This window comes from Vombatus ursinus, unplaced genomic scaffold (assembly GCF_900497805.2).
Source record: "Vombatus ursinus unplaced genomic scaffold, bare-nosed wombat genome assembly UNPS02004080.1, whole genome shotgun sequence".
Classification (NCBI taxonomy): Eukaryota; Metazoa; Chordata; class Mammalia; order Diprotodontia; family Vombatidae; genus Vombatus; species Vombatus ursinus.
Window position 1 is genome coordinate 622,442 of NW_020943858.1, and position 144,179 is coordinate 766,620.

The window sequence follows — 144,179 nt, forward strand, 5'->3', positions numbered from 1 at the left end:
GGACAACCATCCAAGTGTGGTAAACTTAAGAACACTTGGCTTAACTCAAAACACCCTTCCCCCACCCAAATTACACTCACCAAGGCTGGGCAGCTTTCCTTTTCAGTTAGGATCTCTGAAGGGAGATAAGAATTGCAAATCCAGAGAACAGCACCCTCCAAATCTCTCCCGAAATAGCTTTTATAATGTTAAAAACCCTTATTTTTGCAATTTTAAACACATTGCCATGATACCAGACAAACTGGTGGGAGAGATACAAAGACAGACATATAACATTTACAGACAGACTATGTGTGCACAATTCTAATTCTAACCTTGACTGGTCAAAAGAAACTCATTTTGTCCCAGCGTCCCCTTTGAATAGGTTCCAAGGTTTTTCCTTCACTTTTCCTTTAGTAGGAAAAGTTTTTCCTGGGTAGTCCCACTACCTCAATTTGCTACCTAGCGTTCTCCCCAGAGGGCTACTTTGGGGGTATCTCCTGAAGGGGTTCCTCAAGTCCCTTCCCTGGCGCCTTTTCCTTTGAATTCTTCCCTCCCATCTCTAAGTTAGGTCTATTAACCAATGCTTAGTTAACCCAGACAAAATGACTCCCAGAGATAAGGGATTCCCAGAACAACAAAGGTAGAATTTTGCTGCTAATATTTCTTCATATCTTCGTTCGATATTGACTTGAGTGATCCTCGGCCGTTTCCCCCTTTTTTTTTTTGCCGAGGTTCAACCTCTCTCTGCAGCAACAGCTGCTGTCTTTGGATTTCACAAGCCCTGAGGAAAGTGAAATCTAAGTACCGGGACCATTAAAATCAATGGGAGGGCTCTTCCCAGCCCACTCAGATCTCACCTTTCTTGGTGGTCGCCTGGATTCTGGACGATCCCCAAATTGTTATAAAGAAGACCCACAGACTCAGTTCCTAAGACTGGTGTTTCAAAGACTTTTTATTAAAGAGGTTGAAGTGCATCCTTTCAGTTCTCACAAGAAGCGAGCACACCTCCTTTGAAGGGGAGAAAGCCCCAAGTACAGAAGCAAGAGCAAGTTTTATAGTTAGTAATTGCCTAACTCCGCCCTTCTGGATCAGGATTGGTCCTTTCAGTTCTCACAAGAGGCGAGCACACCTCCTTTGAAGCATGTGGGAATTGGGGAATTGAGGAAGTCTGGATTTCAAGGGTAGTACTTGAGTTGACCCTTGAAGGAAGAGAAATTCTGAAAGGTAGACATTAGGTGAAACAGAGGTTGGCCAGGATTAATTTTTTAAAAATTAAATGGTATTTTATTTTTTCCCAATTACATATCAAACAAATTTCTCTGATAAAGGCCTCCTTTCTAAAACATATGGAAAACTGAGTCAAATTTATAAAAATAAGAGCCATTCCCAATTGATACATGATCAAAAGATATGATCAGTTTTAGATGAAGTAATCAAAGCTATCTATAGCTATATGAAAAAATATTCTAACTCACTGTTGATTAGAGAAATGCAAATTAAAACAGTTCTCTTTTTTTTTCCAACCAAAGACAAGGTTTATTAGAACATCTGTCATATTGGGCAGACTCTTAAGGAATCTGAATGTTAGTGAGCTATTGGCTAGATTTTAAGAATCAGAGCAATGGCTAGATTATAAGAATCTGAGCATCTTAATGGAGACAAGGTGGACCTTATGTACAGGAAGACTGTGGGAGGGACCTAGGAGTGGCCAAGTAGTTTGGGGTAAGATCTGAATGGGAGTGGCCAGTAAGTTGGGGTGAACAGAACTCCTGGGACCTGAACCTTGTGGGAAAGGGAGAATGGAGCCTAGGTAGGATTAAGGGTGGGAAATGGCCAGGGGCCATAGGGAGGTAAGACAATGGAGAGCTAGGCTAAATTAAGGGTAATAGAATTGGGAGATTGGGAGTAGCCACAATGAAAGGCCAGTTGATGGGATTATAGCCTCAGGCAAATGCCAAAGATTTGGCCATGTGGGAAAGTCCAGGGTTTTTCCTTTTTTGGGGTCTAGCTCCCATCCTCATCATTCCCCTCTCAAACAAATGGGACCCAAATTCTTTTGGGGTAAGGGGTAAAGGTCTTGGCTTCTGAAACTGCTTCCTGCTGGCAAGGGGCGTAGAACTGTCCCTGCCTCGAGGGGGTCCCAAAGAGGAGGTTGACTGGAACTGAGCACAGGCTGCATCCGGGGAACGATGAGGGGGACATTGGCTGGTACCCACTGTTTGCTACCAATTGTAGGTGAATGGCCTGTAGCCTGGAAGACAAATCTGACAGAAAAGACTGCAGGGCCCAAATGACAGGATAAAACATCCTTAGCTCTGTTTGGATTCAGATAATTCAGTTTTCCAATCATGCAGTATCAAATCCACCTCATAGCCAGACTCAGGAATAGCCAGGTGGGTAACATTCCTTTTCAAAGAAACATAATGGGGAAATTGAGCCAGGAGGATCCCATCTTAGACTGAGGCAAAAAATTGTCCTCTCAGCTTTCTGCAATGCTGACTTCCCACCAGTGTCACCTTCTCTGAGTAGCTTGTGGCATTTCTCTCAGATGCTGGATTATTGATGATCAGTGGATTAGGATCCATCAGACAACTCAAAATAAAATCCTAGGGGCTTTTACCTCAAACAGCAAACAAACAGATTTACTAATCACAGCTTAGGAAAAATTTTTCCAGGATTTACATCTCAAACTTAAATTTGTCCTGGTATTAAAAGCCAATCATTAGAGATTTCTATACACTTGCAAATTTTCAGCAAGCCATACATAACCCAAACAAGCATTTTGGCAAGTTTACACATTAAAACAATAACCAATAATAGCCAAATTATTTTAGCAATAACCAAATTATGAAAAGTTGCTTGACATAACTGATATAAAAAGTTCACCAATTTGAAACTTGAAACAAGCCCATTACCAGTCAGGTGACTTCAGTTTTGTTAAATGCATTTCCAAATTACTTTATACAGAGAATCAACATCTCATCATTATCAGTTAAAACTACAAATTTAAAAGGGCATGTTTACCCAAGTTCAGAGGCTAGCTTCTTTACCTTGAGCAGGATGTACTGAACCTGGGTGATGCTTCCAGGCAAAGGTTGCCCCAGGGCCCAAGGCCATTGCCAGTGGGGCCCATGCCATAGCTGCTGCCCCTCCCCCCTCATTTCTTTCCCAGGTGGGGGAGGGCAAAATCAAAGGTGAGGGGGAAAGGGTGAAACTCTCTTCTCTTATGAGAGGGGATTAACAGATACCCTCTTGACTCAAGGGAAGGGAGTGGGAGAAAGGAGTGACCAGGGTTGTAAAGAGGAGTTTCAAAACTCCTTAATGATCAATCATAAAACCTCCAGAATCTGCCAAGATATTTTTAGCTGTTCTAACTTTTCTCTGTGAAGGAGGATTTAGGGGTGTGGAGGGAAGGGAGTAAGTAAGCCTCAGGGAACCAAAAGGCAACTGCAGTTTTTTTTTTCTAATTCCCTAGCTCCAAGAGAATTGACAGAATTGGGCATACACTTCCTGATAGGGCATCTCTCCTTGTCCTCTATGCTGCAGAAGGTGTACCCAGGTCCCTGGCCTCGAACTGATCCAGTGGATCGAGAGCCTGAGAGAGTCAGGCTGCGTGCGAGACAGCCTCATAACTATCTGCCCGAAAAGCACCTCTAAGCCTTGGTGCTTGGAGAGTGACCCCAACTGCAGAGCAAGAAAGGGAGGGGGAGGCTTACATAAGACTGGAGCAGAACTTGGGGTTAGGCAGTTTCCTCATACGGCCACCAAAATGATGAGGTTTAGGGGTTTAGGGGTGCTGGGACCCCAAAATCACAACACATGGGTCCTGCCTGAAAGAATTTGACCCAAGCCTTCTTAAGCCAAAGACAAGGTTTATTAGAATATCCGTCATATTGGGCAGACTCTTAAGGAGTCTGAATGTTAGTGGACTATTTGCTAGATTTTAGGAATCTGAGCAATGGCTAGATTATAAGAATCTGAGCCTAAAACAGTTCTTATACCTATTATATATCGCGGCTGCTGCAGTGGAGAGCATGAGACCAGCTCAGTGCTCAGTAACCCAGAGATGCATGGATGAGGCGGGAGACAGCAAGGTGGCAGAAGCTCCGTTTATTGAGTGCAGGTAGCTGTCTTTTATAGCCCTAGTGATGCATGTTCAAAGCGTGATCCCCTTGTGATAGCCAATCATCAGGTCTGCTGGAGCTCGTGTCAGGACTCATCTCCCAATGAGAGGAGAGCCAAACCAACCGTGGGAGCTGCATGTCAGCAAAGGAGAGGTCCTGTGAGACTTCCTTATTTTTGCCATGCAACTATGTTGTGACCCTCAGCTTCTGCTGATAGAAGCTAGAACTCCCATGGGAAAGTTCCCTCAACAGAGCTCTCATGAGACCGTGAGACATTCACCCTAACAATTAGATTGGCTAATAGGACAGAAAAGGTAAATGACAAATGGTGGAGGGGATGTGGGAAACATGAGACATTAATGCACAATTGGTGGAGTTGTGAACTGATCCAACTATTCTATAGAGCAATTTGGAACTATGCCCAAAAGGCTATAAAACCATGCATACTCTTTGACCTAGCAATACCAAAAATATGAAAAAAAATATTTATAGCACCTCTTTTCTAGGGGCAAATAATTAGAAGTGGAGGGGAAGCCCATCAATTGGGGAATGCCTGAACAAGTTGTGGTATGTTATCATGATGGAATACTATTACTATTAGAAATGATGAGTAGGATGCTCTCAGAAAAACCTACAAAGACTTACATGGGCTGATGATAAGTGAAATGTACTGTGTGCAAAGTAAAAGCAACATTGTAAGATGATTAGGTGTGAATGACTTAGCTATTCTCAGCAATACAATGATCCAAGAAAACTCTGAATGTCTTATGAAGAAAAGTGCTATCCATCCCCAGAGAAATAACTGATGATGTCTGAATACAGATTGAAGCATACTTTTTTTCTTTATTTTTCTTTTTTTTTGTTGTTGTTTTATGTTTTCTTTCACAACATGACTATTATGGATATTTTGCATGACTACACACGTGTAACGTATACCGAATTGCTTACCTTCTCAATGGGCTGTGGTGGGGAGGGAGGAAGGGAGAGAATTTGGAACTCAAAGTTTTAAGAATAAATGTTGAAAATTGTTTGTATGTGTAACTGGGGAAAAATAAAATACTAATCAAAAAGAAAATTTAAAAAAAAGAATTACAAGTATCATTTTCCCATGTATGGATGTAAAAACAGTTCAGCTCCATTGAATCCTTTATGTTTTTTTTTTTCCTCTTTTTACCTTTTTAGGTTTCTCTTGAGTCTTAATATTGAGGTCCAAATTTTTGGTTCAATTTTGGTCTTCTTATGAAAGCTTGAAATCCTATTACATTGAATGACCATTTTTCCCTTGAAGTATTATGCTTAATTTTGCTGGGTAGGTGATTCTTTCTTGTAGTCCTAGCTCCTTTGCCTTCTGGGATATCATGTTCTATGACCTTCTATCCTTTAATGTTGCAGCTGCTAGATCCTGTATGATCCTGATTGTGACTCCCCGATATTTGAATTGTTTCTTTCTGGCCACTTGCAGTATTCTTTCCTTGAGCTCATGGTTCTGAATTTTGACTATAATGTTCCTTGGAGTCTTTACTTTGGGTTCTTTTCTTGAGGTGATTGGTGGATTCTTTCAATGTCTATTTTGCCCTCTGGTTCCAGGACATTAGGACAGTTTTCCTTGATAATTTCTTGAAAGATACTGTGCAGGTCCTCCTTTTAATTATGGCTTTTCAGGTTGTCCAGTGATTCTGACATTGTCTCTCCTGGATCTATTTTCCAGGTCAGTTGTTTTTCTAATGAGGTATTTTACATTTTCTTCTATTTTTTCATTCTTTTGAGCTTGTTTGATTGATTCTTGATGTCTCATAGAGTTATTAGCTTCTGCTTACCCAATTCTACCTTTTAATGAGTTGTTTTTCTCAGTTCGCTTTTGTACTTCCTTTTCCATTTGGCCAATTGAAAGAAGTTGTTTTCTTCAGGAGATTTTTATCTCCTTTTCCATTTGGTCAATTCTACATTTTAAGCAGTTGTTTTTCCAAACTGTTGAGTCTTTTTTTTTGATAATTCTCTCGCATTACTCTCATTTCTTTTCCCATTTTTCTTTTACCTCTTATATTATTTTAAAAATCCTTTTTGAGCTCTCCCATGAGTTCTTTCTGGACTTGAGATACTTCCTGTTTTTCTTTGGGGTTTTGCCCATGGGTGTTTTGACAATATTGTACTATTCTGAGTTTTTATCTTGATTTTCTCAGTTTCCACAATAACTTTCTATGGTCAGATTTTTTTGTTGTTTTTTGTTCATCTTTTTTGGCCTCTTTTTTTTTTTTTTTTTCCTGCTCCGGGGGTGAAAGGGGCACTGTCTCAGGCTACTTGTGCTAGGAGCTGCAGGCCCCAGCTGTTTACCTGGTGCTGCACTGATATTGCCCTGAGGCATGTGGTAGACTCTTCTGTTTGGTGCTGTGCTGAGGGGGTGGGATGGAGGCATAGCTGGCCCTGCTGGAGGGCATAGGGGTTTGACCACTTACCTTGTGTTGAGCCAGGGTCCTAGAGCTGGTGTTTGGTGTGTGCTGAGGCTGTGAAATGTTTCTGCATTTCCCTGGGGTTATACTTGCAGTCTGGCCACAGGAGCCTTCCCATTCACTTGGCTATGCTGAGGTACATGAGGGGTCCTGGTGTTGGGACTTTCCTGCTCTACCACACTGGAGCTCAGGAGGTCATAATGGTTTGCTAAGGTGGGGCTTGCTGCTGGCTTACTAGGATGCTTACTATCCTAGACTGTGTTCCCCTTTTACTTAAGTGAGACAGACCTTTCTTGCTAATTTTCCAAGTTTCTTGGACTAAAAGATTGTTTCAACCCATCTTTTTGCTGATTCTGCAGTTCTAGGATTTGTTTTGGGACCATATTTTATGGTTGTTTGGAGGTAAATATAGGAGAATTATGGCAATTTACTGCTTACTTTGCCATCTTGGCTCCTGGAAGTCTAAGATTGATTTTTAAAATTAATTTATTTTGAATTATCAACAATCACTTCCATAAGCTTTTGAGTTTTAAATTTTTCTCCCCCTCTCTCCCCATCTCCCTCCCCAAGACAGCACTCAATCTGATATAGGCTATACATGTACATTCCTATTAAACATATTTTCACATTAGTGATGCTGTAAGGAAGAATTAGAACCAATAGGAGGAACCACCAGAAAGAGGAGACAAAACAGAACAGAAGAAAAAAAAAAACTAGGAAATAGTATATTTTGATCTGCATTCAAACTCCATAGTTCTTTCTTTGGATGTGGATAGCATTTTCCATCATGAGGCCTTTGGAGATGTCTTAGATCCTTGCATTGCTAAGAAGGGTTAAGTCTATCAATATTAGTCATTGCAAAATGTGGCTGTTACTATGTACAACGTTCTCCTGGTTCAGCTCCCTTCACTCAGCACCAGACCATACAAGTCTTTCCAGGTTTTTCTGAAGTCTACCTGTTCATCATTTCTCATAGCACAATAGTATTCCATTATATTTATATACCATAACTTGTTCAGCCATTCTCCAATTGATGTGCATCCTCTCAATTTCCAATTCTTTGCCACTGCAAAAAGAGCTGCTATAAATATTTTTGTACATCTGGGTCCTTTTTCCATTTGTATGATCTCTTTGGGATATAGCCCTAGAAGTGCTATTGCTGGGTCAAAAGGTATGCACATTTTTATAGCCCTTTGGGCATAGTTCCAATTTGCTCTCCAAAATGGTTGGATCATTTCACAACTCCACCAGCAATGCATTAGTGTTCCAATTTTCCCACATCTTCTCCAACATTTATCATTTTCCTGTTTTGTCATATTGGCTAATCTGATAGGTGTGATGTGGTACCGCAGAGTTGTTTTGATTTGCATTTCTCTAATCAATAGTGATTTAGAGCATTTTTTCATATGACTATAGATGGCTTTAATTTCTTCCTCTGAGAGCTCCTGTTCGTATCCTTTGACCATTTATCAATTGGGGAATGAGTTGTATTCTTATAAATTTGACTTATTTCTCTATATATTTTAGAAATGAGGCCCTTATCAGAGAAACTGTTTCTAAAAATTCTTTACTAATTTTCTACTTTCCTTCTAATCTTGGTTGTATTGGCTTTGTGCAAAAATTTTTCAATTTAATGTAATCAAAATTATCCATTTTGCATTTCATAATGTTCTCTATAAGATTAATTTTAAAGAGCTATTTTCAATACTGTTATTACTTTAAAAAAAGCATTAAAATCAGTGTTTACTGGCATTTTATTTATTTTGAAAAATTATAAGAGAACCAAAAGAAAGTAGGGTCATGAAAGCCAAATATGTGTGGGTCATAGGGGAAGAAAGTAACCATGACCAAATAGAGTCAACAAGGTGACCTTACAGCCTATAGATGAGCAGTCTGCTGTTTAATGTTATGATTATCTGGAAAATACCAATAATCTTCAGAGAATCAGAATCTTAGTTTTAGAATGGACTTCAGAAGTTTTCTGGTCCAACCCTTTATTTAATGCATAAATTTCCTCAGAAACATCTTCCACTAATGATGATCTAACTTCTGCTTGAAGACTTCTAGGCGGGAGGATCTAACTTTCCGCCGAGATGCCCCATTCTGCTTCTAGTGGCATTGTGCAAAAATCAACCTCTCTGTGACTTCTTTACATTCTTCCTAGTTCTGCCTTCAGAGCTGCAGAGAATAGATCTAATCTCTCCTCAACTTGACAGTGTTTCTGATCTGTGTAGTAAGTGATCAATTTTTTTTTCTTTTCTCCAGGATAAAGAATCCATTTTTTAAAAAATCATCATATACCATGGTTTCAAGCCTCTTCAACATTCTTGTCAATATCCTTTGAAATTATTTCAGCTTATCAATGTCTTTCTAAAATGTGATTCCCCAAACTGAACACAATATTTCAGGCATGGTCTGACTAGTTCAGGGTAAAGTGAGATATGATCTTTCTTGTTTTGGGAGCTATACTTCTATTAATACAGACTAAGGTTCCAACATAACCAGAGAGAGATAGACTAGCATATAGTAAAGAGATCTGGACTTGGAATAAGGAAGGCCTTTGCCCAAGTACTTTGACACACTCAGGTTATGTACCCTTGGGAAAAATCACATAACCTCTTGATATCCAGACACTACTATAAGAATCTAAGTTGAAGAAAAAAGTGATGACCTGCATTGATAGGTATAATTCCTATATGAATGAAAGAATAGGTTGCAGTAAAAAAATCCATTAAAGTTTTTGATTGCCACACCACAAAATTGCCTTGTTTTACTTTACTCATATCTCTTTCATCCTGTATTTGTATAGTTGATTTGTTGAAACTAAGTGCATGACTTTGTATTTCTTGTTAAATTGAATATTACTAGATTCAGCCTGTTGAGATAAAAATAGTTCACTTTAGCTTAATACATAGGATCATAGAATCAGAGGATCATAAAGCTAGGTCTGGGAGGGACCTCAGAGAATACTTCTAATTTATAGATGAAGAAACTGTGGCTTTGTGATGCTAAATGAAATATTTGTCCAGAGTAATACAATGAGGACAGCCTGTGCAAAGTCATGGAGAAAAGAGATGGCATATTGAGTTTGCAGGAGAGCTAGTAGACCAAAAGACCATATCCAATGTTCTCATACTTCTCCTATTGCCCACAATTCTTAAAAGATTGCTTACAATGACAAAGACATACCTACTTCATTCAAATTAAATTGCTTTATGGCATTGGTCCTCTGTGATTTCTCTACCCACTTGGGAGTTATTTTATTTATTTGTCTCAATAAGTTCCTAAGGAGTCTATCTTATCAGCATTTCAGATCAATTAAATCAGAATTGCATGTCCTTTATAGTTCTCAGTAGTGGAATATTGAGCGTATTTTTGCAACTAGAGAAATATGGAAAAGGAGATGGGAGTAGAGAACTTTTTAGGTGACTATATCTTATGTCACCCTTAAAATGCGAAAGACTAACAAATTCTAATTTGGGAAGTTCTATGGAGCCCAGACAGAGAGATAAACTACAGGGCATTAAGTAGCAGCCAAATCAAAAGTTGGATTTATCGCTTAGTTTGATTATATGTGGAGCAGGACAGAAGTTGGGACGATACAAGTGTAGCACATAAGAAATTAAGTACACAGTGAATCTGAACCTCTGGATGTAGATGTACGAAATAAAACGTGTTTTAATTTTTAGGTGAGGCTAGGCACTTAATCATATTAGCCTTTGGGGATAGCTAAAAAGTTCTGATTTTACAGTGGAAGAGGCAGAAATAGTAGTAATATTATAATGATATTAATATATTAATAATAATATAAGGACAGATTGAGATTAGTAGAACTATTTTCACATTATTTTAAGACTGCAAAATTTTTTCCTTGTTTCCTTTTTATTAACTTGGAGATGAAACAGTATTTCATGCCAGACGTTAATGAAGGTGATATCCAGAAAACAGAGGGGCCTGGAAGCTGCTCCAACCTGCTTGCAGTCAAAGTCAGAGCTCCAATACATCTGGTTTATGTGTGTGGCAAAGCAAGGGTTGGGCTGTAAATAATTTACCTGTCACTTCCTAAAGCAGGCAGAAAATACCTATGATTGTGACAAACTTCCAGAAGCCCCTTGGGCAGCACATATGTGGGGCCCTGTGTCCAATGAATCCATGCAGCATTTTTTTTTTTCCTCTAGGAACCTCAAATAGAAGAGCAAGAATTATCTTTGTCACAGGAGAGAATGAGCATCAGGGCTCCCTCTTTTACTAATAGCGTGTGTTTGAATGTGTCAATATAAAATATTTAAATATGTTCTACACAAACTCCATGTACCATATATCTAAAAGGAACAGGATGCCTTCCCACAGATATAAGTTGATTTAAAAAAGATAAATACGAAGACCTCTTACAGGTACAAAACTTTTCAGGATTCATTTCTTTTGAGAAAAAAAACTTTGTTCCTTTGCAATCACAACACACAGCCTTAGCATCCATTTTAAAGCATGTTCAAATCCTGCATCTCCATGTCAATTTGATCTGGCTTTATGGCACTGCTTGCTTGATTATGGCTCTCACTGGGGGAGCAGAGTTTTTTGATGTCGTCCAAACCTTCTGAGCACAATTCCAAGCAGCTGGTATTCTATATATTATGTAATTATGAAGCCCCTGGTGTGGCTTAGAATACTTAGGAGGCACTAGGGGCAGACTTCTCAAAATATTTACAGCTTTTTATTCTTCTAAAAACAGTCATTTACATGCTTAAAATGATATCTGTACCTTCACCATGCAATTTTAGTTCCTCATTCTCAGAAAGCTTGCCCTAGAAATGTCGCTGCTTAGCAAAGGGAACTGCACTTGTCAAGGAAGAATGCGTTTACGTTTCCTCCAAAGCCTGGTGTATGCAAGGGGAGATGTGGAAAATCATCCAAAGGGGAAGGCTTGGTAAAAGGTTCCCTGCTGAGAACAAGCATATCATATGATAGGGTCCTTTTCAACATCAACAGAAATCAATTTGCATTTTAAAAGAATGTTATGGGGTTGATTGTATATCCAATAAGCTAACATCAATGAATATGGTTAATTTATATTATTTTTTTTTCTTACAATTGTAATGGAGTTCATAGATCCCTGCAGTTAGGCATCAAGCCAGGTCATCTTGCCACGCACTGTCAAAAATGATAATTCTTACGGCTGAATCAGATTAATGATGGAGTAGAAGTTGGGGTTATTTCAAAAAAGAAACTATGAATTAAGCAGTATACAAAAAGTGAGTTTAAGAAGAATGAGATAGAAATAGCACATATTTAATAGATTGCTCTAAATGGGGAAAAAGAAAATCCTATCTGAGTAGTTGAAGCCTACCAAAATATAAACTTCGAAGAAAATTCTTGTTCAATTTTCTCTCTCATGACACACAACCTCTCAACTAGGAATTCCATATAGAGGATGACTTAGACATATAGAATAATAAAACTGGAAGTCTACTTAGAGATTGTTTAGCTAGGGATCCCTCACCATTTTTGTGACATGGACCCCTTTGGCAATCAGGTGAAGCCTATGGACTCCTCAGAACAATGTTTTTAATGCATAAAATTGGGTTACAAAGGAAGCCAATGATATTGAGAAAGTTTCAAAAATTTTTTTAAAAAATTCATGGACCCTAGCTTAACCAGCCCAGGTCTAGTCCAACCTGTTCATTTTTCAGATTAATCAATCAACTAGTATTTTAAAAGATCTTGGTTGTTGCCCTTATGCTTGAAGAGGGCCAAAATGATATCACTATGTTGGAGTCCAGGTTCAGTGTGTCTGATTGTGGTTGATCAGACCAATACAAGCTCAGAAGACTCTATCACAGGTCTGGCACAAATAGTCCATGTGAACATTTGGAATGGAGGTGGCCTTAATTTGCGCATCTCACGTTTCTTTTGAGCTACTGAAATTCTGCTTCATTCATAGAGCACAGTGCCTTCTTTGATATAGGCATGCCAGGCTGGGCATTCCTGTGCCAGTGTTTCCCATGTCCCACAATCAATTCCAAAGTTCTTCAGAGAGACCTTGAGAGCGTCTTTGTATCACTTCTTCTGACCTCCATGTGAGTGTTTGTCTTATGTGAATTCTCCATAAAATTGTCTTTTAGGCAAATGCATGTTTGGTATTTGAACAATGTGGCCAGCCCATCAGAGTTGCACTCTTTGGTATGGTCCAGACACTATGCAAAGTGCTGGATAAGGAAAATGAGGTCTACAGAGGAAAATTGATGTAGTCAATTTTGTCATTTGTAAAAGGAGGTAATTTATTCTGATAAATAAGAATGTCAACTTCCAAACTATTTCTATAGTTGCCTTTCAACAGAAAAGACTTCCTTTTTGCCACTGGTGAAATGAAGAACTTATAACTGCTCTCAGTCTACATGTAAGAGCATGTAGTCAACAAAAGTTCATGAGCTCCATTAAAATAACCTAACTAGTTATGTTCAAAGCACTTAATATGTTATGTTTACTATTCTAAGCTATAATGGCAAAGGTCCTGCCCTTTAGGAGTTTGTAGTTAAAAACAACTAACATTTTCATTTTCAACATAACATTTCAACTATGTAGAAGATACTTAGGCAACAGAATAAAAATATACATGGAATAAGTATATATATGTAATTATATATATGTATATGTGTATATACATAGTAAAATCATGATGATTTGTAAAAGATGCTGAATGCCTTAGGTGCACAAGTGATATTTTCAACACCATTGTCTTTCAAAGTCAAGAGCTTCAGAAGAGAAAGGCAAATCTGGGAAGTAGACAGCTGGTTAAGATGATGATGGTGCCTAAGAACGGGATTTGGATTTCTGTACCACAGCTTAAAAAGACAGGGATAGCAGGATCCTGGCCAAGGGTAACTTACGTTTAAAATTTTGTGGCTGGTAAAAATGTAAATGCACAAAGTCATTTTTTTTTTAGTCACAGAGAGATCAAAAGAGCTTTAAATTGAAAGGAAGGGGAAGAGGAAGGGAGAAAACAATTTAAATATGGTGGTCAGACTTAACATAAGGACGTAGCTACAATATAGAAAGAAACATTATATAGAACTCAGAAATTAATAGGAGTCAAAATACAAGAAAGGAGCCCAGCAGTGAACGAAGTATGGATAATAAGCGAGATGAACTTGAGATCTTAATGTGAGGAGGCAGATTTGACATCCCAGGTATCACTGTGATTTGGTGGATGGGCCTCATTATGGTAATACAGCTCTGGAAGGATAAAATTTAAGTAAGGGGAATAGCAGAGGTAAACATTGGATTGGTGAGTTGTATATTCAGAAGATAATCTGGTAAAGAAATCCAGGAACTGAGATGGCATAGAGGAGGAGAAAAGCAGAGTGGAGAGTGTCTGGATAAAGACCAATGTCAGTAGAGATAGGAATAATATTGTAATCAGAATATACAGCAGACCACCTGGGTATAAAGAGAAAATAAATGAGGAGAGAAGCAGGTCACAAATCCAGCATAGAAGCATGATGAAAGAGTAACAAAACACTTTAATGATCCAAATGTATACTAGAGCTCTCTCTTCCAAAATCACAGCAACTAATATTTCCCTTACTTCTCTTAACTCTAATTTCATCCATCCATCTCTGAGTAAACATTTATTACATACCTGCTATGTGCCAGGAACATTTAAAATGTGGAAAACCCAATGAATGTAGCTGAATCTGATCAAAAAGGGAGAGAGAAACTAACCCATTGGCAGGAGTGGAAATGATGGAAACTTTAGAGGAAGTGACCAGTCTATCTTAGCATATGTGCTAAAAAAGGAAAGTCTGACATGTACCAGAGGTTTGGAGAGCAGAGATGTCAAAGGTTCCAAGAGAAGATAGTAGGATCCCAAGACTAAAATTCTATTGGCAAAGTCAGCCCAGGAGGGAGGGGAAAGGTTCGAAAATGAAATTCCCAAGACACAAAGAGAAACAATTCTGATAAGAAAGATGATGGAAATTGTCTAAAGAGACTAATATGGATGCACAAGGAACTCATTGAGCAGTTTTGATTTTAAAATTTTTGTGTAGGAAGTAGAAGCAAAGGCAACTAACTGTGCAAATAATGAATACAAACATGTATGAAAAATGTCAGGAGTAGTAAGGCTTACAATACACTGGTCTGGATGAGTAAAGTGAAGGATAAAAGAAAGGTGTTTTGTTTTTAAGCTATGTTAGTGATGAGGAGGATCAAAGAAAAGACAGAATGGTTGCAGAATACATGAGATGTTGATATTGGATGATGGGGAGAAGGCAGAGCTGCTTGATTTGTATTTTGTTTGTTCTCTTTGTTCATGGTGAATGGTCTTGGGCTACAAAAGACAAAACAAAAATGACTAGTAAGAAGATAATAATAGGATATCTAGTTGTCTTTTATGAGTTTAAGTCATTAAATCCAGGTAACTATAACCCAGGGTATAGAAAGACCCAGCAGTTGGAATTGCTGACCTACTGGCAGCTATCTATGAAATAATATAGAGAATGGGAGAAGCACCCTACGACTGAATGAGGGGAAATGTTCCAGTTTTTTTTTTAAAGTGAAGCTTGTAAACTATGTCAGCAAGACTAATTCTTGGCAAAAGTCTAGATCATATTAAAGGGCTAGTTAATGAACTTTTAGAAAAGGAAGCAGTAATCACAGAGAGCTAAAATGTATAGGTACAGGTCCAATCCAATTCAATATGCAATAAATATTTATTAAGTTCCTACTATGTTCCAGTCTAAGTGCTGGGGATGCAATTAATAAAAAGAAAGTCACTGCCTTCAGGGAACTTATAATGTGATGGGGGCAGACAAGAACCAAACAAGGCAGGAAAGCATCGGAGAACACCAGTGGGTATCTTGTTCCATGAAGTTAAAACCAGGCAAAGCAGCAGAGGCAAAGTGGAAGTCATACTAGCGTAATCTTATTTCTATTTTTGATAGGGTTACAATACTGATAGATGAGGAGAACCTATAGATATGCTTAAATGAAATTTTAGTAAAGCATTTGCTGAAGTCTCCCATGAAATTCTTGTAGATAAGATTTCATGATGGGGACTAGACAGTATGACAATTTAATGAATTCATAATTGCTTTAACATCTAGACCTGAAAGATAATCATTAATGACCTAATGTCATGGTGGAAGGGGGTCACCAGTGGAGTGCTTCAAAGATCTAAGCTTAGTGCTGTGTCATTTAATATTTTAATGAATTATTTGATAATTTGCCTAAAACATAGGTCTAACTATGCCAATTCAGTTCAATAAATATTTATTAAGTGCCTACCATGTATTAGTTTCAGTTTCAGTGAAACTTGACTCTAACATAGTGACATCATTTTGGTCCTCTTCGAGAATGAAGGACAACAACCAACCAACCAACCAAGCATGTACCAGGCACTAGGGGTCCCATCTTATTCTCTGGAGTAGAACCAAGCAGAGCTGCAGATGGGAAATGGAGAGTAAAGTTCAAATGTTTCCCTCTATGAAGGAAAGCTTGAGGAGGAATTTAGTGCTCCATGGTCTAGCCCTCTAGTCAGAGGGGACAGAAAGCTGAGGGAGTTGGAAAGGATTTTGAGTATCTAAGGATGAGTTATCAGCATGTTGATGAGATTTGGAGCAATCAGCTTGTCCTGAGAGGGACATTTTTTCCATGGAATTGAGACTAAACAGAGCTCCCTATTGCCTCTAAGATGAAACTCAAATTCCAAGCCTGGCATTTGAAGCTCCAGCCTACCTTTCAACACTATGCTGTAATCCAACTGTCCTTTTAATTGTTCCCTGGACTTCACATTCCATCTCCTCTAATCCCTGTAGCAGCAGGCTCAATACCACCACCATCAGACACTGACCAAGTGCCTTCGCCTATGGTCAGGTAAGCCATCTTAGGCAAAGAGGGAGAGGCAGGTGGTGACATGTGCCAGGTGGATAAAACCACTGTCACTACCTTGACCACCACCTCCATTCAGATCCTAGTGGAGGAAGTTGAAGATGCGATGCCCAAGGACTCTTAGAATAGCAACATTCCCCTGTATGTTTGCTTGTGCTTCCCACCCAGCCCCACAACTATTCTCTGGGGAGCAACTGTTTCTTGAGGTTAGCCCCTACCTCCTCAGCAGTCACAACTAAAGACTCAGAAAAGAAAGTTCTTACTGCCAAAGTCCTGGCACTTTCCAATGTGTTATAATGTTATAAACATTATATGTTTAAATATGTTATAATGTTATAAATGTTATCAACAGATATGGCTTTATGAATGAATAAATGAAGGAAAATATGAAAAAACAGTTTTAAGGGCTTACTATGTGCCAGAAACTGTGCAAAGTGCTGGTGAAAAAAAATAAAAAAGCAAGACAGTCCATGCCCTACATTCTGGTAGAAAACAACATATGTTGGAGACCAGGGAGGTGCATTTGGCTAAGGAAGTAATAAGAATGGTTACTGGAATACTAGAACAATTGATTTATATGTCCATTATAGGAATAAAAGTTTGATTTGATTATTATTTCCAGAACTAATGGTGTAAAGGGGGTAAGTTGGGATACAGGAGCACCTATATAGAATGCAGATGGCAGGAGGACAATAACATGGTGGGTCTGGATTAGGCTAGAGAAGGTGATGTTTCACCACTCAGTGTCCAGGAACCCAGTATAGGGGCTGGCATGGTAGGTTGGAGGTAAAGGCTGGAACATAGGATCCTGGCATGAAGATGGCTAAGGAACATGGAATAGGTACAGCAACAGGAACATGGCTAGGGAATAGTGGGCTGGGCTCAAGCTAGAAATGATGGTGTCTCTAATAGAAATGACACTAAAGAGGTTGCTTTATCGTCTGCTCTTCCACTGTATCCCAATGACTCCTGTGCCTTTTCATCTGCCCCAAATCTGTGCTATCACAGATTAGGTGTTATCCCTCCCTATTAGAATGTGAGCTCCTTGAGAGCAGGGACTATCTCTCATTCCTATCCATTATCCCCAGTGCTTATATCAGTTTTGGTATGTAATAATCACTTAATGATTATTTACATTCATCCACCCATCCATCCATTCAACCTTTCATACTCTAGAATAAGCTATACAGGATTCTTCCCTCCAATTAGAAATGCAATCTTATCTCATTATAGCATCTTAGAGTATTGAGTTTCCTTGAAATCTCAGCTCAGTAGTCACCTTGAAGTCTTTCCTGATATCCCTAGGTATGAAGGTTCTCTTCTGCCTGAAATAATCTTATATTTCCTTTTATCTTTACATGCTGTATTCCCCAACAGAATGTTTGCTTCTTAAAGGAAACCACGTATGATTTTTGTCTTTTTATCTTCAGGGCTTGCACAAAGTAGATACTTAATGTGATTTGAATTGAATTGAATAACTGGTGTACTTATCACATTTGAAATAAGCTCAAAGTGTGGAGGGATATCTTACATGTCATATGATAGGGTGAGAATCTTCAAATGATAGCCAAGAACATTGGGTCAAATCTAATCAAGTAAAATGTTATTAGTTCAATACTTAATGGATGCATGATGGTATTGATATGGTTATTCCCCCTACTGGTGAGCATGTCAACTCCTCCATGTCTTCATATCCTATCAGATTTGGGGATCTGTTCTTCCTTAGTCCTTCAATAGAGAATCCATATAGAAGGCCTATCTCCCTGAATTTTAAAAATTTTACAAAACACTTGGATTCCAAAAAAAACAGCTTCACAGGTGTGAGATGAGTGAGGGGTCGGTAGGCAGCAGGTTGTCTTAAAATATTGGAATTAATGAACTAAAAAGCTCAGTATAATAGCATTATGTGGTTACCAAAATAGTTAATACAATCTTAGGCAACATTAAAAGAGATTACCATGTAGCATCTATGCTTAGGGAAATGATAGTTCCATTATATTCCACCCTAGTCAGACCACATCTGGAGTACTATATCCAGTTTCAGACTGTGGCATTTTAAAAGGTTCAAGAGACACAATTTCTGGGTAATTTAATCATTTTATTAACAATGCCAACATTTTAATAAAAGGATGGTCATTTGATTGTCTCTCTCTTAGACCAAAGACCCCTCATGGTGGTGGGCTTACAGTTTATATGCTCTTGTAAGATTTGATATGCCACTTGAGAGTGGCAATCAACTCTGGTTAAGAATTAATGAGAAAATGAATATTACAATGAGAGATTGGCTATATTACAATGAGGGTCTTGGGGATCATCCAGATCTTGGTCAAAGAAGCATCAATTTCCATACCACTTGTCTGACAAAAGAGAGAATCAATACTTTCCCAGACCTGTCTGAGTAAACACAATGAGCAGGAATGCATCCATTAGCCTAAACTTAGAATTTCTTTTACTGTCTGATTAGATCTTGGCCTGAGTAAATCTCTGAGAGAGAGAGAGAGAGAGAGAGAGAGAGAGAGAGAGAGAGAGAGAGATATTTCCTACATTAGTTGGTTACTGGATGAGGAAGGAGAAAGGGGAAAAACCTTGGTTCTGACTGAATAATTAGTTATTAATAGATGAGAGAAATAGTAATTTTTCACAAGAACTATAATTTAAGTAGAGTATTAGTAAGGTAGGGAGTGTCCAAAGGAAGAAACCTGAGTGGTTAAAAAAAACCAACAGCAACTTGATATCATGTCAGAGGAGAATCCACTTAAGTGGAGATGTTATACTAGTCTTCAGGTATCTGAAGGGCTGTCTGTGTGGAAGAGGAATTTAATTTGTTTTGTTTGGCTTCTGAGGGCAAAAATAGGATCAATGGTTCAAAGCTGCTGAGAGGCACATCTAAGCCTGATGTCAGGAAAGTATTCCTAACAAGAAGAGCTGCCTAAAATTTGAATTGACTATTTCTTTTATTTATTTATTCATTTATTTTTTTGGCAAGGCAACCAGGGTTAAGTGACTTTCCCAGGGTCACACAGCTAGTAAGTATCGAGTGCCTGAGGCCAGATTTGAACTCTGGTCCTCCTGACTCCAGGGCTGGTATTCTATCCACTGAGCCACCTAGCTGCCTCAAATGGGCTATTTCCAATAGTAATGTGTTCCCCTTCATTCAAAGTTTTCAAGGAAATGCTACATGAACATCTGTCCAGATGCAGAATAGATTCTCGTTCAGGCATAAGTTTGTGCTAAATGGCTTCAGAGGTCTTCCTCGTGTCTGAGATTTTATGATTATATAAATTACACATATAAGAATTGCACAGGCAAGAAGAGGTTCTTGAAATGTACTGGGAAAGCCAGTACCCATATAGATGAGACAGTTGGTCAATCCCAACAAAGCATCTAAGTAAAATGATTGATGAAGTAGAATGTAAACTCCTTGAGAGAAGGCAATGGCCCAGCTTTGTCTTTGAGTCCTCAACATCTGATATCTGGTATATGTTTCCTGAAAGAATGAATTTAGTGATTTAGAAGGCAGTTCCCATAGATACTTAATGTTCTTTGGGTGGTGATTAGTTTGGAAGATTTCATTGTTATGTCTTGTATAATACCTATGACAGTGTTTTGCACGTAGTAGATATTCAGGGAAGTGTTTCTTTTTTATGGTAATTTTTATTTATTTTTTTGTTTTCAACATTTACTTCCACAAGATTTTGAGTTTCAAATTTTCACCCCATCTCGCCCCTCCCCCCACCCCAAGATGGCATGCATTCTGAATACCCCTTCCCCTAGTCTGCCTTCCCTTCTATCTCTCTCCCAGTTCTCTATCCCCTTCCCCTTCAATTTTCCTGTAGGGCAGGACGGATTTCTGTACCCCATGTCTTGTATTTCTTATTTCCCAGTTGCATGTGAAAACATTTTTTTTAAACATGTGTTTTTAAAACTTTGGGTTCCTAATTTTCTCCCTTCCTCCCTCCCTACCCACCCTCATTGATAAGGCAAGCAACTCAATATAGGTTATACATGTGCAGTTATGCAAAACACTTCCATAGTAGACGTGCTGTGAAAAACTAACTCTATTTCCCTTAATCCTATCCTGCCCCCCCCATTTATTCTATTTTTTATTTTGAGGATTTGCTTCTGATTACCCCCTTTCCCAATCTGCCCTCCTCTCTATCATCCCCCTACTCTCTTGTTCCCTTCCCCCCCCTTTTTCCTGTGGGGTAAGACAAATTTCCACACCCAATTGAGTGTGTATGTTATTCCCTCTTTAAGTCAAATCCTATGAGAATAAGATTCACTCATTCCCTCTCACTTTCCCCCATTTCCCCTCCACAGTAAGAGCCTTTTCTTTTCTGTTTTTTTTTTTTTTGTGGGATAATTTACTCCATTCTACCTCTCCCTTTCTCCTTCTCCTAGTATAATCCTCTCTTACCCCTTAATTTTATTTTCCAGATATGACCCCTTCATTTTCAACCCACCCTGTGCCCTCTATCTATTAATCTATATCTATATATGTGTACATATAATTTTTTCCCCTCCAAGTACCCTAATACTGACAAAGGTCTCTTGAGTTACAAATATCATCTTTCCATGCACAAATGTAAACAGTTCAACCTTAATAAGTCTCTTATGGTTTTCTCTTTCCTGTTTACCTCTTCATGTTCCACTTGAGTCTTGTATTTGAAAATCAAATTTTCTATTCAACTCTGGTCTTTTCATCAAGAATGCTTGAAAGTCCTCTATTTCACTGAATGACCATTTTTTTTCCTCTGCAGGATTATACTCAGTTTTGCTGGGTAGGTGATTCTTGGTTGTAATCTTATCTCCTTTGCTCTCCGGAATATTATATTCCATGCCTTGCAGTCCCTTAATGTAGAAGCAGCTAAATCTTGTGTTATCCTGATTGTGTTTCCACAATACTTGAATTGTTTCTTTCTGGCTGCTTGTAATATTTTCTCTTTGACCTGGGAACTCTGGAATTTGGCTACAACATTCCTAGGAGTTTTCCTTTGGGGATCTCTTTCAGGAGGAGATCGGTGGATTCTTTCAATTTCTATTTTGCCCTCTGGTTCTAAAATATCAGGACAGTTTTCCTTGATAATTTCTTGAAAGAAGTGTTTCCTTAAAAGGATAAATGTTCCAAGTTTTTTTCTAAATGCATTGATTGAATAAAAAAAATAAAGTATCATTTTGTATAAAGGAGTATTTTGAGTTAAAAATAGTATTTCACATTAGTACAAGACATTTTATTCTAAACTCAAGGAACTTATTTATTCATTTCTGTAAATCTAACCAAAAGAGTAGTGAATGATTGAAGATATATCTGATCTCAATAAATATTAATTGAGTTATGAAAGCTTCAGGAAAAGAAGCTTCAGGTTGGTAATCTCTGAGATGTCACATCATAGATTTCTTTTTAGTAAAAAACAGGCTTGCTTCCATCAGCTTAAGTCATACTACCTATGGTACAAAAAAATTAATCATTTTTTTTAAATACAAGAAGAAAAAAATCTCTTTCTTAAGCCATGATTTTTATGGTATCCAAAAGAATACTATGGGGTAAACAACTACTGGTGAATCCTATGGACAAATTATTACCATCTCTGTGGGGAACCCTAGTTTTTCTATGGTGTCCAGGAGCTGAATGGATAGCAGGCAGTGATGTGATTATCTCACAGAACTTTACATTCCTGCAGTGAGTATTATCATTCAATTTTCACACAGCAAGGGTGACCAAAGCTAACTGTTTGGATTCTGTTTATGTCCTGCCAACCCAGATAAAGTGTATTATTTTACATAAGTATCTGGATGATTAGTTAAAGTCCTATAAATGTCATTTCCAAGACCACAACTGGATTGAACCAATGAAATTGGTTTAAATTTTGCATACTGTGAAAAGAAAGGACATTCAAATTGAGAATAACTCTTGAGTGTGTTAGTTGGTCTAATTGGCAACCTAGCTTACTTTATGTGACAAACATTTCATGTCTAGGTACCTAGTATAGTAGAAAGAAAATTAGAATTGAAATCCGAGGACCTGAGTTCTAATCCTGACTGCTTGTTACTACCTGTATAATCTTGGATAGATCACTTAACCTCTATGGGCCTCAGTTTCCCTATATTTCATTTCTAAAATTATATGAGAGGGATCAGATAATTTCCAAAGTTTTTTACATTTCTAATTATAACAATAATAATGAAGAACTATGATTTCTTGTGAAACTTAGGCTTGAGATATGAGATTTAGAGACTTGCCATGATTGCCAATTCCCTTCAAAAAATCAATGTTGGTTGTGTCTCTGAATTGTCTATAGACATGAAGGATAATTCTGATGGATCTGAGCCTTGGTTCATGGCCTCTCATTCCTTTGGTAGAGGAAACTGATGGTTTCCACCAGCATTATTACACTCAGATATTTATGAAAAAAAGGCCAATTATGTCAGTGGGTCCGTAATTGTCCAAAGTATTCTGTGACAGAGAACTGGGAACCAAACATTGCTTACATTGCAGAAGCTGTCATTGTGGCAATTACATTTTTATTCAACTTTTTTTCTTTCTTTCAAAGAGACTGATGACAGAGTGGGTAGATCCAGAAATGACTTATGTAAAGGAAAAGGCATCAATGAAACTTAAAAAAAAAAATCTCCCTGAAGCATGATGGCACAATGAATAGGGAGCTGTCCTTGAAGCCAGGATGAGATGGTGTGACCAGGAACTAGACAAAATTATAAAGTAGTGGAAGTTTATCATGTACATGATATGCATTCCTTTCTCTGTGCCCCTAACTTCCCTACTTTGACATTTTCCTTATATCCAATTCTTTTATTTTCAGGGTACTATTAACAGAATCTTGATGGAAGATAAAATTTTAAGTTCACATCTCCCCTTCCAAAGGTATTTATGCTTTAAAGGATGGAGGATGACATTATCTGCCTTATCCTGACTATCCTTTTGTTTCTTTGCCTTGAACTCAAACTTGAAGAAGCATTTCCAAGGGGATATCTTTTACGATAGCTCCTTTAATAGCTTTATCATAGAATCATGGGTGTTGGAGTAAATGTTTAACTACTAGCTTTCTGGGAGAAAAAAACTATTCAGGCAAACTTTCAAGTTTCATCTGTACTATTAACATTTTCTCCATCACTTTCTTATGTCTAGACAATCAAAAAAACAATAAATTAAGTCCTGATTTGTGGTGTTTGCCAACTCCCTAGGTATAAGTACTCATACTGAAAATTTAACAATCAGCTCAAGAGCTGATTCAAGCTGTTTCCAGAATACTCCTGCACAGTATCACAGATTTAGAGCTGGAAGGAACCTTAGCACTCCCCTTACTTTCTAGATGAGGAAACCGAGGCCTAGAGAGATTAATTGACTGATCTGAGGTCACATAAGTGGTAACAGAAATGGGGTTTCTACTCAGGTCAGAGGATCACATGAGATAAGAATGAGAACTTGAAGGGTCCTTAGAGACCATCAGATCCAAATCCCTTATGATACAGATGAAGAAGATGAGGTACAGAGAGATTAAAATGGTCTGCTCAGGCCATTACACCTAGTCAGTGTCTGAAATGGTAGAGCCCCAGTCTAGACACAAAGACCAACATTCTGCACTCTGCTGCCTTGGACTTCAGAGTCAGTGTTCTTTTAACATACTTTTCCACCTCAAGATGGCCACTTCTCATAAAAGTAGAGGGGACGGGTTGAGTTAGGCAGATCCATCCTCCAACACCAAGCATAGGAAAGTCATCACAAATGTGTCCTTTTCTGATATATCTTCAGGGCACATTCTGAGGGAGCAGTGATTGGTAGTTTGAGGACCTTTCTCTGCACTACTGTTTGAAAGGAGGAAGAGCTTGGTTTATCTTGTCTCTGTAACTGCTTTGCCTGTCCTCCTTCAGTGCCTCATGGTGTAGTCTGAAGGTGACCCTGAGACCAGCAGAATGCAAGGACTGAAAGTCCTGACCAAGCTAGAAAGGATTTTCATATGGGCCTAGTGATAGCTACTGTACATATCTGGCATCTAGGGAGCAGCCTAGCTTAGCTCAGAGAAGACCATATATACTGTGAAGGTTAGCCACCAGAGGATATACATTTTAGGCAACAACAGTTCATGAAATAGATGTAAATAAATAAGTTAATATATGTAAAATGGCTTTATATATCATCAGCTTCATTATGAAACTCTTCACTGAGAAGATCAGGAGTTCTGATCTTCACTAGTTGCAGGGGAGGGTGGGGTGGGGAGAATGCCCATACTGCTAAAATCATAGATTTAGGAGCAGTCTCATGGTTTGACAACATGGAATATCAGTGTGTTAAAGTAATGAGCTTTAAAAAGATAGTGTAATTCTTCCTTTTAGAAAACGAAATTATTATTATTATTTGCATGTTGGGTTATCTATCCTATTACAATTATCTTTAACTTATTTTCACTGTGCCTTAAATTTGCTTCAAGGAAACAGGCTTTGTCAACTCAGTTCAATTTCATTTTCAAGCTTTAATGATTTCAGGTAGCTGCTCCTAATTTTTTGAGGCTTGTACAAATGTAAATGGTAATGAGATTTTTTTTTCAGCCACTTTGAAATTCATCCCTAGTCTATCGACTCTGTAGAGAAAGTTACACTGTAGGAGCTCATAGCATCTTGGAAGAAAAATTGTCTCCCCTTACGCAAAAGTGATTCCCATGCAATCAGGTTAGGTGAAAAAGGTGGTGTTCCTTTGAATGGGATTTGTATTGCTGTGGCAATGTTTGACCTATGCGGTATGCTGGGGGATTCTATTACTTAACTTTATTTTTAGAAGACACTATGCAAAATCATAAGAAGAAACTTTTGACTCCATTTGCTAGCTCACACTGTGATTTCCAGACTCCAGTGTGATGAAGCTGATTTGCTTAGGAAGCAGAAATCATTCGGTTGGTTGGTGCCCCACTTGAAGTTGCAGAGCTTCAGTGAACTTGTTAAGTCTGTGCCTGCACATATTTCTTTATTTTTTTTTTCTGGACAAGTACCTTAATTTATTTTGATTTATCCACAATCACTTCCATAAGCCTTTGAGTTTAAAATTTTTCTCCCCCTCCCTCCCCCCTCCCCAAGATGGCACACAATCTGATATAGACTATACATATACATTCTTATTAAACATATTTTCACATTAGTGATGTTGTAAGGAAGAATTAGAACCAATAGGAGGAACCACCAGAAAGAGGAAACAAAACTCAACAGAAGAGAAAAAAATAGCAAATGGTATGCTTTGATGTGCATTCAAACTCCATAGATCTTTCTTTAGATGTGGATAGCATTTTCCATCATGAGGCATTTGGAGATGTCTTAGATCCTTGTATTGCTGAGAAGGGTTAAGTCTATCAATATTAGTCATTGTACAATGTGGTTCTACTGGTTTTACTCACTTCACTCAGCAGTCCATAGAAGTCTTTCTAGGTTTTTTCAAAAATCAACCTGTTCGTCATTTCTTATAGCACACTAGTATTCCATTACATTCATATACCACAACTTGTTCAGCCATTCCCCAATTGATGGGCTTCTCTTCAGTTTCCAATTCTTTGCTACCACAAAAGAAGAGCTGCTATAAATATTTTTGTACATGTTGGTCCTTTCCCCATTTTTGTGATCTCTTTAGGATAAGCCCTAGAAGTGGTATTGCTGGGTCAAAGGGTATATGCACATTTTCATAGCCCTTTGGGCATAGTTCCAATTTGCTCTCCAGAATGGTTGGATCATTTCACAACTCCACCAACAATGCATTAGTGTTCCAATTTTCCTACATTTTCTCCAACATTTATCATTTACTTGTCTTGTCATGTTGGCCAATCTGATAGGTGTGATGTGGTACCTCAGAGTTGTTTTGATTTGCATTTCTCTAATCAATAGTGATTTAGAGCATTTTTCATATGACTATAGGTGGCTTTAATTTCTTCGTCTGAGAACTACCTGTTCATATTCTTTGACCATTTATCAATTGGGGAATGACTTGTATTCTTATAAATTTGACTTAGTTCTTTATATATTTTAGATATGAGGCCCTTGTCAGAGACACTGGTTGTAAAAATCCTTTCCCAGTTTTCTGCTTCCCTCCTAATCTTGGTTGCATGGGCTTTGTTTGTGCAATAACTTTTCAATTTAATGTAATCAAGGGGCAGCTAGGTGGCGCAGTGGATAGAGCACCAGCCCTGAAGTCAGGTGGACATGAGTTCAAATCCGGCCTCAGCCCAAACACTTGACACTTGCTAGCTGTGTGACCCTGGGCAAGTCACTTAACCCCAATTGCCTAAAAAAAAAATAAATAAAAATAATTTAATGTAATCAAAATTATCCATTTTGCATTTCATAATATTCTCTATCTCCTGTTTGGTCATGAATTCTTCTATTCTCCAGAAATCTGACAGGTAAATTATTCTTTGCTTTCCCAGTTTGCTTATAGAATCAGCCTTTATATCTAAATCATGAACCAATTTTGACTTTATTTTGGTATATGGGGTGAGATTTTAGTCTATGCCTTGTTTTTGTCATACTCTTTTTCAGTTTTCCCAGCAGTTTTTGTCAAATAGTGAGTTCTGATCCCAGATGCTGGAGTCTTTGGGTTTATCAAATAATAAATTACTATAGTCATTGACTACTATGTCTTGCATACCTAACCTGTTCCACTGATCCACCACTCTATTTCTTAGCCAGTACCAAGCAGTTCTGATGATTGCTGCTTTATAATACAATTTAAGATCTTGTATGGCTAGGCCACCTTCCCTTGCATGTCTTTTCATTAGTTCCCTTGATATTCTGGACCTTTTGTTATTCCAAATGAATCTTGTTATGATTTTTTCTAGCTCTATAAAATAATTTTTGTTAGTTTGATTGGTATGGCATGGGATAAGTAAATTAATTTAGGTAGAATTGTCATTTTTATTATATTAGCTCGGCCTACCCATGAGCAACTGATGTTTTTCCAGTTATTTAGATCTGACTTTATTTGTGGGAAAAGTGTTTTGTAATCGTGTTTATAGAGTTCCTGGGTTTGTTTCGGTAGGTAGACTCCTAAATATTTTATAATGTATACAGTAATTTTAAATGGAATTTCTTTTTCTATCTCTTGCTGTTGGGCTTTGTTGGTAATATATAGAAATGCTGATGACTTATGTGGGTTTATTTTATAGCCTACAACTTTGCTAAAGTTGTTTATTATTTCAAGTAATTTTTTACTTGATTCTCTAGGATTCTCTAAGTATATCATCATGTCATCTGCAGAGAGTGATAGTTTTGTTTCTTCTTTGCCTATTCTAATGCTTTCAATTTCTTTTTCTTCTCTTATTGCTAAAGCTAACCTTTCTAGTACCATATTGAACAACAGTGGTGATAATGGACATCCTTGTTTCACCCCCAATCTTATTGGAAATGCTTCTAGCTTTTCCCCATTACATATGATGCTTGTTGAAGGCTTTAGGTAGATGCAACTTATTATTTTAAGGAAGATTCCATTTATTCCCATGCTCTCTAGTGTTTTTAATAGGAATCAGTGTTGTATTTTGTCAAAAGCTTTCTCTGCATCTATTGAGATGATCATCTGGTTCCTGTTAGTTTTCTTGTTGATATGATCCATTAAGCTGATAGTTTTCCTAACATTGAATCAGCCCTGCATTCCTGGTATAAATCTTACCTGGTCATAGTGTATTATTCTTGTGATAAGTTGCTTTAATCTATTTGCTAATATTTTCTTTAAAATTTTTGCATCTATATTGATTAGGGAAATTGGTCTATAATTTTCTTTCTCTGTTTTGACTCTTCCCAGTTTAGGTATCAGCACCATATTTGTATCATAAAAAGAATTTGGTAAGACTCCTTCTTTACCAATTTTCCAAAATAGCCTATATAGTATTGGAATTAATTGTTCTTTAAATGTTTGATAGAATTCTCTTGTAAATCCATCTGGCCCTGGAGTTTTTTTCTTAGGGAGCTCATCCATGGCTTGTTCAATTTCTTTTTCTGAGATGGGTTTTTTTTTTAAAGTATTTTACTTCCTCTTCCATTAATCTGGACAATTTATATTTTTGTAAATATTCATCCATTTCACTAAGATTGTCAAATTTATTGGCATACAGTTGTGCAAAATAGTTCCTAATTATTGTTGTAATTACCTCTTCCTTGGTGGTGGATTCACCCTTTTCATTTTTGATACTGGTAATTTGGTTTTCTTCTTTCTTTTTTTAATTAAATTGACCAAAGGTGTATCTATTTTATTGATTTTTTCATCAAACCAGGTCTTAGTTTTATTTATTAGTTCAATAGTTTTCTTAATTTCAATTTTATTAATCTCTCCTTTGGTTTTCAATATTTCTAATTTGGTATTTAATTGAGGATTTTTAATTTATTCTTTTCCTAGTTTTTTTAGTTGTGTGCCCAATTCATTGATCTCCTGTTTCTCTATTTTATTCATGTAAGTATTTAATTTTTTTAAAATTTTTAGGCAATTGGGGTTAAGTGACTTGCCCAGGGTAACACAGTTAGTAAGTGTCAAGTGTTTGGCCTGAGTCCAGATTTGAACTGAGGTCCTCTTGACTTCAGGGCCGGTGCTCTATCCACTGTGCCACCTAGCTGCCCCTCTCATGTAAGCATTTAGAGATATAAAACTTCCCCTAAGAACTGCTTTTGCTGCATCCCATAAGTTCTGGTATGTTGTCTCATCATTGTCATTCTCTTGAATGAAGTTATTGATTGTTTCTATGATTTGATGTTTGATTCATTCATTCTTTAAGATTAGATTACTTAGTTTCCAATTAATTTTTAGTCTATCTTTCCATGGCCCTTTATTACATATAATTTTTTATTGCATCATGATCTGAAAAGGATGCATTTAATATTTCTGCCTTTCTGCATTGGATTGTAAGGTTTTTATGCCTTAGTACATGATCAATTTTTGTGTATGCGCCATGTACTGCTGAGAAAAAAAAAAGTATATTCCTTTCTATCCCCATTCAATTTTCTCCAGAGGTCTACCATAATATAACTTTTCTAAAATTCTATTCACCTCCTTAACTTCTTTCTTGTTGACCTATTTCTTTATTTAAATGATAGTTTGAGTTGATGCCTTTTTATATGAGTCATATCTGAGAATATACCTTTCCCCCAAAGAAAAAACCCAACCCTTTTACCTGTAAGAGAAAAATAGCTAAACCAAATCAAACAACACAGGGACTGCACATACAAGCAGTGAATGTGACATTCTGCACCCACAGGCTCGCTGTCATCTTCCCACTTTCACTACATTTTTTCATCTCTTAACTAAGAACAAAATTGGTCATTGAAATTATTGAGCATGAGTATGTCCAGGTTTTTAACAATAAAGTTAACAGACTTCACATGTGACTTTATTCAGGTAATTTGAGGCTTTTTTAAAAAACAGACAGAAAATTGCATTACAAGTAGCATACAATTGCCTCTTGTGGAAGAGGTGTGGGTTTGATAGAAAATGCCTCTTTTTCTCTAGTGTTTGTATGATGCAAAATTAAACCATAATCTTGTTGTATGATCGCATGATAAGAATGAAAGGCCCCAACTAGGCAGCCCTAGTGGTGGCATAGTGGTACCTCTGAGAAAATAAGACTATTTCCAGTTGTAAATGGTTTTTCCTTTGTGTATAATGCTGTAAAGAGAGTTTTCCAATATATTCAATGTATGCAATGAACAACTTGGTGCTTTAAAAAATATCATTGTTGCTGCCAGTAATTAGACGCATTAAGGATCAAATTCTTTCTAATCCATATTTCCTCAGAAGCCTCTGAAGTATCAAACAGCAAACTGTTTTGAATAAGGCTTCTCTCATCTCTTTACATGCCCTGGCAATAATGAAATAAGTCTAAGTGGAATTGCACTGGGATTAAATGGAAGTGCCTGAGTGCTATATTTCAAAAGCAGACCTTCTCTGATGTGCCTCAGGGTTTTGCCTTGGCAGTTGATGCTGATGTGATTCTACAAGTCTGTAATCAGTTTGAGATCATGCTTTGGTAGATCATAGTTTTCACTTTGTTCTTCAATAAAGACAGATAGATGATGATCATAAATGTACTATATAGGCAGGAAAAAAAGACAAACAAACCCAAGTCTATATTATAGTTATACATTTAAATTCAGCAAGCTTTAGAAAGTACTATTTCAGCCTTTTAAAATATTCTTCTATTTGTTGGAAGCATTAAAATGTTCTATAATGATGATGTATAGTATCCACCTCTTGACAGAATGAGACATATGTGTGTGTATTTGGACATGTCCAATGAGGGAATTTGTTTTTGCTGCACTGCCACATATGTGTTACAAGAGTTTTGGTTTTGTTGTCATTTTTTCCCCAATAGAATGTGGGATAGAAGAGAAAAAAGTAGATCTTTATTATTTTAAGAAAACAAAATTTTAAAAAATGAAACAGTGGTCCATTTGTATTTTTTCTTTTCTGATACACCTTAGTTCTATTTTTGTGTTTTAATTTGTGGTGCTCCACCTTGATTGAAAAAGAGTAAGTTTGCTTGATTTAGAGCCACTTCACCTAAATGAACTTTGGGAACTGCTGAGGTCAAGGCATTGCAGACTGAAAATTAGACAAAATCATACAATATTTCATGGTCAGTAGCAAGAATAGAGAAAAGTCATTTATTAGAATGGACATTTGGAAGCTGAATCTGAGGACCTAGACCATACTAGTGACTTTTAAATTTCTAGGAAATAGTACCTTTGAGAAACCATGAGATTTGCAATGAAATGCAGATGGCAAAATCAAGCTAGAGTTGAAAATAGAGAGGATGAAAGTGTGTCCCCCCCCTTTAAGGACAACTTGCTTACAGACTAGATCAATGAAGAACCACTCATTATAATGAATTATAATAACCATACTAGAGTGGATTTTTTGATTTTCCTTTATATGGCAAGCTCCCCTATGAAATGAAAACTTTTCATTATAGATCATTAACTCTTTGACAATAGGATTAACAAATCGTGACTAAAACAAACCAAAACCAAAAAAAGACTGCCACAGAGAACATTAGTAAGAGCTCCCTGCATCACCACCTCTCTCCCCACCTTAATCTCCATCATGGTTGGTATATTACTTAAGTACTACTACTATGTCATAATATTATTTTGTTTCCAATCAGTCATAGATCCTTACTGGCAATAAGCTTCTGTGAAAAAAATGTAGGTCAAGGAAATAAAATTCTGATCAGTTGGTAACTCTATTTGAGAGTAGCTGAGGTCTTCCCAGAGGATAATTTCACAACTAATGTATTAGGTGCCAATACTCATTAAAAATAATTTGAAAATGAGGAAACAAAATGTCTCACCAAAAATGTCATTTAGTGAGCAGATACGATTTGATTTCCTGAAATTTTATTTATGCATACTTTCTCTCTAAAAAATTGCACAAAGCAGGTAACATCTATATTTGTTAATGACCAAATTCAGCCTTAGATAAAGCTTTAGAATGTTAGAGATGACATGAAATAATTATAGATTACAAATCTTTAAAAGCAGTGCTCAAAAAATCTATTGTGATTTTCATCTTCACCATTGTACCTTCTTTTTATTCTTCTAGCTGGCCACATTATTTGAAAGAATGATTTTTAGTTTTTCAAATATTTGTATGTGGAATAGTATTTCTTAATTTGAATGATATTTTTCTATAAATATGTGCAGATGTTTCAGGTCCTTAGATTTGACAGTGATCATAGATATCGTATCTGGTACATTTTGTTCAGGTAGATTCATATGATTTTGATAGATTGCCTTTTTTTTTTGCTGCTTGCTCAAGTGAATAATTGGCTCTGTTCATTCTATTATAGGATGCTTATCATTTTGTTCTGGAAGTCTGAGTTCCCAATTTCGTCAATTTCACCAATGATTAGATGATTAGATTACTTCCTAATTATTCCTGCTCTCTTTATACATTTTTTTAGTAATATATTTATATAATTCTGTTTTGTAAAAGAAAACCATTTTCACATAGTGCCCCTTTGATATTTTCACTTCTGTTGATATTTTTTAGTGACAGTTAAGCTTTGACATTTTATTAAGAAACATCTTTCTTTTATTTTTAAAACGATTATACAAAAATTATAAATATTATATATATATAGTTTATATCTGTATATATATATATATATATATATATATACATACACACTCATCAGAATCCAACACTATTTCAATAACATCCTAAATTGAAAAAGAGGAAAATGCTTAGGTTTTCCTAAAAATGTCTTGTATATAAAACTGTCAGACATTTTGAAAAATGGAGAGCACTTGGAGAAATGGTTTCTGTGCTGAGCAGTTTGAGGGGGAGAGATGCACAGGGGAGGAGATTGGAACGCTGGTGAAAAAAGCAAAGCTGGGGGAGGAAGAACTCTGAACCCTGTTTATACAAACTATCCATAGAAACGATTTTTCAACTGGTTTTTTAGAGCTATGATTATAACTTTTAGTTGAGCAAATATTGAACTTTGTTAATCTCACCTGTATCTCCTGCCGGGTAATAATATGTCCTGGCACATTTAGTGGAGGCTCTTCAGCTTTTGAATAAAACGTTGCCATGGGAACATGAATTTGTACCTTCACAGTCCTTTGCGCAATTACATCTGCGTATGGTACAGATTTCCATGGCAACGATTTTATTCTGAGGACATAGAATTTGAACAGAATGTACCATGGGGCTCTTGAAACGTGTGTACTGACGGCAGTAATATGAGTATGCCTAATGCACGTGTTAGAAATGCGTGCAGTTCCGTAGTGGGCAGCATCCTCTGGGCATGGACCCCTCCAGAGTGCAGCAGCCACAATGCCCTGAAATTCTAGCAATTTCTAGTCTATTTTCTCTGCCTGGCCCCTTCCCTTCTGACCCTCCCCCAACCTCAAGTCTGCAGATATAATCATCCTCAATGGCGTCACGATAGTGCTGCATTATAAGCAAAAGCGTCGCCATTGATTCTAAGCTCTGTTTAGCATTTTTTTTTTTTGAAAAGGGGGCATTCATCTTAGAGTCTGTAATGTCACACAGGAGTCTGCTAATGATTTTTTCCTTTCTTCACACATACTTTTTTTGAAAGAGGTCTTGGGTTCCAGTATACAAGAGCATGGTGGGCAGAGTTTAAAAATTAGCTTTGTTTTTCTTTTGATACACTCTCTAACATCTTCATCTCTTATAATAACTTTAATCCTAATAAAAAAATGAGATCACAGCTCCCAGATTAAAATAACCCACAATATTTCTCCTCAAGTCATTCATTGGTTTAAGCTTTATAGCTTAGATCATATAGGTGACAAGGATGTGATTGCTCAATGATAAATAATTTGAGGCTGTCATTATTGTTTTATCACAGTGTTATCAGCTTTTATGTTTATTTCAAATCAACAGAGAACATGTTCTTATTGCTTCTAGGAATATGGGCATATTTGTGCCTCTTTGCAGGTCTGAAAATATTGGACAGTTATCTCTGGGTCATCTCCACATGCTGTGACAGTCTAGGGAGTAGCCACTGAGGGTTATTACTAATGTCAATCATTTTCAGTTGGCAAGGGCACTGAAAGAGCCAGAAGCCAACATAGTACTACATTTAATAAGAGATATAATTAGATCAACTTCCTTGACCAAGATGAAGGAAGTTAAGGGAAAATGAGATGGATTAAAGGAATTAGAACTAGTAAATACATTCTGAATGCATTTGTGATATATTAGTTTAGAGTGCAAATGGTGATTGATTTGTCCAGTCAAGTAAAATCATAGTTCAGATGTGTAAGTTTGGGTTTGGTCAAAATGATGTCAGCTTAAATTGAATACAAATACAGAGGATCAATTGGATGAATTCCCTGATCGATTTTATCAGTTCCCAAATCACCTTGATGAGATTGTAGGGCATTAACCTTTGGGAGCATAGGCCACCTCCCTATATGAGTGTGGCAATGCCCATTGAAGTCTTGCTGAAGGGACTCAGGGAAATTGTAGTGATTGGCTGACTGGGACTCAGAGCGATGAACTTTTGTGGAAGGGGTTACCACTCTCTGTGAGCTATAAAAGCAAACTGACTGACCACCTTGTTTCCTTGAATGTTCTTTTTGCCTCCCTCTGTGCAGAAGACAGACCAAGTTGTGCAGCAAAGCAGACTGGATCTGGGGGTTGGGGATGGAAGGCAGAAGTTCATTATGTTAAAGAATTTCCAAGTTTGAGAATTCCAAAGTTTGAGATTATGAGCAGCAAAACTACTAAAGATACAAAAAGAGTTGTTCATGCAGTTTGCTCTTCAGAGAAAGAAAACATGGCAAAAGCCCATGTGTTTCCTTAGTAGTATTCTACTTGGAAAGCAAAGCCAATGAGTTTTTTTTTCAGACAGTATAGGTCCAAATAATAGGAGACTACTTGTTCTTGGCCTTATGGGAAGATTCTAAAATATAAGGTGACATTAAAAGTCTAGAAAAGACTTTGTTGGACCCTGTTGAAGGATTAGAGATCCACAAGAATGTCAAAGGGTTACTCCAAGAGTAACCTCCAAGTTCAGTTCCCTTCTGGAACATATGTATAGGGGGGGTTGATTGGTTATTTTCAGTGATTTCTGTGTTCTCTGTCTGTTCATGGTCACTTGCATTTTCTATGAAATAGACTGCCCCAGATCTGATACCCATATCATTTCCTTAAATGCTTATACTGGAGCTGTGAATCCTGTTACCCACCTTTGGGAAACCTAGACAGGAGCTAAGCCATTAATCTATATTTCCTGAAGTAACCTCAGTGGCAGCATCAAGCCCAAGCTTCAGTCAGTTCCTAGGATTGGACTTGGTGTTTGGGAGCTAAGAGCCTCAGGGACAAGGAGTCCTGTTCCCTGGGTTACAAATTTAAAATAAAAATATGACACCTTGAATGTCCTATGAGTTACCAAATAGTGTTGTTTCTACCTCTTCATCTCTTAAATCTGTATTCTTTCCATTCACACAACCATTGCTTTGATTCACGCTCCTATCACTTCTTGCCTGGACTATTGCAACAGTCTTCAAATTAGTCTCCATGCCTCCAGTTTCTCTCCACATTAGTTTATCTTCCATACAGTTGGCAAAATGATTTTCCTTCCATGCTTTGCACAGACCTTTCTGTGTTACTCTGACACTAAATAAACTCCACTTTGTTACTTCAAGCATTAAACATATATTCCTCTGTTTGGCATGGAAAACTCTTCACAACCTAGTTCCAACCTACCTTTCTAGTTTTATTCCATGTTACTCCCTTTCACACACACCCACTGCAGTCTGTCCAAAGTACCCTTACCATTACTCAGCCAGCCTATGTGATGCTATTTCCCATGCCCATGCCTTTGTATTGACTGATTTTCCATGTCTGGAATGTAGTCCCTCCTTACATCCTTCTCTTAGAATGCCTAGTTTATTTCAAAGTTCCACTTAAATACACCTTTTGGATGAAACCTCTACTTTCCTGACCTCCCTGATAACCCCTCTCCCCACCCTTGCCAATTACCTTGTATCTATTCTGTTTATACCTGTTTGTTTATGTGTTGTTTCCCTATTTAAGATGGAAATATTCATTGGCTTTGTATTCCCCCTACCTGGGATGGTCCCTAGTACTAGGTAGAAATGGTGCATGCTGATTGACTTCTTCCTTTACACATTTATTTTGTAAATTATAAAAGGTAAAAGTTTGTGAATCACTGGCTACAAATTCCATCCTCCACTCCTACCACACACATATGTATACACACACATATGTATACACACACACACACATATATACACACACAGAGGATTACACATATGTAGAGCTACCTATTTCAGTCAGTCAATAAGCATTTATTATTTTTACTATACCATATATGAGTGCTCTGGCAGCTAGGTGGCATAGTGGATAGAGTGCCAGGCCTGAAGTCAGGAAGAGTCACTTTCTTAAGCTGAAATCTGACCTCAAACACTTACCAGCTGCGTGACCCTGGGCAAGTCACTTAACCTTGTTTGCCTCAGTTTCATCACCTGTAAAATGAACTGGAGAAGGAAATGGCAAACTACTCCAGTATCTTTGCCAAGAAAACCCTAAATGAGGTCATAGAGAGTCAGACATGACTGAAAAGACTGAACACTCATGTTCAAGTCACCAGGCCTCAGTAAGCCAAATCCCAGGTCCTGAGACAATTGCTGAAGGAGAGTGCTGAGCTACAGTCAGGATTCTTTAAAGGACCTTGGAGAATGGTAGAGGTTCCAGAGTACTAAAAAAGGACAGATGTCTTAATTTTCCAAAAAAGGGAAGAATGAAGTCTGCAAACTATTGGCCAATTCATTTGAATTCAATTTTAGGTAAAATTCTAGGATGTATCATTAGAAAACAGTTAATGACCATCCAGAAAAAGTAGCATTGATCACAAAGAGCCAGATGATTTTATTAAGGACAGTTTGCCTACATGGCCTCTTAGATGTCTTCCAACTCAGAATTTCTGTAATTCCAGATTTGGGGAAGAAAGGCCATATCTCTTTCCATAGAGAATCCCTGGTAGAGACAGAAGATCCACAGATTGTTGCTATGAGGCATTTTTCTTGATTGACAAGTTTTGGCCTCTTTACCGCCCTTTAAGAAGCTATTGTACAAGGACAGCTAGGTGGCATAGTAGATAGAGCACCAGCCCTGGAGTTAGGAGGACCTGAGTTCAAATGTGGCCTCAGACACATGATACTAGATGTGTGACCCCGGGCAAGTCACTTAACCCCAATTGCCTCACTTCCCCCAGAAAAAGCTATTGTGCAGCTTTACAAATGAAAAAAAAACACATATAAATGATATTGAGAAATTGAGTAGTGCAGTGAAAGGAAACTGGCTCTGAATATGTCTGACACTTAATAGCTCTTTGAGCCTGAAAAGTCACTCAGGTTCTTTAACTGTAAAATGGCAATAATAATGTTCGAACCTATTTCTGTTTTAGCTACCATCCTTTCTAAACATATGAATGGTTAACAGGACTTAAAATGATGCTGAGTATCAACATTTTGGAAGTCAGGTTAGATATATTGTATTTTGTACTTCTTAAGGAACTAATTTATTTATACCCTCTCTACTTAAAAAAAAATGATTGAAAGTGGCTACCCTTCCACCTTTTACTGCTTTCATCTTTTTTTTTCCTCACCTTCCCCAGAGAAAGGAAGAAATTGCATTCCAGTTGCTTAAGAGTAAAATAATTAATAAATTATGAGTGAGCTGACTTTATTATTTTTTTTTTACCATGCCAGGTTTTTCTGTAATGAATTTTGGCAGGAAGATCTAATTAAACCATAAAAATAGTCCCTGAAAATAGTAACAGGAAGCATGTTAAACAGCTACCTCACCAAGGCAAATCTTTTTCTTGATTTTCCCCTTTATTTTGTCTTTTCTAATCTTCAGAAGGTACATTTTTCAGAGAAGCATAAATCATGTACTAAAGAGTTATCTAAGTGCAATGTTATGTACATTTTATAAACATAGTACTTTGTCCTCTGGCTCATGTGTTAGGAATAAAAGATTTAGGGAGAACTGGCAAACACACACACATATGTTCCTTTACTGGGTTACTCTTAAGATGAAGTAAAATATCTACTGTACAATTGGGAATTCTTACCTTTAAATAAGCCACAAGAGACTTACTTAAAGTACAAATGTATAGCATACCAAGATGTGATTTTCTTCCTGATCATGTCCATATCCACTGGTACTATATGAAAGTAAGCTCTAATCACATCACACCTCCACTTTTGCAATTGCCTAATAATTCACTTCACTTTCTTGAATTTCTTTCTTTCTCACATCTATACTGCAAACTATAACAAGATTAATCTTACTAAGAAAATAATTTCATCAAGTTACTTCCCTGCTCACAAACTTTCAATGGTTCCCAATTTTTTTCATTTAAAATATTTATTTAGTTTTTAGTTTTCAACATTCACTTTTATAAGATTTTTAAATTTCCACCTCTCTCCCTTCCTCCCTCCCCAAGATGGCATGCAATCTGACATAGGTTATACATGTACGATTACATTAAACATATTTCCACATTAATAATGTTGTGAAAGAAGAATCAGCACAAAAGGGAAAAACCACAAGAAAGAAAAAACAAAAAAAAAAAGAGAAAACAGTATGCTTCAATCTGCATTTATACTCCATAGTTCTTTCTCTGGATGTGTATAGCATTTTCTATCGTGAGTCTTTTGTAATGATCATAGAAAGATCATTTAATTGCTGAGAAGAGCTAAGTATAACAAAGTCGGTCATTGCATAATATTGCTGTTAATGTGTACAATATTCTCCTGGTTCTGCTCACTTTACTCAGCATCAGTTCATGCAAGCATTTCTAAGTTTTTCTGAAGTCTGCCTGCTCATCATTTCTTATAGCACAATAATATTCCATCACATTCATATACCACAACTTGTTCAGCCATTCCCCAATTGATGGGCATCCTCTCAGTTTCCAATTCTTTGCTACCACAAAAAGAGCTGCTATAAATATTTTTGCACATGTGGGTCTTTTTCCCATTTTTATGATCTCTTTGGGACACAGACCTAGTAGTGGTATTGCTGGATCAAAGGTAGTCCTTTGACCATATTCCAAGTTACTCTCCAGAATGGTTAGATCAGTTCACAATTCTACCAACAATGCATTAGTGTTCCAATTTTTCCACATTTCCAATATTTATCATTTTCCTGTTTTGTCATGTTAGACAATCTGATAGGTGTAATGTGGTCCTTTAGAGTTATTTAACTTTGAATTTCTCTGATCCATAGTGATTTAGAGCATTTTTTCTTATGACTAGAGATAGCTTTAATTTCTTCATCTGAAAACTACCTATTTGTATCCTTTGACCATTCATCAGTTGGGGAATGGCTTGTATTCTTATAAATTTGACTCAGTTTTCTATATATTTTAGAAATGGGGCCTTTATCAGAAATACTGGCTGTAAAAATTGTTTTCCAGCTTTCTGTTTCCCTTCTAGTTTTGGTTGCATTGGCTTTGTGCAAAACCTTTTTAATTTAAGGTAATCAAAATTATCCATTTTGCCTTTCATAATGTTTCCTATCTCTTGTTTGGTCATAAAATCTTCCCTTCTCCATAGATCTAACAGGTAAACTATTCCTTGCTCTTCTAATTTGCTTATAGTATCACCCTTTATGTCTAAATCATGTACCCATTTTGACTTTATATTCGTATATGGTATAAGATGTTGATCTATGCCTACTTTCTGCCATACTATTTTCTAGTTTTCTGCCATATTATTTTCCAGTTTTCCCAAGAATTTTTGTCAAATAGTGAATTCTTATTCCAGAAGCTGGAGTATTTGGGTTTATCAAACAGTAGATTACTATAGTCATTGACTACTATGTCTTGTGTGCCTAGCCTTTTCCACTGATCTAACACTATTTCTTAGCCAGTACCAAGTAGTTTTGATGATTGCTGCTTTATAATAGTTTTAGATCTGGTACAGCTAGGTCACCTTCCCTTGCATTTTTCATTAATTCTTTTGGTATTCTGAACCTTTTGTTTTTGAGTTGAATTTTGTTATTTTTCTAGCTCTATGAAATAATTTTTGGTAGTTTGATATGGCACTGAGTTAGTAAATTAATTTAGATAGAATTGTCATTTTTATTATATTAGCACAGCCTACCCATGAGAACTGATATTTTCCAACTTATTTAGATCTTACTTTATTAATGTGAAAAGTGTTTTGTAACTGTTTTCATATAGTTCCTGAGTTTCTCTTGGCAGACAGGATCCCAAATATTTTATATTGTCTGCATTTATTTTAAATGGATTTTCACTTTCTTATCTCTTGCTGCTGGGCTTTGTGAGTAACATATAGGAATGCCAATTATTTATGTGGGTTTATTTTATATCCTGTACCTTTGCTAAAGTTGTTAATTGTTCCAAGTAGTTTTTTAGTTGATTCTCTAGGATTCTCTGAGTATACCATCATATCATCTGTAAACGGTGATAATTTTGTTTCTTCATTGCCTATTCTAATTACTTCAATTTCTTTTTCTTCTCTTATTGCTAAAGCTCATGTTTCTAGTACAATATTAAATAATATAGGTGATAGTGGGCATTCTTGCTTCATGCCTGATCTTATTGGGAAAGCTTCTAGGTTATCCCATTACATATAATGCTTGCTGATGGTTTCTGATAGATGCTACTTATCATTTTAAGGAAAACTCCATGTATTCCTATGCTCTCTAGTGTTTTTAATAGGAATGGGTGTTGTCAAAAGCTTTTTCTGCATCTATTGAGGTAATCATAAGATTTCTGTTAATTTTGTTGTTATTGATATGGTCAATTATGCTGATAGTTTTCCTAATATTGAACCATCCCTGCATTCCTGGTATAAATCTCACCTGGTGACAGTGAATTATCCTGGTGGTAAATTGCTATAATCTCTTTGCTAATATTTTATTTTAAAAATTTGCATCACCACTCATTAGAGAAATTGGTCTATAATTTTCTCTCTTTGTTTTGGTTCTTCTTGATTTTAGGTATCAGCCCCATATTTGTGTCGTAAAAAGAATTTGCTAAGAATCCTTCACCTATTTTTTCAAATATTTTAAAAAGTTTTGGGATTAATTGTTCTTTGAATGTTTGGTAGAATTCACTTGAAAATCAATCTGGCCCTGGAGATTTTTTCTTATGGAATTCATTGAGGGCTTGTTCAATTTCTTTTTCTGAAATGGGGTTATTTAAGTATTTTATTTCCTCTTCTGTTAATCTGGGCAATTTAGATTTTTGTAAATATTCATCCATTTCACTTAGATTGTCATACAGTTGGGCAAAATAGGTCCCAATTATTGTTTTAATTTCCTTTTCACTGGTCATGAATTCACCCTTCATTTTTGATACTGGTAATTTGGTTTTCTTCTTTCTTTATTTTTTTAATCAAATTAACCAAAGGCTTATCTGTTTTATTTTTTTTTATATAAAACCAGCTCTTAGTTTTATTTAGTAGTTCAATAGTAGTTCTCACCAGTATTTTGCTTCTGACCACTGCCTCCCTCGATCTGCCCTCCCTTCTATCAGCTCCCCTCCCTTTTGTTTCCCCTTTCCCCTCTTACTTTCTATAGGGTAAGATACATTTCTATACCCAATTGAGTGTGTATGTTATTCTCTCTTTGAGCCAAATGTGATGTGAGGTTCAAACAATGCTTGCCTCCTTCCTTTCTTTCCCTCTACTGTAATAGGTCTTTGCACCTCTTCCTGTGATGCGATTTATCCTTTTCTGCCTCCTCCTTTCGTCTTCTCCCAGGACTTCACTCCTTAATTAATTTTATCATCACATCAAAGTCCACTTATATCCACACTCTCTATTTATGTATACTGCTTCTAAATGTCATAATAAAGATACAGGTCTCAAGATTTATAAGTATCCTCTTCTCAATGTAGGGATGTAAACAGTTTAACCTTACTGAATAACATGTTTTTCCTTTCTTTCCTGTTTACCTTTTTATGCTTCTCTTGAGTCTTGTATTTGAAGATTAGGAAAGATTTAAAATCCCTTATTTCATGAATGTCCATCTTATCCCCTGAAAGATTACACTCATTTTTGCTGGGTAGTTGATTATCAGTTGCCATTCAAGCTCCTTTGCCTTCCAGAATATAATATTCCAAGACCATGATCCTTTAATGTAGAAGCTGCAAGGTCCTGTGTAATCCTGACAGTAGTTCTATGATATTTAAATTGTTTCTTTCTGGCTGCTTGCAGCCTTGATCTGACAATTCTGGAATTTGGCAATGATATTCCTTGGAGTTTTCATTTTGGTTTCTCTTTCAGGTGGTGATTGGTAGATTGTTTTAATGACTATTTTGCCCTCTGGTTCTTGGATATGAGGGTAGTGTTCCTTGATAATGTCTTTAAAGATGCTGTCCAGGCTCTTTTTTTGATCATGGCTTTCAGATAGACCAATAATTCTTAAATTCTCTCTCCTGGATTTATTTTCCAGGTCTGTTGTTTTTCCAAAAAGGTATTTTACATTTTCTTTTATTTTTTCATTCTTTTCATTTTTAAATTTATTTATTTTTAGTTTTCAACATTCACTTCCACAAGCTTTTTTTTTTTTAAGTTTGTGAGGCAATTGGGATTAAGTGACTTGCCCAGAGTCACACAGCTAGTAAAGTATTATGTGTCTGAGGCCAGTTTTGAACTTAGGTCCTCCTGACTCCAGGGCCAGAGCTCTATCCATTGTACCACCTAGCTGCCCCTTCCACAAGCTTTTCAGTTTTAAAATTTCTCTGCCTCCCTCCCCAAGATGGCATGCAATCTGGTGTAGGCTCTACATGTACATTCTTATTAAACATATTTTCACATTAGTCATGTTGTAAAGAAGAATTAGAACCAATGGGAAAAACCATGAGAAAGAAGAAACAAAACAAAACAAAAAAAAAGAGAGAACAAATAGTATGCTTCTATCTGCATTCAGACTTTATAGTTCTTTCTCTGGATGTGGATAGCATTTTCCATCTTGAGTCTTTTGGAGATGTCTTAGATCCTTGCATTGCTGAGAAGGGCTAAGTCTATCAAAGTTAGTCATCACACAATGTGGCGGTTACCATGTACAACGTTCTCCTGCTCACTTCACTCAGTATCAGTTAACATAAGTCTTTCCTGGTGTCTCATAGAGTCATTACCTTCCATTTGAACAATTCCAATTTTTAATGAATTGTTTTCTTCAGTGAACTTTTGTACCTCTTTTTCCTTTTGGCCAATTCTACTTTTTAAGGAGTTGTTTTCTTCAATGGAATTTTTTTTTCCATCTGGCCCATTGTATTTTTTAAAGAATTGTTTTCTACAGTCAATTTTTGTCCTTCCTTTTCCAAGCTATTGACTCTCTCTTGCATAACTCTCATTTCTTTTCCTAATTTTTCTTCTACCTCTCTTAGTTGACTTTTAAAATCCTTCTTGAGCTCTTCTAAGAAGGCTTTTTGAGCTTGAGACCAGTTTATATTCCACTTTGAGGTTTCAGATACAGGTATATTGACAATGTTGTCCTCTTCTGAGTTTGTGTTTTGATATTCCCTGTCACCATAATAATTCTTTATGGTCAGTGTTTGTTTTTGCTTATTGTTCATGATGTTTGTCTATTTCCTGACTTTTAAAGTTGAGCTCTCCTGCTGGAGCACACAGAGTACTGTTCCAAGCTCCTTGTTCTGTGCTCCAGGGGCCTGGTCACTGACTTTATGGGCTGTGGTCTCAGATATTGGCAGCTAGAGGCTGTAGGGGTCTTGCAGTTTACCTGGTGCTGAGCTGGGGTCCTAGTGGTGGTGTCTGGCAGGTGTTGAGGCCAGGTGAGGTTTTTCTGCATTTCTCTGGGGCTACTCTTTAGTATGTGGGGGTCTGGCCACTGGAGGATGCCTTCCTACCCGGGGCTGCACTGAAACTAGGGGAGGTCTGCTGCTGGGGTATGTCTGTCCTCTAGATACTGCACAGGTGCATGTAGTGGTTCTCTGAGCTGGAGTCTTCTCATTTCCCTGACTATGTTAATGCACATGGTGGGGTCGTGGTGTTGGTGCTTGCCTGCTCCACCATCCTGGGGCTTAGGATCTCTTGCTGGTTTGCTGAGGTGGGGCTTGTTACTGGCTTGCCAGGACATATTCCTTCCTGGACTTTGCTGAAATAGACCTTTTTTGTGGATCCTCCAAGTTTCCCAGACTAAAAGAAAGCTGCACTCTGGTTTTCCTGGCTCTGCTGTTCCAGGATTTATCTTGGATTCTATTATCTGGGTTTTTCAGAGGTCAATAAGGGAGTGTGAGAGCAATTTACTACTTACTGTGATATCTTGGCTCTCCAAAGTCAATGGGTCTAAAACTTTGTACACTAAACTTCATGTGATAGGTACCAGGAATAGTATTACTCTTCGTGGAATTTCATCATGTAGTTTGCTGGAGTATCATGTTCTGTAAAATTGTGGGAAAAGTGGTATTGGGTCCAAATGATTCTTTAAAATATTCATGCAAAATTGTTGAGTTCTGATATGCTGCTGAGGTCTCATGAGTTACTTATCATAGGGCTTTCGGCCCTATATTGTCTCTGTAACCAGGTAGCTTCTTCTGCAGGATTTAATGTTTAGGTTTAAACTATATCCTAGTACCATTGCATTTAAACATATCCCCTGAACTTGATAAAATCTAATAAATTCTTTTTAAAGTCTGGTCCATTTTTACAATTTTTTTTAACATTTCCACTACATTCTCTTTGAAAATTAGATAACCATGGATTGATAGAATTGGTGGTGGTATTATATAAAATGTTATTATCAGTTTTCCTTTTTGGTGTTTCTGCTACTTCAGTTGAAAATATCTGAGGGGCATCCAAAATAATGATTTTGTCATGAATTTTATGGTGTCCAGCTACTTCCTTAGGAACCCGTCCTGTGTTGACTTCTGCTCTATTCTCATTTTCAGTTCTTTCTTCAGCTAGGACACCACTAAGAAGTAGCTTATTTAAATTATGATCTACATCTTTAGTGGGTCCTACTAAACCAGTGATTCCTGATTGCTGATTCGTTGTGAATATCTAGAGATCCTTCCAAATAGGCCTGCAAGAAAATGGCATGATGGGAGGCAGAGCCCCTCAACAGGTTCCAGTTTTGTTGGGATTGCCACCTTTATTGATGGCTGTAAATTGGAAAATGGTACAGATCTTTGCTGGTCCTTCTTACACTCTGTAATAGAGTTGGATATTTATTACCCAGTACCCTGTACATGTGAAAGAGAACTTTCATCTATGATATTTTCTCCTATGTTTTGCTTTCTCTATGTCTCATAAAACTTTGGGAGGGAATCACATTGCCTGACATTTGAAGTCCACAGCCAATGGAAATTTTGCTTTGCTTTTGCCAGTGGAAATATAGCTTTCCAGACCAGTTTCTTCTTCATCTGACACCATCATGTAGAAACTGATTTCAGGTTAAAAATCTAGTCTTCAAGTTTTCAAGCTATTATTTTTTCTAATTCTAACGGTAACTTATATTTCTCTTACCAATATTTACCTAAACTTCTTTGTATACTTAATCCTAACTGGTTCCTTCCTATTCATTAACTCTATTACTTTTCCTTAAACTGTCTGTGGCACTAGCCCTTAACATATCCCTAAAAACAAAACAAAACAAAACAAAACAAAAAACCCACAATGTCCACATCACTGTGTGTGTTCTCACCCTAAATCTATCCCTAATTCTCTAGTCCTATTTCTCCCTCTATTAGTTAATTATAACCTTATACCATATCTAATTATGTGTATGTGTGTGTGTAGTACACTTAAAAACAATCAAATGTAGTAGTCATAGCTTCATTAGTGAATATATTAATATAAATTATTAATATTAAAAGATAAAGGAATGTGGTTACTAAAATATTCAAGGTAGATTAAAATAATAATAATAATAAATGATAACAATGATCAACTTCCAGTTGGCCTAGACACATATGTATGTATATATACATATATATTTTAAGAAATTAAAAGATCCAAAATTTTTAGGGTAACATAAATTCAATTAAAATTTTGGGTAGGAGGATTATTAGTTGCAACACACTCTAAAAAAAAATCAAACGGGAAAATTTTGATAAAAAACTTTATGTAGCAGAAGTGCAAGAAAAAAGGGATAAGGCAGAGTACTTTATACCAGACTAGTAGAGATACTCTATGGAGAATAGAGTCGGAGGATTAGAGTTGGACTGGGGTTAGGTTAGATAGCAAATCATCAAGCCACATTGCTGACCAAAGGTACCTGATGTTGCTAAGAAGCCAGGAGCTTGATGGATGATAAAACTGAGTGACAGCAGATTAAAACTGTAATGTTGAGGAGAATAAAAGCAGAGAAAACAGCATATTACCATCTCAGGATGTTGACTATATGTATGAGATATGAATTTTAAAAAATACCTATTTTCTAGAAAAGGAAACTAAGACACAGTTACATGACTTGTTATAGAAAAATCTTTGACATTGGTATCCAAGGTCTGAGGTTCAGATCCTACTTCTGATGCTTCCTCTCTTTGTGACCTTAGGCAAGTCACTTAACTTCCTTAGACCTCAGTTTCCTCATCTGTGAAATGAAGGAGCTAAATTAGATAACCTCTAAGGTCTGTTTCAGTTCTAAATCTTTAATTCTATGATTCAAATAATGACTCTACTAAGTGTCAGAACTGAGACAACCCAAATCTCTTGGACTCTTTTCACTATACCATTATTCTTTTCAGTAGTCAGATGACTTACCTAAGGTCACAGTGTAAGCCAAGGGCACCATCCAGGCCTATGTCCCCTAGAATTGAGTGTTCTACTATGACTTATGTGACAGTTCTTACGAATTAGCCTCTGGTGAGAGCACAGTGTAGTAGAAATAGTGCTGGGTTTGGATTAGAGAACTCTAGGTCAAATCCTGGCTCTGCTATTCCCCATGGCCATGACTTCATTCCTTATTCCTTAGGCCTCAGTTTTCTCAACTGTAAAATGAACTAGATGATTTCTGCGTGTCCTTCCAGCTCCACTATTAGTGGGAGCTTCCCTTTAGCCTACTACATCTCCATTTCTGGATACTTATTGACATTGAGAGCTGGAAAGACAAGTCATTTATCCTCTCTATGCCTCAATTTTCTCCTACCAACACAAGAAACTTTGTGGTAGTATGGTATAACATATAGAGTGCTGAACCTGAAGTAAGGAAGACCAGGGTTCAAATCAAACCAGAAATTTTCAGGCTGTGACCCTGGACAAACCACCTGATGATCCTACTAAGGTGAGGAGGGTATTTCATTGAGTCAATGGATAAGACACAGACATAAATAAAGTCGTAGATGTTAGAAAAAATTTTTAAATGTATAAAAATATAAAACACGCTGACATGAAAACATACACAATGATTTATAGGTGAACATACCCACACTGTATAGCTACTATTCTTACATGTGCATTTTAGTAAAAAATTTTTTCAAGCTAATTATGTCTACCAGCAGACTATTAAAGATAAGCTTACTGGTAAGGACTTATGAGTTTTAGTTTTATGAGTGCAGGTCCACTGCATAACCTAGAACCTAGGGCCAACTACTTTTTGGAGATCGAACTCATGAATAAGAGGGTATGCTTCTAATGATGCAACAATAGTCTATTACACTCATATACTGCATAATCTGTTTAGCCAGCCAATCCCCAATTGATAGACATTCATTGTAGGCACATTAAAAACATTTTTGATACTCCTTAAGATCAATAATTTTTCAATTTATGCAAAGTGAAATGAGCAGAAGCAGGAGAACATCATACATAGAAATAACTATGTTGTACGATGATCAACTGTGAATGACTTAGCTATTCTCAGCCATACAATGATCCAAGACAATTCTGAAGGACTTTGGATGAAAAATGCTATCCATCTCCAGAGAAAGAGCTGATAGAGTCTGAATGCAGATCAAAGCATACTTTTTCTTTACTTTATTTTTCTTGTTTTTTTTTGGTCTGTGTTTTCTGTCACAACATGACTAACATGGAAATATGTTTTGCATGACTGCACATATATAACTTATATCAAATTGCTTAACTTCTCAACAAGGCAGAGGAGAGGAGGGAGAGAATTTGGAACTCAAAAAAATTTTTTTAAATGATTGTTAAAATTGTTTTTACAAGTATTGGGGGAAAATAAAATATTAAATAAAAATATGAGAAAAGGAAGCATGCACAATGTTCCACTGAACACCTAAGGAAGGAGTAAGTATAATTCTAACTTGATTATGTTGTCACGTATAAATGAATTTTACTAAAATCAACTTTGCTGTGGTTAAAATCCAATGTTCTTTTTCAGGATTAAGGGTTTAGAAGAGGGATTACATTTAATAAAAAATTAATTGAACTATTAATAAATATTTAGATTTCCCATAAATAATTAAATCTTCCCAGTTCCATGCTTCTTAGTTCTCAGTGTTGCATTTATAAATATTCTTGGTTCATGAGGAATTTAATACAAGAGTGGTGCTTTATTGATGCTTGGTTTTTCTGACCCTTCCAGGCTTTTGTTGGTGACATATTGGCCATCTGTCTCCAGTGCTATGAGAATCTAACAGATAGAATGGAATGGGTCAGATAATGAAAGTCCCTGGTACATTAACTTTCAATTTCATAAATGTCTGAATATTGTAGGGACAATGAATAACAGGGCTCTCTTTCCTTTTGCATTTTAACATTTATAAGCTGGTTAAATTCCTTGCACATCATCTCACAACAACCCCTCATTTATGACAAGAGCATGTCCATTAACATTTTTTTTTTACCGAGATTATAAGATTCTGAAACAATTTACGAACTACAAAGGAATCATCTTTCTGAGAGCAATGACTAAAGATGGTATTCATTTAATTTCTAATATGTAAACTTTCTATTTAAAAAAAAATCTCCTTTTCCATTTCCTTGTTTTACTGACATAAGAGAATAACTGGGGTGTGGAGTTGCATGCCTGATCTATTATTAACAGGCTAAAATGATCCCCCAAAGCAGTGTTATTGTTCTGGAGAAGCATTAATCTGCACAGAGGATGTAACAGCAAAGCATGGGAGTCTGAAGAGTCTGTTATAAGTGATTAATCATTGGCATGAGGCTCAAAGTCACCAGAGTGATGGGGAATAAGAAGGAACCAGAGAGTTGTGGGGTGAGGATAGGGATGAGGAGGTACACAGCCGTTAGATTGTTGGGGTTAAGATGACTACAAGTGAGCTCATTTATATTCTCCCAGGTTATTTTATAGTCATTGCATCATCTATTCTTGCCCTATTCTAGTCTAACCACTATATTTATGGCATCCATTTTTTTGTGAAATATGATCAATCAGCATTAGATTTTACATTTTGGCCTTTTGGATTGTGCTGTATTTTTTTAATAGGTGCTGTTTTCCATAGTACAGAATAAATTTTTTTAAAGATTAGATGTTTTTTTTTTAAATGAGGAAAGTAGTCATTGGGTTGATTCAGTAAGAAATTCTATTATGCAAGACACACCTACCCTGGACTCTTTTAACATTTAATTAAGGATGGACATATATATACAGAGAGAGAGAGTAGGAGGTGCGTGCATTTAGGGTTAGAGGTGGAGGCGGAGTAGGAGGCAGAATAGATAGATGTAGATATAGATATGTGTGTGTGTTTTGATGGTGAAACAGATTTTTCCATGTGAAAACCTTCAAGTACATAATATAGAATAGGCAAGGAACAAAATTATTTTACTTAATGATCCCTTGGGGAATCCCCTAGGGTTTTGTACTTGGCTCTCTCTAACTGTGCAAACTCTTCTAGAGAGCCCAGTCACTCTCTTGGTTTCAGTCTTTATGGAATTTCTGTCCATGTCCAGATTTCTCAATATTATTTTGCAATTGCTTTGCAACTATCCCTATTCTTCGTGCTTTGGTCCAAGTAATTCACCAGTCCTAATGATTTGGCCTTATCATAAATTCATCATATTCCTCTAGTAGTTCACAACTATGCAAATGATCAATATGAGCCCCCGTGAGTGTGTTTCAAGGACACTTCTCACCTTAACTCTGTTCTTCTCCTCAGAAATGGTCCTCTAGCCAGGCAAAGCTAGACTTCTCCTCTTATCTCTAAGCTTTCAGAGAAGCTGATGTCTTTATTCAGAGCAGCTTACCCTATCTCCTTTGCTGATAATGTATCTTTCCAGGTTTTTAAAGCTTGGATCTAAATTCTCCCCTAGAGATATGATATTTTCTACATTTGCAATTCATTTCAACAAGCATTTATTATGAATCTACTATGGGAGAAGTAGCCTAGCTGTTTGTCCTTCATTCTCAAAGAGGACCATGACATCAGGGAGGTGATGCCATTACATGCAAATGAATTGGATTTAAGTGAGAGAGGGCTGTGCAAAGTCACCAGAAAGCTGACCTCACTGTCAAATACTGCCTCTGACACATACTTATTGTGTGGCCCATAACAAGTCCCTTAGCCTCTCAGTGTTGCCAGATACCCCACTAAGACAATATCTTGAAGAATAGGCACCACTCTGTATTGGTATTGGGAGTTTCCTCAGCAGAAAATCCCTATACCATTGAAATCATGATTAGATAAAAAAAAAAATGTAAGAGGCCTATAGCTGTTAGTACCTTCCCTTTGTATCTACTTTGTATGTATCTTGTAGATACCAATTTATGTACCTGATATCCCCCTCATTTGAATATAAACTCTTTGAAAACAAATTTATTTTGTCTTTGTATCCCCAGCACTTACATAAAGTTAAGTCAAGTCAATGAACATTTATTAAGCACTTACTTTGTGCTAAGCATTGTGCTAAGTCCTGAGAATAAAAATACAAGTAGAAAGACTATCTCTACTCACAAGGAACTTAAATTCTAATGGGGGAAGAGAATACAATAAAGGAAACTGGAAAGGGAAGGGAAGATGAAGGTCTCTAGGTTCAAGGGGCAATTATAGGGTTGTTTTGTGAGGAGTCATCCAATCAGAGAGAGAGGCCACAGAGGCAGAGGGAACTCCCAATGTGAGAGGTCCAAGGCTGGAGTGAGCTTCCAGGGGGCATGGTAGAGAAAGTCTGGGAGGAGAGTTGGGAAGAATGAAAAAGGAGAGCCTTCCAAGCATGGAATCCAGTTTCCCAAGTAGGTGACCTAGTCAAAGCAGAATCAAGCCAGAGTTTATTTCTAAGAAATATTTATTTATACTATTTATCTATACACATATATATGCACATGTGTATATATGTACATAGATACATATACATACATACACACATACTTATCCAAGGATAAATTTGAACATATGTTTGAAAAGAGAAGCTGAGTCCACAGAGGTACGTAAAGGTAGAGCAGGCCAGGGTAGCTCTAAGCCTAATCCTTAAACTTCTTTATCTGGATAGCTTCCAGAGGAACCTTTCAATTACCAAAAGTAGTTAGATAAGATCTAATTGAGAGTCATAGACTTTGGGCCTCTATCAGGGTTTCTGGAGAACTGGCAACAGAAGTAGGAATTAAGGAAGCCATTAGATAAGATAAAATTTGATTTTTAAAAAAATAATATTTTAAGACTATATTATCATCCATCTTTCTTATCCGCCATACCTCTGCTGCATAAAGAATGTGGCATATCTTTCCTATACAAGAAAGTCACCAGGGCTTAGGGATTCTAGGAACTGAAATCTTTATCTTTTTTCTCCAATAAAATGTTTCATTAAATAAATGTCTATGTTTATATGCTTCCTGTACTGACTAGTCATCTTAGAGATCCCATCAAAAGACATAATTGTTTTGGTATCACGGCAGAGACTGCTGACTTAACCTCACAGTATCCACATCTAGAACTTTTTTGAGGGGAGGAGGTGTCAGGATTTGTGAATTCGTTGTTGTAGGGAAGCTCTCTGCCAAAGCAGATCAGAAACTCTTCTAGAAATTATACTCTTATAAAGTTGCCTGAAAGCACTAAGAGGTTGAAGTGTTTTCCCAGGGTTACCCAGCCACTATGTATCAGAGGTGGACCTTGGCTTTCCTCCAATTAGCCCAGTCTTCCCACATCCATGATGCTGAATGAAAATATAAAGCCTTTACTCCAGTGGTGTACCATTCTTAGGATCTGAGATATAGAATTGGAAGGCAACTCAGAAATAGTTGAGTCTAAACCCCTTATTTTACAGAGACTCAAAAAAATTAAAGGGATTTGCCCAGGTTTTCTTTTTTATTCAATTTAATATTGAATTACATGTAATTACAATTACACATAAAAATGATTTTTAACTTCACTTAAAAATTTTCTGTTTCAAATTCTCTTCCTCCCTCCTTCTCCCCCCCACATTGAGAAGACAAGCAATTTGATATGGGTTATATAGGTGCAGTCATGCAAAACATATTTCTATGTTAATCATGTTGTAAAGAAAACATAACCCAGCCCACCCCCCAAGAAAAATAAAGTAAAGAAAATGTATGCTTCTTTCTGTATTCAGATTTCATCAGCTCTTTCTCTGGAGATGGATAGTATTTTTCATCATAAGTCCTTCAAAATTATCTTGTATCATTGTGTTGCTGAGAATAGCTAAGTCATTCACAGTTGATCATCATACACTATTGCTGTTAATATGAACAATGTTCTCCAAGTTCTGCTCACTTCACTTTGCATCAGTTCATGCAAGTCTTTCCGAGTTTTTCTGAGAGCATCCTGCCCATCATTTCTTATAGTACAATAGTATTCCATCACAATCATATACAACAACTTATTCAATCATTCCCCAGTTGATGAACATCCCCTCAATTTCCAATTCTATGCCACCACTAAAAAAGCTACTAAGATGTTTTTGTACATGTAAGTCCTTTTCCTTTTAGCTTTTTTAAAAAATCTCTTTAGGATACAGACTTAGTGGTGGTATTGCTCAAAGGGTATGCATGGTTTTGTAGCCCTTTGGGAATAGTTCCAAATTGCTTTCCAGAATGGTTGGATCAGTTGACAACTCCACCAACAATGCATTAGTGTTCCAATTTTCTTACATCTTTTCCAACGTTTGTCATTTTCCTTTTCTGTCATATTAGCCAATCTGATAGGTGTGAGGTGGTATCTCATAGGTGTTTTAATTTACATTTCTCTCATTAATAGTGATTTAGAGCATTTTTTTCCATGTGACTATAGATGGCTTTAATTACTTTGTCTGAAAAGTACCTGTTCATATGCTTTGGCCATTTATCAGTTGAGGAATAGCTCTTATTTGTATAAATTTGACTCCATTTTCTATATATTTGAGAAATGAGGTCTTTATCAGAGAAACTTGCAGTAATTTTTTTTCACAGTTACGATTACTAACATGTATGCTATTTTACTCCATACTGTTTTCCTCATTTATCCTATTCATTTTCTCCTTTTGCCCTGTCCGTTATCAAAAGCGTTTTGCTTCTGACTTTTACCTCCCCCAATCTGCCCTCCCTTCTATCAGCCTCCCTTCTTTTATCCCCTTCCTATATAAGATAAATTTTTATACCCAACTGAGTGTGTATGTTATTCCTTCTTTGAGCCAGTTCTGAAGAGAATAAGGTTTACGCACTCCCTCCTACGTCCTTCATCTCCCCCTCCATTGTAAAAGCTCTTTTGTACCTCTTTTATTTCAGATAATTTACCCCATTCTACTTCTCCCTTTCCCTTTCTCCCAGTGCATTCTTCTTTGTCACCCCTTAATTTTATTTTTAGATACTTATTCCATAATATTAAACTTACACCTGTGCCCTCTGTCTATGTGTACTAACTGCCCTAATGAGAAAATTTTTTTTTGAGAAAATTTTTTAGGAGTTACAAATATCATCTTCCCATATAGGAATGTAAACAATTTCCATTTCCTGTTTACCTTTTTATGCTTCTCTTGAGTCTTATATTTGAAAGTCAAATTTTTATTCAGCTCAGGTCTTTTCATTAGGAAAACTCCTCTATATCATTGGATGTCTATTTTTATCCCTGAAGGATTATGCTCAGTTTTGCTGGGTAGGTGATTCTTGGTTGTAATCCTAGCTCACTTCACTCAGCATCAGTTCATGCAAGTATTTCCAGATTTCTCTGAAATCCACCTGCTCACCTGGAACAATAGTATTCCATTATATTCATATAACATAACCTGTTCAGCCATTCCCCAACTGGTGGGCATCCTCCCAATTTCCAATTTTTTGCCACCACAAAAAGCTGCTATAAATATTTTTGTGCATGTGGGTCCTTTTCCTCTTTGTATGATCTCTTCAGACACAGACCTAGTATTGGTATTGCTGGATCAAAAGGTATGCACAGTTTTATAGCCCTTTGGGCATAATTCCAAATTACTCTCCAGAATGGTTAGAACTGTCACAACTCCACCAACAATGCATTAGTGTTCCAATTTTCCCACATCTTCTCCAACATTTATCATTTTCCTTTTCTGTCATATTAGCCAATCTGATAGGTGTGATGTGTTACCTCAGAGTTGTTTTAATTTGTATTTCTCTAATCAATAGTGATTTAGAGCATTTTTTTATATGACTATGGATGACTTTAATTTCTTCATCTGAAATTGCCTGTTCATATCCTTGGATCATTTATCAGGACACTGACTGAAATAGTCAGCCCCAGCTTTCTGCTTCCTTTCTAATCTTGGTTGCATTGGCTTTGTTTGTGGTAAATTAGAATCAGAGCTAGACTAATAATCCCAACCCCCCAACTCTAAACTCCAGTTATGAGAGGAAAAGTAGAAATGGTGGGGGGATGGAAATTCGTGGAGAGAAAATATAGCATGGAGAAAAAAAATTGGTGGGGTGAGGTTCCCATGTAGAAATGTGAGATAGACTGGATTATAGACAAAATAAAGCAAAAAAAAAAAAAAAAAAAAAAACAACAACAACAACAAAAACCCCACCTATCAAAGCACAGAATCTCAAGGGCAGAGTCCAAGTTCCAGTGGCACTGAGTAGTTTGATGATTTGCCCAGGGTCACAACAGTGGTATGGTGTGTATGTATCAGAAATAGAACTTGAACTCAGCTCTGCCTGACTCTAAGGATGTTCCTCTATCCACCGTATAATGCTGCCTCTATTTGGGGGTTATCTATTACACTCTTTTAGTTATATTTTACTTTCACAGGGTAGGGACAATAGGAGTAAGTCTCTAGAATTAAAATTTTTTAAAATTGAATATGGCCTCATTTAGTTAGAGTCTACTCTTACTTGATTCACTCAAGACTCAATGTTGCCCACTTCATCTTCAAGAAACTCAGATTTTTTCTTCCTTCTGCAAACCTTCTACCCCAATCTTTTTTGCTTAAGGCAACTGAGAGCTGAAAAAAATGTGATCAAATATGCTATATTTTAGATGACTTTTTAGAAAAAAGATGGTCAATAAAGGATTTAGTTCAGCTTAGATTTGGAATTTATATTTAACAGTTTGAGATCTTGTGTTTCTATTTTTTTCTTGTATTCACTTTGGTGTGGACCTAGGGGATAATTCTTAAAGAACAAGATAATTCTTAAAGCCCCAAGGTTTTCCTGCAGACCTACCTCTTTCACATTAACAGAGGAAAATGCTAATGTGAAACCCTGTGACAGTAATCATATTTCCCTTTAGCTTTGTGGGGAAATCACAGTCATCCACAGTTAGGGAAGCACAATGTGAACCCCAATTTATTTATTCTAAGAAAGAGACAAATGAAATTGGGTGCATGTGTCCACAATTTAATTTCTCTCAAGCTGGCTTGACATGTATTACATGGGAGTTAAGTCCAAAACTGGGGCCCCAAAGGGACCACTTCAGAACTGGCTCAAAAAGGATTTTGGGGGTACAGCATACAACCCTTTCAACAGAGGCTCATATCAACCTGCCATCATTCCAGCAGACAACTCCTAGCCTCCGTCTATCTGGGCAGTAGTATCTGTCTCCACCTAAGCCCGAGTAGGATAAAATCAATTCAGATTTAGGTCGGTTTTGACCAGGATAAGAAGATTCAATGCAATCTCATTATCAATGCTGTTCTTCTGAAGAACGTTGAAGCAGAAGGCTGGGGGTTAGAGCTCTGAGTCTCTAAGACACAGATTACCAAGAGAAATAATTTTTAACATTCCCCCATCTGATTCTAATGAGAGGTGTAGCCTTCTCAATGAATCACTAACTGATATGGTTAACACTTCACCAAAGGGTTTTGGGGACTTATAACAATATAGAAAAGGGGAGGGAGAAATTGATTGACACATGGAAAAATCAAAAGGGGCAGTCCCCTTAGTAAGTACAGATATAGAGACTCAAAAGGAAACAGTAACAATTAATTGTCCTTTTAAGGGGCTCAGAAGTCTCATCTCATAGAGCTGCCTGGGTGGGGGGGCATCATCTGATGAAGTTTTCTGGTCTGAGTGCTGTTCAAGCAGTGTTCAGCAGACTGTCTTCTTGTAGAGATCATCTTTCTTGTGTCCACTCTCCTACAAGATTGATCTTACCACAATTTTAAATTACCTTGCCAAAAACCAGGTCAAATAATGAAAGTTAACTCAACCCTTAATGTCTCTATTATTATAAGATCAACATTTGAATCTTTGCAATTGTCATGTTTAAGAAACTCAAATTAGAAAAGAAGTGACAGAAAAATTAGAACCCAGTTTTTATACTTTGCATTAATTCTAGTTTTTATACCTTGCATTAATTGCAGTTTTTATATTTTGCATTTACTTTTGCATTTATATTTTGCATTAATTCATTATTCATTCTTATTCATTCTCCCATCAGGAGGATGAGATTCCACTAAGGAATTAATAATAGACTCTAATACATACATGAATACATTGAGTAATCAATTTAAAAACAGTACATATTAAGTAATAAAATGTACAGATAAATAACCCTTAATTTAAGTGGATGCTTCTTTAAGGCATTTACAAGTTAGACCACAAGCCATTCTTCTTTTGACATTAACTAATTGTAACAAACTGAGACAAGTAAGATACTAAGTAACGGAATAAAATCCTGCTTTCACAAGCCCTAGGCCTAATTATTCCCATACTGTTAAGAGGAACTAAAGGACCCTAACTTATACAGGAATATACTAGTAACAGATATCAAGGCTAAATGCTTAATTATAAAATTCTTGGCCAAATACCTCAATCTTATACCTGCATCTTAGTATAATAACCTCAGATGTTCCAGCATCAATTTATTATTTAATAGATTTAATATTGTGTTTACAAAACTTTTGATTATAGAAATTTGCCATAAAGGAATAGGGACATAACCAAAGTAAGGGAACAATGTTTCCCTAACCTCATGTCAATTCCAGGCAGACATTATTTAGTCAGCCAACTGCATTGAGCCAGGCTTAAAGGCTACCAGGTGTTGTAGTGGGGAAATTGAGTAAGGAGAATCCTACCACAGTTCATGTAGAATAGTTATTCTCCTGACCTTCCCATGACAACACTCTCTGCAGTTACCCAAATTAGCTTGCAAATGGAATTTTAGTAGGCCTTCTAAAAATCACACAAAAGATTTTGCAAAACATTTCTTATAAGTATTTCCTTTTCTTAAAAACAGCTTACAATTTATCCTGTTACTATAACAAACTAAATTAATTACAAGAAGTTTCACAAGGTACTTTCTTTGCATAATTACCAAGTTTCTTTTCACAAAAATACCTTTGTAAATACTTGCTTTAAGCAATAACTCCAAATAGCTTAGATAACAATCTTAATTTTGACAAGTGAGAACTAAATAATTTTAACTGAAACTTCCTTTTAAATATAGACAAAACTTGAAAGTTTATGATTTCTTAAATTACAAAAAATATTACAACACATCGTCAGATAGAATGACCTAACAGCTTCCTAACCCATTCATTTTTTTTTCTTTTCTGACAGTACAATTCTTAATCTAACAACAGGTAGATTATAAGAGAAATAGCTTTTCTAACAACATAGGTGATAAAATTGTTTACCAAATCGCACAATTTAGAAATGTAACAATACCCTACACATTATAATGTATTTAAAACTTGAAAAAACCCATTATCAATTTAGGTAAATGCACTTCTAAATCACCTTGCACAGAGAATCATTTATCTCATCATTAATATATTGAAACTATAACCTGAAGCCACCTTATATATTTTCATAATAGCCAAGATTTAAATGAAAAATCTGCTCTCATAATAAATATCAGTATTATTATTATTACTTGTTTATAATCAAATATATTCATTAAATGTTAAGTTTTTTAAAAAAAATTTTCACATCCTTTTTAAAGGCCCAATTCATATGCAACAAAATCCAGATTAAAAATTGAGAAGTACAGTAATAACACAAATAATGAACTTCAGATGACATCAATTGCAATTTCAGATTATCACATATAGAAATTATTGATCTTATTACTTTTGGTATTTTAAAACTACTTCAAAGTTATCAGATATGAAACAATTACATTAGAGAGATAATAATAATATCGTGTCTAGCAGATGCCAGTCATTATGTTAAGTATTTTACAATCATGTGATCCTCACAACATCCCTGGGAAGCAGGTTCCATTATTATCCCTTTACAGAACAGTGAACTGAGGTAAATAGACTTAAATCAAATCAAATCTGGATTTATAATTGCTAATGATAAGCATTTAAATTTTTTTAAAAAGTCCAGGCCTCTTGGCTTTAAAAAGAAATATTATCCACAAATTTATATACATTCCCTTAAAAAAAAGACACATGACTGTATATTCCCAACTCTGAATAACCCCCTCTTTTTTTCCTTTACTTCCTTAAGAGAGCTCAAGTCTCCCTTTTTGAGGTTTATCAGATTAAAAAACAAACAAACAAACAAACTACCCTAAGCATTTCATCCTCCTGGGAGTTTCAGGCTTGATGCATGTAAGTTTTACAAACAGTTTAAAATCACCTGTAATCGTTCAGGTTACCTAAGAGTTTAGCCCAGGCAAAGAGACCTGAGGAATTTGAATCAATGTTGACAGGTTATGATCAGTTTCCCCAGGCATAAACTTCCAGAGTTCCAATAATTAATTAAACAGTACAAGGAAACATCTCAAGATTTTATGAAACAATCACAAATCACAATAACCAATATCTTTACCATAGCCAATATTTATGTAAGATTAGATTTAATAAAGTCTTCCTACAGGTTTATCCTGAAAGGCAGGTAGACATAATTCCCCTATAACTTTCTTGGTTTTCAAATCAAGCTATAAAATTTTCATTTTCAATCCTTCTACTTAAAACAAAATCAAACTTCCTCACACCTTCTCAACATGCTTAAACCATCTGAAGCTGGCACAAAGGCACCCAGAACAACTATCCAAGTATGGGGGGGGGCTTAGAGCACATGGGTTTGGTGCTGACCACCCCACTCCCATCCATTCCCAAGCCAATTTTTTTCTCTACCTGTGGTATTTTCACTCAAACCTTTATTCCTCTTTCCTAATCTTTTAAACCCATCAGACTACCTTCACTTTCCTTTGCGTTCCAAATTAAAAAAAAAAATAATAATACCCTACTTTCAGTCCTGCTTCTCTTCACCAGTGAGAATTTGAAGGGAGTTAATGCCTAACAATTTACAAACCAAGAGAGCTGTATTCCACCCCCCAACACCCCTCCTCTGCACTCTTCACAAACAGCTTTTATAATGTTAATGCTTAAAAGACAGAAAAACCCTTATTTTTTCAGTTTTAAACACATTGCCATGATATCAGATATATTGGTGGGAGGAGTGTCTAGAAAGACAGCTTTCTAGATTTAATTTAACAGAAAGTACAAACACTAGTTTTGGAATCTGATTAAACCATAATTCAAACCCTTAGCTTTTCCCTCTCTCAGTCCTTGCAATCTTGGGCTGTATGCTCTAGATCCCTTTCAGTAAAGGCTACTTGCTGTTCTGATTTTACCTTCCACTAACTTCTGGGACAGTCTCTTCCTGCTTTTTGATTCGATTACTCATTATCTAACTTTATTCTGCTATCCCAAACTGGCCAGTATTGGGACCCCCCCCCCAAAAAAAAGAATCTTAATCTCCAACTGAAAGCCTAAGGTGAGAGTTCTTTCCCAATGTTCTCTCTCTAATTACATACCTTAGACATTCCCTTGAAGTTTTTCTGGCTGCGTTTTAAATCTTTCACCACAAACATGAAACATTTTACAAATACAGAGACAGAAACAGCTTGACAAGACAAAGCATGCACAAATCTAATTTTCTTGTTGGCTTTTTAGGCTTAGTTTGTTTTTAAGACTAACCAATTTAGCCTTCAACCAATTCAGATTACAGTACAATTTACAGGTCAAAATTCAGAGGTACCACATGCCAATTTACTCTGACTGACTTCTAGCCAATTACAAAGGATATCCGTCAAAGGAGACCTTTTTTTTTTTTTGAGGTCCCTGACCCCAGAGTCACTTGAAGAAAAAGAAAATGGACTGCAACCTAAAAATGGGAGGTCTGATAGATAAGAAGCCCTTTAGGGTTGGGACTTCAGGAAAAAAGTCCTGTGAGTGCCCAGACCCAGCACTGTTGGGGGGAGAGTGAAAAAAGTATGTACTCCAAAAATCCAAGTCCAAATCTGAGTCATGGCACCATTCATGTGAAACTCAATTTATTTATTCTATGAAAGAGACAAACGAAATTGGGTGCATGTGTCCACAGTTTAATTTCTTTCAAGTTAGCTTGACATGCATTGCATGGGAATTCAGTCCAAAACTGGGCCACCCTATGGCGACCACTTCAGAACCCCTCAAAAGGGATTTTGGGGGTACAGCATTATATACCCTCTCAACGGGGGTTCATATCGACCTACCATCATTCCACCACACCACTCCCAGCCTCCCTCTATCTGGGCAGTAGTATCTGTCTCCACTCAAGCTTGAGTAGGATAAAATCAATTCAGGTTTGGATCTGGTTTGACCAGGATGAGAAAATTCAATGCAATCTCATTATCAGTGTTGTCCTTCTGAAGAAGGCTGTGGGGTGGAGCTCTGAGTCTCCAAGACACAGATTACCAAGAGAAATAAATTTTAACAACAGTAAAATAATCCAATGAGTATGAGAGAATCATGAATGAGAATTGATCTGAGGAGTGAGTTTTCCCAGGGAACACACCTCTCTAGTAAATTTGCTGTGGAAGCCTAACACTTTTTGGGACAGCTTTTGACAAATAAAGTACAAGAGGCAGTCACTATGAAACAGGAGGCAGGGTAGGCTGTAGTTTATTTGGACAGTGACACACGATCAATATTGCCAACACCTATTGATGATTTATTTGAATAATTACTCATGAAACTTAACCAAAATGCTGTCAAAACAGGGCAGCCATATAATGGAAGATGAGTGTACTTTCCTATTTGGTAGATGAATAATGAAAACAACACTGCCTGGGATAGGATCCTAATGACCAGTTAACAATATATTAAATGTATTAGAGATTAGGGGGCAATTTAGAAGTTTTTCAAAATCTTAGTTCAGTTCACTATCAGGATTTGACTTCCCAAGGCAAAGATATTTTTTCCATTAGTCTGGATGACAATGAGTGTAATTGGAAATAAACATGGTAAAAGAACAGTGACCTGGAAGTCAGTAGACCTGCTATACCACTATCTTTATGAGGGCAGCAGGGCCATCTAGTTATGAAAAGTTATCGCTACATAATTTGAATCCTCTCCTATGTTCTGCTGTACACTACTTTTTTTCTTATTTTATATTTAAATTTACAATGTTTCTTTTTCTTTTCTTATGTGTTTAAGTTTTAGCATTTGTCTAAAGCCTATCTATATATTAAATACTGTTCATTAAGTTGAAAGCTGTCCATCTTTTCTTTGCTTACTTGTGGGTTTTCTTCTCTGCTGTACACTTTTTACTTTGTTCTTTTCTCCCCCTTCCTCCCCCCTACCCACCACCCCAAGGCTACAGTTGAGAATTGGATGTATTTATATATACGTGTTGATATATAATATACATATATACACATATATACATATATATGCATACACATGCACACACACACACACATATACACACATATACACACACATATACTTTCCCTAAGAGGTTCTACTCCTATTCTTTGTTTTTAATGTTTGTGCATATCTCTTTATCTTTCCTATCTCTCCTAACTACTCTACTTTACTTCTACTTGCTACTGCTAGAAAAATCTGAAACAAAAACCTACAGCAAACTTTATTACACTTCTCACAAGAGAAGAGGGCACAATGCAATCTAGGAGCACGTGGGCGCTGGTTCAGTGGTACAATCAACTTTTTAAGCAGTTTGTAAGATCCATACTCTACCCACCAGGGTTCCTATTGGTCTGGTTCATCTGAGTTACACCCTTCTTGGACAGTCCATCGCATGTTCTTCCATGTTCTGTTAACTCTGCCCACTTCATGGGTACCATGATAAAAAATGGTGACTATCTCTGCCCTTGGGGTGTGTCAGTTAATATTTAATAAGCTTATTAAGCAAGCACAGTGGAGAAAAGCCTTTGCCCTGTCGAGGCCCATCCTTAAACCCTACTGGTTGCAACCCGTTTAGCCTCCAGGGCTCTTTCTTAAGGAACTAGTCCTATACAGAATGTTTGGTACACCTTCTGATTAGTTGAGGGATTATCCACAAGATCTTGGAATTTCTTATCCTGCTGTGGAAGCCCAGCCCCCCAAAACCTTTCTTACAATTCCCCCCTTTTCTTTTCTAGTAAAGATTTGGCTTCCACACATTCCCAATTTCCTTATCCTCTGATCTGTTTAACATGATTTCACATTCTCCATCACTGAGGGAAGTGTCATTGGTACTTTCAATCATCTTCCTTATATTGCCAGAGCCAGCCGTCTGAACTCCCACTGTGGGTTCTACTAGGATAATCTTAGTGAGTAACATCTCTAGAAATTATTGTACCAGTCCTCTAATGCATGGAACTATACAACGTCCTACAGTATTTCAGCCACAATTAGGTTAGCGATAATGGATACATCCATTCCTTTCCATTTGCCAAACCAGGGGTCTAATCATCCCTTTAATCAACTATCTATCTCAGAGTTCTCTGCCAACTCCTCAGCTAAAGTGGTTAAACCTTGCATGCCTTAGTGATGGTTCTGTCTGGGGCTGTGCTGCTGGGCAACATTTCATCTAGGGATTTTGCGTACTTAAAACAATATGGGAGAAGGCAGGGAGAAATTGACCGATACATGACAAGTTAAAAAGGGGGCAGTCCCCTTATTAAGTACAGATACAGAGACCCAAAAGTAATGATAAATTGTCCATTTAAGGCTTCAGAAGTTTCTTCTCAAACAGCTGTCTGACACTCTGGACATCATCTGGTGAAATCTTCTGGTCTAAGTGCCATTCAAACAGTGTCCAGCAGATTCTCTTCTTGTAGAGATCCTCCTTCTTGTGTCCACTCTCCCACAAGATTGATCTCAACACAATTTTAAATTACCTTGCCAATAACCAGGGCAAATAATGAAAGTTAACTCAACCCCCATGTCTCCACCATTACAAGGTCAAAATTGGAACCTTGGCCAATTGTCATATTTTAAGAAACTCAAATTAGAAAAATTAGAACCTAGCCTTACACTCTGCATTACTTCTAGTTTTACACCTTACATTAATTCAGTATTCATCCCTATTCATATTTCCCCATCAGGAGGATGAGATTTCACTAAGGAATTAATAACAGACTCCAGTACATAGTAGTTAATTTAAAACCAGTACATATCAAATAATAAAACAATCCCAACTTCTGGTCATGTACAAATAAATAATCCTTAATTAAAATGGATGCTTATTTCAAGGCATTTACAAGATAAGTCACAAGCTATTCTTCTTTTAACATTAATTAATATTAACAGACAATAACAAACTGAGACAACTTTAATATTAAGTATTACCTAAGCAACAGAATAACATCCTAGTTCCACAATCTCCTGAGCTAATTATCCTCATAATGTTGGGGTATGGGCCCAAGCTGAGACCTTTGCTCCTTGCCCCCAAAAAGAATCTGGCTCCCATTTGTCTATGGATCCCAGAAAACCCTTATACTTCACTCAATTGGCCTATCTGGTTTATCTCTAACAAACTTCCCCCCTGGCTGAAAGAAGTCCTGGGCCGAACTCCTTCAGACAGGGCCCTTGTGTCATGACCTTAGGGTCCCAGCACCCCTAAACCTCCAGATCTCATCATAACCATTATGAGAAATTAAAGAATCTTGACTTATACAGGAACACACTAGTAACAGATGTCAAGACTGAATACTTAATTCTGAAATTCTAGGCCAAATAACTCAATCTTATACTTGCATCTTACTATAATAACCTCAGATGTTCCCGCATCAATCTATTGTTTAATAGATTTGATATTTATGCTTAGAAAACTTATGATTATAGAAATTTGCCATGAAAGAACTAAATTAAGGGAACAGTGCTTCCCTAGATTCATGTCAATTCCAGGCAGAAGTTGTATAATGACCAACTGCATTGAGCCAGGCTTAAAGTCTGCCGGGTGTCATAGTGGGGAAATTGAGTCAGGAGACTCCTACCTCAGCCATGCAGAAAAGTCGTTCTCCCGACCTTCCCATGAGACCACTCCCTTGCAGCTCATAGATGCAGCTCACAAACCTCTTTGCAGGTTACTAACGTCATGGGTCAGTAACTCACTCAGTTCCTTGTTAACCATAGCTGGAGTTAGACTGAAAATAATAGTTCATTAACAGTTCCCAAGGTCTTAGATAACAAATTCTCCTCAGGGTTTCAGGTGGGACTATAGTTTCACATTAATTAGAGAACATCTCTGAAGTGAGCTCTAAGTAGTTTGCATAACTTCCTACATATGTTCTGGTTCCTAATAACATCCTGAGTAAAATAAAATTTCCATTAAGATCATAAGTTGCTACTCTAAATAGATTTGCCTCTCTGTTTCTCAAGCTTATTTATCCCTCTCTAACCATTCTTAATCTGAAAGAATGAGACATTTTCAGAACTTGAATCTTATATATGATATATAAGTTCAAACAGTAATTTCAACTCTTGCTGAGCCATGGAATAAATTCAGATCAAAAGAATAAGACCTTTCCTACTTACAGCTTATTACAGAAATTTAGGTGCTTTAGTATTAATCACTCCCCTTAGATCTTTGATTCTACTTCCACTGAGACTATTTCTATAAAAGCACCCAGTTAAGTCCAATCCAAGGACACAACAAACCCAGGAATTGAAACTCTTAGAAGTTCATAGTAGGTTTGGACATAATTTTCCTACAAATGGAAATTTAGTAGGCCCTCTAAAGGTATATCAAAGATTTCATCAAAACATTTTCTTCATAAAAGTATCTCTCTTTCTTAAAAACAGCTTACAATTTCCTAATTACCATAAAATTTCTAGTTACCTAAATTCTTTAATCAAAAAGGTGTCTGTAATGAGCCACTTATTCAATAAGAGTTTCATAACACAAAACTCCTGCACAGGGTTGATAAGAATTATGAGATTTTACAAAATCTCTCTTTGCATAATTACCAAATTTCTTTACATACACACACACACACACACACACACACACAAATATTTTTACCAGTGCTTGACTTAAACAATAACTCAAAATAGCTTAGTTAACAATTTTAAACTTCATGAGTGCCAAATAATCCTAGCTAAAACTTTCCTTTAAACATAGACAAAACTTCAAAGTTCTCATTTCTTAAATTACAGTACTTAAAAGGAAATGTTACAAAATGGGATCATATAGAATGTCCCAACAGCCCTGACCCATTCGTTTTTCTCAGCACAATTCTGAATCTAACAATATTCCAGATTATAAAATAAATTGCCCTTCCAACAACATAACTAATACAATTGCTTACCAGATTACATCATATAAGAAAATTCAGAAATATATAAGCAGTATATTAAAAACTTGAAACAGAACCAATTAATTATTATCAAAAAACCTTTCTTTTTTTCTGGACCCCTCCACCAGGTCCAACAGTCTCCTGGGGCCACTCCCACCCTAATAGGCTAGCTTTTTTTTTTTTCTATTTTCTATGCTAGCCCATCACTGTCTTTTACTGGTCTGATAGACTTGGGCCACATGCAGATTCCTGATTCCAGATTCCATCCAGTTAGTATTCAACCTCACTGACACTCCCAATCTAGATACTTGGCAAATGGCAGCCTGAACTTACCCATGCAAGTTAGTCCCTGCTTTAAGAGCCTGGCCCATAGGGCCCATCCCCCAACAAATCCAGTCTTTAGTCTAAAGAAAACCTGGGATGAAAAAAACTTTTTTTTTCTAATTTCTAATTGAGACCCTGATATATGAGAATACTTCATTAATTCCAAAACTGTTCATATCAAGTTGTTCACAATAAAATGTTTGTACCACAGAGCATACATTATAAAATTATTTCCACCATGGTAATAAACTTTGAAACAACCCATAATCAATTTAGATGAATGTACTTCTAAGTCACTTTGTACAGTAAACTATTCATCTCATAATTAATATGTTGAAGCTATAACTTTAAAGCACCATATATTTTTATAATAGTCAAGATTTTAAATGAAAATCTGCTATCATAGTAAATATCAATATCATTATTACTTGCTTATAATCAAATATACCTCACTAGATATTTAACAGTTTCAAATTATCTCATTTTAATCACTAAAAGACCCATTCCAGATCAAGAGTTACTTTAACACCATTTCTGCCTCACAATGGTGCCTCAAATTTTACAATCTAAGAGTTTTAGAAATACAATACAATTTAGAAACATAATAATAATTTAAACAATAAACTTCAGATTACATAAATTGCATTTCCAGATTATCTTATATAGAAATTATCGATCTTATTAGTCTTGGTACTTTTAACAATTATATTAAATAGTAATAATGCCACTGATGAGGTTTAGGAGTTTAGGGGTGCTGAGACCCCAAAATTAGAACACGCAGGTCCTGCCTGAAAGAATTCGACCCAAGCCTTCTTTCAGCCAAAGACAAGGTTTATCCATCATATTGGGCAGACTCTTAAGGAGTCTGAATATTAGTGAGCTATTGGCTAGATTATAAGAATCTAAGCACTTTAATGGAGACAAGATGGACCTTATATACAGAAAGACTGTGGGAGGGATCTAGGAGGGGCCAAATAGTTTGGGGTGACTGGAGGAGGGGTCTAAGAAAGATCTGAATGGGAGTGGCCAGGAAGCTGGGGTGAATAGAACTCCTGGGACCTGGACCACATGGCCGAAGGAAAATGGATCCTAGCTAAGATTAAGTGTGGGAAATGGCCAGGGGCCATAGAGAGGTCAGACAATAAAGGGCTAGACTAGGTTAACAGTAACAGAGAATTGGGAGATTGGGTGTAGCCACAATAAAAGGCCAGAATGCCAGAGATTTGGCCAGGGTTTTTCCTTTCTGAGGTCTAGATCCCACTCTCATCATTCCCCCCTCAAACAAATGGGACCCAAATTCTTTTGGGGTAAGGGGCAAAGGTCTTGGCTTCTGAAACTGCTTCCTGCTTGCAAGGGGCGTAGAGCTGTCCCTGCCTCGAGGGGGTCCCAAAGAGGAGGTTAACTGGAACTGAGCACAGGCTGCATCCAGGGAACGATGGGGGACATTGCTTGGTACTCGCTGTTTGCTACTAACTGTAGGTGAATGACCTGTAATCTGGAAGACACAAATCTGTCAGAAAAGACTGCAGGGCCCAGATATAAAACAGGGACGAGATTTAGGGCCCAACTTTGAGAGGATAAAACATCTTTAGCTCTGTTTGGATTCAGATAATTCAGTTTTCCAACCATGCAGTGTCAAATCCACCTCATAGGCAGACTCAGGAATAGCCATATGGGTTAACATTCCCTTTCAAGTGAACATAATGGGGAAACTGAGCCAGGAGGATCCCATCTTAGACTGAGGCTAAAATTGACCTCTCATCTTTTCCCGATGCTGACCTCCTACCAGTATCACATTCTCTGAGTAGCTTGTGACATTTCTCAGATGGTGGATTACTGATTTATCGATGATGATTATGATCCATTAGACTGCTCAGAATAAAATCATGAGCTTTTTTTAACTCAAACAGCAAGTTTCACTAATCACAGCTTAGGAAAAACTTTTCCAGGATTTACAACTCAAATTTAAATTTGTCCTGGTGTAAAAAGCCAATCGTTAGAGATAATTTCTATATACTTGCAAATTCTCAGCAAGACAAAACCCAAACAAACTTTTTGGCAAGTTTACACATTAAAACAATAACCAACAATATTAACCAACCAAATTATTTTAGCAGTAACCAAATTCTGAAAAATTGCTTGACATAACTGATACAAAAAGTTCACCAATTTGAAACTTGAAACCCATTACCAGTCAGGTGACTTCAATTTTGTTAAATGCATTTCCAAATTACTTTACACAGAGAATCAACACCTCATCATTAACAGTTAAAACTACAAATTTAAAAGAGCATGCTTACCCAAGTTCAGAGGCCAGCTTCTTTACCTTGAGCAGGATGTGCTGAACCTGGGTGATGCTTCCAGGCAAAGGTTGTCTTAGGGCCCAAGGCCATTGCCAGTGGGGCCCATGCTGTAGCTGCTGCCCCTCCCCTCTCCTTCCTTTTCCCCAGGTGAGGGAGGGTGAAATAAAAAGTGAGGGGTAAAGGGTGAAACTCTCTTCTACTATGAGAGGGGTTAACAGATACCTTCTTGACTCAAGGGAAGGGAGTGACCAGGGTTGTAAGGAGAAGTTCTAAACTCCTTAATGATCAATCACAAAACCTCCAGAATCTGCCAAGATATGTTTAGCTGTTCTAACTTTTCCCTGTAACCTCCATGAAGGAGGACTCAGGTGTGTAGAGGGAAGGGAGTAAGTAAGCCTCAGGGAACCAAAAAGCAACTGCAGTTTTCCCCAATTCCCTAGCACCTAGGGAATTGACAGAATTGGGCATACACTTCCAGATAGGGCATCTGTCCTTTTCCTCTATGCTGTGGAAGGTGTACCCAGGTCCATGGCCTTGAACCGACCCAGTGGACCAAGAGGCTGAGAGCATCAGGTTGAGTGCTAGACAGCCTTGTAATTGTCTGCCTGAAAAGCACCTCCAAGCCTTGGTGCTTGGAGAGCAACCCCAACTGCAGAGCAAGAAAGGAGAGAAGGGAGACTTACATACCTTCCAGTCTTGGCTGGAGAAGAACTTGGGGTTAGGCAGTTTCCCCATATGGGCCGCCAAAATGTTGAGGTTTAGAGGTTTAGGAGTGCTAGGCCCCAAAACCACAACACGCAGGTCCTGCCTGAAAGAATTCGACCCAAGCCTTCTTTCAGTCAAAGACAAGGTTTATCCATCATATTGGGCAGACTCTTAAGGAGTCTGAATGTTAGTGAGCTATTGGCTAGATCATAAGAATCTAAGCACCTTAATGGAAATGAGATGGACTTTATATATAGAAAGACTGTGAGGGACCTAGGATTGGCCAAGTAGTTTGGGGTGACTGGAGGAGGGGTCTAAGGAAGATCTGAATGGGGGCAGCCAGTAAGCTGGGGTGAACAGAACTCCTAGGACCTGGACCACATGGCCAAGGGAGAATGGAGCCTAGCTAAGATTAAGTGTGGGAAATGGCCAGGGTCCATAGGGAGGTAAGACAATACAGGGCTAGACTAGGTTGAGGATAACAGAATTGGGAGATCGGGTGTAGCCACAATGAAAGGCCTTTGATGGGATTATAACCTCAGGGGAAAGTTAGAGATTTGGCCATGTGGGAAAGTCCAGGGTTTTTCCTTTCTGGGGTCTAGATCTCATCCTCATCACCATGTCTAACATATATATATATATATGCACATACATACACACACACACACATATACACACACACATATACTTTCCCTAAGAGGTTCTACTCCTATTCTTTGTTTTTAATGTTTGTGCATATCTCTTTATCTTTCCTATCTCTCCTAACTACTCTACTTTACTTCTACTTGCTACTGCTAGAAAAATCTGAAACAAAAACCTACAGGAAACTTTATTACACTTCTCACAAGAGAAGAGGGCACAATGCAATCTAGGAGCACGTGGGCGCTGGTTCAGTGGTACAATCAACTTTTTAAGCAGTTTGTAAGATCCATACTCTACTCACCAGGGCTCCTATTAATCTGGTTCATCTGAGTTACACCCTTCCTGGATAGTCCATCGCATGTTCTTCCATGTTCTGTTAACTCTGCCCACTTCATGGGTACCATGATAAAAAATGGTGACTATCTCTGCCCTTGGGGTGTGTCAGTTAATATTTAATAAGCTTATTAAGCAAGCACAGTGGAGAAAAGCCTTTGCCCTGTGAGGACCATCCTTGAACCCAACTGGTTGCAACCCGTTTAGCCTCCAGGGCTCTTTCTTAAGGAACTAGTGCTATACAGAATGTTTGGTACACCTTCTGATTGGTTGAGGGACTACCTACAAGATCTTGGAATTTCTTATCCTGCTGTAGAAGCCCAGCCCCCTAAAACCTTTCTTACACTACCTTACCCTCCTATTACTTAACCTTTCCCCACTCTAGCAATCCCTACCTTATCCTCTTATTACCCTAGATCTAAACCCCCTTCTCTATTCCCCTTTTAACCTATTCCCATACCCTCCCCTCTAAAGATCCCTCCTTTCTCCTCTCTCCCCTCCCTATCCCCTCAGAGTTTTATTTCTTTCTAAATTTAGAAGACTTTTACACTCTTCTAAATGTTTATGTATCTTCCCCTCTTAAACCCATTCCTGATGAGACTAGGTTTCCAGAACTAACAGCCCCCCTCCCCCACCTAATTTCTCCATATTGGTTCTTCCTCTTATACCTCATTTGTAAAAGATTACTCTTTTAGCTGTACTTGAATGGTTTTTCTTTTTGAAGTCATATCATATTCAGGTCTACCCCAATCTTCCTTCTAAGTTACCTAATTACCAATAACAATCTTAGAAATACATTTTACATTTTTCATACATAAAAGGTAAACATTCTATACTTATTTAGTCCCTTGTAATTGGTCATTATATTTCTCTTGGCTCTTGTATGTTGAATCTATGGAGTTCAGGGTTTTTTTTTTATTGTATCAAGATTCTTTTTTTTTTTTTAATCATAGCTTTCAGGTAGTGCAATCATTCTTATGCTTTCTCTTTTAGATCTGTTCTCTAGATCCATTGTTTTTCTTATGAGATGTTTCAATTTCTCTTCTATTTTTCATACTATATATATATATATATACATATATACTTTTTATTTCTTTGTCTCTTATAAATTCGCTGGCTTCCCCTTGCCCAATTCTAATTTTCAAGGAGTCATTTTCTTCCTTAAGATTCTGGATCTCCTTTTCTAATTGGTTGACTTTCTTTTCATAATCTTCTTGTTTTTCTTGTGTCATTCTTATTTTTCTTTTTAGTTTTTCCTCAGTCTCTCTCATTTGATTTTTAAAGTCATTTTAAGTTCTTCAATGAGTTATTTTTGGGCAGGTGACCATTTGATGTTCCTCTTTGGGGTAGAAGAGGGTTTCTTTGCTTCAGTATCCTCCTCTGAAGACAAACCCTGATCTTCTCTATTCCCATAATAGCTCTCTGCAGTTGGATTCTTTCTCCTTTGCCTGTGCATTTTTTTTATAATAATTTAATTTTTAATATTCACTTCTAGTCCTGGGGTATGGGGATGGTGCCTCTAATCATCTTCAGTTCTCCCTTCTGACCTTGAACTCAAACCAAGACCTCCAGCCTCCTGTAAGTGCCCACAGCAGAGGTGTCCCCACCCCACTGCTTCTGCACTCAACCAACATGTGCTGGTTCCTTCTCTCCGGGGCCACTCTCTGCAGCATAGCTGGGTCTGGTATTCCCCATCAGCAGAAGTTTCCTCAATCTTCCCCAGGTCAGATGCCCAACTCCCCTTACTGTCCCAGGGGTAAAAGTTCCTGTGGTTAGGGCCAAGGCAACCTCCCAAATCAGTTAAGCCCAGGGCTATTGTTGTTGAAGAGGACCCTAGCCTGGAGGTGTTTACTCTTCACAGGGAGGAAATCTTGTCCAGGATTTTTCTTCAGATCTTCTCCAACTGTCCAAGGAGGACCCCTCTTCTGCCCCTACTCTTATTTGTTTTCACAGCTCTCTGTTCACCCAGAGGCACTATTTTATCTCTTTTGTGGAGGAAAATCTTAAGAGCTTGAAATTTTCTGACCTACTCCACCATCTTCCCAGAATTCTCTCTCAGTAAGCCTTTATTATGCACCTATTGTGTGCAGAAAACTGTGCTAGGCACTAGGGCTACAAAGACAAAAGAAGAAATTAATCATTGTACAAAGCTTATATTCTATTGGGGAGGTATAATATCTACATAGGTAGGTGTATTAACCTATATAACTGGATTACTCCCCTCACCAATTTGACACTCATACATTTTTCAGGTTGTATCTCAATAGGAATGACTATCTCCAGGGTTCAAAGGTACCCTGTGAGTTTGCTATAGCTCATGAACCCTCACTTCTGAGTTTACCTTTTATAATCAACCAGTAGACACATTTAGCTCAAACCAAAGTTATTAACTAAGATAATATAGAAAAAATAGGAGCTAAATACACTCTATTCCCTGGGATATAAAAAGCCACATGTACGCTTGCCAAAAAGACTATTTTATGGATAACTCACACAGGGCAAGCGCTCACTTGATGGCCAGAAGAAGTGACACAAGGACACTCTGAAGGTTTCTCTGAAGAACTCTGAAACTGGTTGTGTGACATGGGAGACACTGACTGTCACAGGACCGCCCAGCATAGCGTGCCCACATCAGAGAAGGGGCTGTGCTCTATGAGCGAAGCAGAACTGGAGTAGCTTGAAAGAAATGCAAGATGCATAAATTTAGAGAATCCACACCAAATGCTCATATGGACGATTTGTGCCTGACCTATGGTAGAGCCTTCTCAGCTCATACTGGTCTGATCAGCCATGGTCAGACACACTGTGACTTTACCCTAACACAGTTATGCCATTTTTTTCCTCTTCAAGAACAAAGGACAACAACAAGTTTGCCAGAAATACACACAACATTCATGGGAAACAAATACAGAAAATTAGAGTACACTGATAGTGAGGGACAAATGTAAGAAACACATAAACCAATGCAAATACTGCCCCTAGTACCACAGGGCCCTGATACCCTTTCTCTTTTCATGGTGTCTCCACAATTCTACCCATTGAACACAGCATCTGAAAAAAAGCAAGTCTGCTTCTCTCTGCAGCTTAACTTTTTCTCTAACTAATTAATTTCTAGTTTTCAACTTTCACTTTTATAAGACCAGGAGTTCTAAATTTCCTTCCTCCCTCTGCCCACCTTTAAGATGACCTGCAGTCTGATACAGGATATACATGGACAATTATATTACACATATTTCCACTTAATCATATAGTGAAAGAAGAATCAGAACAAAAGGGAAAAAACATGTGAAAGAAAAAAACAAAAAAAAAACAGAAAAGAGCAAATAGTATGCTTCAATCTGCATTCAGACTCCATAGTTCTTTCTCTGGATGTGGACAGTATTTTCCATCATGAACCTTTTGAAATTGTTTTAGATCATTGCATTGCTGAGAATAGCTAAGTTTATCAAAGTTGGTCATTGCACAGTGTTGCAGTTACTGTGTACAATGTTCTTCTGGTTCTACTCACTTCACTCAGCATCAGTCCATACAAATCTTTCCAGGTTTTTTGAAATCTGCCTGCTCACCGGGAACAATAGTATTCCATTACATTCATATACCACAGCTTGTTCAGCCATTCCCCAACTGATGGGCATCCCCTCAATTTCCAATTTTTTACCAACAAAAAAAGCTGCTATAAATATTTTTGTACATGTGGGTCCTTTTCCTCTTTATATGATCTCTTCAGACACAGACCTAGTAGTGGTATTGCTGGATCAAAGGGTATGCATAGTTTTGTAGCACTTTGGACATAGTTCCAAATTGCTCTCCAGAATGATTGGACCAGTTCACAACTCCATCAACAGTACATTAGTGTCCCACTTTTCCCACATCTTCTCCAACATTTATCATTTTCCTGTTTTGTCATATTAGACAATTTGGTAGATGTGATGTGGTACCTCAGAGTCGTTTTGATTTGCATTTCTCTGATCAATAGTGATTTAGAGCATTTTTTCATATGACTATAGATAGCTTTAATTTCTTTATCTGAAAACTGCCTATTCATATCCTTGGATCATTTATCAATTGGGGAATGGCTTGTATTCTTATAAATTTAACTCAGTTCTCTATATATTTTAGAAATGAGAACTTTATCAGAAACACTGACTGTAAGAAACTTTTCCCCAGGTTTCTGCTTCCCTTCTAATTTTGGTTGGATTGGCTTTGTTTATACAAAACTTTTTAAATTTGAAGTAATCAAAATTATCCATCTTGCCTTTCATAATGTTTCCTATCTTTTGTTTAGTCATAAATTCTTACCTTCTCCATAGGTCTGACAGGTAAACTATTCCTTGCTTTCCTAATTTACTTATAGTATCAGTTTTTATGTCTAAATCATGTATCCATTTTGACTTGATCTTGGTATATGGTGTAAGATGTTGGTCTTTGCCTAGTTGCTACCATATTGTTTTCCAGTTTTCCCAGCAGTTTTTGTCAAATAGTGAGTTCTTATCCCAGAAGCTGGGGTCTTTGGTTTTATCAAACAGTAGATTGCTTTAGTCATTGCATCTTGTGTACCTAACCTATTCCACTGATCCATCACTCTATTTCTCAGGCAGTACCAAGCAGTTTTGATGATGGCTGCTTTATAATACAATTTAAGATCTGGTAAGGCTAGGCCACCTACCCTCGAATTTCTTTCTATTAATTTCCTAGATATTCTGACCTTTTGTTCTTCCAGATGAATTTTGTTATTATTTTTTCTAGCTCTATAAAATAATTTTTGGTAGTTTGATTGGTATGGCACTGAATAAGTAAATTAATTTAGGTAGAATTGTCATTTTTATTATATTAACTTGGCCTACCCATGAGCAACTGATATTTTTCCAGTTATTTGGATGTGATTTTATTTATGTGAAAAGTGATTTGTAAATGTGTTCATTTAGTTTCTGGGTTTGTCTTGGCAGACAGACTTCCAAATATTTTATATTATCTACAGTTACCTTAAATGGAGTTTCTCTTTCTATCTCTTGCTGCTGGGCTTTATTAGTAATATATAGAAATGCCGATGATTTATGTAGTTTTATTTTATATCCTGCAACTTTGCTAAAGTTGTTAATTATTTCAAGGAGTTTTTAGTTGATTTTCTAGGATTCTCTAAGTATATCATCTTATCATCTTAAAAGAGTGATTGCTTTGTTTCTTCTTTGCCTATTCTAATTCCTTCAATTTGTTTTTCTTCTCTTATTGCTAAAGCTAATGTTTCTAGTACAATATTGAATGACAGTGGTGACAATGGACATCCTTGTTTCACTCCCAATCTTATTGGAAATGCTTCTAGCTTATCTCCATTACATATAATGCTTGCTGATGGTTTTAGATAGATGCTACTTATCATTTTAAGGAAAACTCCATGTATTTCTATGATATCTAGCATTTTTAATAGGAATATATGTTGTATTTTGTCAAAAACTTTTTTTGCATCTATTGAGATAATTATAAGATTTCTGTTAATTTTGTTGTTATTGATATGGTTAATTATGCTGATAGTTTTCCTAATATTAAACCAGCCCTGCATTCCTCGTATAAATCCCACCTGGTCACAGTGAGTTATCCTGGTAGTAAATTGCTGTAATTTCTTTGCTAATATTTTATTTAAATTTTTTTGCATCTATATTCATTGGGGAAATTGGTCTATAATGTTCTTTCTTTGTTTTGGCTCTTCCTGATGTTGGTATCAGCAATAATTTGTATCATAAAAATAATTTGGTAGGAATCCTTCTTCACCTATTTTTTCCAAATAATTTATATAGTATTGAAATTAATTGTTCTTTAAATGTTTGATAGAATTAACTTGAAAATCCATCTGGCTCAAAGAGGGAATAACATACACATTCAGTTACTTATAAAAATCTATCTTACTTTATAGGAAAGTAGGAGGATAAAGGCAAAAGAAAAGACAGGGGTGGATAGAAGGGAGGGGGAAAGGGAGGGAAGAAGTAGTAGGGGAAAGGAGAAAGAAAAGGGAAGAGGCTGAAAGAAGGGAAAATAGACTGAGGGAGGTGGTGGTCAGAAGCGAAATACTGGTGAGGAGGGAAATTCAAATTAATTCTAGTCAAAAAATCTGGAGATTTTTTTCTTAGGGAATTCATTGATGGCTTATTCAATTTCTTTTTCTGAAATAAAGTTGTTTAAGTATTTTATCTCCTCTTCTATTAATCTGAGCAATTTATATTTTTGTAAATATTCATCCATTTCACTTAGATTGTCAGATTTATTGAAATACAGTTGGGTAAAATAGGTTCTAATTATTGTTTTAATTTCCTCTTCATTGGTAGTGAATTGACCCATTTCATTTTTGATACTGGTAATTTGTTTTCTCTCTCTCTTTTTTAAATCAAATTAACCAAAGTTTTATCTATTTTATTGTTTTTTTCATAAAACCAGCTCTTAATTTTATTTAGTAGTTCAATAGTTTTCTTAATTTCAATTTTATTAATTTCTGCTTTGATTTTCAGAATTTCTAATTTTATATTTATCTGGGGATTTTTCATTTGTTCTTGTCCTAGTGTTTTTAGTTGCATGCCCAATCCATTGACCTCTTTCTCTATTTTATTCATGTAAACGTTTGAAGATATAAAAATTCCCCTAAGAACTGCTTTGCCTGCATCCCACAAATTTTGGTATGTTGTCTTATTATTGTAATTCACTTGTATGAAGTTATGTATTATTGCTTTGATTTTTTTGTTTGACCCAGTCATTCTTTAGGATTAGATTATTTAGTTTTAAATTAAGTTTTAATCTATCTTTCCATGGCCCTTTATTACATGTAATTTTTATTGCATCATGATATGAAAAGGGTACATTTAATATTACTGCTTTTCTGCATTGGATTGTGAGATATTTTTGTGTAGGTGCCATGTACTGCTGGGAAAAAGGTATATCCCTTTCTATCTCCATTCCATTTTTTCCAGAGTGCTACCATATCTAACTTTTTAAAAATTCTGTTCACCTCCTTAACTTCTTTCTTGTTTATTTTGTGGTGAGATTTATCTAGTTCAGAGAAGGGGAGATTGAGGTCCCCCTCTAGTATAGTTTTGCTATTTCTTCCTGTAACTCCCTGAACTTCTCCTCTAAGAATTTGGATCTGATACCACTTGGTGCACATATGTTTAGTATTGATATTACTTCATTGTCTATAGTACCTTTTGGCAGGATGTAGTTTCCTTCCTTATCTCTTTTAATTAGATCTATTTTTGCTTTTGCTTTATCTGAGATCAGGATTGTTACCCCTGCTTTTTTTTATTTCAGCTGGAGCATAATATATTCTGCTCCAGACTTTTATTTTTAGTCTGTGTGTATTTTTCTGCTTCAAATGTGTTTTTTGTAAACAACATATTGTAGGATTATGGTTTTTAATTTACTCTGCTATCTGCTTCTGTTTTATGGGAGAGTTCACGCCATTCACATTCACAGCTCTGATTGCTAACTGGATCTTTCTCTCCATCCTGTTTCCTCTCCCTTTATACTCCTCTCTCTCCTTTCACCCTTTCCCTCCTCACCAGTGTTTTGCTTCTGACCACTGCCTCTCTCAGTCAATCCTCCCTTCTTTCAGCCCCTTCTGTTTTCTTTCCCCTTTCCCCTGCTACTTGTTTCCTTCTTTTTCCCCTCCCTTCTATCTACCCCTTCTCTTTTCTTTCGCCTTTCTCCTCCTACTTTCCTATAGAGTAAGATAGATTTTTATAAGCAACTGAATGTGTATGTTATTCCCTCTTTGAGCCAAATCTGATGAGAGTAAGGTTCAAACAATGCTCACTTCCTTCCCCTTCATGTGATGCAATCCACCCTTTTCTGCCTTGTCCTGTCATCTTCTCATAGTACAATCTTTTTTAACCCCTTATTCAATCAATTTTTTTACCATCACATCAAAGTCAACTTATACCTACACACACTTTCTATATATACCCTTTCTAAATAAAGATACAATTTGCAAGATTTACAAATGTTATCTTCCCATGTAGGGATGTAAACAGTGTAATGTTATTGAATAATATGTTTTTTTTTCTTTCTTGTTTACCTTTTTATGTTTCTTTTGAGTCTTATATTTGAAGATTGAATTTTCTGTTCAGCTCTGGTTTTTTGCATCAGGAATGACTGAAAATCCCCTATTTTATTGAATGTCCGTCTTTTTCCCAAAAAGAATATGTTCAATCTTGCTGGTTAGTTGATTCTGGGGTACTATTTTATGGTTTTTCCAGATGTGAATATGGGAGATAGACAGTGATTTAAAACTTACTGTGCCATTTGGGCTCCCAGATGTAGCTTAACTTTCAACTACTAGCTAGTTCTTTTTTGAATCCATAATTGGTTCTCTTTTCTGCTTTCAAAGGTCATACTCCTTCAAGCTGATACCTGTCCCCAACTCTATGTGTCTCCCTCATTTTTGTTCTATAGTATATAGTCTTATAAACATAGACCTAGAGCTGGAAAGCACCTCCGAGGCCATGTAGGTGTCTCCTACTGGGCTACTAGCTCCATTATATGATGCCATGGTTGATGGGGGAAGGAGAGAAAATCCTTCTCTCCACCCCAGGTCAGTGCAGAAGATATATTCCACCTGTCTCAAATGTCTCAACCACCTCAAATGGTGGTATCCACAGCTTTTAAAAAGCTACCAAAATGTGGTCAATCTTTTGTCAGTCAATGGCCACCTGCACTCAAATTTCTATTAGGGAAATGTCTTCAGAATTTGGAAGGGGATAACAAAGTACAGATTCATCTTTGAGCTTCATTTTAATGCTCTAATACCTTGCAGCCTCTGTAATCTTCCCCTTTCTTTCACAAGTAGAATGCAACAGAATATAATTCCTCCTCCCTTCCTCCCACTCTCCATTTTAACTAAAGGCTTAATAAGATTCTGAACTGAGGTAGTGGCCACATAACTAAGAAAGAGGGAGAGGACTGGTTTCTATAAGTACAAGAAGGTAGAGGAGTGTAAGAGGAATTGTTCTAAGATGAAGAAAGTCTCTAGTGGAGCTCCAAAAGGATCTATTCTTGGTTCTAAGCTATGCAATATTTTTTATCAGTGAGTTGGATAAGGTTGTAGTGACCTTGCTTAACAAATTGACAAATGACATAAATCTAGGAGAAATAACACACAATGAAATAGAATAAGGATCTAAAAAGATTTCAATAGGCTAGAACACTGCATTAAATCTAATAGAGATTAAATGGAAAAATCTTATAAATTATTTAAAAAAAACAACTCTGCAGGCATAAAAAGGAAATATATAGCTAGACATTTTATCTGCAAAAGATCTAGGAAATTTAGTGGCCCCCAAGTTCAATATGTCAATAATGTGATATGGAAGCCATGATGGTACTGTTACCTTAGGCACAATGTCCAGGTTTTAATTCTTAAATATTCTGTCACGCTTGGCCTCTGTTTAAGTTTTACACTGGGGAAATAGGGATGTGACTTTCTCTTCCGTCGCCCCTCAAATTTCCCCAATTATACTCTTACTAACCCCTTCTGTTTCTGTCTGATGAAGGATACCTGGTTGGAAAGAATTGTTTGTTGCCCATTCTCTCTCTTTCTCTCTGTATCTATCTCTCTATCTCACTCTCAGTCTCTCTCTCTGTCTCTGTTTCTCTCTCTCTTTCTCTCTTTTTCTCATTCTCTCCCTTTCTCTTTCTCCCTCTCTCCTTCATCCCCTCTCCTGCTCTAATTGATTTTTTTATCTGAGTTGCCTTCAAATATTGTACCAAGGTTTTTAAATAAGATTTTTGAAAAATCCATCAAAAGATACAATACACACGTGTGCAGGTACACATCTTTTATAGGTATGTTTGTGCATATGTGTTTATAGGTATGTGTGTGCATATGTGTGTATATTAAAATCATCAAATAATCAAATGTATCTATGATCTCATCAATTTGGACATTTTCTTGAGGCATGCAGATTGCAACCCATGTATGCCTGCCTGTACTATGGGACTCTTGTTCATGTCTTATCATGACAATGGGTATTCCCAATATTTTTGGGGGGAGATTCCTCTATTTCTCTTCATATCACAAGGATGCAAGTGGAATTCTTGGGATATCCTTCAGTTATTCCTCACTCTTCCCACACGATTAACCTAATACACACACATATATGTATATATAGTTTCATTTACCACATCCAATTTCATATGTGGGGGAAAGTTTCCTTTCACTTAGCATCTTTTAGGAAACTTCCTCTCATTAACTAGCAAGTTCTGTTGGTGAATTCTAGGTATCTACTCTTAATATTGTTCAACTACATTGCCATTAGCTTTCCTGAATTATGGAGGAGCTAGTTTTTCCTAAGAAGAACCTGGCTGCTACAAGTCATCCAGTATACACTATATTACCCAGAACAGAAGGGATGGATTCTATTATAGTATCTTCAGACAGGTACAGAGAGGTACTTCCTACAAGTAATGCCCATTATTACTGCCTTAGTGAAATTGATGGCTGATGTCAGGGTTCTGCGATTGGTGGCTAAAAAGAACTCTTAAATACAAAAGGTCAGGTTGAGATCACTCTTGAAAGAAAAAAAAATTTGCATCAGCCTAATAGCTGGGTAACAACTTTATATGTTCCTTTTAGTTACCAGATGGAAAGCTACATTGGTAGCTTTAACAGATAACCTTCATTAAAATAATGGAGAGAAGTCACTTTTTTTTCCTGATCCTCCTTGGTCTCCATTGTCACTTTTAACTATGCCTTTCCCTTAACTGGGATCACTCTTTTCTTTTTTTAATGTCTAAAGACATCTCTCTTGAAAAGAGCACGTTCTGATGAAATCTAGTTTAATTTCACCCCTTTCCATCCAGCTCAGTCCTTCAATAGCAAACTGAACTGACCTAATAGGAAATGAAAAAAATGTGTTTGGTGCCTTTGGCTGCAAAATTACAGATTGTATCAAAGACATTCCAATTTTATGTGATAGAATTCAGGAACCAACCTCCAGAATCCTTACTTCAAAATCACTACTCAGTGTCCTATCTCTGTGAAAAACTGACCATATCCAATGTGAAATGAAATACTTTAACATATAATTCTAAACAAAAATATTCAAATGCACCATAACCAAACTCAACTAATATAAGAATACAAGTTGTCCTGGTTGGCTGTGAAGACACTTGAGATCTCTTAATTATATGTATCAGACATCACCTTCAACAGAGTTTCAGCAAATCATGAGTGTGCATTTAGAGTTAGCTTTCTAGCAGTAGATTGGAATTACTGAGTCATTTAGTAAGTTCTGTCCTAAGTCTGATATTCCAACAGAAACTATATGTAGATTTGAATGAATTATTTGTTTGGTTTGGTTTGGTTTTTTGATCAAGAGAGTCCTATATATTGAACCTCTTTAAACTCTTTACAGAAGATGCTCTATTTTGGAATTGTTAGTCGTGCTTGGCACCTTTAGCTGAGCTGGAAGCACAGAAACTGAGAATATATTTCTATCTCTGGGGTAACTCTCTTGCTTTCAGATTTCATTATTAAATCAATCCTTCACTGTGAAAGGGAAGCCTAGGTATGGGATACGATAACAGCCTTGACAGATGCTTCCAAACTTTTTAAGAAAAAATATAATAAGTCTTTAAAAGAATGAAATAATAAAGAATATAATTAATATAAGAATAGTAAAGAAATAATAAATAATGTAATAATAAATTATAGTTACATATATGTATGAGAGAGAGAGACTATCTATATGAGACTATCTATATAGTACTATAAGAAAGCTTACAAGTATATGGACTAGACCATGATTTCATTGGCACGGAGACTCCTTGGGTTAGGAAACTCCCTCTACCAAAGCAGCTTGGCACCTTCTCTGTTACCTTGTAGTTTAAGAGAGTGCTTTGCCTAGAGGTCTGAGGCATTAAGTGATTTGGCCAATGTCACACAGCCAGTATGAGTCTGAGTTGGGACTTAAACCCAGATCTTCCTGGTGTTGAGGCTAGAATTTGCTATGATACAATGCTGCCTCTTCAAGAGAGAATGTAAGATATTTAAAAAAGAAAAAGAAATTAGAAATGTAGTACCATTGTGAGAGTTAATCAAAGAGTAATTCTGATATGCCTTATTCATTCCCTTTTTTATTTTTAAAACAGGCCTTTTAAAAAAATTCCTCCTGGTTATTTTATCATATGAGTCTTTAACGTTGAGTCTTTAACATCAATATTCATTATAGCCTTTTGGTTTTGCTTGTGCTAACTAATATGCTTTATGGCATCTTTTCTTTTGCTGTTTAAAAAATACACCTCTTTCCCCTTCAGAAGAGGATAGTGAAAACACTTATTCAAATGTGATGCTTTGGGCTATGTTTTCATGTCATTAGTATTGTGTTATGTTAGAATGAAAGTGCTTAATGGATATCAAGCATTATTTTTTGTTCTGATTTATTACTAGTGAAACATTTTTTGCTGATCAGTACTGCTTTAAGATTAATTACCCAAGACATCACTTCTGGGAGCCAAGATGGCAGAGTAATCAGTAAACCACTGCAACTCTCCCATACTCACCTCCAAAGAACCATAAAATAGAGCCCCAAAACAAATCCTGGAACAGGAGAACTAGCAAAAAGACTGGGTGAAACAATCTTTTAGCCCAAGAAACTTGTAGTATTGGCAAGAAAGGTCCATCTCACTCGGGTGAAAAGGGAGTCTAACTCAGGATGGGAAATATCCCAGCAAGCCAGCCACAAGCCCCATCTCAGCAAACCAGTTCGAGATCCTGAGCACCAGTGTGGTGGAGCAGGCAAACACCAACACCAGGATTCACCACGTGCCTTAGCATAGCCAGGGGAACCTGAAGATTCCAGCTCAGAGAACCACCATGTGCTTCAGTGTAGTCACTGGGAAACACAGAAACACCCCACTGGGCCTCAGCACATGCCAGACAACAGCATTAAGACACCAGCTCAGCACCAGACAAGCAGCCAGACCTCTACAGCCTCCAGCAGCACCAGGCAACCCCCACCACACACCCTCAACACAGCACCAGACACGAGGGTCCCCCATTGGCCTCAGGGCAACATCAGTGCAGCACCAGGCAAACAGCCAGGGCCTGCAGCCCCTAGCACAAGAAGCTAGAGATGGTACCCCTTTCACCCTGGGAGCAGAGCTCAAATTTAAAAGAAAGGACCCCCCCAAAAAAAAGGATGAGCAGAAAACAACAAAAAAAGATTCTGACCATAGAAGGTTATTATGGTGACAGGGAAGACCAAGACACAAACTCAGAAGAAGAAAACAATGTCAAAACACCTATGGGTAAAACCCCAAAGAAAAACAGGAAATAGCCTCAAGCCCAGAAAGATCTCATGGAAGAGCTCAAAAAGGAGCTTAAAAATCATATAAGAGAGATAGAAAAATTGGGAAAAGAAATGAGACTGACACAAAAGAAAAAAAAAGTCAACAGTCTGGAAAACTGCTTGAGAAGTAAAATTGGCCAAATGGAAAAGCAAGCACAAAAGCTAATTGAGGAAAACAATACCTTAAAAGTTAGAATTGACCAAGTGGAAGCTAATAACTCTATGAGACATCATGAATCAATCAAATAAATTCAAAAGAATGAAAAAATGAAAGAAAATGTAAACTACCTTGTGGGAAAAACAATTGACCTGGAAAATAGATCCAGGAGAGACAATATCAGAATCATTAGACTACCTGAAAGGCATAATCAAAAGGAGACCCTGGACAGCATCTTTCAAGAGGTTCAGGGAAGACTGCCCTGATGTCCTGGAGCCAGAGGGCAAGATGGGCATTGAACAAGTCCATCAATCACCTCAGGAGGGAGATCACAGAACAAAAACCCCGAGGAACATTATAGTCAGGTTTCAGAACTATCAGGTCAAGGAAAAAATATTACAAGTGTCAAGAAAGAAACAATTCAAATATTGGGAAATCATAGGTTCACACAGGACTTGGCAGCTGCAACATTAAAGGATTGGAGGTCACAGAGCATCATATTCCAGTGGACAAAGGAGCTGGGACTACAACCAAGAATCATTTACCCAGCAAAATTAAGCATAATACATCAAGGGAAGGAATGATCATTCAATGAAATAGAAGGATTTGAAGCCTTCATAAGGAGAGGACCAGAACTAAACCAGAAATTTGAACTCCAATATAAAAACCCAAAAGAAGCATAAACAGGTAAAAAGGGGAAAAAAACCATAAGGGATTCAATAAAGCTGGACTGTTTGCATCCCTACATGGGAAGATGATACTTTTAACTCTTAAAAATTGTATCTGGCAGTACAGAGAGAAGGAATATATATGAACTAAAGATACTGGTATAGGGTGAATTTGAAGGAATGACATAAAAAAATTAAGGGATGAGAAAGAGGAGCACAAGGGGTGCAGGGGGAAGGGAGAAGTAGAATGGGGTAAATTATCTCACATGAAGAGGTGAGAAAGACCTATTACAGTGGGGAGGGAGACAAAGCGGGGGCAATGGGCTTTGCTTGAACCTTGCTTTCATTAGAATTGGCTCAGGGAGGGAATAATATACACAATCAGTTGAATATAGAAATCTGTCTTACCTGACAGGGAAGTAGGAAGGGAGTTAATTGAGTAGGCAGCAGAACTGCCATAAGAGAGGGCAGAATAGTGGTAGACAGAAGCAAAACACTGATAATGTAAGAGAGGATGAGGGAGAGAGAGAACAAAGAGAAGGAAGAATGGGATGGAGAGAAATGCACAGGTGGTAATCATGGCTGTGAATGAGAATGGGATGAGCTGTCCGATGAAACAGAGGCAGATAGCAGAGTAGATAAAAAAATAGAATCCTACAATATGCTGCTTATAGGAAATGCACCTGAAGCAGAGAGACACATACAGAATAGAGGTAAGAGGCTGGAGCAAAGTCTATTGTGCTTCAGTTGAAAAAAAGCAGGGGTAGCAATCCTGATCTTAGAAAAAGTAAAAACAAAAATATACCTAGTTAAAAGAGATGGGGAAGGAGACTACATCGTGCTAGAAGGTACTATGGACAATGAAGCAAGCAAATTGGATAATCAAGGAATTGTCTGCCTCTCAGATCTATGGAGAGGGGACGAATTCATGACCAAACAAGAGACGGAGAACATTATGAAATGTAGAGTTGATAGTTCTGATCATGTTGATATGAAAAGCTTTTTTCTCCTTTTTTTATTAACTTATTTAGATTTATCAACAATCACTTCCATATGCTTTTGAGTTTAAAATTTTCCTCCCTCTCCTTCCCCCCCCTCCCTCCCCAAGACGGTGCACAATCTGATGTAGGCTATACATATACATTCCTATCGAACATATTTTCACATTAGTGACGTTGTAAGTAAGAATTAGAACCAATAGGAGGAACCACCAGAAAGAGGAAACAAAATTCAACAGAAGAGAAAAAAAAATAGCAAATAGTATGCTTTGATCTGCATTCAAACTCCATAGTTCTTTCTTTAGATGTGGATAGCATTTTCCATCAGGAGACCTTTGGAGATGTCTTAGGTTCTTGTATTGCTGAGAGGGGCTAAGTCTATCAAAGTCAGTCATCACTCAGTGTGGCTGTTACTGTGTACAACATTCTCTTGGTTCTGCTCACTTCACTCAGCACCAAACCATACAAGTCTTTCCAGGTTTTTCTGTAGTCAGGCTGTTCATCATTTCTTTAGCACAGTAGTATTCCATTACATTCATATATCACATTCACAGTTATGATTACTATCTGTGTCTTTATCTCCATCCTTTTCTCCCCGTTTATGCTTTTCTTTCTCATTTCTCCTTTTCCCTCCTCACTAGTGTTTTGCTTTTGGCCACTGTCTCCCTCAGTCCCACCTCCCTTCCATTAGCCCCTTCCCTTTTCTTTCCCTTTACCCTTACTACTTCTTCCCTCCCTTCTATCTCCTTCCCTTTTTCCCCCCTTTTCCCTCCTAGTGCCTATAGGGAATGTTAGATTTCTATACCTAACTGATTATGTTATTCCCTTCTTGAGCCAAATCTGATGAGGGTAAGGTTCAAACAATGCTCATCTCCCTCCCTTCTTTCCCTCTGCTTGTAATAGTTTTTTGTGCCTTTTTCTGTAAGGTAATTTACCCTTGTCTGCCTCCTTCTTTCCTTTTCTCTCAGTACATTTTATTAGTTAGATCAGATAAATCCAGTTACTTAGATCCATTTAACCCACTTGATTAGATTTTTTTTATCATTACATCAAAGCCAACTTATACCCACCCCCTCTATGTATACCCCTTTAAAATGGTGTAATAACAATACAGTTCTCAAGAGTTACAAATGTCATCTTCCCTTGTAGGGATATAAACAGTTTGCCCTTATTAATAGCATGTTGTTTCTTTCTGTCCCATTTATCTTTTTATGTCTCTCTTGAGTCTTGTATTTGAAGATCAAATTTTCTGTTGAGCTCTAGTCTTTTTATCAGGAAGGTTTGGAAGTCCCCTATTTCATTGAATATCCATCTCCTCTCCTGAAAGATCACGCTCATTTTCGCTGGGTAGTTGATCCTTGGTTGTAATCCAAGCTCCTTTGCCTTATGGAATATCATATTCCACGTCCTAAGGTTTATTAATGTAGAAGCTGCAAGATCCTGTGTAATCCTGACTGTGGTTCCATGATATTTAAATTGTTTCTTTCTGGCTGCTTGCAGTATTTTCTCTTTGACCTGGTAATTTTGGAATTTGGCTGCTATATTCCTTGGCATTTTCAATTTGGGATCTCTCTCAGGAGGTGATTGGTGGATTCTTTCTATGGCTATTTTACCCTTTGGTTCTAGGACCTCAGGGCAGTTTTCCTTGATGATTTCCTGAAAGATACCATCCAGGCTCTTTTTTTCATCATGATTTTCAGGTAGACCAATAATTTTTAAATTGTCTCTCCTGGATCAATTTTCCTGGTCAGTTGTTTTACCAATGAGGTTTTTTTTACATTTTTATCTATTTTTTCATTCTTTTGATTTTATTTGACTGATTCTTGCTCTCTCATGGAGTCATTAGCTTCCATTTGCCCAATTCTAATTTTTAACAAATTGTTTTCTTCTATTAGATTTTGTACCTCCTTCCCCATTTGGCCAATTGTATTTTTTAGGGACCTGTTTTCTTCAGTGTACTTTTTTTTTCCAGTTGGTCAATTGTATTTTTTAAGAACTTGTTTTCTACAGTTAATTTTTATCCTTCCTTTTCCAAGCTTTTGACTCTCTCTTGCATACTTCTCATTTCTTTTCCCATTTTTTTCTTCTACCTCTCTCATTTGACTTTTAAAATCCTTCTTGAGCTCTTCCAATTCCCTTTTCAAGTTCCGGATGTGAGTTTGTTGGGGGCAGCTAGGTGGCACAGTGGATAGAGCACCGACCCTGGATTCAGGAGTACCTGAGTTCAAATCCAGTCTTAGACACATAACACTTACTAGCTGTGTGACCCTGGGCAAGTCACTTAACCCAATTGCCTAGACAAAACACAAAACAAAACAAAACAAAAAAACAACAGATGTGAGTTTGTTGACAATGTTGTCTTCTTCAGAATTTCTGCCTTGATCTTCACTCTTCCCATAATAAGAATCTATCATATGTTTCTTTTTTGCTCATGGTGTTTGCTTGTTTCCTGGCCTTTAAAGAGATTGAGCTGTCCTGCTGGGGAGCAGAGGGCACTGACCCAAGCTTCTTGTATTGGGAGCCTAGGGCCTGGTCACTGGCTTTGTGAGCTGGGGCCTCCAATGTTGGCAGTTGGAGGCTGTAGGATTCTGGCAGCATGTCTGGTGTTGGGCTGGAATCAGCAACACTGGAACTCTAGGGGTAGGATTGGGTAGTGTGGCTCCTGGAGATCTCCTGCTCACCTGGGCCTTTCCTTCCTTTCACTTTCTTTAGCTCCTTTCTGATGGATATTGTAGGGTGTTTATCTGCTTGGGGCCCCTTGGAGTGCTGCTTCTCTTAGTTTTGCTGAGGCATTGGAATACCCAGGCACCTGGTTGTTTCCAAGCTGATTTGCACTGGTTTCCCCGCCCTCAGTGAGGCACTTGGAGGTCCCTGTGTTGGTGTTTGTGTGCTCTACCACCTGGGCTTCAGGATCTCTTCCTGGTATGCTGAGGTGGGGCTTTCCACTAGCTAGCTGGGACGTCTCCTGTTCTGTACTGCTCCCCTTCTTTCAGGGTAAGAGGGGCCTTTCCAGTTAATTTCGCAAGGTACCTTGGCTACTGGACTGCTGCACCCCATCTTTCTTCTGGTTCTGCTGTTCCAGGGTTTTCTTCTAGGGTGATATTTTCTGGGTTTTCAGAGGTTAATAAGGGAGGGTGAGAGCAACTCATCTCTTACTCCACCATCTTGGCTCCCAGAAGTGGTGAAAAGTTTTTGTATTAACAAAAGCAATGCAGCCAAGATCAGAAGGAAAGCAGAAGCCTGGGAAACAATCTTTACAAGTGTCTATGATAAGGGCCTTATTTCTCAGATATATAGAGAACAGAGTCAAATTTATAAGAATATAAGTCATTCCCCAATTGATAAATGGTCAAAGGTTATGAATAGGCAGTTTTCAGATGAAGAAATTAAAGATATTAAAGAAATTAAAGATAATTAAAGATAAAGATATAGGCATGTGAAGAACTGCTTTAAATAATTTTTGATTAGAGAAATGAAATTAAAACAACTCTGAGGTACCACCTCACATCAATCAGATTGGCTAATATGATGAAAAAGAAAAATGACAAATATTGGAGAATATATGGGAAAATAGGGACAATAATGCATTGTTGGTGGAGTTGTGAACTGATCCAACCACTCTGGAGAGCAATTTGGAACTATGCCCATAGGGCTATAAAACTGTGCATACCCTTTTATCCAGCAATACCAATACCAGGTTTGTATCACAAAGAGATCATAAAAAGGGAAAAAGACCTACATCTGAAAAAATATTTATAGCAGCCCTTTTTATGGTGGCAAAATATTGGAAATTGAGGGGATGCTCATCAGTTGGGGAATGGCTGAACAAGCTGTGGTATATGAATATAATGGAATATATTGTGTAATGATGAACAAGCAGGTTTCAGAAAAACCTGGAAATACTTGTATGAACTGATGCCAAGTGAAATGAGCAGAACCAGGAAAACATTGTACACAATATCAGCAACGTTGTATGATGATCGACTATGAATGATTCAGATCTTCTCAGCAACATAATGACCCAAGACAAGTACAGAGGACTCAGGAAGGAAAATGCTACCCATTTCCAGATAAAGAACTGGTAAACTCTGAATGCAGATCAAAGCATATTTTTTTCACTTACTTTATTCTTTCTCATGGTTTTGTTTCCTTTTCATCTGTTTCTTCTTCCACAGCTATGATGAGTATAGAGATATGTTTTACATAATAGCACACATATAAACTATGCCAAACTGCCTATTATTTTCAGTGAGAGGGAGTGGAGGAAGGGAAAAAATTTAGAACCCAAAATCTTGGAAAAATGAATACTAAAAAATTTCTTAATATGTAATTGGGGAAAAAAATAAAATACTGTTTAAGTTTAAAAAAATTAGTGGTATAGATTTCATATCTCATGGCAATACAAGTTTATGAAATTAGGGCCTACAGCCATAGAGCTCCCTAAGTTTTTCTAGACAGAGCACCTCAAATATTTTTCAAATAAAAGATTTCTTCTGCACTTCTCCTAATGTTTTTCCCTTTTCCTTCTTTATCTACAGTAGCAATTAAAGACTTGTTATGTTGCATTCTGCCATATAAGCAAGGCTTATAAACAGCCAAGTACAAGTCCAAATGAGATTCTTACCAAAGGCATACATTTGAAGATGAAACTGAAGCTCTACTGGTGACCTCAACTATGCTAGGGTGAAAATGAAGGAAAGGGAAATTGTGTGACTTAAAAGTCTGCCCTGCTTAGCTTCTTAGTATCCTAACTTTCATTAGCTTGTCTCACTGTTTGCTTAAACTTTGCTTAAAAATATTCCTATTTTGCTATAAAACCCAAGTGGCAAATAGATGGCACAAAGACTGTTGGCACCAGGGAGGAAATCTAAAACCATCTAGATATGTATTCAGAGCCAAGAAGTAGGTCCTAGTATTCTTTGTTTGGTTGACTCCAAAGTTTCTCCCCATTCTTTTGGTTTTGTTTTATAATTTCTTGATTTCTCATAAAGTCATTAGCTTCCATTTGCTCCATTCTAATTTTTAAGGATTTATTTTCTTCAGTGAGCTTTTAGACCTTCTTCTCCATTTGACCAATTCTGCTTTTGAAGGCATTCTTCTCCTCATTGGCTTTTTGGACCTCTTTTGCCATTTGGGTTAGTCTATTTTATTTTAAGGTGTTATTTTCTTCAGTTGTTGACTTGTTTTTCATGATTTTCTTGCATCACTCTCATTTCTCTTCCCAGTTTTTCCTCTATTTCTCTTGCTTTTCAAAATCCTTTTTGAGCTCTTCCATGGCCTGAGACCATATTTTTCTTGGTGGCTTTGAATGTAGGAGCTTTGACTTTGTTGTCTTCTTCTGGTTGTATGTTTTGATCTTTTTTTTTTTCAACCAGAGAAAAAGTTTATTAGAGATAAACCATACAGGCCAGACTCTTAAGGAATAGGAACATTAGTGATACCCTTAAGGACTAGTGGGCATGAGAAAGTCTCAGCTTTTAAATGCGGACTAGGGTGGATCTTATACACAGTCAAGTAATTTTGGGTGACCAGGGGAGGGGCTGGAAAGAGGGTCTGGGTGACAGGGAGATTTCTAATTGGAATGTCTGGGAGATTGAATAGACCGTGGGGATAGATAGATTGAATAGATAATGAAGCTGGGATAGGAATGTGGGGATGTTGAATCTGAATACTAGGGCTTTCAAAGGGAGATAAGGAGAGTCAATAAGGAAAAGCCACTGAGTGGAATATAGCCTCAGGTAATCATTTGAGACCAGAGTGAGGTCAAAAAAAGTTTAAGGGTTTTCTGGGGCCATAGGCCAATAAGACCCAAATTATTTTGGGGCAAGGGGCAAAGGTCTTGGCTTCTGAAACTGCTTTTTCCTGGCAAGGAGTGTAGAGCTGTCCCTGCCTTGCTGGGTGCTGTTCAAGGGGTCAGATTTCAGAACCCGGCTGATGCCAAGTTCAGTGGGTTAGAGACCTCGAACTTGGTTGGAGGTTGGTATACAACCTGAGCAGTCATCTGGAAATTAATGGCTCAGACCCTAGAAGAAAGGAAGCTGGCAAGAATATTCAGCAAACATGGACCAAACAGGCATAAGCAAAATATAATCAGTAGGGGGATAAGAATAGGGGCCAGTATAGAAAGAAGCCAGGACTTCCATGAAAAAGATAATTTTGGAGCACTGAGGTTATTGTAAATTTCTTGTATCCAACTAGCCTTTTTCCAAAATACATTCAGTGCAGAGCTCTACCTGCCCAGAGTTGTTGATGTACATGCAACAAGATGTGTTTGCTAAAGCACATACACCCCTACTGGAAACAAGCAAGTAGTCTAGGACTATTCTATTATCTAGAACCACTTTTGCTAAATCCAAAGATTGCTGGATTTCCTGGAGACCATAAGCTGTCCCTTTTGCCAACTGGTGAATAGTCTCTGTAAGGTTAGAGAGAATATGTTCATGTTGTAGGTGACCAAACCAGGGCATGAGATACTCTACTCCCTTTTTAAGGAACCAGAGGACATTTCTCCAAAATCCATGCTTTGCCCTTTTAAAATTAGAGCCCATGGGCCATGTGGCATTGAAAATGGAGAAGGGCGATGCTAAAAATCTGAGGGAGTACACCCCAAAGTCCTTGAGGGTGTCAAACATTGGGTGGCCAAGGCAGTAGTTCTAGGGTCTTGCCATGTGTTGGCAAGGGGCATAGAGCTGTCTCTCCCTCAAGGGTGTCACAAAGAGGAGGTTGACTGGAATGGAGCATGGGCTGCATCCAAGGAACTATGGGGAGACATTGGCTGGTACCCACTGTTTGCTACCAACTGTAAGTGAATGGCCTATAGTCTGGAACACACAAATCTGACAGAAAAGACTGCAGGGTCCAAATGACAGGATAAAACATCCTTAGCTCTGTTTGGATTCAGATAATTCTGTTTTCCAACCATGCTGTATCAAATCCACCTCATAGCCAGGAATAGCCAGATGGGTAACATTCCTTTTCAAAGGAACATAATGGGGAAATTGAGCCAGGTGGATTCCATCTTAGACTGAGGCTAAAATTGTCCTCTTAGCTTTTCCCAATGCTGACTTCCCACCAGTATCACCTTCTCTGAGTAGCTTGTGGCATTTCTCTCAGATGTTGGATTATTGATTATCAATGGATTATGACCCATCAGACAACTCAAAATAAAATCATGAGCTTTTTTACCTCAAGCAGCAAGTTTCACTAATCACAGCTTAGGAAAAACTTTTTCCAGGATTTACATCTCAAATTTAAATTTGTCCTGATGTAAAAAGCCAATCATTAGAGATTATTTCTATATACTTGCAACTTCTCAAGCAAGCCACAACCTAAACAAGCTTTTTGGCAACTTTACACATTAAAACAATAACCAACAATAGCTAAATTATTTTAACGGTAACCAAATTATGAAAAGTTGCTTGACATAACAAACAATTAGCTCTGATGCTAAACAGCTCAACTTTCTCCCACTATTCTGGGGGAACATGGGGAGGTCTGGTGCACAGAGGGAAAAGGGAGATAGGAGGCTTAACTAGAGAAAACTGGTTCCCCAAATTCACCATCAGGTCCCTTCCCAACAAAGTGGCAGGGTAAGAGGAGAGCATAAAGAAGGAGTGTTCAAACAACAGATCCTCAAATAGGCAGGGGAGAGGGTATGTCTCACTACATTCCTTAGTTTTTGCTTCAATGTCTATAACCCGACTGGGTGAGGGGCAAGAGGTGAGTAGGACCAGAGTAATTAGTTAAAACAGAGAGCATAGCCATGATAAAGTGGGTAACTTTACCTTCAGCCTCAATTTTTTTTGCCCAGGGCTCAGTGAGAGAGATGGAGAAAGTGGGAGTGCTACTAAGCCCTGGGCTTGCCTGTCATTCCCAGTCTTGAGAAGACTGGAGGATAGGGTACTAGGGGATTACTCCACCACTTTTCCAACCTCAAAGACAATCCTTCCTCCAGTGTCCCTCCTGGTCACATCTTGGGCAAGGTCCCAGAGGCATTGATTGAGGGGGCTTCCTCCAAGGGGGCATCCTGGAGGGGCACTCCTTGAACCAGTGACCCGCCTGGTGGCATCAAAAGCAAGTTTTCCTACTGCAGGAGTTGCTAAGAACACCCTTGGGTCTTTTCCTGACCATGGCAGGGGCCAAGAACTGAGCATGTTCTCAGTCTTTAGCCCTTTCCCTTCTTTTTCTTTCCTCTGCTGCTACTAAGTCTCTGTTGTTAAAAACTCCAAAAGCCATTTCCAGTAATTGGGCCTGAGGTGTTTGGGGTCCCATTGCCAATTTCTGCAGTTTCCTCCTAATATCTGGAGCAGATTGATAAATGAAATAAATGTTAAGGACTGTTGCCCCTTTTGTAGAGTCAGGATCTAAATTCATATACTTTTTAATAGTTTCTACTAGCCTATCTTGGAAAAGGGCAGGGTTTTCCTTTTCTCCCTGAGTAATTTCCTTAATTTTTTGAAAATTCACTTGCTTTTGAAATGTAGTTCTCAGGCCTTCTAACAGGCAAATTACCATATATTCTCTCTTTCCCCTATCCTCACTCTTCTGATAATCCCATCCTGGGTCAGTAGTGGGAACAGCAGCTGTTCCTGGGGGATACTTTGTGGGGTCATTGCTAGCCAAATGATCCCCAAATTTTTGGATTTGTTCCCAGATTCTCCTCTTCTCCTCAGTGGTACAGCAGGTGGAGAAGAGGATGTGCAAATCACCCCAAGAAAGCTCAAATTGTAGGGACATGTCCCTAAAGCCCTCAGTAAAAGTGGGATCTTCTGAGTATCGCTCCAGTTTCTCTTTGACCTGAATGAGGTCTGAAATGGGGAATGGAACATGCACCCTAATTGTCCCATTAGGGGAAACAGGAACTTCCCTTAGGGGAAAAAGCCCTGAAGGTGCTGTGGGAACTGGGGCTAGGGAGGAAGGGAGATAGGAAGTCCCACTTCTTGTGAGTGAGGGACTGGGAAATGCTGACTGAACTGGACTGGACTGCAAAGCCAGGGGATCCGGCTGGCAAGGGGAAAAATCAATTGGCACCAGAGGAGGAGGAGGGGTCAAGGGAGGAGATACCACCAAGACTGGGGCCTGGGTAGTCCTTGCCTCAGGGTAAAAGGCCTCAGACAAGGCCCTTGTCCAAAGCCTTAATAGGGGTCACCTCTGGAGCAGGGGCCTGAGGAAGAAATGCAGGGTAGGATACATGGAAGGTGAACAAGGCAGGATATGAAGGGAGGTGGGCTAGAGGAAAAGGGAAGGAAAACCAAGGGAAGGAGGGGGGGCATGGGAAGCAGGGGGGGCCAGGGGAGAATGGGGTGAAGATGGGAGCTGGGGAGATAGTGTTAATGGAGGATGGGAAGAGGGGGGTGCTCTAGCACTAGGGGCCATAAGAGGGTCATCTAAAAAGTCTAGTTGATCCCCATTCCCCATTTGTGGGGCAGCTCTAGCTCTGAGCATCCTATAATCTTTTCTGAGAAGGGAGTCACTAGAAAGTTCAACAAAAGTCATTATGTAGGGAATCTCCACCCATTTTCCTTCTCTGCTACAATATTGTTCTAACTCTGATAGAGTATGTTGCTGTAATGTTCCAAAAATGGGCCATGCCTCATAATTTTCCAGGTGATACTGAGGCCAAATGGTGTTGCAAAAGAACACCAGCCTTTTCTTTTTAAGTTCTTTAGAGAAACTAAATTTCTCCCAATTTTGTAAAAGAAAGCCCAAAGGAGAATCTTTGAGAATTGAAGAGGATTGACCCTTTGCAGGTGTGGGGGCTGGGAGTCCCTCCCTCCTTAAAGGAGGATTTGGGAATAAGCCTCTGGAAACAAACAAAAAAAAACACAAGCCCAAAGAAGTACATTAAGTTTTCCCAAGTCTCTAGTGCTGAGAGAATTGAGACGATTGGGCGTATGCTTCCAGGGAGGGAATCTGAAGGTGTGCACAGGTCCATGATTGAACAGAACCACTGGACTGAGATCCTGAGAACATCAGGCTGAGTTTGAGACAGCCTCATAGCTCTCTGACCTAATGGGACCTGAGAGGTCAGGCTGGGAAAGCACTTCCAAGCCAAATATTGCTAGGTGCTTGGGAACACCCTCCCAACCACAGGGCAAGAAAGGGATTAGGAAGAGGGGGAGGCTTATGTACCTTGCAGTCATGGCTGAAGAAGAATTTGGGATTTGGCAGTTATTCCTGGTGCAGGGAACCACATGATGAGGTCTAGAGGTTTAGGGGTTCTGGAACCCCTAAATCACAACACAGGGGCCCTGATTGAAAGAATTTGACCAAGCCTTCTTTCAGTCAAAGACAAGGTTTATTAAAGATCCACCATATTAGCCAGACTATTAAGGAATCTGAGCACCTATGAGCTATTGGCTAGATTGTGAAAATCTGAGCAGTGGCTAAATTATAAGAATATGAGCACCTTAATGGAGACAAAATGGATCTTATATACAGAAAGACTATGGGAGTGGCCAAGTGGTCTATGAGGTAATAGAACTCCAGGGACCTGGACCACTTGGCCAAGGGAGAATGGAGCCTAGCTAGGATTAAGGGAGGGTAGTGGCCTGGGGACATAGGGAGGTAAGACAATGGAGGGCTAAACTAGGTTAAGGGTAACAGAGAATTGGGACATTGGGTGTAGCCATAATGAAATGCCAGTTGATGGAATTATAGCCTCAGGCGAATGCTAGAAATTTGGCCATGTGGTCAAAAATCCAGGGTTTTTCCTTTTTGGGGTCTAGATCCCAAACTCATCAAGAGTAGCTCACTCAGTAGTTCCCTGATCCCAAACTTCTCCCACTCTTCCGGGAGAACATGGGGAGGTCTGGCACACAGAGGGAAAAGGGAGATAGGAGGCTTAACTAGAGAAAATTGGCTCCCCAACTTCACCATCAGGTTACTTCCTAACAAGGGGGCAGGACAAGAGGAGAGCATAAGGGAGGATTGTTTAAACAACAGATTCTCAAATAGGCAAGGGAAGGTGTATGTCTGGGGACATCCCTTAGTTTTTCCTTCAATGCCCACAACTGGATGGGTCAAGGGGAGAATAGGGCCAGAGTAATTGGTTAAAACAAAGAACATAGCCATGATAAAGTGGGTAACCTTACCTTCAGTCTTGATTTCTGCCCAGGGTTTGGCAAGAGAGATGGAGAAATTGGGAGTGTTGCCAAGACCCAGGCTCTCCTGTCCTCCCCAGTCTTGAAAAGATTGGAGGACAGGGTACTGGGGGGCTGCTCTACCACTTCTTCTACATTAGGGACAATCCTTCTTCCAATGTCCCTCCTGGTCACATCTTGGGCAAGGTCCTGGAGGTGTTGGTCCTGGGGGCTGACTCCAAGGGGGTGCCCTGGAGGGGCACTCCTTGGACCAGTGACCCTTCTGGTGGCATCAAAAGTAGGTTTTACCACTGCAGGAGCTGCTAGGAACACACTTGGGTCTTTTCCTGACCATGGCAGGGACCAAGAACTGAGTATGTTCTTGATCTCTAGCCCTCTTCCTGTGTTCTTTCTCCTCTGCTGCAACTAGATTTCTGTTGTTAAAGACTCCAATGGCCATCTCCAATAACTGGGCTTGAGGTGTTTGGGGTCCCATTGCCAATTTCTGTAGTTTCCTCTTAATATCTGGGGCAGATTGGTTAATGAAATAAATGCTAAGGACTGCTGCCCCTTCTGTAGAGTCAGGATCTAGATTCATATACTTTTTAATAGTTTCTACTAGCCTATCTTGGAAAAGGGCAGGGTTTTCCTTTTCTCCCTGAGTAATTTCCTTAATTTTCTGAAAGTTTACTTGCTTTTGAAATGCGGTTTTCAGGCCTTCTAACAGGCAAACTATCATGTAGTCCCTCTTTCCCTTCTCCTCACTCTTCTGATAATCCCACCCCGGATCACTAGCAGGAACAGCAGCTGTTCCTTGGGGGTATTTTGTGGGGTCATTGCTAGTAAAATGATCCTCAAAGTTTTGGGCTTGTTCCCAGATTCTATTCTTATCCTCAGTGGTAAAACAGGTGGAGAAGAGGACATGCAAATCACCCCAAGAAAGCTAGAATTGTAGGGACATGTCCCTGAAGTAAACTTAGCGAGATCTTCAGAGTATTGACCCAGCCTTTCCTTAATCTGGTTGAGGTCTGAAATGGGGAATGGAACGTGCCCCCTAAGTGTCCCATTAGGAGAGTCAGATACTTCCTTAAAGTAAAAAGTCCTGAAGGTGCTGTGGGAGCAGGGGCTTGCAGGGGAGGGAGATAGGACACTTCTTGTGAGCAAGGGACTAGGGAGTGCTGGCTGAACTGGCAAGGCCGAGGAATCTGGCTGGCAAGGGGAAAGATTAGCTGACACCAGAGGAGGCAGAAGGGTCAGGGGAGGAGACACCAAGGGGAGACCCTTGTCTGGAGCTTGAGCAGGGGTCTAGGGAGGAAATGCAGGATAGAAGACATGGAAGGTGAAAGAGGCAGAACACGAAGAAGGTTGAGCCAGAGGAAAAAGGAAGGGAAACCAAGGGAAAGAAGAGTTGGGCAAGGAGGAGGGGGCATGGGAAACAAGGGGGGGCAGGGGAGAATGGGGAGCTGCAGGAGGGGTCAAGGGAGAATGGGGAGCAGGAGGAAGGTTTGGGAGGAATGAGTTGCAGAAGGAAGGGTTGGGGAAGGATGTGGAGCAGGAGGGGCTTGGGGAGAATGGGGAACAGCTGGAGAGGCCAGAGGAGAATGGGGTGGAGATAGGTGCCAGAGAGGTGGTGCTGATGGAGACTGGGAGGAGGGGGGTGCCATAACTCTAGGAACCATAAGAAGAGGATCATCCAAAAAGTCCATTTGATCCCCATTACCCATTAGTGAGACAGCTCTAACTACAAGCATCTTACAATCTTTTCTGAGAATGAGGTCCTGAGAGAGCTCAAAAAAAGCCATTAAGTAAGAAATCTCCACTCATTTTCTTTCTCTGTGACAATATTTTTCTAACTCGGAGAGGGTTTTTTGCTGTAATGTCCCAAAAAGGGCCCATACCTCATAATTTTCCAGATGATGCTGAGGCCAAACAGTATTGTAAAAATATACCAGCTTTTTCTTTTTAAGTCATTTAGAGAAGCTAAAATTTTTCCAATTTTGTAAAAGACAGCCCAAAAGTGAATCCTTGGAAACTGAAGAGGATTGACCCATTGTGGGCTTAGAGGAAAGGAAAAAGAGAAAAAAAAAAAAAGAAAAAATATCCAAAGGTTTCCCAATTCCCTAGCACCAAGAGAATTGAGAGGATTGGACCTACGCTTCCTGATAGGGAGTCTGTCCTCTATATTAAAGAAGGTGTGCCTAGGTCCATATGCTCAAACAAAACCACTGGACTGAGAACCTGAGAGTGTCAGGCTGAGTTCAAGACAGCCTCCTAGCTGTCTGACCTAATGGGACTTGAGAGGTTAGGCCCAAAAACACTTCCAAGTCAAGCCTAGCTAAGTGCTTGGAAATCTGCGTCCCAGCCACAAGACAACAAGGGAATTGGGAAGAGGGGGAGGCTTACGTGCCTTCCAGTTGTGGCTGCAGAAGAATTTGGGATTTGGCAGTTATTCCCAGTGCAGGGAACCATATGATGAGGTCTAGAGGTTTAGGGGTGCTGGAACCCCAAGATAACAACCTGTGGGCCCTGCCTGAAAGAATTCAACCCAAATGTTTTTTCAACCAGACAAAAAGTTTATTAGAGATAAACCATACAGGCCAGACTCTTAAAGAATCTGAACTTTAGTGATGCCCATAAGGATGAGCGGGCATGAGAAAGTCTCAGCCATGATTTGATCTTCTTTGTCTCCAAAGTAAGATTCTATAGTCTGAGGTTTTTTCCACTCTTGGCTCAACAACATGCATTTATTAAGTTCCTACTGTGTTCAAGGCACCATGCTGGCCTCTGGAGACATAAATTCAAAGAATAAAATAATGCTTAGTCTGAAGGAGCTTGTGTTCTAATAGAAGAGAAAGTAAGTCCTTATATCTGTACACACAGAACAAATATGAGAATAAGACAAAGTAATTGGCCATACAAGGTCATCTGAGAAGGAAGGCACCATCAGTTGACCCTCAGTCAAGGACATTTTTACAACATTCCCATAAAAAACATAGATGGAAAAAGGTTATGGTCTGAGAGGAATTTTAGTATTCTGGATCAAGGAGATCTAATGAAAGGTAATGATTAGATAAAAGATAAAACTATACCTGAGTGTGACTGAGATTCAGTAAAGTGCAGATCCTGGGAGGTAGGTAAACTGGGAGATCTGAGCATTTGAGGGGATAGCAACATGTGTATTGAAATCCCCAAGGGTGAGAACAGTGTTGGGGGAACATTAAGACTGTGAAGCAGTTGTTGGACTCCTTTTCTTAAGAAGGGAGAACATCACAGGATCTTGTTAGGATGATATTAATGAACTGAGTGAACTTCAAAGAAACAGAGGTTTAGAAGAATTGAGATAATCACAGATAGGGGATCTGTCTGGGGCAATAAGAAGCAAAGAGTATGGCTGCTCCTCCTCCTCCTCTTAGCCTAGTGGATTAGGACTGAGGCACAATGTCTTCTTAGGGAAGCCAAGTTTCCATGAATGCAAGAAAATTGAAGGAGTATGAATGGACAAGGTTCACACATTTCTTTATTGTTGTTCAGTTATGTCCAACTCTTTGTGACTCTATTTGGATTTTTCTTGGCAAAACTACTGGCATGGTTTGCCGTTTCCTTCTCTAGCTCATTTTACAGATGAGGAACTGAGTTAAACAGGGTGAAATGACTAGTCAAGGGTCACATAGCTAGTAAGTGTCTGAGGCCAGATGAATCTCCCTGACTTTCAGCCTGCCACTCTATCTACTTTGCTACATAGCTGCCCCCACAAATTTCTAGAGGACACTATAGAAAGAGACAGCAGAGTGGTATAAGGACATGTTTGTTGCTTGTCCTTCATTCTTGAAGAGGACCATAACATTAGAGAGGTGATTCCATGACATGCAAGTGAATTGGATTTAATTGAAGGAGGGCTGTGCAAGCTCACCAGCCTCACTTTCTCCTCTGGAGCCATCTGAGTCCAGTGGCCAGATATGGATCAGGACAATTGGAGATGGTCAAGGATGCAGTAGTGGACCTTGGCCTTTTCAAGCTAAGGTCTTTAACAGGAGAGCAATTTGGTACTATGTCCAGTGGTCTATAAAACTGTATAACCTTTGATCCAGCAATACCACTGCTAAGTCTATATCCCACAGCTATCCCCCCCCAAAAAAATGGAAAAGGAACTATTTGTACAAAAATATGTATATCAGCTCTTTTTGTGGTGGTTAAGAATTGGAAATCAAATGGATGCTCATCAATTAGGGAATGGTTAAACAAGTTGTGGTATATGACTGTAATGGAATGTTATTGTGCTGCAAGAAATGACTAGCAGGATGATTTCAGAAAAACCTGGACTTACATGAACTGATGCTGAGTCAAATGAATGGAACCATGTAAACATTGTACACAGTAACAGCAATATTGTTCAATGAAAAATTGTAGATGACTTAGATATTCTCAGCAATACAGTGATCCAAGAGAATCCCAAAGGACTAATGACTGATATTGATTGAATACAGACTAAAGCATGCTATTTTTCACTGTCTTTCATTCTTTTTTTCTTTTATTCCAATTTTATTTTACAAAATGTCTAATATGGAAATGTTTTACATAGTTGTACATGTATAACATATCTGATTGCTTACCATCTCAGGGAGGGAGGGAAGGATAGCATTTGGAACTCAAAACTTTAAATAACAATATTTCAAAATTTTTAAAAATGCAAAAGGAAAATGCAGCTTAATCCATAAATTTAATCTAAGGTTTGTTAGATCCTTTAGGTTTTTATGTGTCCTTCAGTTTCATTCCATAGAAGGAAGAAATGTGAAGTGATGCAGGTCAAGTCTGTTCAAGCCAAGTAGATAGATTGGTGTTTTCATACAGCGAATCCCTCCAATCTTGTGTTTTCTCTGAATATATGTACATTCATGAAAGGACAGATATTAAACAGGGGTAAACTTTGAGACCACAATTTTTAAAAGTCATAAAATGAGTAACATAGATGTTGCACCACTGAATAAAAAGTCACTGACTATCCAGACTTTTGGTCAGAGATAAAAGAGATTATAACTCCACTTCTTTTTTTTTCTTTTAATAAGATTCTACTTTTTTTTTTTTGGCAATTGGGATTAAGTGACTTGTCCAGGGTCACACAGCTAGTAAGTGTGTCAAGTGTTTGGTCTGAGGCCGGTTTTGAACTCAGGTGCTCCTGACTTCAGGGTCAGTGCTCTATACACTGCGCCACCTAGCTGCCCCATAACTCCACTTCTAAAGAGTTAATTAAGTGGTAATAAAAAGAACAGAGATCTGAAATGCATAAGCTTAGAAACATCATCCCTGTGTTATACATGGTCATTTCTTCCTTGTAAAATTGTAATTAACTTCACCTTTACTTTTGGCAGAGTATGATAACTTTATTAAGGAATCAGCTGACACCTCCTCCTAAGGCCAGTTTCAGCTTTCCTTAGTAAGGGAACTTCAATTTCTAAGCTACCTGTCAGGTATCATCATAAATCTGAGTTTTTATTCAGCAATACTTATATTTCAACATTTATTATTTTAATGAGTTTATGTATTTGTTATTGTTCTTCATTTATTCAGTGGCGTCTGACTCTTCATGACCTCATGGACCATAGCACTCTAGGCCTTTCTATCCTCCACTGACCCGAAATCTGTCTAAACTTGTATTTATTGCCTTCATGACACTATTTATCCATCTCATCTTCTGCCATTCCCTTCTTCTTTCTCATCATCAGGGTCTTTTCCCATGAATCCTATCTTCTCATTATGTGGCCAAAGTATTTAAGCATTAGCTTCAGTATTTGACCTTCCAATGAATAGCCTGAACTAATTTCTTTAAGTATTGACTGATTTGTTCTCCTTGCTGTCCAAGAGACTCTCAAAAGTCTTCTCCAGCACCACAACTCAAAAATCTTGATTCTGAGGTAGGCTCAGCTTTCCTTGTGGTCCAGCTCTCACAACCATACATTACTACTGAAAAAAAAACATAGCTTTGACTATATGCACCTTTTTCAGCAAGGTTATGTCTTTCCTTTTTAGTCTGCTGTCCATATTTGCCATAGCTTTCCTTCCAGGGAGTATTTTTAATTTATGGCTGCAGTCTCTGTCTGCAGTGATCTTTGAACCTAAGAATATAAATCTGACACTGCTTCCATTTCTTCTCCCTGTTTGCCAGGAAGTGATGGGACCAGTTGCCAAGATCTTCAGGTTTTTTTATGTTAAGCTTTGAGCCAGCTTTTACACTCTCCTCTTTCACCCTCATCAAGAGGTTTCTTTATTATTCACTTTCTGTTATCAGAATGATATTTTCTGCAGAACTGAGATCCTTGATGTTCCTCCCAGCAACCTTAATTCTGGCTTTTGATTCATACAGCCTGGAACTTCACATGATCTATTCTGAATGTAAGTTAAATAAATAAGGTGACAATATACAGCCTTGTCATACTCCTTTCACAATCTTAAACCAATCAATTGTTTGATGTTTGGTTCCAAATGTTGCTTCTTGACCCACACACAGGTTCTTCCAAAGACAAGTAACATTATCTGGTACTCTCATCTCTTTGAGAACTTGTATATTTTGTTGTGTTCCACACAGAGAAAGGGTATACTGCACTAGTCAATGAAGAAGAAATAGATGTTTTTCTGGAACTCTGTTGCTTTCTCCATAATCCAGCTGATGAGAATAATATATAAATGTAAGTTCATCCTTATCCAGTGGTCTAGGCCTAACAGGACGCCTCATGACTGATATTTAATATGTTCATGATCAATATATAACCATGTTCTATGAGTCCTTACATATTGCTACATACCAGATATGCTTCATGGGATGAGCTGGCCACCCTCCCAGTAACCAAACATCCTGGGATAACAGGGATGTGTCTTTCACACGATCATGCCTTATAATTGGCATGGTGCCTTATTTGTTTGAAGGAGAATTTAAAGCAGGGCTCTTCCATTCTGACTTTGGAATCTCCCCTGTGGAGTGGACACAATGCCCAGAGTATTTCCCAATTGGGACTCTGGAGGCTGAACCAGGACTCCCCAGCTACATGATCCAGATGTAGATGTTCTCCCTGATTTGGTAATGTGTGCAAACTTTCATCTATACTTACAAGCAATAAACTATAATCTTTATTCTATAATCCTTATTTGTTGTGTGAGTGTGCACTATTGTAAGTGTGATCCTAACTGAAAGTAAATTCAGCTGCAGCACATTGCATTGGAAATATACCAGCCAATGTTGGTAAGTTGGTCTCTAGTTCCTTTGCCTCTTTGAAAACCAGCTTGCTCTTCTGGTAATTCTTGGTTTACATATTGCTAAAGTCTAGCTTGCAGAATTTTAAGCATAACCTTGCTGGTGTGTGAAATGAGCACAATTACTTGGCAATTTGAACATTCTTTGATGTTGCCTTTCTTTAGGACTGGGATGTAAATTAATCTTTCCCAATCCAGTGGTCACTGTTGAGTTTTGAAAATTTTCTGGCATATTAAGTGCAGCACTTTTTTTTTTTTTTTTGGTTAGGCAATGGGGTTAAGTGCCTTGTCCAGAGACACACAGCTAGTAAGTGTCTGAGACCGGATTTGAACTCAGGTCCTCCTGAATCCAGGGCCAGTGCTCTATCCACTGCACCACCTAGCTGCCCCTAAGTGCAGCACTTTAACAGCATCATCTTTTTGGGTTTTAAATAGCTGAGCTGGAATAGTGTCACCTCTACTAGCCTTATTGTTATCAGTGCTTCCACTTGACTTCATTCTCCAATATGTGTACCTCTAGATAGGTAACCACACCATCATGGTTATTGGTAATTTTAAAATCTTTCTTATATAGTTCTCCCATATATTCTTGTCACCTCTTCTTAATCTCTTCTACTTTTGTTAAGTCCCTACCATTTTTTGTCTTTTATCATTCCCATTTTTGCATGAAACATTCCTTTGACATTTCCATTTTTCCTGAAGAGATCTATTTTCTTTTTCATTTTATTGTTTTCTTCTTCTTCTTCTTCTTCTTTTTTTTTTTTTTTTGCATTGCTCATTTATAAAAACCTTCTTACCTCTCTTTGCTGTTCTCAGGAATTCTGTATTCAGTTGAGTATATCTTTCCCTTTCTCCTTTACCTTTCACTCTCCTTTTCTCAGCTATTTGTAAAGCCTCATCCTACAGCCATTCTGCTTTGTTGCTCTTCTTTTTGGGGGGGATTATTTTTGGTTGCTGCCTTCTGTAGAATATTACAAAACTCTGCCCATAGTTCATCAAGCATTCAACCTACCAGGTCTGATCCCTTAAATCTATTCATTACTTCCACTTCATATTCATAAGGAATGTTATTTAGGTCATACCTATTCTGTCTGATGGTTTTCCCTACCTTCTTTGATTTAGGTATGAATTTTTCTTTTTTTTTTTTAAATTAATTAATTAATTAATTAATTTTGAGTTTTCAACAATCACTTCCATAAGATTTTCAGTGGCAGTAAGTTTTTTGGGGCAGAGCATAGTTGGCAGAGTAAAAGTAGTGACTTGCTTGAGCTCTCCCCCAAACCCTTACAAATACCTGTAAAAATGGCTCTAAGCAAATTCTAGAGCAGCAGAACCCACAAAAAGACAGAGTGAAACAAATTTCCAGCCCAAGACAACCTGGATAGTTGGTTGGAAAGATCCATTGCACTGAGGTGGGAGAAGGCACAGTTCAGTATGGGCCAAGCAAACAAAGACCAGGCCTCAGCAAACCTGGAGCAGTCCACAGGGGATTGAATCACTGGCAGCTATGGTGGTTTCCTGACTTCTCAACTCACAAACACCAGAGAAAATTTAGAAGGTCAATGGGAAAGTTCTGTCTGACCTTGGTGAGAGAGGAGCTCAGTCTGGCACCAGTCCCAGTGCAGGCCTGCGGCAGCGGCTGCTTCCAAAGCTCTTAGCCCACAGATGGAGGGAGAATCAAGTGGCTTATCAGAGGGGTACTGCAGTGATCTCTTTGCTGGATCTGAGGCAGGATTCTCTTGCTTTGCCTGTGTTTGGATTTGGGTCACAGTTCTGAGTGGCGGTCCTAGGACAAGGAGAGCTGGCATGGTGGAGCTTGTAGTGGCGGTGGAAAGGGAATCTTCCTCACAGTTCCAAGGCAGAAAAGAGTTCTCGTTGTCACTCATAGACCAGAGTACAGGCCAGGAAAGGAGTAAACACCTCGTCCTTGATGGTACCACCTTGGAAGAACTGAAAATTTACAGATCCCTAGAAAGTATCTCTGGAAACAGCTGCACAAAACCTTTGAAGCTTGGGACAGTATATTCTCCACACTGGAAGCAGACCTCTACCTTAACAAAGAGTTTAAAACTCAAGTAATTGACTGGGATCATGAACAAACTGCTCAAAAAAAAAGTCAGACCATAGAATCTTACTTTGGTGACAAAGAAGTTCAAAACATACAACCAGAAGAAGACAACAAAGTCAAAGCTCCCAGATCCAAAGCCTCCAAGAAAAATATGAATTGGTCTCAGGCCATAGAAGAGCTCAAAAAGGATTTTGAGAAGCAAGTAAGAGAAGTAGAGGAAAAACTGGGAAGAGAAATGAGAGTGATGCAAGAAAATTAAAAAAAAAAAGTCAACAGCTTGCTAAAGGAGACCTAAAAAAAAATACTGAAGAAAATAACACCTTAAAAAACAGCCTTGGGGCAGCTAGGTGGCACAGTGGATAGAGCACCGGCCCTGAATTCAGGAGGACCTGAGTTCAAATCCAGCCTCATACACATAACACTTACTAGCTGTGTGACTCTTGGCAAGTCACTTAACCCCATTGCCTAGCCAAAAAACAAAAATAACAACAACAAAATAGCCTAAACCAAATGACAACAGAGGTCCAAAAAGCCAATGAGAGAAGAATGCCTTAAAAAACAAAATTGGTCAAATGGAAAAGGAAGTCCAAAAGCTCACTGAAGAAAATACTTCCTTAAAAATTAGAATGGAGCAATTGGAAGCTAGTGACTTTATGAAAAATCAAGAAATTGTGAAATAAAACCAAAAGAATGAAAATATAGAAGACAATGTGAAATATCTCTTTGGAAGAACAACTGACCTGGAAAGTAGATCCAGGAAAGATAATTTAAAAATTATTGGACTGCCTGAAAGCCATGATCAAAAAAAGAGCCTAGATATCATCTTTCAAGAAATTATCAAGGACAACTGCCATGATCTTCTAGAACAAGAGGTAAAATAGAAATTGAAAGAATCTACCGATCACCTCCTTGATGAAAAGACCAGAGCTGAATAGAAAATTTGACTTTCAAATACAAGACTCAAGAGAAGCATGAAAAGGTAAACAGGAAATAGAAATAATAAGGGACTTATGAAAGTTGAACTGTTTACACTCCTACATGAAAAGATGACATTTATAACTCATGAGAACTTTGTCAGTATTAGGGTAGTTGGAGGGAAAAAATTATATATACATATATACATAGATAGATAGATAGAAAAATAGATAGATAGATAGATAGATAGATAGATAGATAGATAGATGGCACAGAGCGAGTTGAAGATGAAGGGGTGATATCTTAAAAATAAAATTAAGGGATGAGAGAGGATTATACTGGGACAAGGAGAAACAGAGAGGTATAATGGGGTAAATTATCTCACATAAAACAGACAAGAAAAAGCTTTTACAGTGGAGGGGAAGTAGAGGAAGGTGAGAGGGAATGAGTGAATCTTATTCTCATTGGGAGGAGTTTCTGGGAGTCAAGGTGGTGGAGTAAGAAGTAAGTCACTCTTACTGTCCCTTATTAACCTCTGAAAGCCCAGAAAATAATGCCCCAGGAAAAACCCTGGAACAGCTGAACCAGAAGAAATATGGGGCGCAGCAGTCTGATAGCCCAGGTTGCTTGAGGGATTAACAGAAAAGGCCCCTCTTGCCATGGGGGAAGGGGAGCAGTACGGAACAGGAAGTATTCCAGCAAGCTAGCTGAAAGCCCTACCTCAGTATACCAGGGGGAGATCCTGAACCCCAGGTGGTGGAGCAGACAAACACCAACACCTGGACCCCCAAGTGCCTCAGTACGGGCAGCGGAAACAGTGGAAACCAGTTTGGAAAATCACCACAGTGTTCTATGGCAACCAGGTCTCCCAGTGCCTCAATAAAACTCTGGGAAGTGCTCCAAGGGCCCCAGGAAGAGAAACATCCCGCAGTAGGGAGACATCCATCTGAAAGGAGCTGAAGAAAGCAAAAGGAGGGAAAGGAAAGGCCCGGGTGAGCAGGCAACCTCCAGGGACCACGCTACACAATCCTACCCTAGAGTTCCAGTGTTGCTGATTCCAGCCCAACACCAGGTAAGCAGCCAGAACCTTACAGCCTCCAACTGCCAGCTGTTGAGGCCCCAGCACACAAAGCCAGTGACCAGGCCCTGGGCTCCCAGCACAAGAAGCTTGGGTCAGTGCCCCCTGCTTCCAAGCAGAAGAGCTAATTTTTTTTTAAAGGCCAAGAAATAAGCAAATACCATAAGCAAAAAGAAATGTACTGTATATTCTTATTATGGGAAGAGTGAAGATCAAGGCAGAAATTCTGAAGAGGACATTGTCAACAAACCCACATCTGGAACCTTAAAAGGGAATATGAACTGGTCTAAAACCCAAAAAGCCTTCTTAGAAGAGCTCAAGAAGAATTTTAAAAGTCAAATGAGAGAGGTAGAAGAAAAAATGGGAAAAGAAATGAGAGGTATGCAAGAGAGAGTCAATAGCTTGGAAAAGGAAGGACAAAAATTAATTGTAGAAAACAAGTCTTTAAAAAATACATCTGGCCAAATGGGGGAAAAGTACACTGAAGAAAACAACTCCTTAAAAAGCAGAATTGGCCAAACAGAAAAGGAGACCCAAAAATTCACTGAGGAGAAGAACTCCTTAAAAAATAAAATGGGCCAAATGGAAAAGGAGGTACAAACTCACAGAAGAAAACAATTTGTTAAAAATTAGAATTGGGCAAATGGAAGCTAATGACTCTATGAGAGAGCAAGAATCAGTCAAACAGAAACAAAAGAATGAAAACATAGATAAAAATGTAAAAATATCTTATTGGTAAAACAACTGATTTGGAAAATTGATCCAGGAGAAACAATTTAAAAATTATTGGTCTACCTGAAAATCATGATTAAAAAAAAAAGCCTGGACAACATCTTTCAGAAAATCATCAAGGAAAACTGCCCTGAAGTCCTAGAAGCAAAGGGTAAAATAGCCATAGAGAGAATCCACCAATCACCTTCTGAAAGAGATCTCAAATTGAAAACTCCAAGGAGTAAAGTAGCCAAATTCCAAAATTGCCAGGCCAAAGAGAAAATACTGCAAGCAGCCAGAAAGAAACAATTTAAATATCATGGAACTACAGTCAGGATTACATAGGACCTTGCAGATTCTACATTAAAAGATCGTAGGGGGTGACTACACATGTATAACTTGTATCGAGTTGCTTACCTCCTCAATCAGGGTGGGTGGTGAGGGAGGAAAGGAGAAAATTTGGAACCCAAAGTTTTAAAAACAAATGTTAAAAATTGTTTTCACATGTAACTGAGAAATAAAATATACAAGCAATGGGGTATAGAAATCTATCCTGCCCTGTAAGGAAAATAGAAGGGGAAGGGTATAAGAGAAGGAAGGGGTGATAGAAGGGAGGGCAGATTAGGGGAAGGAGTATTCAAAATGCATGCCGTCTTGGGGTGGGAGAGGGGCATGATGGAAAGAAAATTTGTAACTCAAAATCTTGTGGAAGTGAATGTTGAAAACTAAAAGTAAATAAACTAATAAATGTTTAATATAAAAAAAAGATTTTGAGTTGCAAATTTTCTCCCCATTTCTCCCATCCCCCACCCCAAGATGGCATGTAAATTGATATAGGCTCAAAATATACATTCATATTAAACCTATTTTCACATTAGTCATGTTGTAAAGAAGAATTAGAACCAATGGGAGAAACCATGATTAAGAAGAAACCAAAAAGAAAAAGAGAGAGAAAGCAAATATTATACATTAATTTGCTTTCAGACTCCATTGTTCTTTTGCTGGATGTGGATCGTATTTTTCATCATGAGTCTTTAGGAATTGTCTTAGATCCTTGCATTGCTAAGGAGAGATAAGTCTATCATCAAAGTTAGTCATCACACAATGTGGTTATTAATGTGTACTATGTTCTCCTAGTTCTGCTCATTTCACTCAGCATCAGTCCATAAAAGTCTTTCCAGACTTTTCTCAAGTCTGCCTGCTCATCATTTCTTATAGGACAATAGTATTCCATTACATTCATATACAACAACTTGTTCAGCCATTCCCCCATTGATGAGCATCCCCTCAATTTCCAATTCTTGGCCACCGCAAAAGAGCTGCCATAAATATTTTTGTACATATGGGTCCTTTTCCCATTTTTATGATCTCTTTGGGATGCAGACCTAGGAGTGGTGTTGCTGGGTCAGAGAGTATGCACAGTTGTATAGCCCTTGGGGCATAGGTCCAAACTGCTCCCCAGAATGGTTGCATCAGGGGGCAGCTAGGTGGCACAGTAGATAGAACACTGGCCCTGGATTCAGGAGGACCTGAGTTCAAATCCAGCTTCAGACACATAACACTTACTAGCTGTGTGACCCTGGGCAAGTCACTTAACCCCATTGCCTAGCCAAAAAAAAAAAAAAACAAAAACAAAAACAAAAAAATCCAAAAAACAAACAACAACAACAAAAAAAACCCAGAAGGGTTGCATCAGTTCACAACTCCACCAACAATGCATTAGTGTTCCAATTTTCCCACATCTTCTCCAACATTTATCATTTTCCTATTTTGTCATGTTGGCCAATCTGATAGGTGTGATGTGGTACCTCAGAGTTGTTTTGATTTGCATTTCACTAATCAAGAGTGATTTAGAGCATTTTTTCATGACTATAGATAGCATTAATTTCTTCATCTGAAAACTGCCCGTTCATATCCATTGACCATTTATCAATTGGAGAATGACATGTTTTCTTATGAATTTGACCCAGTTCTCTATATATTTTAGAAATGAAGCCTTTATCTGAGATACTGGTTGTAAAAATTCTTTCCCACTTTTTTGCTTCCTTCCTTATCTTTTTTGCATTGGCTTTGTGCAAAAACATTTCAATTTTATGTAATCAAAATGATTAATTTTGCATTTCATAATGTTCTCTATCTCTTGTTTGATCATAAATTCTTCTCTTCTCCATAAATCTGACAGGCAAACTATTCCCTGCTCTCTTAGTTTGCTTATAGTATCGGCCTTTATATCTAAATCGTGTACCTATTTTGACTTTATCTTGATATAGGGTGTAAGATATTGGTCTATGCCTGGTTTCTGCCATACCATTTTCCAGTTTTTCCAGCATTTTCTGTCAAATAGTGAGGTCTTATCCCAAATGCTGGAGTATTTGGGTTAATCAAACAGTAGATTACTATAGTCATTGACTGCTGTGTCTTGTGTTCCTAACCTATTCCACTGATCCACCACTCTATTTCTTAGCTAGTACCAAGTAGTTTTGATGATTCTTGCTTTATAATACAATTTAAGTTCTGGTATGACTAGGCCACCTTCCCTTGCATTTCCTTTCATTAATTCTCTTGATATTCTGGACCTTTTGTTCTTCCAGATGAATTTCGTTATTATTTTTTCTAGCTCTATAAAATAATTTTTGGTAGTTTGATTTGTATGGCACTGAATAAGTACATTAATTTAGGTAGAACTGTCATTTTTATTATATTAGTTTGGCCTACCCATAAGCAACTAATGTTTTTTCCAATTATTTGGATCTGACTTTATTTGTGTGAAAAGTGTTTTGTAATTGTGTTCATATAGTTCCTGGGTTTGTTTTGGCAGGTAGACTTGTAAATATTTTATAATGTGTACAGTAACTTTAAATGTAATTTCTCTATCTCTTGCTGTTGGGCTTTGTTAGTAATATATATAAATTCTGATGATTCATATGGGTTTATTTTATATCCTGAAACTCTGCTAAAGTTGTTTATTATTTCAAGTAGTTTTTTATTTGATTCTCTAGGGTTCTCTAAGTATATCATCATATCATCTGCAGAGAGCAATAGCTTTATTTTTTCTTTGCCTAGTCTAATACCTTTTATTTCTTTTTCTTTCTCATATTCCTAAAGCTAATGTTTCTAGTACCATATTGAATAACATTGGTGACAATGGATATCCTTATTTCACCCCTGATCTTATTGGAAATGCTTCTAGCTTATACCCATTACATATAATGCTTGCTGATGGTTTTAGGTAGATGCTACTTATCATTTCAAAGAAGACTCCATTTATTCCCATGCTCTTGAGTGTTTTTAATAGGAATGGGTGTTGTATTTTTTCAAAAGCTTTTTCTGCATCTGTCGAGATAGTCATATGATTTCTGTTAGTTTTGTTGTTGATATGGTCAATTATGCTGATAGTTTTCCTAATACTGAACCAGCCCTGCATTCCTGGTATAAGTCCTACCTGGTCATGATGTATTATTCTCATGATAAGTTGTGGTAATCTTTTTGCTAATATTTTATTTAAAAATTTTCTATCTATATTCATCAGGGAAATTAGTCTATAATTTTCTTTTTCTGTTTTGATTCTTCCTGGTTTAGGTATCAGTACCATATTTGTATCCTAAAAATAATTTAGTAGGACTCTTTCTTTGCCTATTTTCCCAAATAGTCTATATAGTGTTGGAATTAATAGTTCTTTAAATGTTTGATAGAATTCACTTGTAAATCCATTTGGCCCTGGAGATTTTTTCCTAAGGAGTTCATTGATGGCTTATTCAATTTCAATTTCTGAATTGGGGTTATTTAAATACTTTATTTCCTCTTCCATTAATCTGGGCAATTTATATTTTTGTAAATATTCATCCATTTTACTAAGATTGTCAAATTTATTGTCATACAGTTGGGTATAATAGCTCCTAATTATTGCTTTAATTTCTTCTTCATTGGTAGTGAATTCATCCTTTTCATTTTTATACTGGTAATTTGGTTTTCTTCTTTCTTTTTCTGATCAAATTAACCAAAGGTTTATCTATTTTATTTGTTGTTGTTTTTTTTTTATAAAGCCAGCTTTTAGTTTTATCTATTAGTTCAATAGTTTTCTTAATTTCAATTATGTTAATATCTCCTTTGGTTTTCAGTATTTTTGATTTAGTATTTAATTGGGGATTTTTAATTTGTTCTTTTTCTAGCTTTTTTAGTTGCATGCCCAATTCATTGATCTCCTCTTTCTCTATTTTACTCATGTAAGCATTTAGAGATCTAAAATTTCCTGTAAGAATTGCTGTTGCTGCATCCCATGAATTTTGATGTGTTGTCTCATTATTATCATTTTCTTGGATGAAGTTATTGATTGTTTCTATGATATGTTGTTTGACTCACTCATTCTTTAGGATTAGATTATTTAGTTTCCAAATAATTTTTATTGTATCTTTCCATGACCTTTTATTTCATGGAATTTTTATTGAACCATTATCTGAAAAGGATGCATTTAGTATGTCTGCTTTTCTGAATTGGATTGTGAGGTTTTTATGCCCTAATACATGGTCAATTTTTGTGTAGGTGCCATGTACCGCTGACAAAAAGGTATATTCCTTTATATCCCCATTCATTTTTCTCCAGAGGTCTACTATATCTAACATTTATAAAATTCTATTCACCTCCTCAACTTTTTTTTTGTTTATTTTTAGTTAGATTTATCTAGTTCTGAGAAGGGGAGATTGAGGTACCCCACTAGTATAGTTTTGCTGTGTATTTCCTGTAACTCCTTTAGCTTTTCCTCTAAGTATTTGGGTGCTATACCACTTGGTGCATGTATGTTTAATAATGATACTACTTCATTGTATTTGGTGCCTTTCAGCAGGATGTAGTTTCCTTCCTTATCTCTTTTAATTAGATCTATTTTTGCTTTTGCTTTGTCTGAGATCAGGATTGCTACTGCTGCTTTTTTTTTTTACTTCGGCTGAAGCATAAGAGATTCTGCTCCAGCTCCTTACCTTTACTCTGTGTGCATGCCTCAGTTTCAGATGTGTTTCTTGTAAACAACTTCTTGTAGGATTATGGTTTTTAATCCATTCTGCCTTCTGCTTCTGTTTTATGGGAGAATTGATCCCATTCACATTCACAGTTATGATTACTATCTGTGTCTTTCACACCATCCTATTTCCCCTCCTGCTTATGCTTTTATTTCTCCTTTCTCCCTTTCCCTCCTTACTAGAGTTTTGCTTTTGATCAGCGCCTCCCCCAATCTTCCCTCCCTTCTATCATCCCCATCTCTTTTCTTTACTTTTTCCCTTACTATTTCTTCTCTCCCTTTTAATCACCCCTTCCTTTTTCTTTCCCCTTTCCCTTCCTACTGCCTATGGGGCAAGTTAGATTTCTATACCTAACTGAACGTTATTATTTCCTTGAGCCAAACCCAATGAAAGTAAGGTTCAAACAATGCTCATCTCCCTCACTTCTTTTCCTCTATTGTAATATGTCTTTGTGCTTCTTCATGTGATGTAATTTACTTTTTTCTTCCTCCCTCTTTCCTCTTCTCCAATTACAATCTCTTTTTGCCATTTAATTAGGTTTTTTATCTTCACATCAAAGTCAATTTATACCCACACCCTCTTTTTATGTATACCCCTTCTAAATGTCATAATAAAGATACAATTTCAAAAGTTACAAGCATCATTTTCCCATGTAGGGGTGTAAAGAGTTTGCCCTTATTGAATAACATGTTTCTTTTTTCTTTTGTGTTTACCTTTTTATGCCTGTCTTGAGTCTTGTATTTCAAGATCAAATTTTCAGTTGAGCTCTGGTCTTTTCATCACGTATGTCTGGAAGTCACCTATTTCATTGAATTTCCATCTCCTCACCTGAAAGATTATGCTCAATTTCACTGGGTAGTTGATTTTTGGTTGTAATCCAAGCTCCTTTGCCTTAAAGAATATCATATTCCAAGCCTTCTGATATTTTAATGTAGAATCTGCAAGGTCCTGCAAAATCCTGTCTGTGGTTCCATGATAATTGAATTATTTCTTTCTGGCTGCTTCCAGTATTTTCTCCTTGACCTGATAATTCTGGAATTTGGCTACAATATTCCTTGCCATTTTCAATTTGGGATCTTTTCAGGAGGTGATCAGTGGATTCTTTCGATAACTATTTTACTCTGGTTCTAGGACCTCAGGGCAGTTTTCCTTGATGATTTCTTAAAAGATGCTGTCCAGGTTCTTTTTTTTTATCATGGATTTCTTTTAGACCAATAATTCTTAAATTATCTCTCCTGGATCTATTTTCCAGGTCAGCTGTTTTTCCAATGAGTTATTTTATGTTTTCTTCTATTTTTTTTCATTTTTTAATTTTGTTTGACTGATTCTTGATGTCTCTTAGAGTCATTAGTTTCCATTTGCCCAATTCTAATTTTTAACAAATGGTTTTCTTCAGTTAACTTTTGTACCTCCTTTTCCATTTTACCAATACTATTTTTTAAGGATTTTTGTTCTTCAGTGTACTTTTCTCCATTTTGTCGATTGTATTTTTAAAGGAACTGTTCAATTTTTCTTCTACCTCTCTCATTTGACTTTTAAAATCCCTCTTCTTATTAATTTATTTTGATTTATTAATAATCACTTCCATATGCTTTTGAGTTTAAAATTTTTCTCCCCCTTCCTCCCCACCACCCTCCCCAAGACAGAGCACAATCTGATATAGGCTATACATTTACATTCATATTAAACATATTTTCACATGGGTGATGTTGTAAGTAAAAATTAAAACCAATAGGAGGAACCATCAGAAAGAGGAAACAAAACTGAACAGAAGAGAAAAAAAAATAGCAATTCAACTTCCGTAGTTCTTTCTTTGGGTGTGGATAGCATTTTCCATCACAAGGCCTCTGGAGATGTCTTAGATCCTTGTATTGCCAGGAAGAGTTAAGTTTATCAATATTAGTCATCACACAACGTGGCTGTTATTGTGCACAACATTCTCTTGGTTCTGCTCACTTCACTCAGCATCAGACCATACAAGTCTTTCCAGGTTTTTCTGAAGTTCACCTGCTCATCATTTCTTATAGCACAATAGTATTCCATTGCATTCATATACCACAACTTGCTCAGCCATTCTCCAATTGATGGGCATCCTCTCAATTTCCAATTCCTTGCCACCCCAAAAAGAACTGCTGTGAATTTTTTTGTACATGTGGGTCCTTTTCCCATTTGTATGATCTCTTTGGGATACAGTCCTAGAAGTGCTATTGCTGGGTCACAGGCTATGCACATTTTTATAGCCCTTTGGGCATAGTTCCAAATTGCTCTCCAAAATGATTGGATCATTTCACAACTCCACCAACAATGCATTAGTGTTCCAATTTTCCCACATCTTCTCCAACATTTATCATTTTCCTGTTTTGCCATGTTGGCCAATCTGATAGGTGTGATGTGGTACCTCAGAGTTGTTTTGATTTGCATTTCTCTAATCAATAGTGATTTAAAGTATTTTTTCATATGACTATAGATGGCTTTAATTTCTTCATCTGAGAACTGTCTGATCATATCCTTTGACCATTCATCAATTGGGGAATTGCTTGTATTCTTAAAAATTTGACTTAATTCTCTATATATTTTAGAAATGAGGCCGTTATCAGAGACAGTGGTTGTAAAAATTCTTTCCCAATTTTCTACCTTCCTTCTAATCTTAGTTGCATTGGCTTTGTTTGTGCAAAAACTTTTCAATTTAATGTAATCAAAATTATCTATTTTGCTTTTTGTAATGTTCTCTATCTCCTGTTTGCTCATGAATTCTTCTGTTCTCCATAGATTTGATAGGTAAACTATTCCTTGCTCTCCCAGTTTGCTTATAGTATCAGACTTTATATCTAAATCATGAACCCATTTTGACTTTATTTTGGTATGTAGTGTGAGATTTTGGTCTATGCCTGGTTTTTTGCCATACTCTTTTCCAGTTTTCCCAGCAGTTTTTTTCAAAGAGTGGGTTTAAAATCCCTCTTGAGGTCTTCCAAGAAGACTTTTTGGGCTTGAGACCAGTTCATATCCCTCTTTGATGTTTCAGATGTGGGCATATTGACAATGCTGTATTTTGATCTTCCCTGTCCCCATATTAAGAATCTATGGTCTTTGTTTTTATTTTTTGTTTTTTACTCATGGTGTTTGCCTTTTTCCTGGCTTTTAAAGTTGATTTCTGCTTCTAGGGAACAGGGGTCTCTGTCCCAGGCTTCTTATCCTGGAGGCTAGGGGTCTGCTTACTGACTTTGTGTGCTGGGGCCTCAGGTGCTGGCAGTTGGAGGCTGCATGTGTCTGATAGCTGATCTGGTGCTGAACTGGAACTGGTCATAATGGCTGGTGTGTGCTGAAGCCAGGTGGTGTTTTTCTGCATTTCCCAGGCATTACACTGAAGCTTGTAGGCGGGGTTGAGGTTGGGGGTGTCCTGGCTAGTGGAGGTCTCCTCACCTGGGGCTGTGCTACAGCATGGATAGTTTCAGCTGCTGATGGACACCTATCCTCCAGCGAATGTGGTACTTCTCCATGCTGGTGTCTGCTGGTTCCCCTTGCCATGCCAAGGTACATGGGGGAAGGGGAGGGTTTCTTGGTGTTGGCACTTGCATGCTCTACCACCCTATGGCTCAGGATCTCCCACTGGCTTGCCAGGACGCCTCCTGTCCTATACTGGTGCCCTTCAGCCACAGGAAGAGGGACCTCTCCCATTAATCCCCCTAGCCTCACGAACTAAAAGACTGATACACTCCATTTTTCTGTTGTCTCCACTGTCCCACGATTTTTCCTGGGGTGGTATTTGCTGTTTTTTTGTTTTTTTTCCAGGGTCAGTAAAGGAAGGTGAGAGTGACTTACTGCTTACTCTGCCATCTTAGCTTCTGGAAGTCCTCTCTATTCTTCTCCGTGCTGGTGACTGCCAGTTTCCTGACTGTGCCAAGGCATGCCAGAAGGTCCTGGTGTTGGCACTTGCCTGCTCCACTCCCCTGTAAGTCTGAATTTTTCAATAAGAAGTTCATGATCTGAGCCACAGACAGCTCCAGGTCTTCTTTTAACTGACTACCTAGAACTTTCCCACCTTTGGCCTTCAATATATATAATCAATCTCATTTCTATATTGAATACCTGGTCATGTTCATGAACATCACCTTTTGGGTTGTTGAAAAAGAATGTTTGTTTTTATCCACACTTTGTTTGCCCTAAGGTGCTATTTTGTCTCTTTTGTGGGGGAAAATCTTGAAAGCTTGGAATTTTCTGACTTACTCTGCCATCTTCCCCGAATCCTCTCCTTCCATAGGGGCACAACAGGGGTCTTCCAGGACAGGATTTGGTCCCTGTGAAGAGTAAACTCCTCCAGGCTAGGGGTCTTGTTAAAAATAAGTGGCAAGCCATAGGGTTAGCTGATTTGGGAGGCTACCTTGGCCCCAGCTATAGGCACTTTTACCCCCAGGATAATGAGGGGAGTTTGGCATCTGAGCCCAGGAAGATGGAAGGAATCTCTGCTGACAAGGAAGCCAGACCCAGCTGTGCTGCAGAGAGTGGTGGGGGCGAGAAGGAACCAGCAAATGCACAATGAGTGCAGAAGCAGTGAGGCAGGATCCCCCTGGCTATGGGCACTTATAGGAGTCTGGAGGTTTGGCTTTGGTTCCAGGCTATAGGGGAGAACTGAAGATTAGGGGCAAGAGGCACTAACCCCCATATCCCAGGGCTAGAGGTGATTACAAAAATTAAGCTATTACTACAAAAAAGCAAAGGCAAAGGAGAAAGACTCCAATCATAGAAAACTATTATGGAAATAGAGAAGACCCAGTTTCATCTTCAGAGGAGGAAATTGAAGCAAAGAAGCTCCCTTCTGCCCCAAAGAGTAATGTCAAATAGTCACCTGCCCAAAAAGAATTCATAGAAGAACTCAAGAAAGCCTTTAAAAATCAAGTGAGAGTGATGGAGGAAAAACTAAAAAAAAAAAAAAAAAAAAAAAAGAACAATCCAAGAAAAACAAGAAGACTATGAAAGGAAAGTCAGCCAATTAGAAAAGGACATCCAGAATCTTAAGGAAGAAAATGACACCTTGAAAGTTGAAATTGGTTAAGATGAAGCCAGTGAAATTATAAGAGATCAAGAAATAATTAAACAAAATAAGAATAATGAAAAAATAGAAGAGAAATCAAAACATCTTATAAGAAGAACAATAGGGGCAGGTAGGTGACACAGTGGATAGAGCACCAGTCTTGGAGTCAGGAGGATCTGAGTTCAAATCCAGCCTCAGACACATAACACTTACTAGCTGTGTGACCCTGGGCAAGTCATTTAACCTCAGTTGCCTTGCCAAAAAAAAAAGAACAACAGATCTAGAGAATAGATCAAGAAGAGAAAACATAAAAGTAATCAGATTAACTGAAATCTATGATAAAAAAAGATTTTTGATACAGTAACATAAGAAATAATTAAAGAAAATTGTCCTAAAGCATTAGAACAAAGGGGAAAAGTAGAAGTAGAAAAAAATTCATCAATCACCACTTAAAAGAGATCCTATGAGGAAAACTCATAGGAATATTATAGTCAAATTCAGAAACCTCCAGCTCAAGGATAAAATATTAAAAGCAACAAGAAAATAAACAATTTAAATTTGATAGTGCCACAGTTAGAATCATAGAAGACCTAGCAGCGGAGACATTAAAGGACTTGAAACACTATATATCGAAGAGCAAAAGAATTGGCACTCAGGCCAACAAAAATATCATACCCAGCAAAGTTAAGCATAATCCTGAATGAAAAAAAATGGACATTTAATCAACTGAACAAAGTAAAAAAAAAGTACACAGCAGAGAACAAAAGAAAACTTACAAGGAAGCAAAGAAAAGATGGAGAGCTCTCGACACAATGTGTGGTATTTATCATACAGGCTTTCTTGAGATGAAAATTTATCATTACATATTTTGAATCCTCTCCTATGTTCTACTATGCAATGACATGCTTTTTTTCCCCTTTCTTACTTTGTAATTAAATTCCAATATTTAAGTTTATGTTTTTTTTTTTCATTTTTCTTTTCTTTATTCTGTATTTGTGTTCTGGTGTTTGAGTCTAAAATAAAATTCAATTAAAAAAAAAAGAAAGAAAAAGAATGTTTGCTATGACCAGCAAGTTAGCTTGATAAAATTCTATTCGTCTCTGACTAATTTTGTGCTCCAAGGCCAAACTTGACTGTTATTCCAATTGTCTTTTGATTTCCTACCTGAGAATTCCAATCCCCTATGATGAATGTAATGTCTTTTTATGTTATTTTTAGAAGATGTTGTAGACCTGCATGGAACTGATCAACTTTGGCCTCTCTGGCGTCACTGGTTGGATCATAGGCTTATATTACTGTGATTAATGTGGTGTTGAATGGTTTGCCTTGGATTCAAACATATCATTCTGTAATTTTTTAGATTATACCCTAGTACTGCTTTTCTCACCATTTTGTTGACTTACAAGGCTACTCCATTTCTTCTAAGGTATTCTTGCCCACAGTAGTATATATAATGATCACTTGAATTAAATTCACCCATTCCCATCCATTTAAGTTCACTGACACCCAAGATGTCAATGTTTAATCTTTCTATCTCTTGCTTGACCACATCCAGCTTACCTTGGTTCACAGATCTTACATTCCAGGTTCCTATGCAATACTGATCTTTATAGCTTTGGACTTTCCTTTCATCATCAGATACATCTGCCGCTGACCTTCCTTTCACCTTTGGCCCAGCCACTTCATTCTTTTCTGGAGCTGCTTTTAGTTGTCCTCTGTTCTTCCCTAGTAATGTGTTGGATAACTTCCAACCTGAGGTGTTCATCTTCCAGTGTCATACATTTTATCATTGTACTACTTGTCCATGGTATTTTCTTGGCAAACATACTGGTTTATCATTTACTTCTCCAGTGGATCACCTTTTGTAATTACTCTTCACCTGTCTGTTTTAGGCAACCCTGCATGGCATAGCTCAGAGTTTCATTGAACTACACAAGCCCCTCTGCTTTGACAAGGCAGTGATTCAGGAGGGGTTTATACACTTAACATCCCTTTATGTTGATAAAAGATCAGTCTTTAATTCATCATCAGAAAACTTTATAATTCCTGATTGCATATGGTACTATGCTTAAGAATACAAAATAGTTAATAATTGACTCCACTGAACTTCTCTATTACATCTGATACTACTCTTGTACTCATTTTCCAAGTTTGGGTAGCCCATAATACTTTAAGTTATACTAGACTTAAAGTCAGAAGATAATCCTCTTTAAACATGAGTTTTACTATAACTGATTTGCAAGTTTTGGAAAAGCTTTGAGAAGTCTATACATGTGATAGAATTTAATCCCAAATGTCCTTTTTGAGAGTCATCATCCTTCCAATCATCCTCTAATTTTTAATCAATTTGTCTATCAACAAGTATTCCTTCTGCATAGACTGCACAGTTATCATTCTGCTAGATATAGTGAGTATAGAAATAAGTATTAGACATCTCTTGCCCTCCAGGACCTTACAATCCAGTTGTCTATGAGACAGCAAGGACTACATAAGCCCCTACTCACCTCTAATCCTATGATTACAAAAAACAGAAATAACTGATATTTAAATAGAAATAGCTAGGTAATGCAGTGCTGTACCTAGAGTTAGGAAGACATGAGTTCAAAGAAGACCAGCCTCAGACACTTACAAGCTCTATGGCCCTGGGCAAATTATTTAATCGCTGCCTTCCTCAGTTTCCTCATCTGTAAAATATAGAGAGTAGTATTAATAAAATTCTTTGCAAACATTGAAGTGCTATGTAAGTACTAGCAATGCAGCTCCCTTTGTGGTGGCAAAGAATTGGAAATTGAGAGGATACCCATCTATTGGGGAATTACTGAACAAGTTGTGATACATGATTGTGATGGAATACTATTGTGCTATACGAAATGATGAGGGGTCAGCTAGGTGGTGCAGTGGATAGAACACTGGCTCTGGATTCAGGAGGACCTAAGTTCAAATCTGATCTTAGACCAGACATTTGACACTTACTAGCTGTGTGACCCTGAGCAAGTCACTTAACCCCAACTGCTTCACAAAAAAAAAAAGAAATGATGAGCAGGATGGTTTCAGAAAAAGCTGAGATTTATATGAACTGATGTAAAATGAAGTGATCAGAACCAGGAGAATACTGTTCATAGTAATAGCAATATTGTGACAATGATCAACAATGAAAGACTTAGTTACTCTGAACAAGACAATGATCCAAGACAATTCCAAAGGATCCATGATGAAAAGAGAGAGAACCGATGAACTCTGAGTGCAGATTCACCTTTTCACTTCCTTTTTTTTTGCATTTGTGTGTGTGTGTGTGTGTGTGTGTGTGTGTACGTGTGTGTGTTTTATTTGTTTTGGAACAGGGCTAATGTGGAACTGTTTTGCATGACTTCACATGTATAATTGATATTATATTGCTTACCTTCTAATGGGTGGGGGAGGGGCAGATGGGAATTTGAAGCTCAAAATTTTAAAAGATGAATGTTAAAAAATTTTTGAATTGTAACTGGAAAATCCTTAATGGAATAAATATAATAAAAATAAATCCTAGCTATTATTTTATTTTTGTTTAGTACTTTTGGTTTTGCAAAGCTGTTTGCATATTACCTCACTGGATCCTCATAAGAACTCTATGTGGTAAATCTTGTGGTGTAAGTACTTAATGTATTATTATCCTAATTTTATGTCTGGGGAAACTGACACTTAGAGATGTTAAGTGACTTGCCCATGGTTACATATGTAGGAAACATTGGAGACAGGATTTAAACCCACAGATCTTTACTGACTCCAAGTTCAGTGCTCTTTCAAGTACACCACATTGTGTCTCAAAAAGCATTTAATTCAAGACATTATGTATTGACTTGCTAAATTGTATAATACAAACTATACGTGTTTCATGAATTCAGAGGAGAGAGAGGTCATCAAAAACTGGATTAGTAAAAGGAGACTAAATGGCAGAAGTAGGGCTTGATGTGGCCCATAAAGAATGAGTTGGTTTTAGATAATAATAATAGCCAATATTTGTATAATGCTTACTATGTACCAGGCATTATGGTAAGCACTTTACAATTATTTTCTCATTTGATCTTCACAACAACCCTGGGAGGTAGATGCTATTATTATCCTCATGAGGAAACTGAGGCAAACAGGTTAAATGACTTGCCTAGGGTCTGTAAGTGTCTACTAAGTGTCTTAAGCAGGATTTAAACTCAAGGGTAAGATTTAAGCAACCCATGAAGAAGCCTAGCAACCCAAGAAGATGCCTAGCAACCCAAGAAGATGCCTAGCAACCCAAGAAGATGCATAGCAACAGAAATAATTCTGTTATTTAACTCCATCCCTGCTGGAAGCAAAGACAGGGGATATTCTAGATGAGGGATGACTATGTTCTACTATTTGTGGGTCAGTGTGAGAAGTCATATCTGAATTAAATATGTGTTGTTTAGGAAAGACTAGTTTGTCAGTGTAATGTAGAATGGTTTGCTAAAGGCAGTGCCTAGAGTCAGGAATGTCAGGAGGCTATTTGCAGTTATTTGAACATGAGTCATGGATAAATTTGATGAAAAAATGATTGTGTAAGAATGATTCAGATATGGAAGACATTTTGGGAAATATTGATAGGATCTGGTAAGTGACTGATTTAGGGGCATGCAGAAAAGTAATTAGTCAAAAATAACTCCTATATTTCCAGTGATTTGGATGGAAGGTAAGGATTTGAAGGTAGGAAAGTAATTGATTCCAGAACTGAATGTGTGGAAGTCAGTATGCTAACAAGATGTCCCAGTGGACATGGCCAGTAGATTTTGCTATGGAAATGACACACAGTGGAAAACTTTCGACTGGAGATGAAGAACTTAGAAGTCATCATTATCAAAGAGAATAGTTGAAACTGTAAGAACGGATGGAGGTATCAAAAAGAAAGAGAAAATGAGGATCTGGATAAAAGGAAAATGGCTACAATTGATTCATAGAAAATAAAAATATTTGATTAATAGATAAGTAACCTCTCCACTAAAATTAATCAATATGACACCTGAACTGCTTTGAGGGAAATTGAAGCCCAGGAATTAACACCTATTATGCTGTCTAGATAGTAGCTGTAGACACTATGGGGATTTTCTATAACTGATATAATGAGATGAAAAAAAAATAGACTCGATTTTAGAAATGAAGGAATTAGGATCAGTTATGTACCTTAAAGATCATCTTGCCCAGTTCCCTAATTTTTCAGGTGAGGAAACTGTTGCCCAGAAAACTATTGTTATTCACCCAAGGTTTTAAAGCTAATTAATTACAGAACCAGTGCTAGAATTCAAGTCTCCTGATTTCCAGCACGGAGAATCCTCTGTCACACCAGAATTTACCTTCCCCCCCACCTTTTTAAAAGCAATCATACTGACAAAGTGCAATGATCTATGGATAAAGTGTTTTCTACTGCTTTGGCTCATTGGAATGACAATAATAACAAAACATCATTCTATTAACCATTTTTAAGACTAATAATAAAAACATTACAAAACAGGCAACAATATAGAGTGCAATTTCAAAAGATATACAGGTGTGCGTAGGTATGTATGTGCATATTTTTTAAAGACTATTCTGTATTATGGAGGAAAAATGGTTCTTGCTTCCCAGATAATCATACAGTTTAGCCAGTGACAGTGACCCTCCTTCATAATGTTAGTTAATTAAGCTCTCTCAAGGAAAAGGGTTAGCATTTGCAGCTCACTCCTTTAAGTGCTGATGTGGATTCTCAGCATGATAAAGCTTTCAGACTTTGAGTCAGACATTTATTTCTGTTGCTATGCATCTTCTTGGGTTGCTAGGCATCTTCTTGGGTTGCTATGCATCTTCTTGGGTTGCTAGGCTTCTTCATGGGTTGCTAGGCATGTTCTTGGGTTGCTATGCTTGAAGCAGTAAGGATTGCTTTGCTTAATTTATGTTTTATTATTCTATCTTATTTGAGCAATTTATTATGTGTTCATTTAGGTCACTGAAGATGCAATACCCTCCTATGGATGACATATGAAACCCTTAAACGTTGTGGACTGGAAAGGGCTTTAAAAGCAATTAAATTCAGTCATTTTGATTATTATAAATTACCAAATTGACTACAAAGGACCTATAAAGGAAGATGCTATGTGCATCCAGAGGAAGAACTGATACATAGAAGCATGTATAGAATGATTTTATGCATACATACATACATACATTTTTATGTCTAATGGTAGTCATCTCTAGGGTGCAGGGAAGGGAAGAAATAAAAGGAAAAAAATCTACATGATACCTTTATTTTATATTTAAAAGGAATAGCAAGTTGTACAGAATAGATTAGCAGTTTCATGTGCAATCATCTTTTTTATTCTACTATTATGAAAAAGCTTTTTTTATTTCATAAATAAAAAATAAAATAATTTTTTGTTCCATTGTTCTCCCAACACTATAATTATAAGAATAAAAAAAATGCAAGCCTCCCTCCATTAGATTGTTAGCTCCTTGAGGGCAGGGACTGATTGTCTTTTGTCTCTTTTTGTATCCCTGGTGATTAGCACAATGCCTGACACATAGTAGGTGCTTAATAATTTTTTATTGATTGATTGATTCCATAAAACCCATAAACTCTCATGGCTTCTGAAAAACATGCTATTATGTGTGTGTGTGTGTGTGTGTGTATTTTCTGGCTGCTCTTGTTTTATACTAGTTAATACAAGAGAACTTGTGCCCCCTCTTTGAAATGAGATAACACTGAGATGTGTAGGTGCAAAGTCAAACTTTATTTTTCCCTAATTCATTGGTATTTATTGTTTTTTAAAATAATTTTTTCTTCATTTTAAACTAAGTACAAAATGAGAAAAATTTAGCATATATTATTATAATCAAGTTCCTGTCTTTGCCCCAGAGCCCAACCTTGGACACTCCACTCCTTAGCCATGGCTAGGGCCCACAGCAACAGTGTCCTGCAAATTCTCTTGCTCCCTGTGTCCCTCAGGTGGCTGCAAACTATAGCTGTCCTCTCTGCCCTGGAACTGAAACCAGGGCCTCTGCTGTCCTGCAAGTGCCCACAGCCAGCAAGATTTGAGTGATAGGTACCTTAATTTATCATCCCTCTCTAAGAAATGTGAAGTCACTGTAAAAGAGTTTAAAACCTCTGCTTTGCTACTGCCAGGTGTGTGGCAGCTCCATCTCCTTTGCAGCAGCAGCCTGTGCTCAGAGTTTCTCGGCCGTGGAAGATCCTTCAATCTTTTCCTACTCAGCCTTCTGCCCCCCAAACTGTCCATGAGGTGAAAGTTCCTGAGGCTGAGGCTGCCTCCCAACCCAGCCGTCCCCAGAGCTGGTTGTTTATTGATTCCGTGGAGTTAGCCTGGAGGTGTTTGCCCTTCATCAGGCTGAACCTTCACCCCTGGAGGTCGAGTCTTTCCTGGGGTCTTCTCAAGCTGTCTTAGGAGGGCAACTGCTTTGCTCCAACTCCTGTTTATCTCTGCTGCTCTACGTTCACTCTGGAGTAATATTATTTTTTGTGAAGGAAATTTGGAGAGCTGAAAGTTTTCTGACCTACTCTTCTATCATCCCAGAACCTTCTCCAAAGCTAAACTTTAAATTTAACATAATGTTTCCTTCCTATTTTGAAAATCAAGGAAAATCAGAAAAAGAAGGCAGAACATTGACTCATTTACAGTAACTTCACATTTCTTAGGGAGGGATGATACGTGATCAACTGAACTGTAAAAAGGTGGGTGGTAAGAGAGCATGAGGTTGACTTAATCACCTTAGGTATGCCTTCAGATGATGGCACAGTATTAAGCAACAAGCTGATGGCTAAAAGACAAAATTGTTATCCCACTTTGAAATAAACTACTTAAATATTCATTTATCTTGGGCTTTCATTAGTAACTCTCCCATAAGAAAATGCTGATTCTTAATCAATAATACACCATCCTCATGAACATTTTCTTCATTAGGGTTGGGCTTAAGTCCCAGTGTAAGTTGTCAGTGTTGGTTGCCACATGTTAATTAGTTCAGATTTCTCTCTTTCTCTGAAGTGCTGAAATGTGTGTCTGGCAAGGATCCCATCCATTCATTTGAGTTAAAGATAATTATGTAAGTGAAGGTCAGAAAATAGTTTATGGCTGCCCATTCCTAAATATTACTAGATGTTTTTGAAATTAGCCACTAATGAACAAACTAAATTTCTTAGAGTGAAGATTAGCAGCTTATATATAAAAGAATTGGAAATCATATCCTAACTAGTGACCTTACTTTAACACTTTCCAATTATTAATTGACAGTTTTTTTAAGTTAGATAGTTTGATACATGTGTTATGTTCACCTATGGAGAGAACACCTTTATATACTTGGAATTAGCATTGTCCATGTGTCTTCACACTATAAGAATTTCACTAATTGCCAGCAAAAGGGTATATGACCCATAATTCCTCAAGATGGAATTGTAACAGATTCTGACGCTTAGCCCAAAGAGTTATTAGTAGGCTACTACTCAATTTGAGTGTCAAGAAAAGAGGCTGATATCAGGGGTCAGCTTGAGCCCACATCCTCATTGGACAGAAATGCAGACCATTCACTACACCTGCTTCACTTCCACCCCCAACACCCAGCACTTAACTGTTTGTTTGGGTGGAAGGGAAATGAGGGAATCACTTAAACCATTGAGTAGTCAATACCTTTATAAAAAGCCTTGCCTTGGTAACATATTTAAAAATAATATTCAGCATTTCTTATTCCTTTGTGTGGAGGAGGAGTAAAGAAGAGTCCTGTAATTTCAAACTGAAAAGACAATGAACCATGTATACAAATTCATTAATTGCACCTCTCAATGCCTACCAGTTGTTCACATAGGAGAAGAAAAACTGGTATAATTATCCAAAAAAGTGAAGTTTCTGGGTTTTTACTTTTACACCATCAAAAGCAAGTATTGATCATTTTCACCTTCTTAGTTGTCATTAATGATATTCAGCATTGAGGTTACAATATTTATTCTATCTCTAATTTCTCTTCCATTTTTCATCATTGTAATACCTCCCTCCTTGAATGCCTCACAGTACTTTGTGAGTATTTCTCTTATGTACTTATCCTTATCTATTTTGAATTATGCTTATTTGATACCTGCCATTTCTCCAAATTAGATTATAAACTCCCAAAGGTCAGAATAAATAAATTCCTGGTTTATTTATCTTCATTTTGTCTAGTATACAGCACAGTTTCTTCCACATGGGTGTTGAATACATTTGTTAGTTTGAATTTAATGGAATTGTATTCTCTTCATATTAGAAGGAACACCACACCAGATGTTGCAAGTCCTTAGTTTTGATTCTGCTGAAAATTATGAGGCGTTTGGAAAATTATTTAACCTATCCATACCTCCACTAATCCTGTTGATATTATGTATCAAACCCATATCCATGTACTTTGATTTAAAATATGATGTTCAATGATTTCAGTAGAAAATATATTACTGTAGAGTTATGTGGAAACACTGTGAAAGGTACCTCTTATCCCTACTTCTACCTAAATCTTTTTTTTCTAGCTGTGCTTTCCTACATGTGTTCAACTTTTCCTCCCCTCCCTCACTTAAAGGAAGAAGGTTGGGTGCTAAAATAAATCTAGGGAAAGCTATCTTAGAAGGAGATATCCCTTCATTGAAGCTGGGGAGGGCATCCTTCCCTGAGTTTATACCAACCAGAAGTAATTTAGTAACACAAATCCCTGCACAGCACAACCATACAAATAGACAAATATACAACTATAAATAGATATTTTCCCATGATTTTGAATGGAAATGACAATCCACAAAGGGAGTGGTGGGAAAAATCTCCCCTCCAAAACTTTTTCAGAGGTGTGCTCTTTGGCCTCCAAGTTAAGTACAAAAATGTGCATTGGGTCCATTCTTCTGGCCACAAGACATAATGGAGGTAAAGCTCATTTATTTTCCCCCTGGTAGAATGCCAGATATTCTGTATAATCTTGGGGGAAGGAGTGGTGGTGATTGAGGGATTCTCTTTCCCCTTTGACCTCCTATTAGGAATGTTGCTAATGCCCTTCAGATGGGAAAAGGGGAATTTAACTGACTGAGCCAAGAATCTTTAGACTTCTATTTGGCCTGTGAGTCTTATTCCAACTCATTTCTAAACTTCCCATCTATTAATTTTCATGGTTTGACCAGTAAATCTTCAACAACTATTTATCTACCTTGCCAAAAAGATTTTTCTTTTGTCATTACTTCTCTGCACTTACTTGATAGTCCAGTCAAACTGGCCTCCTTCAACTTCCTCATGTAGGACATTTCATCTTCTTTCTCTGTAACCTTTCACCCCCACCCTATACCTAGAATATGAATGTAAATGTATAGCTTATATCAGATTGTGCACCGTCTTGGGGAGAGTGATGGGGAGGAAGGGGGAGAAAAATCTTAAACTCAAAAGCATATGGAAGTGATTATTGATAAATCAAAATAAATTAATAAAAAAAGAGGAAAAGGGTAAAAAGCAATAAAAAAATGTAAAGTTGGGGCAGTGAGGTGGCTCATTGGGTAGAGCACCAGCCCTGGAGTCAGGAGGACCTGAGTTCAAATCTGGCCTCAGACACATAACACTCAGTTGCTGTGTGACTCTGGGCAAGTCACTTAACCCCAATTGCCTCACCTAAAAAATAATTCAGGCTAAAAAAAATTCTGGCTAAAAAATATAAAGTTATAATATGAATGTATAAGTAGCACCTATATCAAATTGCACACCGATTTGGGGAGGGGGGAGGAGAGGGAGGAGAAGAAAATTTAAAACTCAAAATCTTATGGAAGTGGATGTTGAAAACTAAAAATAAATAAATTAATCATTAAAAAAAGAAAAAAGAAAGTAAAACAAACTGTAACAAACAACCACAGTATATAAATAGTCTGCTAATTCTAAGCTCTAAAACTGTTCATTTTATCATGTTGAATAACTGAAAATTTAAAAAAACAAATTCTGATGTTAGATTGGGGAAAAATAAAAGCATGGACAATAAATACCATTTCAGCTTGGACCTCTCTAAAAACATAAAATCAAATAAAATGTAAAGCTAAACCTTGCATATTATACAATATACTCTCATTTAAAATTTTGAGGAAAAAGCTACAACTGACAGCTAATGTGTTTATGTGCTTTATAGTTACAAAACACTTTCACAGTCATCATCTTATTGGATCCTCAAGACATCCTGTGAGGTGATAGGTAGTGCAAGTATCTACCCCCATTTTACAGAAGAGAAAACCAAGGTTCAGAGGAGAAGTGATTTGCCCAAGGTCACATGGTTAGGAAACAATACACTCAAGTCTCTAACCCAAGTCTTCTGATTCCAAGTATTTTTTTTTTTCTAAGGCGCCACACTCCAGCTGGACAGACAAGAAAACTGAAGAACAGACAATAAATAACTTGCCTGAAATAACACAACCGGCAAGTGGCCAAGACAGGACTCAAAACCTGAGCCTTCCGATGACCAGTCCAGGGCTCTCTTCACCTCCCCATTCAGGCTCTCAGGAACTTTCATCCTTACCACAAGTTGCTTGATAAGAATATATTTTACTACTAATTAACTGCTGTTATTTATATATCCATATAGACATATGGAATATGTCTCTCTCTATATATATTCTAGAAATGAGTCAATATATTTGTATATGTATGCCTACATACATACACATGTATATTTGTATATTTGTATATTTATAGAGGCATGTATGTATATATGTGTGTATATGTATGTGACAGCTAGGTGGCACAGTGGATAGAATGAAAACAAAAGATGAATAAGAACAACATATAACAGGTATTATGTATTACTAGAGATGGGGAAGGAAGAGTAGTATCATGAAATTTAGCATACATTTGGAGTCAGAGGTCCTGGATTCAAATCCCACTTTTCTTAATTACTACTTGTATGTAATCTTGTGCAAGTGACTTTTCCTCCATAGATCTGAATGTCCTCATCTATAGAAAGGGAGGATTGGAGAAATAACATTTAAGTTCTTTCCAAGCTTAATATCTGTAATCTTATGATCCTAGAGAAAAACTACTAATATGAATATCTGTGAAAGTAGGTTGTGGATATCATTTTAGACTTTCATTAAGCTGCAAAAAAAAAAAAATAAATCTGGAATTAACATCCTGACAATTATAGGTGATGACTAGACAGTAGAGAGAGGAGAGATGGATCCAACAATCTGAAAAAACAGTATATCCCTTTTTAAATTTGATCTTATTTACAAACAGCTCTTAGGCCTTTAGGAAAGTAATCTCTTAGTTTAGCTGGATCAGTGTAATAGTTGAAGGAGTCATTACTTATTTTTGAAGTGATATTTCTTGAAGCAGTAAATTCAAAGACTGAACATCTTGAAATTCTAAATACCTTCTGCTATATCATCTTTGGGGTTTAATGAACAGGTTTGCATTGCAATGAGGACTTTTTCAGTATTCCTTCCCATTGGTAAGATGAAATTAGAACACAGCAACAATCAAAAGATAGATTGAAACACTACCATAAATATTTCCCCTAAAAATAAAGGCAAAATGAATAGCACCTCAAGCACTAACTAGTTTTAATTGTGTCCTGATTTACCAGCTCGCTAACTGATCCTGTTCCAGCAACCAAAAACCAAAACAGAACATAAAACAACATTTGAACATCTATTTAAAGAATATGCTTTACCACACTGATCTGTGATAGAAAAATCAAAGTTTGAGTTACCTCATGGAAAAGCTGCTGAAGGAAAAAGTCATGTATAAATTATGTGGATCTGAAGGTTATAAAATGGAGGGAAGAATTCAGTTTGGTGTCATTGCTTTTGCTTTTCCTTTTTAAAGGCTCTCTTCATTTTAAACATTTATAGTTGACATCTATGTCATCATTCCAATGCAATTCAAGGTCTTCTCTTCCGCTATCAAACTGTCAATGAAATATCTTAATAACTCAGGCCATCCCCCAGCAATTTTGGTCTTTTATCTGCCTTGAGAGCACTTTATTTGTACAGTGGAAAAGTATCCTCCTCTTTAGCCATTCTCATTGCTCAACTTTGATTTTCCCCTTGGAAGGGTTATTGTGCACATATCTGCCATCCTCCCGCATAGATGTCACCTTCCCAATGTGTCTTGAGTGATATGAGTTACACTGCCCCAAGGAGCAATCTCTTAAATCGATATGGTTGCTTAGTTCAAAGGCTGAGCCTCAAAGATGCCATATTATACAGGTATAAATCAAACTATCACTGCAGAGGGGCATGCTGGAAATTTCCATTTCCAATGAGAAGAGTCTTTGAAGAAAATATTCAATTACTACAAGTTATTCTGGCTTTTCTGTTTTCATTTTTTGAGGTATGCTGAATTAGCTGTGTTGTAGTTTCTGCTGGGTTATTACTCTGATGTGGTATATTAATGTAATTAAATATAATAGATGAATTTTATAATTATGTATAATTATATAAATTATATTACAAGAAATGGTGCATTAATGGATTTGGAGAAAACTGGGAGGACTTGTATGAAACAGATGCATTGTAAAGTGGGCAGAAATTAAAGACATTCACACAGTAACCCCAGAATCGTTAACAAAAACAACTTTGAAAGGCTTCAAACTCTGCCCAGTAGAGACTCCTCATGACTTCAGTGGACTGATAATGATTGCCTTTGGCGGGGAAAACATTAGTAACTGGAGGGCACCAGAAAAGGCCACATGTAGAAGGCAGTTTAAAGGAAACTAGATTTTGAGAGAGAGGTGAGGAGGGAGTCCATTCCAGGCATGTAACATAGTCAGTACAAGGGTATGGAAATGTCATGTGTGAGGAATAATGAGGCCAGTTTGACTGAACTCTATTCTGCATCAAAAGGAGGAATATGGCTGAAAAGGAAGATTGCAACCAGGTTGTAAAACTCAGTGACAAATTAAGGAGTTCATATTTGATTCTAGAAGATACTTAAACAGGATAGTGACAGGGTCAAACCTGTGCTAGAAATACCAGTTGAGCAGCTGTGTTAGTCAATCAATAGATATTTATTGAAGGTTTAACTATATGCCAGGCACTGTGCTGAGCTCTGGGGACACAAAGAAAGGCAAAAGATAGTCCCTGCCCTCAAGGAGCTCACAATCCAGTGGAGCTATGTGGAGAGCAAATTAAAGAGGGAAGAGGTTGGAGGCTGGGAGATCAGTAGGATGCTACTATACTCATCAGTGTAAAGAGTGAGAAGGCCCATACACAGAATGATAACCATGTAACTGGAAAGATACTATTTCTTGAGATGTTGTGGAAATAGCATTCATTTATTTTCTTGAATTTATCATTAATATAATATTCTCTCTAGGGCTATCTCACCAACTTGGCATTTGCAGACTAGATCCCTAGGGGTGCAACTATACCCAGGTTTGTGGTACTCTGTGATCTCACACTCCTAAAAGTATAGTTTGCAAACCTCCATGGACACAGTTATCTTTAATATTCAGCTAGAAGACACAATTTACTCAAAGCAGATACTTACTGAGATGGTAGTATAAGGAGAGTAGTAACAAAACATTTCCCCTTTAAACCCGAGGTGTATTGTCCCCAAACATACATAGTACCAGTGTATATAGTACACTAGTAGCAAGATTCATGCATAGGGAACACATGGCTAAGGCAAGTCAAGCCTCCAGCACTGTAGTGCAGAGCCTTGATGTCTTTTCAATTCTTGTGACAATCTCCCTACTGGGTGCTGCATTTCTGCTGCACAAGTCTCTCAACTAGATTGCCTAGGCTTGCTCCTTTTTGAAGTCTAATTCTTACTGTCAGGGATAATTCTCTTTTGAAACCCTATCTGTTTCTTTTCTCTGATGTCAGGGGTCATAACTTCACAAATGTTATCTCCTACCTTCACTTTTGATTGATTTTCTCCCTAATAGGTACCGTTTTTCCTTTTGGGCAGGTAGCTCCATTTCGGGATGCCACGATGATGGAGTTGTGTGGAGAAGAGACAAATTTTTCTCTTCTCCTACTGCCTTCTGGTAGAGGCACAAGGAAGAAGGCAAACAGGAGACCCTCTGAGGAGCTGGATTCTTCCTCCATGGCTGACTCTCTTCTCTGCCACCTAAGCTCACTCTCCTCAGAACTCTTTCCTGCCTCACCATACTGTTTAGAGACTATCAGTGTTTTAGAATACTAAGAGAGTCATGACTAATCCTTTGGAACCAGTCGCTAGCTGGCACAGTGGATAGAGAAGCAGGCCTGGAGTCAGGAAGACTCATCTTCATGAGTTCAAATCTGGTTTCAGATACTTACTAGCTGTGTGACCCTGGGTAAGACGTGTAACCCTGTTGATCTCAGTTTCCTCATCTGTAAAATGAGCTGGAGAAGGAAATGGAAAACTACTCTGACATTCTTGCCAAGAAACCCCATATGAGATCACCAAGAGTATGATACGACTGAACAACAACAAAAGCTAACTGCCCTCTAATTCCGTTCAAGACTGAAGAGCCACTATATTATTCATATAAGAACTTAACCCATTTGTGATCTCTGTTACCAATTCCTTTATGTTCTGTGATAGGCCTTTGGGCCAGCCAGTTTATCAAAGGTTTTACGATAACTTTGATCACTACATTAGAGAGATCCCTTTGATATTCACAGTAGCCTTAAGGGATAGATGAGGCAGGTGTGTAATAGAAGAAGCCCTAGCTATGAAGTCAAATCTCTTAGACATGTGCGTAATCTTGAGTAAGTCACTAAATTTCTTTTTTTAATTTAGTATTTTATTTTCCCCAGTTACATATAAAAACAATTTTTAACATTCATTTTTGTTTTTGTTTTTGTGAGGCAATCAGGGTTAAGTGACTTGCCCAGGGTCACACAGCTAGTAAGTTTCAAGTGTGTGAGGCCAGATTTGAACTCAGGTATTCCTGACTCCAAAGCCAGAGCTTTATCTACTACGCCACCTAGCTGCTCTTTCCCCCTCCCCCCCACATTGAGAAGGCAAGCAATTCGATAGAGGTTATACATGTATAGTCATGCAAAACATATCCACAATAGTCATGTTATGAAAGAAAACATAGACAAAAAAACCTCAAGAAAAATTAAGAAAGTAAAAAAAAAAATTATGCTCCAATCTGTATTCAGACACCATTAGTTCTTTCTCTGGGGATGGATAGCATTTTTCATCATATGTCCTTCAGAGTTGTCTTGGATCGTTGTATCACTGAGAATAGCTAAGTCATGCACAGCTGATCATTGCACAATATTGCTATTACTTTGTCCACAGTACATTCCACTTTGCATTAGCCCATGCAAGTCTTTCCAGGTTTCTCTGAGAGCATCAGGTTCATCATTTGTTATAGTACAATATTATGTCATCATAATTACATACCACAACTTGTTCAGTCATTCTCCAATTGATGGGCTTCCCCTCAACTTCTAATTCTTTACCCCCAGAAAAAAGCTGCTTTAAATATTTTTGCACATATAGGTCTTGTTTCCTTTTTGTTTTTGTTTTTGTTTTTCATTTTTATCTCTTTTGGGATAGAGAAATAGTCGTGGTATTGCTAAGCATAGTTCCAAATTGCTCTACAGAATGGTTGAATCAGTTTACAACTCTACCAACAATGCATTTAAGTCTCATTTTTCCTACATCCCCTCCAACATTTGTCATTTGCCTTTTCTGTCTTATTAATCAATCTAATAGGTATGAATTAGTACCTCAGAATTGTTGTAATTTGCATTTCTCCAATCAATAATGTGTTAGAGTATTTTTTTCATAAGACTATAGATAGTTTTGATTACTTCATCTGAAAACTGAGCACATCTTTTGATCATTTATCAATTGGGGAATGGCTCTTATTTTTTATAAATTTGATTTAATTCTTTACATGCTTGAGAAATGAGGCCTTTATCAGAGAAACTTGCTAGAAAATTTTTTTTTCACAGTTACTGTTCCTAACTGTATTTGCCTCTATCCTATCCTCCTATTTATTTTATTCTCTCTCTCCTTTCACCTTGTCCCTCTTCAAAAGTCTTTTACTTCTGACCCCTCCCCCAATCTGCCCTCCCTTCTATCACTGCCCCTTTTCTTATCCCCTTCCCCTCTTTTCCTGTAGGGTAAGATAAATTTCTATACCCAATTGAGTGTGTATGTTATTCCATCTTTGATCAAATTCTGATGAGAGTAAGGTTCACTTACCCCCCTCCCTTCCCCTCTTTCCCCCTCCACTGTAAAAGCTTTTTCTTGCCTCTTTTATGTGAGATAATCTACCCCATTCTACTTCTCCCTTTCTCTTTCTCCCAGTATATTCCTCTCTAGCCCCTTAATTTTATTTTTAGGTATCCATCCCTTCATATTCAACTCACACCTGTACCCTCTGTCTATATATACTCCTTCTAACTACCCTAATAATGAGGAAGGCCTTATGAATTCCAAATATCATCTTCTCATATAGGAAGGTAAACAGTTTAAAATTATTAAGTCCATTATTTTTTCCCTTTTCTGTTTACCTTTTTCAGCTTCTCTTGAAAGTCAACTTTTCTATTCAGCTATGGTCTTTTTGTCAAGAATAATTGAAAGTCCTCTATCTCATTGAATATCTATTTTTCCTCTGAAAGATTATACTCACTTTTGCTGGGTAGGTGATTCTTGGTTATAATTCTAGCTCCTTTGCCCTCCAGAATATCTATTCCAAGCCCTCCCATTCTTTAATGTAGAAGCTGCTAAATCTTGTGTTATTCTGACTGTGGCTCCAACCATACTTGAATTATTTCTTTCTAGTTGCTTGTAATATTTTCTCCTTGACCTGGGAACTCTGGAATTTGGCTACAATATTCCTGGGAGTTTTCTTTTTGGGATCTCTTTCAGGAGGTGATCGGTAGATTCTTTCAATTTCTATTTTACCCTTTGGTTCTAGAATATCAGGACAGTTTTCCTTGATCATTTCTTGAAAGATGATGTCTAGACTCTTTTTTTGATCATGGCTTTTAGGAAGTCCAATAATTTTAACATAATCTCCCCTGGATCTATTTTCCAGGTCAGTTGTTTTTCCATTAAGATATTTCACATTGTCTTCTATTTTTTCATTCTTTTGGTTTTGTTTTATTGTTTCTTGGTGTCTCATAAAGTCGTTAGCTTCCATTTGCTCCATTCTAATTTTTTAGGAATTATTTTCTTCAGTGAGCTTTTGAACCTCCTTTTCCATTTGGCCAATTCAGCTTTTTAAAGCATTCTTCTCCTCATTGGCTTTTTGAACCTCTTTTGCCATTGACCTAGTCTGTTTTTTAAGGTGTTTTTTTCTTCAGTATTTTTTGTGTCTCCTTGACCAAACTGTTAACTCTTTTCTCATGATTTTCTTGCATCACTCTCATTTATCTTCCCAATTTTTCCTCTACCTCTCTTACTTGATTTTCAAAATACTTTTTGAGTTCTTCCACAACCTGAGACTAATTCATATTTTTCTGGAGCCTTTGGATATAGGAGCTTTGACTTTGTTTTCTTCTTTTGAGTGTGTGTTTTGGTATTCCTTGTCACCATAGTAACTTTCAATAGTCAGAATTTTTTTTCCCATTGTTCACTTATTTTCCCAGTCTATTATTTAACTTTTAACTCTTATTAAAGTAAGACTCTGCTTCCAGTGTGGAGGGCGCACTGTCCCAAGCTTCAGGAGTTTTGTGCAGCTGTTTTCAGAGAAACTTCTAGGGACCTATAAGTTTTCAGTTCTTCCAAGGTGGTATGATCTAAGGAGAGGTGTTTACTACTCTCCTGGCCCATGCTCTGGTCTATGAGGGACCACAACCACTATTTTCTGCCCTGAAACTGTGAGGAGGGTCCTCCCTCCACTGTGGCCACAAGCTCTGCTATGTTGATGCTCCTCCTCACCCTGGGACTGCCACCCAGGAACTGGATCTGAGTATGGGCAAAGCAACAGAGTCCTGCCGCAGAGCTAGCAAAAAGACCCTGTAATCTCTTTCTGACCAGTTTTTCAACTTCCTTACCATCTGTGGGCTTAGAGCTCCAGAAGTAGCCACTGCCGCTGCCACTGTCACTGCTGATTCAGTCACTCCCAAGGCCTGCTCCAGGCTTGCTGAGGCCTGGTCTGTGCTAGTGTGGCCTGCATTAGACTGTGTTCCTTTCTCACCCTGGTGCAACAGATCTTTCCTACCGACCTTCCAAGTTGTCTTGGACTGGAAGTTTGTTTCACTCCATCTTTTTGTGGGTTCTGCTGCTCCAGAATTTGTTCAAAGTGTTGTTTAATGGTATTTGGAGGGGTTTGGGGGAGATCTCAGATGAGTCCTTGCCTTTACTTGGCCACCTTGGCTCTGCCTCTCCACTTAATTTCTTTAGACTTCTCTTTCCTAATCTGTAAAATAATGGAATTGGACTAAAAGGCCTTTGGGGACCCTGCTAGCTTAAGATACAGGATTGTAGAAGCCAATAGTATTCTGCTTATTTTAAAGGTAAGAAAAATGAGGCACAAAATGATCAAATGACTTGATCCAGATTACACAGCTAGAAATTAGAAACAGGATTAGGACTCAATTCCTTTTGATATATAGTACTGTACTTTTTTCCTTTATCCTCCTGCTTTATTAGCTTCATTTCTACTTAGGAATGGTACTGCCTTTAGAGCCATCATTTTATCCAGTGGGTAAGATGCTAAAAATTAGGAAAATTATTTCTGATGTATTATTTTGAGAATAGCAATGGTTCATCACCTTAATTTTATCTTCTCTAAACTATGGTAATTGATACTTGTCACTGCTGTGATTGGGAATTTGTTCAGGTTGGGATAGATGCTGGCTATTCTTGTCCAATGCCATTTATTCCACCTCAAGATGTACCTAGCCTGGAGGTGATAATATGAGGCCATTTGTATAACCCATGAATTTAGAAGGCAAGATCACTTCTGCGGTAGAGGAATACCTACATTCACCCTCTAATGAGCAAGAGATTAAGACCAGTGCTGGAGAGGCTTACAGATTTACCATTACTGGATATAGAATCAGAGCAAAGTACATTATATACATTTTCTATAACTCCCCTTCTCTTCTCCTGAGAAAGCAGCATTCAAAAAAGTAGACGCACATTGGCTCTGGAACCAAAGGACCTAGGTTTAAATCCTAGTTCTTCCACTTCATACCTGTTTGACCCTGGATAAAGCACTTCATCTCTCTGAGGTTTTGTTTCCTCATTTGTAAAAGTGAGGGGGTTGGACTAAATGACTTCAGCTCTAAAACTCTGATCCTCTACATCTCTCTCCTCCTAGTAGACATCTTCAAGTAATTCTCACCTTCCCCCTTCTGAGGACAAATAGTCCCAAGGAATCTCCATCTGGCTCTTCATTGTTCTCCTTTGAGGGCAGTGAGACTGAGCTACCCAAGTAGCACATCACTGACACCTAGCAATAATATGTCAACATTGGGTGGGGAGTGTACTTCTTTCCCCCCAAAATGAGGACATTTAAGAATCCAATGCATCTTTATAACAGTCCATTGTACCCAGATATAGAAAAAATCTAGCAAAAAGCCTTTTGAAAAAGAGCATAAAGTTCTTGCAGGATGCAGGAAGAAAGACAGAATTACATTAATTTGGTCCTATTCACCCTCAACATTATGTTCTTATTCTAAAATAGCAAAGACCTAATTTTTTTCATTGGGTTATGAAAGCAACAGACATTTGTGGGAATGAGAAGTAGTTAATTTTTACACTGAGTGATGTTCACATATGTCTTGGATATGCATGCAAAATGATAGTGATTCTATGGATATTTTTGTCTTAGTTTTGATATGAGATCTATTGCCCTCTCCACCTCCATTTTTTGTTTATTTTTTGTCAGTGTCAAAAACACAATTTTTCTGCCCTTGTGATAATAAGACAGCTTACTGAAAGTTTCCTTATTCATCTGGTCCTTGGGTAATCCATGGATTATTAGAACTAAAAGGGACCTTTAAAGATCACTAATGTTCTGTATTTAAGTGATTTACTCATGTACATCTCTGACCTACTAAGTTTTTTCTGGATAATTTTCTTTCTTCTTTTTTTGATGATACTTTTTTCTCTCCTCTTTTATGTTTTTCCTTTCCTCTCCACTTAATAGTATTTTATTTTTTTTCCAATTACATATATAGTTTTCAACATTCATTTTTGTAAGATTTTGAGTTCCAAATTTTTCTCCCTCCCTCTATTGCCTCCCCCCTCCCCAAGATGGCAAGCAATCTAATATAGGTCATACATGGACAATCATGTAAACATATTTCCATATTAGTCATGTCGTGAAAGAAGAATCAGAACAAAAGAGAAAAGCCACAAGAAGGAAACACACACACACACACACAGAAATTAGTGTTTCAATCTGTATCCAGACTCCATAGTTTTTTCTCTGGATATGGATAGCATTTTCCATCATGAGTCTTTTGGAATTGTCTTGGATCATTGTATTGCTGAGAAGAGCTAAGTTTATCAAAGTTGATCATTGAACAGTACTGCTGTTACTGTGTACAATGTTCTCCTGGTTCTGCTCACTTCACTCAGAATCAGTTCATGTAAGTTTTTCCAGATTTTTCTGAAATCCACCTACTCTTCATTTTTTATAGCACGATAGTATTCTATTACATTCCTATGCCACAATCCGGTCATCCATTTCCCTAATTGACGGGCATCCCCTCAATTTCCAATTCTTTGCCACCACAAAAAGAGCTACTATAAATACTTTTGTACGTCCTTTTCCCTTTTTTATGATCTCTTTGGGATACAGACCTAGTAGTGGTGTTGCTGGATCAGAAGGTATGCACAGTTGGGCTGTAATAGTTCCAAATTACTGTCCGAAATAGTTGAATCAGTTCAGAACTACACCCATGATGCATTAGAGTTCCAATTTTCCCAAATCTTCTCTAATATTTATCATTTTTATTTTCTGTCATATTAGCCAATCTGATGGTGTTCAGTGGTACATCAGAGTTGCTTTAATTTGCACTTCTCTAATCAAAAAATAAAGAAAGAAACTAAGGAAGTGAATATAATATTAGAAAAGTTAGATATGACAGACCTTTGGAGAAAGCTAAATGGGGACAGAAAGGAATATATCTTTTTCTCAGCAGTACATGGCACCTGAACAAAAATTGACTATGTATTAGGGAATAAAAACCTCAAAATCAAATGTGAAAAGGTAGAAAATTAAATGTATCCTTTTCAGATCATAATGCAATAAAATTACGTTCAAGAAAGGACAGTGGAAAGATAGATTAAAAATTAATTGGCAACTAAACAATCTAATCCTAAAAAATAAATGGGGCAAAGAACAAATCATAGAAACAATCAGTAGTTTCATTCAAGAGAATGAAAACAATGAGACAACACTCCAAAATTCATGGGATGCAGCCAAAGCAGTACTTAGGAGAAAATTTATTTCTCTAAATTCTTACATCAACAAAATAGAAAAAGAACAGATCAATGAATTGGGCATGCACTAAAAAACTATAAAAATGAATTAAAAACCCCCAATTAAGCAAACAAAAGGTGAGATTAATAAAATTGAAAGTAAGAAAATTACTGTGCTAATAAATAAAACTAGGAGCTAGTTTTATGAAAAAAAAACAATAAGATAGATAAACCGTTGGTTAAATTTGATTTTAAAAAAAGACAGAAGAAAACCATATATCTAGTATAAAAAATGAAAAGGGTGAATCACCACCAATGAAGAAGAAATAAAAGCAATCATTAGGAAATCTTTTGCCCAGTTATATGCCAATAAATCTAATAATCTGAGCAAAACATGAGAAAATTATGAAAATATAAATTACTCAGATTGACAAATGAGAATATAGAATGCCTAAATAACCCCATCTTGGGAAAAAAAAATTGAACAAGCCATTAATGAACTCCCTAAGGAATAATTGCCAGGGCCAGATGGGTTCACAAGTGAATTCTAGCAAACATTTAAAGAACAATTAATTCCAATGCTATGTAAACTATTTAGAAAAAAATGAGTGGAGTCCTACCAAATCCCTTTTATGAAACAAATATTGTGGTGATACCTAAATGAGGAAGAACTAAAACAGAGAAAGAAAGTTATAGACCAAATTCCCTAATGAATATATATACAAATATTTTTTAACAAAATACTAGCAAGGCAATTATGGCAATATATCACAAGGATTATACATTATGACCAGGTGGGATTTACATCAGGAACGCATGTATGGTTTAATATTAGGAAAACTACCAATGTAACTGACCATATCAATAACAAAACCAACAGAAATCATATAATTATCTCAATTGATGCTGAAAAAACTTTTAATGAAATATGGTACCCATACTAGTATGCTAGAGAGCATAGGACCAAAGGGAGCATTCCTTAAAATTATAAGCATTATCTATCCAAAACCATCAGCAAGCATTATATGTAATGGGAATAAGCTAGAAGCATTTCCAGTAAGATGGGGGGTGTGTGAAACAAGGATGTTTATTATCACCACTGTTATTCAATATTGTGTTAGAAATGTTAGCTGTAGCAATTAGAGAAGAAAAAGAAAATGAAGGAATTAGAATAGGCAATGAGGAAATAAAACTATCACTCTTTGCAGATTATATGATGATATTCTTAGACAACTCTAAAGAATCAACCAGAAACCTACTTTAAATAATTAACATCAGCAAAGTTGCAGGATATAAGATAAACCCACATAAATCATCAGCATTTCTGTATATGACCAACAAATTCTACCTAAACTAATTTACTAATTCAGTGCCATACCAATCAAACTACCAAAAATTATTTTATAGAGCAAGAAAAAATAACAACAAGACACGGTAGTAAAATAATCATAGTAACCTAGTGTTTGATAAACCCAAAGACCCCAACCTCTGGGATAAAAACTCACTATTTGACAACAACTGCTAGGAAAATTGGAAAACAGTATGGCACAAACTAGATATAGGCCAACATCTCTTACCATATACCAAGATGAGATCAAAATGGATATATGATTTAGACATAAAGAGTGGCACCATAAGCAAATTAGGAGAGAAAAGAATAGTCAACCTGTCAGATCTATGGAAAAGGGAAGAATTCATGACCAAACCAGAAACAAAGAGCATTACAAAATTTAAAATAGATAATTTTTATTATATCAAATTAAAAAAGTTTTGCACAAACAAAACCAATGCAACCAAGATTAGAAGGAAAGCAGAAAGCTGGGAAGCAATCTTTACAGACAATGTCTTTGATAAATGCCTCATTTCTCAAATATATAGAGAACTGAGTCAAATTTATAAGAATACAAGCCATTCCCCAATTGATAAATGGTCAAAGGATATGAACCAGCAGTTTTCATACAAAAAAAGAATCAAAGCTATCTATAGCCATGTGAAGAAACACTCTAAATTATTTTTGATTAGAGAAATACAAATTAAAACAACTCTGATGTACCACCAGACACCTATCAGATTGGCTAATATGACAGAAAAATAAAATGATAAATATTGGAGAGTATATGGGAAAATTGGGACAATAATGCACTGTTGGTGGAGTTGTGAACTAATGCAACCACTCTGGAGAGCATTTGGGAACTACGGGGCAAACAAACTGTGCAAATCAAAATCATTTTATCCAGCAATACCACTACTAGGTCTGTATCCCAAAGAGATCAGAAAAATGGGAAAAAGACTTACATGTGCAAAAATATTTATAGTAGCCCTTTTCATGGTGGCAAAATATTGAAAATTAAGGAGATGCCCATCAGTTGAGGAATGGCTGAACAAACTGTGGTGTATGAGTGTAGTGGAGTACTATTGTACGATAAGAAATGATGACCAGGCAGATTTCAGAAAAACCTGGAAAGACTTGTACGAACCGTTGGCAAAGTGAAATAAACAGAACCAGGAAAACATTGTGCACTATCAACTATGAATGACTCAGATCTTCTCAGCAACATAATGACCCAAGACAAGTGCAGAAGACTCAGAAAGGAAAATGCTACCCATATCCAGATAAAGAACTGGTGGACTCTGAATGCAGATCAAAGCATACTCTTTTTAGTTTATTTTTTGTATTTTTTCCCTTTGATTTATTTCTTCTTTCACAACTATGACTAATATGGAAATATGTTTTACAGAAATGCATTATATCCAATTGTTTGCCATTTTAGGAAGAGGGGAGAGAAAGAGGGAGAGAAGGAGGGAGGGAAGAATTTGGAACTCAAAATCTTATAAAAATTAATGCTAAAATTATCTTTACATATAACTGGGAAAAATAAAATACTTTAAAAAGAAAGAAGTATTATGCCTAGTTATTGGTACTAAGTAGATACACATATCTAGTATGGAGTCATTATTTTCTTATTACTTAGAATGTCCCTTGTGAAGTTGATTATTGCTTGATTAGTGATCAAGAGTTTTATTAATCACAGCAATAACTGTTGTAACCAATTTCTAAAAGCTTAGATTTAAAACTGTTTTGTATAGGCCATGATAATATGTTACTTGATAGGAGGCTATGTATGCCATTTTGAGCAGTATAATATTTGATAGGAGACTATGCATGTCATTTTGAGCAAATCTGCCATTTGAAGGAGATAAAGAAGATGAATGAAGAATTATTCAACCTGGTTATGGGATGTTTTTCCTAGCACTGGGTTTCTGTAGTACAGGAGAGTGTGGGGTTGGGGACTTTCCAAGAATGTGGACTAACTCTGTATTCCTGTTACCAAGGGATCTGGAAGGCCCCTTTTTCAAGTCATTGTAATTATGGACCAATCACAATCTTAGTTTAGTTGACACTAATTGACATTATATAATAAACTTATATAAGCAGACTGTGTAAAATGATGCTCTGATTGTATGGGTGAGTCTGGTCACTGGGG